Here is a 132,677-nt window from a genome sequence, read left to right as displayed (position 1 = left end):
GACTCAGTGTTCAGGGTAACAGAGCATGAGGTGAGACGGATCTTTAAAAAAGTGAATATCAGGAAGGCAGCAGGACCGGACGGCATCCCCGGCCGCGTCCTAAAAGTCTGTGCCGACCAACTGGCCCCGGTATTCACTGACATCTTCAACCTGTCCTTGGAACAGGCTGTCATCCCCACCTGTCTGAAGAAGTCCACCATCATCCCTGTACCCAAAAAATCTACGCCCGCTTGCCTCAACGACTACCGCCCTGTAGCCCTCACCTCCATAGCCATGAAGTGCTTTGAGAAGCTAGTGAAGGGCTACATCTGTTCCTCCCTCCCCATCAACCTGGACCCCCTGCAATTTGCATATCGCCCCAACAGGTCCACGGAGGACGCCATAGCCCATGTGCTGCACACAGCAGCATCACACCTGGACAAGAGGCAGGGGAACTATGTGAGAATGCTGTTCATCGACTACAGCTCAGCATTCAATACCATAGTCCCCTCCAAACTCATAGCCAAGCTCAGGGACCTGGGCTTGAACTATGACCTCTGCCAGTGGGTCCTGGACTTCCTGACGGGCAGACCCCAGGTGGTAAGAGCAGGCAACTGCACCTCCTCATCCATCACGCTCAACATAGGGGCCCCCCAGGGCTGTGTTCTGAGCCCCCTCCTCTACTCCCTGTACACACATGACTGCGTGGCACAGCGGAACAACAACACAATCATCAAATTTGCTGATGACACAGTAGTGGTGGGCCTGATCTCTGCCAACGACGAGAGGGCCTACCTGGAAGAGGTAGAGAATCTGTCACAGTGGTGTCAGGAGAACTGCCTCTCCCTGAACGTCAGCAAAACAAAAGAGATGATTGTGGACTTCAGGAGGTCGGGGGTCAAGGACTACAGCCCCCTCAGCATCGACGGGGCACCGGTTGAGAGAGTGAACAGTTTCAAGTACCTCAGAGCCCACATATCCGAGGACTTGACATGGACCACACACATTGACAGTGTTGTGAAGAAGGCACGACAACGCCTCTACTTCCTCAGGCGCCTAAGGAAGTTCCAAGTCAGTCAGAAGATCCTTAGGAACTTCTACTCATGTACAATAGAGAGCATCCTGACTGGCAACATCACCTCCTGGTTTGGGAATAGCACTGCACAAGACCGTAGCAGACTACAAAGAGTGACACGTTCAGCCGAACGCACAATTGGAGGGGGGCTTCCCACCCTCCAGAACATTTACAACAAGCGGTGCAGGGGGAAGGCTAAGAGAATTATTAAGGACTCGAGCCACCCGAACAACTGCCTCTTTGAACTGCTGCGGTCAGGCAAGCGATACCGGAGTCTTAAGGCGAGCACAGAAAGACTCAGAAGAAGCTTCTATCCCCAGGCCATCAGGCTGCTAAATGAACAATAAACACTATGCAACAACCATCAAATGCACACAGCACACACACCCACACGCACACACTCACTTAAACCACACAAACACACTTTATATTTATTGATAAAGGATTTGCACTACAACTCGTACACCCACTGTAAATTGTACCTAAATTGCACCTCATCCCATTTCTGCCTTGCACTATATAGTATTGTATTAGTACACTGCACAGTATTGTATATTATATGGTAACTCAGTTACGTCTATTCTGCATCGAACATTGTGTCTATACTGAACACTGTGACCTCATTTTTTTTTTTACTTCTAATTTACATGCTATACTATGTTATTTTATTTCATACTTATCTTGTCTTGCACAGTCTCTGGAGCGTAACAGTAAGAAGCATTTTGTATAAAAGTATTCTGTACTTCTGTATGACAACTAAGAAACTTGAAACTTGAAACTTGAAACACCGTATGTATATTTCTCTCCCCCACCCACCCCCTCCTATAATGTACAGTCTCCTCCCCACCGTATGTATATATTCTCTCCCCACCGTATGTATATTTATCTCCCACCCATCCACCCCCTCCTAATGTACAGTCTCCTCCCCACCGTATGTATATATTCTCTCCCCACCGTATGTATATTTCTCTCCCACCCACCCACCCCCTCCTAATGTACAGTCCCCTCCCCATCATATGTATACTCTGTCAGGATCTATGGGTAACAGTACTGTATATTTGAATATCGTATATGTCACAAATGTAACAGTACTAAATACCTGTATGTCATGTATGTCCCTATGCCATAAATGTCATGTATGTTGTGTATGTCATAAATGTCACTATGAATTGAAAATGGGGGACCCTGATGTAAACAAGACAAACGTCTTTCTCTGGTCTGCATCCCCTTAACAATTGTGTGTATTGAGCCGTACTGTATTGTACCCATTCTGCAATCTGTTAAATAAAGTTTTCATTCATTCATGATGTCATAGATGTTGTGTATGTCATAAATGTCACTATGAATTGAAAATGGGGGACCCTGATGTAAACAAGACAAACGTCTTTCTCTGGTCTGCATCCCCTTAACAATTGTGTGTATTGAGCCGTACTGTATTGTATTGTACTTTGTTTGTACCCATTCTGCAATCTGTTGAATACAGTTTTCATTCATTCATTCATACTCCGAGCCACCAGAGGCAGGTGTGCACCACCGTACCAACATTAACTTCAACGAAGCGGATCAGACATTGCATATTATCTTATGTCACGGCGATCATGTGTGAAATAGTCAACACCTAAATGACTTTGGAAAAAAGTATAGTTCTGCTGTTACTACTACTAGTTCATGAAGTGTGTGACCATGTCTGGAGCTTTAGCGAGGCTGCTCTTCTACCCCACCCTAGCCTACAATGTTGTCATGGAAAAGGTGTCCTCCAGACGGTGGTTTGATCGCATGGACCAGACCGTCATCCTAGGAGCCCTGCCGTTTAGGTCCATGACAAAAGAGGTAACCTGCTGTGTGCAGAAGTAGTCTACTACTACTGTGTGTGAGTTATCTTTCTGCCATTGTACCATTGTATGTCCTTCGAATACACCCTTGTTTTTTTTTTGTCTTTGGAGCGAATGTTTCTGATTTCTGATTCATTCTCTCTCTGTCCCAGTTGGTGGAGACAGAACATGTCCGAGGGGTGATCACCATGAATGAGGAGTATGAAACCAAATATTTCTGCAACTCAGCAGAGGTGAGTTTATCATGGTTTTAGATTTGAGAGTTTCCCTGTCTCCCAAATCCCAATTGCAGCCAGATGATTGTGCTCCTGTTATAATAACCACTGAACTAATAATACACTTGATTGATTGATTGATTGATTGAAAACTTTATTAACAGATTGTAGAATGGTACAATACAGTACAGCTCAATACATACAATTGTTAAGGGGATGCAGACCAGAGAAAGACTTTTGTCTTGTTTGCATCAGGGTCCCCCATTTTCAATTAATCAGGACATATATGACATACAGATAGACAGTACTGCTACATCTATACATTTATGACATACCAGATTTGCAAATACAGTACTGTTTGTGATACAAAAAGACCCATAATAGTGATTATTTATTATTTAAGTTAAGTTTTGCCATAATCATATATTTTTCCATAATCAGGTAGCTGAACAACATTGGTAAAAAAAATTCTATTCTATGAATCATTTTCGGCCTTTCGGCATTCAGTTTTCGGCCAACTGTTTCCTATTTTCGGTATCGGTTTCGGCCAAGAATTTCCCATTCGGTGCATCCCTAATAAAAGGTATTCACCAATGGTTTGTATTGTATTGTATGTAGCTACATGGTGACTGGCATTGTGGGTACAGCTGACCCATGAGTGCATTTCCTTGACGAGTGTACTTAACAGTGAGTGATGGTAGATGTTGGTAATATTTAGTGGTGTAACGATACACACATTTTCAGATTATATACAAATTTAGATTTTCACATCACAAATCATACATTTTATTTACATGCGTTAACACAAGCGTTGGATGCCAGCGACGACATATCTCGTTTTATCAGACCCCCCATTGAGTGGCGACGACGCGATTTGTCGTTTTATTTTTTTATTAGCGATCTGAATTCATATTTCATCAACCGAGTCTCCCGTTGGTAGGCTACAGCAGCCCCTCCAGGAGCTCAGGTGGGAAAAAAGCGCCCCCCTATCGTCTATCCCTGTGTAACTGCAGGTCAGTCGATTAGACTGACCTGGGATCTGTAGATCTGTAGAGGTGGAGCCAACTGGCTCCATTGTGCTGGCGAGCCGTCTGATCAAGAGGGATCTGGTCGCGAGACGGAAAGCAGCCTGTAATATATATTTACAGCAGCCAATAATCAATCAATAAGCGTGATCGATATTTGGAATGGCGATCAGGAATTGGAATAATCTTTTTGGAGAACATCTGATCTAAAGTAAGGAGTCTATGTTACCAGTCTTTGGGTAATCGGAGCTGTATTCACTGAGATAACAGCGTGTCCCTGTGTGTGTGTGTGTGTGTGTGTGTGTGTGTGTGTGATCTTGAGGAAACGAGAGAATAGATTTTTCAGCCCGCGTCTATAGCGTGCATAATTACACATATACTATCGATAATCTAGCGTTTATTTGAAAACGATTCATAAATAGGCAGACAAATGACAACGTGTCTAGTGTATTCGAGAATATTCCAATAAATGCCGTTTATGGGGGAATCTTTCAATTTTCCGAAAGTTTTTGAGAGAACGATAGCTTTTCGAAATGCTATAAAAAGGATATGAACCGATAAAAAAAAATCCGTTTCGACAATGTTGACTGCAAACAAGTCAATGATAAGCGACGGGCAGATTAGACACATAGCCATAATTTAAAACATAGATTAGGCGTTTTTAACACTAACATTGAAGTGGATGATGGCATTCAACGGGGTAAAAAGGTAAACAAGGTCGGCACTGATAGTGTTAAAGAGACTAACTTATTATTATTATTATTATTATTATTATTATTATTAATAATTTATTAATTGTTGAGGGCTTTAGACTACACATTATTTCACAAAAGAAGCATCTACCAAAGATTATAAACAGTAGGGATGGGCATCGATTTTTTAATATTCGAATAGTTGTTAAATTATGACTTTTTTATAATTTATGTGGATATTGTTTTGTCAAAAAATAAATAAAAAATACATTTTCCCTTGTTTTTACCAGCAACTACACAGTGCAGTGTATTGAGAGGGGACCCTATTAACCATTACAACACTGAATGGCATGCTGGGTACAGATAGATAGCTAGCCTGGTAGCATAACAGTCTGTTAACAGCGGGGAGAACAGAAAATAAAAATGAAGAGAGACTGGAGATGTTACATGGTAGCAACGTTTTGTACGTTTGCCATGTTGTTTCACTAGCTAGCTCACACATTTCAAGCATCATTGATGTCATTTTCAGAATGAATGCTTTTGTTCCTGGAAATACGCTAGCCTGGTCCGCTCATGTTAGCTGTTAGTAGCCAGCTAGCTTGCTTGTTTGATTGTGTCACGTTCGCTATTAAAGTATTAAGTAAAAACAAAATCATATGTTAATGGGGGGGGGGGGGGGGGGGGTAGATTAGTATTTGAATAGTTCCCAGTGACTATCGAATTGTAATTTTGACAGTTTTGCCCATCCCTACTGTTGAGAGTCACAACATCCCATCGGCATTCATCACCTACTAAACAGGTTAATCTATTTGTATATCGTTTCCCAGAAAATTGAGAACTAGGGAAGAGAACGAGAGAAGGAATATTGGCAATAACATTTTACATTTCGATACACTGTATTTAACATATATATATACAAATATTTCTGTATTGTGATCGGTACACCCCTGGTAATATCGGTGTGTTTGATTAGATGTACTGTTTCACAGGAGTGGCGTGCCGCAGGGGTGGAGCAGCTGAGGCTTAGCACAGTGGACCTGACTGGTGTACCCAGCCTGGAGAACCTCCATAGAGGGGTGGAGTTAGCGATGCGCCACAGAGAGGAGGGTACCAGCGTGTATGTCCACTGTAAGGCTGGACGCTCCCGCAGCGCTACCCTGGTCGCTGCCTACCTCATACGGGTCAGTCAGCAGTATGTCTGTCCATCTGTATCTGTGCATTTATGTGTATGTATGTGCGAAGGTGTATGTGTTTACATTTATTGATCTATTTTACTGCTGCTACTTTTTTTTAAATTTTTATTTTTTACTTTTAACTTTTTAACCTAAGTACTGATATTATTGTTTGTCCACCACCGTATTGAACTATTTTATTGTGTGTCCATCCATTTATGTCTTAATGTTTGTCAACTGATGAGAGCTATTGGATACCTGCATTTACCCCAGGGGATCAATAAAGTATCTGTCTGTCTGTCTGTCTGTCTGTCTGTCTGTCTGTCTGTCTGTCTGTCTGTCTGTCTGTCTGCCTGTCTGCCTGCCTGCCTGCCTGCCTGTCTGTCTGTCTGTCTGTCTGCCTGCCTCTATCTGTTTGTCTTCTTTCTTTCTTTCTTTCTTTCTTTCTTTCTTTCTTTCTTTCTTTCTTTCTTTCTTTCTTTCTTTCTTTCTTTCTTTCTTTCTTTCTTTCTTTCTTTCTTTCTTTCTTTCTTTCTTTCTTTCTTTCTTTCTTTCTTTCTTTCTTTCTTTCTTTCTTTCTTTCTTTCTTTGTTGGGTGGTACTCTGCATAATGGTTTTGACTGTGTGTGTATTCCTCTTCTAACAGTTACACTGCTGGAGCCCAGAAGAAGCCTGTCAGATGATGGCTTCCATTCGACCACACATATTGGTCCGCTCCGCACAGCTGGAGATGCTCAGGCAGTACTACCAGCAGGTCTGCGGAGGGAGGCCCATCTGAGAGTTCTCTGGACCTGATGGATTGTTTTTGTCGTTGTATTCCTACAGGAACTGCATACTGACACAAGAACCAGTTTCATTGCTGACTCCACTTGATTGGATTGCCGTTTAAAGGACCATACTCAACTAAATATGAGTTTTAGCCCATCTACTAATCGGCACACGTATTTGACATTACCCCTGACCATTTTCCTGAGCTTACTTTAAAAGATTTTTAAAAGTTTCCTGTGTTTACCTTTTTATTATTATAAAAAAAAATTGTATGCAAACGTTATGGTGATAAGCCATAGAATTATATAGAAGATGGCACGTCTGGGTAGTGTACAGGTCTAAGCACTCGCCTGCCACCTCAGAGACCCGGGTTCAGTTCCCGGCAGCGGTACCTCCGGTTTGGTCATGAGTCCTGGTCATTGGAATAGCGACTCCCTGTTCATCAGGGAGGGGATCTGGGGGAGATAGAGTGAACCTATGCACGCGTTACTTTCTCCCAGTGAAACTCCTCGCTGTCGGGTGAAAAGAAGCGGCTGGCGACTCCACATGTATCGGAGGAGGCATGTGGTAGTCTACACCCTCCCCAGACCAACAGTAGGGTGGCACAACGACAAGGAGGGAATCGGCATAATGATACAATTGGGGTAATGGGAGAAAAGCTTAAAGGCAAAAATATATATATAATGATAAGAATCATATAAAGAATAATTAAAAGAAACCTACCGGGGTGCTCCAGTGGCACACCATGTACCGCGCTGCGTCGCGGAATACCGTGCTGCGTCACGGATCTGGTTGACTCCGGGTTCGATTCCCGGACTCGCCGTCGTTTGCCGAATGTCTTCCCCTGCTCTCTCTCCCGTTTCACCCTACAACTGTCGGTCATGCTTGACCAGAAAAGCGATAAACGCTAAAAAATGAAGTTTAAAAAAAAAAAAAAACCTACCCAGACTTCTCTTCTGGTTGTTCTAACAAATCGGTAGCTCCTTAGAAAAACGGAACGACATCCCACTGTCAAACATCTCTGCCCAAAGAGGAAATAAACGAGCCGGTGTTTCCCTTAACATATTGAATAAATTACATTATATTATTGTTCCCCCTCATATTTTCTTGTATCTTTTATAAATAAGAACCAAATGTCAAGTTAGACCGCGCTCTCAAGATACAACACTGGGTGCTGAAATCCCATTAAGTATTATATAAAAGAAGCAGTGAAGCCAGACCAGCACTCTCAGGTTAAAAATTGAATGGCAGCCTGAAACAAACATGTTTCGGAATTACATATTCCTTCGTCAGTGTTCTAGCTTGCCAAACACTATGCAAGCTATAACACTGACGAAGGAATATGTAATTCCGAAACATGTTTGTTTCAGGCTGCCATTAAATTTTGAACCTGAGAGTGCTGGTCTGGCTTCACTGCTTCTTTTATAAATAAGAACCAAAAATTAGTTGAAAAAAGCGAATTCATCTTAATTTCACGGCGTCTGTGCAGCCTTGTTTATTCACCGTGTCCATGGAAGCGATGATGAACACAGCCATAAAGGCATTGTTAACTTATGCAGAAATTTTTTTCTGTTTACTTATCTGATAACTACATCATCTTTGGTTATTTCTGAAACTCTATATACACCTGAATCAAAGTTATAGCCGTCTTTTCTTTCAAACTAATTTGGTCACGGACATTTGGATTTGGTACAGATTTTGTCTCTCCTGGGCTGAGGTGTTTAGCAGGCTGTGACGTACAGACATAGAGACATATCTTTGTAGGAGTGTGCATATCCTCTTAGATTAGATTAGATTCGATTAGATTGTACTTTATTATCATTATATTTGCATACAACAAGATTTGGGACTAAAATTTAAGGTGCAGTAGTGGAATATAAAAGCACACGGGTAATAAAAGAGAAACAAAATACTATACAGAAACCTAAAATAATATACAAGAAACATAAAATACTATACAAGAACCATAAAATACTGAACAGAAACATAAGATACTATACAATGAACAATGTTACAATACAATATACAAAATAACAATCACAGTGTCCGAAGGTATTGGGTGGGTATTGCACTGTGTATATTGCACTTGGGGGGGGTAGGATGTTGCACAGTGTGAGAGGAGGGGGAAGGGGGGAGTTATTGGTGCATATTGGAGTTCAAGATGGTGATGGCTCTGGGGAAGAAACTGTCTCTGAGCCGGTTTGTTCTGGCTCTGATGCACCTGTAACGCCTGCCTGGTGGCAACAGGTCGAACAGGTGGAAGCCGGGGTGTGAGCTGTCCTTGGTAATGTTTTTTGCTCTGTTGAGGCAGCGGGAGTTTTGCAAGTCCTTCAGGGAGGGGAGGGGGCAGCCGATGATTCTCTGTGCCGAGTTTATGACCCTCTGGATCGCCTTTCTGTCTGCTTCAGTGCAGCTGGTGTACCACACTGTTATGCAGTACGTCAGCAGGCTCTCAACGGCAGAGAGATAGAAGGTCACCATCAGCTGCTCCTCCAGTCTGTTCTTCCTCAACTCTTTGGAAAATTAGACACACATTCTATTCAAGTGTTGCCTCTTTCATATGGTTTGATTGAAAACTTTATTAACAGATTGCAGAATGGGTACAATACAGTACGGCTCAATACAAACAATTGTCAAGGGGATGCAGACCAGAAAAATACTTTCGTCTTGTTTACATCAGGGTCCCCCATTTTCAATTCATCAAGAAATGTATGACGTACATTCATGACATACAGATTATACGTAATTAGGTAACCTCATTACAACTGACTACTGACCATCCATGTTAAATAAGATTATTGTAAAAGATGAATTCTTTTTTTTTAAATACTTTATTTCTCAGTTTACTAGACAAGAACAGACAAACAAAAAGGAGGAGACAGAACAAAAATAAACAGACATAACAAAACTTAAAAAAAACTAAACGGACTGCCAGACAGGAAAATAAAATAACAGTGTGACTTAACTCAAAGCATTAAAGTGTGTTGTATAGCCAGGTGTTACAAGGTGCAGGTCAAACATGATATACAGGGGTGAGTCTCTGCAGAGTGCAATTATTTGTCCTTCAGATAGTCAATGAATGGGCTCCATATGTCCGAAAACCTGTTGTGCTCTTTGGATCTGTAATAGCGGATCCTCTCCATCTGTATGATTGTGATAATTTCATTGAGCCATTTCTGGAAACACGGGGGTGTAGGTGATTTCCAATCGGTTAGAATCATTTTTTTTGCAGCTACCATGCCGAGCATTAGTGTCTGTTGTTCCTCCCTTGTGTACCTTAAGGCAGTCTCTGAACACCCAAAGAGTGCCAACTCTGGATCAGGGGGGATGTCCTTTCCATAGACCCTGGAAAACCACTGGAATATTTCACCCCAGAATTTTTGTTAAAAGATGAATTCTTGCCAGTGACAAGAATTGGTTTGATTATGCTGTTTTCCCTCTGTATATCCCTTTTCTCCACACTACTTAAAGGATAAGGAGTCATTTAATTATTATATTATTGTCACCATAGCCTACAAAATGACAGAAACCTACAATGCATTTCTCCTATTTAGTTATGGTCCATCTAGCCAACACCAGCGAATATACAGAAATCATACATTTACATTTTACATTTAGTAATTTAGATAACGCTTTTATCCAAAGCGACTTATAATTTCTGCAAGGTTACAACTCTTTCAGCTAAGTAACAATGTTCATCAAACAGTGTTGAACTTGGGTGCTACACTGCTACAGTCTTGAGTGCATAGTAGTAAAGACATTATTAGCATAGTAGGTACTAGGTAGTAATATAGGCAATGAAGATTATTTAGTGCCAAAGTGCATGATGGTAAAAGACGGTACAAAGGTTATTTATTTAGATTAATTTCAGATATTGGTTGAAGTATGTTTTTAGTCGACAGCGGAAAATCATAGAACTCCATTGCTATACAAAATAAATAAAAAGGTGCGGCCGGTTAGCGCAGTGGACTAAGCGTCTGTCTACCACCACAGAGACAGTGGGATCGAATCCAGCCGTGGTACATCCGGCTTGGTCGACCATCCATACTGACACAATTGGCAGTGTTAGCGGGTGGGAAACCGGTGAGGGTGGGTCCTGGTCGTTGTAAACAGCGACTCCTACAGTTCGGTCGGGGCGCCTGCACAGCGAGGGAAGGACCTGAGGGAGGTAGTGTGAGTCTCTGCTTCGGACTCTGTGTCAGGTGTGTTTTCCTTCTCCTCACCCTCAGTCCATGTTAATCGAGTCTTGCTGGACGATTGTGGAGCAGGATCCTCTGTGTAGTACCTCTTGACGAACGTAGTGTTCCTGGAATAGGTCGCTCCACTTGGTGATTGGACAACCACATTGTGGTAGTGACCTTCCACACGTTACACTCTCAGTGAGAGACCGCGCTGCCAGGTGAAAAGAAGCGGTGGGCTGGCTACATATGTGTCGGAGGAAGCATGTGATAGTCTCCGCCCTCCCAGACCGACTGTAGGGGTAGAGTGCGCAACGACCAGGAAGGGGATTGGTTATATTGGTATAACGACTAACATTGGGATGGCAGAAAAACGGAAAAAGAAGGGGGGAAAAGATAATAAAAAAAAATTATAATAATAAATAAAAAGGTTAAAACAAGTATCAGAGCCATACCATTTCTTTGGTCAGCATGATTAATTAATTCCAATGAACATGGATGTACTTTTTCCTGGACTTCACTATAATGCATATGCTCTGGGATTTAGTCAGTTTTTCATGATTATACATATGACTTTAAGCTGCAAATAAGTGTTTGCAAGCTGTAATTAATGATCTGAGCATTCAATGGGAACGCATGGCTTCCTGATCCTGAATGAGCAGTGGTGCAGTCGTGGTCACACGCGGTTACACGCGTATATTGAGAGTAGAGTATTAAAAGATTACTTGCACCTTATCCTTTGAAGGTGCTATAGATAACATTTGTATATAGAATAATCATTAAAAAATAAAAAGATGATTGATTAATAAAAAAAAATTGTGTGTCCAAAAGGAATGTTGTTGTTTACGGGTGGCATGCATATATTACTACTTACTATTTCCCCACATGGAATGCACCTGATTGGGTAAATGACATGCTGGTGCTCAAGTGCGATACCTAGTGGCTAAATGTTATCTATAGCACCTTTAAGAAATAGTTGTAGATGGGTTGGGGGGGGGGGGGGGGGGGGGGCGGTTAATTGATTGATTGAAACGTTTATTAACAGATTGCAGAATGGGTACAGTACAGTACAGCTCAATACATACAATTGTTAAGGGGATGCAGACCAGAGAAAGACTTTCGTCTTGTTTATATCAGGGTCCCCCATTTTCAATTCATCATAAATGGGGGGGGGATAAAGACTTGGCTTTCCTTGTCAAGCTGGACCCTTGACCAGTTGACCTCTCTCAAACCTGCCCTCTTTTCTTGATCCTCCAATCATAACTGCTTCGAGGAAGCCACAGCCGATCAGAAGACCCCTCTTCACATGCTGGCACTCTGCCACCTGCTACATTAAAATGCACACCATTATATCAAGCCTGATGGTTGTGTGTGACATGCTATTAGGGCTGTTGGAACACATTTTTGGATTTGAATATAAAAAAAAAGTTATACAATTCGAATGCTGAAATTGCCATTCGAATTTGTATTTTTGTGTGATAGCTTAACAAGAAAGCTATCACCGGTTGGTAATGTTACAACCAAATGTTTATTGGTAATGTTACAACAAAATGATAGCTTTGAGTGGACAGAATGTACATAACAACTGATAGTGTGGGCATTGGCATAAGCCTATACTGTATTATGCATAATATGCGTTTTAATTTGAATATCATTTGAATATAAAAAATAATAAAGCATCAATTCATAAATATCCCAGATGGCATGCGTTTTTAGAATGAACCCATTCAATGGAATGCATACATTCACTGTTATTTAAAAGTGCACTTCACCAAAAAACTGCTGATTTATTTTGCACATAATCTCACACTCCATAAACTGTTTTGCACACATTCATTTAGTTTGACAGTTATTGAGAGTAAATTTGTTTGAATATGACCACCAGTGATGTCATTAGGGACATTGAATCATTGTGTTGTTTATTACAGCTCAATTAAATGATATAGATTAAAAAATAGCAATACCAATCTCTTATAGGGACTGCTACCATATAATTTCATAGTAGTTCATGATAGTTGAAACCCCAGTGGTAAAAAACAACAACAGGGCTTTTAAGGTGATGAAATCACTGTGCCCAGGCAGCAGTGGTTCGGCAAAAAATTGTTCTGAGCATATATCTGCTTAGAAAACGAAAATGTCTAATTCTTTATTTTTTTCTCCATGTGGTAAATACACAGGTCACAACATGTTTACAGGAACGTTTTGGAGTTGTATTTGGAGTGTATTTCGTGACTGTTGGGAACTAGGCTACACTGGCACACCTGCTAACGGTGCGGCTGTTCCCTAAGCCTAATGCATGCACAGAGAAGAAAAGGGTATGTATCTGCTTGTCTAACTCCAGGGTAGATGGCAAATAAGCGAATTTCCCCAAAAGTTGGTGTGTTACTTTAAACAACTGTCAAACTAAATTAGCGTGTGCACACAACTGTTTGCAGTTTTGGGATATGTGTTAGCCTGTGTGCAAAACAATTCAGTGTTGTTTTTCGGTGAAGTGACCCTTTAAGTAGTAGTAACGTGAACATATTATGGCCTTTTGAGGAAACAAAGCGAAATAATACAATTCTGAAAACGATTCCTTATACCTGTGGAAATGAACTCACGCCTTTTATTTTACCACTGCATGGTCTAGCCCCCAAACCAGCACGGCGCTGTATCAGACAGTATAATATCACCATGATTCATAGGAAGTAGCTTGAAAAGTATCCCACCAAAATGTTCAAGTGATGGCTTATTTTGAAGGTGTGAATCTGTACTTTCATAATATGTAAAAAAAAAAAAGATATATATATACATATTTTTTTTGAAGATGCCTCAACATGACCCTATAATGTCTATGATAGTCATCTGCTTCTGGAACGCCCCCCCCCCCCTACTACTCTACTAGTACTACAGCTCTGCATGATCATGCTATCATCTGCCTCTGGAACGCCCCCTACTACAGATGTTGCGAGAGAGCACTCCAATAGGGGATATCTGCAGAGCCGCAAGCACGTCCGCCCACGCACAGTCACACAGAGTACAAGCCCCGAAGCCCCGCCCCCGCCCAGCAACTTGCAATGGGCCTGGTCTACAAAATACACTACACGACCAAGGTACCCATACGCAGGCAGCTTATAGCTTATCCGCAACAGTAAGTGACTTCCGGGGTAGGCCTGATTGGCCCCGACAGGCACGTGACGCGCAACTTTCTCTGCCGCGCGGCACGCTCCGCGGAGCCGAGCGGCAGAGCTTGCGGAATTACGTAACCGTCCAAATACGCCATGACTTTCATTCGGCGCTTTAGCTCACCTGGCAGAGCAGCGGTTCTGCGATCCTGCGGTCATGTTGTTGGTGAGTTCAAATCCCATCAAATCTTTTTTTTTTAACGTGATTTTTTTTAACGTGTATTCTTTCGCCGGTTAAGGTTAGGCATGGTTAAGGTTAAGGTTAAGGTTAGGCATTGTTTCGGAGTTGGTTAAGGTTAGAACGGTTAAGTTTAGGCGCTGTTAAGGAGCTGGTTAAGGTTAGAGTTTGTCTTAGAGAATGGCAATATTCTTTCTATGGTTAAGGTTAGGCATGGTTAAGGTTAAGGTTAAGGTTAGGCATTGTTTCGGAGTTGGTTAAGGTTAGAACGGTTAAGTTTAGGCGCTGTTAAGGAGCTGGTTAAGGTTAGAGTTTGTGTTAGAGAATGGCAATAGACATCCTATTTCCGCGCGACAGCTCTCAGCAGCCTCGTTGCGCGTCCTGAGTTTGCCGCGTCACGTGCCTGTCGGGGCCAATCAGGCCTACCCCGGAAGTCACTTACTGTTGCGGAACAGTTACACGCGTACAGCCACGTTGGAAGGGGGGGGGGGTGCTCAGTTATTGCAAAAAAAAATATATATATATATCATTTTTTTTTAATGTTTTTTTTTATGACAGTATTTATATATTTGTATATTATATACTGTAACTGTATAACTGTAACACTGTATATTATAAGTTTATTCTGCTCAAAGCACTTCACCATTTTAATATTGTGTGTATTGAGCCGTACTGTATTGTAGCCATTCTCCAATCTGTTAAATAAAGTTTTCATTCATTCATTACACTACTGTACGTACACAATCATACGTGTAAAACCGACAAGATTTCAGCAGAGTAGATTTTCGAGTGATGACAGACTGTCACAGACTGATTGAATGACAGGTGAAACAACTAATTGTATTCACCTCCCGTCTCCCGCCCTTCCCACGCGCCACGAACCACTGAGCTACTGTGATACAGTGCTTGCGCAGTCAGTCGATTTGAGCTAGTACTAGTAGTCAGACTTTGCTAGCACAGAATGTCTCACTCGCAGAAAAGAAAAATATCAGATTTCTTTTCGAAACGTCCCGCCGGTCCCAGTGACAGTCACACTAAATCTGATAAACGTCAGAGAGAGACAGAGACGACAGGTTCAGCCTCAGCATCAGGTATTGAAGAGTTAAATGGACGGTCGCATTTTACGTAGCTCCCGTAATCAACGCAACAGCCAACGCAACAGAGCAACAACAAAGTACTTTGCGCATTTTCTACTTTCCCTCCTGTGGATTATGGATTTGTACCTGAATTCACAACTCAAGCAGCAACTCCAGACAGAAGTGGAGGGTAGCGAAAACGTAAATCAACAGTCCCATTGCGACTTCTACTTGTTAACGGGCACGGAGAGGAAACATCCACCCTTCGGTGCCTCGGCGATCCACGCAGTACTTACTGCAAATCCGGAACGAAAGAAATTACCCCCGGCAGGCAAGTGTAATAAGAGATCAATGTTTTTATTATATCTGCTCATGTCGGGTGACATACATCAGAACCCTGGTCCCGTAATGACACGGAACCAGAGACTACAGCAAGAAGCGATGGAGGTTCCCATCGCGACCAACAACATCAACAACGCAACCTGTGGCTACATCTACTGCGCGGACGGCAACACTTCCCCAATGACGCCGCAGCAGACGAGCACACGTGAGGCAGTGACGAGAGGAGGTGAACCGAGGGTCGAAACCATGACGACCATCTCGACGCGGGATGTAAACATCTCGACGCCCGATAGCCGGCTAGCTAGCAGAGCTAACAACAAAAACAACCAGGAACGAGTCCTTTGTTGTTCCAACACGGCGCGGGACCCGACGCCCCCCTCCCCCCTTCCCACCCACAACAACACAGAGGAACAGATTACAAACGGACAATACTTCGAACCTGCCAACATAAATGAAATAACCAACGCCAATGGACTGAACATTTTTCACATTAACATTAACAGCTTAAAAAACAAATTGGATGAAATCAAGCAAATATTCATAAATGGTAAGGCAAACATACTGTGCTTCTCAGAAACTAAGCTCGACGATTCTGTAAAAGATCCAGAGATAGAGATTGAGAACTACTCAATAATCAGGAATGATAGGAACAAACATGGAGGTGGTGTCTGTATGTACATACACAAGGACACCAAATTCATCAACAGAAATGACCTGAATCATAAATCAATTGAAACTGTATGGGTGGAAATCCTATTCGAAAGGGCGAAATCCCTACTGGTTGGCACAGTCTACAGGCCGCCAGATCATAGTGGCTTTTATGATACAATGGATGGGTGTTTAGCTGGAGTTGAGGATGTAGACAAAATTCTTATTGGAGACTGGAACACGGATATGCAACGAAAAGATGCACCCGTCTTCAAGGCCTTCAGTAGGTTTTGTGATCTGCATGGCCTCAGCCAGCTAATCACCCAACCCACACGTGTATGTGAATCAACTCAGACTACCATTGACCTCATTCTGACCTCCGACAAGTCCAAGATCTCAAATAAAGGGGTTATAGCATGTGGGTTAAGTGATCATTATATGATATTCTGTACCCGAAAAAAACTAAAACAAAAGGCTGGCTGCCACAAAACAGTCACATCTAGAGACCTCAAAACCTACTCTAGCGAGGCCTTCAACCTTGAACTGGAGAGTCTGGACTGGTCAGATGAACTCAATGGTACACTGGTTGACGAAACATGGCTTGGTTTCAAAACCAAATTCTCAGCAATACTAAACGACATGGCCCCCCTAAGAACCACCAGGGTAAAAAATCGCGCTGAGCCGTGGATGCACTCCGAAATACTGGCCGCTATGAAAACCAGAGACAAAAAATGCTCTGAGTTTCGTAAAAGTCAGTCAAAGCTTACTAAAAGCACGAGCAGTGAACTCCAAGCCCACGTGACTGAACTCAAACTAGAAAGAAACAGACTAAGAAACGACGTAAACTCCATGATCAAAACTGCAAAAAAGAATTTCATCAATGACAAAACTGAGGAAAACAAAAACAAACCACGTGAACTTTGGAAATTACTCAATAATCAACTAGGATGCAGTAAAAAACTTAAAACCAGATTCTCAAACATAAACATAAAAACTGACAACACGCTCATCACAGACAAGCTGGATGTAGCCAATTACTTAAACATTTTCTTCACAAACATAGCCACAACACTGGTAAACAAACTACCCTCCCACTCAGGGCTTTATGGGGTAGAACACATAGTAGCTTTCTACAAAAACCTAGGGGTCCGCAAGGACGACTTCAAGCTGGAAACGGTAACAACAGATGAGGTACTCAATAAACTGAGCGCCCTCCAACCTAACAAGGCCACTGGCCATGACAACATCCCCTCCAAATTCCTCAGAGACTCAGCAGCCGCCATCACACCAATCATCACACACATAATAAACCTCTCCATAAAACAGGGACACGTCCCCAAGGACTTCAAAATTGCGAGGGTGACCCCTCTGCACAAAAAGGGCAGCAAATTAGACCCAGGCAACTACCGCCCTGTTTCTATTCTCACCTCCATCTCGAAAGTCATGGAAAAAATAGTCTACGAACAGGTCGAAAAGTACCTAGCGGAAAAAAATCTAATCTACGAATTCCAATCTGGCTTCAGAACATCCCACTCCACTGACACATGCCTTCTCTATTTGAATGACCACATCAAACAAGAGGTGGACGCAGGCAAATACTGCGGCATGGTCATGCTGGACCTACAAAAGGCCTTTGACACGGTCAATCACTCCATTCTGATTGACAAGCTAAAAGCAATTGGTTTTGATAGTCTATCAGTGAGCTGGATGCAATCCTACCTTGAGGGGAGGGAACAGATGGTGGAGGTAAACGGTACCCTATCCCCCCCCCTCACAGTGAGCTGTGGTGTTCCACAAGGAAGCATACTAGGACCGCTACTGTTCCTAATTTATGCAAATGACATGTCGTCAGCTTGTGACTGCAACTTGTTCCTGTTTGCGGACGACTCAGCCCTGCTGGTCTCTGACAAGAACAAGTTACAGGTTGAAAAAACCCTCAGCTCGGAACTAGGCAGAATCTGCATATGGCTCGCTGATAACAAACTATCATTACACATGGGCAAAACAGAGTCCATTCTCTTCGGTTCAAATAACAAACTCAGCAAGACCGACGGCTTCTCAGTTACAGTGGGTGACAATATTGTCACAAGGAAAGATGAAATTACCTACCTGGGGTCCATCCTAGAGGCTAATCTCTCCTGTGACAAAATGGCATCCAATGTAATAAAAAAAGTCAACCAACGAACTCGATTCTTGTACCGGATCTCCTCTCTGGTAAACAAGAACACCCTGAAGACTCTGGCAGGAGCACTCATTCAGGGGTACTACGACTATGCTTGCACCTCATGGTACCAAAGCACCTCAAAGGCGCTAAAAACAAAATTACAAACATCTCAAAACAAACTGGTCAGACTACTGCTTGACCTTACTCCTAGAACCCACCTCACCCCTGCCCACTTCGACAACCTAGGATGGCTTAGAGTAGACGACAGAGTACAACAACTTGCAATGGGCCTGGTCTACAAGATACACTACACGACCAAGGTACCCATGTACATGTCAAAATACTTCCCAAAGGTCAGTGAATACCACGATCACAACACCAGAGGGAGCTCCACAAATCATGTCAAACCCAGATTCGGCTCAAATAAGGGACTAAACACGTTTCGCAATTATGCCACATCAATGTGGAACGCCCTACCCAAAGCTGTAAAGGAATGTGGATCACTACCCACTTTCAAAACCTCTCTCAAGGGACACCTACGGGAGACTGCAATTCAACACTGGCCCCTGTAAATATCCTAACCCAATCATTCCAACCCCCTCCAATGTACAGTCATTTACCTAGTATGGTTTTGTCAATAGTTCAATGTACAATTGTGTTTGTTTGTACAGTGTCTCCTCCCCCCCCCCCCTCAATGTACAGTGTTACTTGTTTATACAGTATGCCCCCCGCCCCCCCCCCCCCCCCCCCAACCACCTCCAATGTAAATTACCCAGTATGGTTGTCAATATCCCAATGTACCCAACCCCCCCCACCCAACCTCCAATGTACAGTTTCTACGTCAAATGTATATACTCCCTTTTCTTGACTCCTTCTGTATCACAAACAGTACTGTATTTGCAAATCTGGTATGTCATAAATGTATAGATGTAGCAGTACTGACTATCTGTATGTCATGTATGTCATATATGTCTATATGAATTGAAAATGGGGGACCCTGATGGAAACAAGACAAACGTCTTTCTCAGGTCTGCATCCCCTTAACAATTGTATGTATTGAGCCGTACTGTATTGTACCCATTCTGCAATCTGTTAAATAAAGTTTTCATTCATTCATTCATTCATTCATTCATTCAACTGAGTCTGTTCCCCTATGCCCCCCCTCGGGCGCCAGGGGCTTCCACTGAGGGGTGATGCAAATAGGGATGGGGTGTTATGGCAGCTGATGATGGAAAGAGTGCGAAAGAGTCTGATCCCGAGTTGAAGAATTGGCTCCAAAAGAGAGACAACTGGATGTCCAACAACATCCAAAACGAAATCTTACAGCTGTTTGCCCATGATATTCAGCGACAAATTAGAGGCAAAGCATCCAAAAGCCCATTATTTGGCTTGAGCGCTGATGGAACCACTGGAAAATAACAATTCTCGTGTAATATACAGTTCGCCGATGACAACTTGGAAGCTCGGAACTTCTTTTGGGTATTTTACAATGCCCGGCCCAGACACAACAGCCGAGACGCTGTTTTTGTGTATAAAATACTTTTACGCCTTGACCTGCCCATGGAGAGGCTGATAGGATACTGTTTTGACGGGGCCAGCAACATGTCTGGGGGGTACAGGCTAGACCAGGGGTTCCCAAACTTTTCAGGCCGCGACCCAAAAAAAAACGTGTCAGAGAGCCGCGACCCCCACTATTATAGGAGGTAAAAAAATAAAAATTATATTAATTTTTTTTTATAAATGGAAATGTATGGTTGAAACATGCAAACGTTCAAACGCACACACACTAATAAGCATTGGAGGCTTTTAACCAGGGCCGGACTGGGGAAATCATTCAGGCCAGGAAATATAGTGCAAAATATAGCCCCAGTCAGGCCACTTTTTAAGCAGGGGGTCTGGGGGTCCCCCACCAGGAATTTTCTTGTTACAAAGACTTAATTTCCTGCATTCTGGTGCAGGATTTTTTTTTATTTGTACCCTTTAAATGCCAGTGTTTGTGATGGCATCACAAATTATTGTTAAAAAACAGGCTAGCATATGTATGATTAGCAACAACACAGATTTTTATGGATTTTCAGTTTTTTTGTAATTGATAAATACAATATTTTATTCAACTTCAGCCCTGATCATAACACCACATATTCATTTTATAATTCTAACCCTTTAAATGCCAGTGTGTGTGATGGCATATATTTGCAATATATCAAATGCAAAGTAGATTTTTCTGGGGGGGATTATTACAGGCTAGCATGTGTCAATGATTAGCAGTTTTTTGTAAGGGTCCCGCCTCCCTTTTTTGCGGCTCCCTTTGTGTGTGTGTGAGAGCAAGAGAGAGATAGAGAGATAGTTCTCCAACTTGTGTGAGTTGCAGTGATCTCCTGGTTGTTCCCCACCTAGGTTATCTACCGTACTTTTCGGACTATAAGCCGCGGCTTTCCATTTTTCGACCCTGCGGCTTATATAACGGTGCGGCTTATATGTGACTCGACGTGACCAAACCCGAAAATGTAAAAATCTAAATATTGCTTTTTTGACTGCATTGAAATGTTATTTATCTGTTCCCTTATTTGCTAAACTTAATACAACTTGTAAATGAGTTAATTCTTGTTATTTGTCTGACAGTATTGTGTCCCAATGCTAATTACATATGGTAATTAAACATTAAAACACCTGCGGCTTATAGTCCAGTGCGGCTTATATATGTACACATCATTCAATTTAGCTGCTGCGGCTTATAGTCAGGTGCGGCTTATAGTGCGAAAAGTACGGTAACTATTGCGCTGGTGCAACTAGAAACACTGGCCTGGCCTGCTTCTAAATTCAGTGGCCTGACTGCAAAAAACTAAAATTTGGATTTTTTTTTATCATCTGGCGACCCCCCCGAGGCGGCTCAAAGGCCGCACCCCCTACCGATTTAAAGTTCCAACGTGCCTGCCCATGTACATGTCAAAATACTTCCCAAAGGTCAGTGAATACCACAATCACAACATCAGAGGGAGCTCCACAAATCATGTTAAACCCAGATTCGGCTCAAACAAGGGACTAAACACGTTTCGCAATTATGCCACATCAATGTGGAACGCCCTACCCAAAGCTGTAAAGGAATGTAAATCACTACCCACTTTCAAAACCACTCTCAAAGAACACCTACGGGAGACTGCAATTCGAAACTGGCCCATGTAAATGTCCTAACCCAACCCCCTCCAATGTACAGTAAATTACCTAGTATGGTTTTGTCAATATTCCAATGTACAGTTTTGCTTGTTTGTACAGTGTTTCCCCCCCCAACCCCCTCCAATGTACAGTAAATTACCTAGTATGGTTGTCAATATTCCAATGTACAGTTTTGCTTGTACAGTTGTAAAGTGTCCCCCCCCCCCACCCAACCCCACCCAACCTCCTCTAATGTAGCCTACAGTGTTTACGTCAAATGTATATACTCTCTTTTCTGGACTCTTTTTGTATCACAAACAGTGTATTTGCAAATCTGGTATGTCATAAATGTATAGATGTAGCAGTACTGTCTATCTGTATGTCATGTATGTCCTGATGAATTGAAAATGGGGGACCCTGATGTAAACAAGACGAAAGTCTTTCTCTGGTCTGCATCCCCTACTGCAGTGTTTCTCAAAGTGGGGGGCGCGCCCCCCCGGCATGACAGGGGGGGCCTTGAGATTTATTAATTTTTTATTTATTTTTTTATTACAGAAAATTATCACTAAAGTGCTATCTGTTGCAGCTGCACTGTTCTCCATGAAAATACCATTTATCAAAATCTGAAAATCATTATTTAATAAAACACAGAAAAGGATCACCAAGTTACTCTGGATAAAAAAAACCTTTACAGACAACATTGAGACAAAGCTTCCTGACACATCTCCATCCAAACTCTTGGAAGAACTCGTTGAAATCTCATCTGATACCACCTAGAGAGCTAGTTTCAGAGTGTGGTGCTGAGTACCAAGTATCTCATCTCATGGCCCACCAAGTATCTCACGATGCAGCAGTTAAGGTGTTGATACCATTCAGCACCACATACAGTATCTGTGTGAAGCTGGCTTTTCATCCAGGACAGCTCTGAAAACAAAATATAGGGCCAATTTGAAAGGTCACAATATTGGTGTTATTTCAATAAATTTAAACATGGCCCATTTCATGACTATTTTGTTGGGGCGAGGGGGGGGGGGGGGGGGGGGCAAAATATTTTGGTCCGCCAAAGGGGGGCCTGACAGAAAAAGTTTGAGAAGCACTGCCCTACTGTATTGTACCCATTCTGCAATCTGTTAATAAAGTTTTCAATCAATCAATCAATCAATCAATCAATCAATCAATCAATCAATCAATCAATCAATCAATCAATCAATCAATCAATCAATCAACCAATCAAACGTTGGCCTTGCGGCTCTGCAGATATCCCCTACTCGAGCAGTCAGCTGATGCACGTGACGTCAGGCCGGTGGCGGAGCAGCTAACACACCATCGCTGCCTCCTTGCTTCCTTGACAGTGTTGTTTACATTCAGCTCAACTTGTTTGAACAGTTAGCCGATAAAGGCGTTTGTCATTAGTCACCGTCTGAATACCCCGTTCAAAGACGATATGGCCACTACCATTTCGACCCAACGTGGGCAGGTAATCGGACATATAATTAGCTGTGTGTGTGTTGATGACTGCACGGTATTCTGTGGCATACAATACTAGAGAACATTAGCCTGTGAGTCTGTCAGCTAAAGCTAACAAACCATATCCAACATCTGCAAGTCTGTGTTGGTCATATTGAACGAGTTTAGTCATAGATATAATACAACATCGAAATAGGAAAGGTTGTGTTGAGGGTTTAGCGTTGGCACATTTCGAAGATTTGTCGGCTAAAAAAAGCGACCAGGTTTATCTCGGTACGTAGCTAGTCTGCAGCTAGCCCAACAGCTGAGTGTTCCCTGCTGCAGCTACAGTAGCTCTAGCATGTCATGCTAATAGGCGGATTAGCTAGTAGCCAATGTTAGCTCATCAGTCCAGGCCAGGATTAGTAACTAGTAGTATGTATTGAGTATGTATTGAGCCGTACTGTATTGTACCCATTCTGCAATCTGTTAAATAAAGTTTTCATTCATTCATTCATTCATTCATTCATTAGTAGTAGTAGACTATGGACTCTGCTAGAAACAGACCTAGTACTTAATGTAATGCAGCAAACATGTTTCACATGTCATGTCATAAATGTATAGATGTAGCAGTACTGTCTACCTGTATGCCATGTATGTCATATATGCCCTGATGAATTGAAAATGGGGGACCCTGATGTAAACAAGACGAAAGTCTTCCTCTGGTCTGCATCCCCTTAACAATTGTGTGTATTGAGCCGTACTGTACTGTACCCATTCTGCAATATGTTAATAAAGTTTTCAATCAATCAATCAAACTGATTAGCCCATGTTTACTGACGTCTCAACGCCGTGCACGCCTTCAGGTCTACATCGGGGAGCTCCCGCAGGACTTCCTGCGCATCGCTCCCACCCAGCAGCAGCAGCAGGTGCAGATGGACGCGCACGCGGCCCAGCAGCTCCAGTATGGAGGCTCCATCGGCACTGTGGGGCGTCTCAGCATCACCGTGGTACAGGTAAACACGACTCCCTGTCACTGTTAGATGTCAGTATAGGCCTCACGTGGTACAGGTAAACACGACTCCCTGTCACTGTTAGATGATGTCAGTATAGGCCTCACGTGGTACAGGTAAACACGACTCCCTGTCACTGTTAGATGTCAGTATAGGCCTCACGTGGTACAGGTAAACACGACTCCATGTCACTGTTAGATGTCAGTATAGGCCTCACGTGGTACAGGTAAACACGACTCCCTGTCACTGTTGGATGTCAGTATAGGCCTCACGTGGTACAGGTAAACACGACTCCCTGTCACTGTTGGATGTCAGTATAGGCCTCACGTGGTACAGGTAAACACGACTCCCTGTCACTGTTGGATGTCAGTATAGGCCTCACGTGGTACAGGTAAACACGACTCCCTGTCACTGTTAGATGTCAGTATAGGCCTCACGTGGTACAGGTAAACACGACTCCCTGTCGCTGTTAGATGTCAGTATAGGCCTCACGTGGTACAGGTAAACACGACTCCCTGTCGCTGTTAGATGTCAGTATAGGCCTCACGTGGTACAGGTAAACACGACTCCCTGTCGCTGTTAGATGTCAGTATAGGCCTCACGTGGTACAGGTAAACACGACTCCCTGTCACTGTTAGATGTCAGTAGGCCTCACGTGGTACAGGTAAACACGACTCCCTGTCACTGTTAGATGTCAGTATAGGCCTCACGTGGTACAGGTAAACACGACTCCCTGTCACTGTTAGATGTCAGTATAGGCATCACGTGGTACAGGTAAACACGACTCCATGTCACTGTTAGATGTCAGTATAGGCCTCACGTGGTACAGGTAAACACGACTCCCTGTCACTGTTAGATGTCAGTATAGGCCTCACGTGGTACAGGTAAACACGACTCCCTGTCACTGTTAGATGTCAGTATAGGCCTCACGTTGTACAGGTAAACACGACTCCATGTCACTGTTAGATGTCAGTATAGGCCTCACGTGGTACAGCTAAACACGACTCCCTGTCACTGTTAGATGTCAGTATAGGCCTCAGCATCCTTACAGTACAGAGAGAAGAACACACTACTCGATTGATCGTGAGGTTCTGGCCGCGGAGCAATAGAAGTGTTCACACTTAGCCTTAGTGTATTGTGTATTGTATTCCTTCTTAGCAGCTGGGCTACATGACTCTAATCAGCACAGTTATTAATGCTGACCACATCCTGGTTGCAATTCAACACCGCTTTTGCGTCCTATCAATATTTTACTGGTCGCTGCATTTCTATCTTCTTTCATCTCTGTTTCTCTGTCTCGCTCCAACCAGGCCAAGCTGGCTAAGAACTACGGCATGACCCGCATGGATCCGTACTGCAGGGTCCGACTGGGCTACGCGGTCTACGAGACACCGACCGCTCACAACGGAGCCAAGAACCCGCGCTGGAACAAAGTCATCCAGTGCACCGTTCCTCCAGGGGTGGACTCCTTCTACCTGGAGATTTTTGACGAGGTGAGGGGGAGGATACCATGACGGGACATGGAGGAGGGCAGGGTGTGTAGATATAGTAGGTAGGGGATGTGTAAGGGCTTGTGTCCATAGCGGACGTTTTATGAGTTGTCAGCTCCTTTCTGTCATTCATTTCTATGCTGGAGACGCGACAGGCGCGCTCCTCTTCCCAGTGCCGCGCCTCGCGTTTATGAGCTCTCGGCTGCAGCGTTTTTGGGCGGAGCGCTCTCGGCGCATAAAGTTCAAACTAGTTCAACTTTTGGAAAGGAGCGCGCTCATCAAGGTAATCAACATCGAGGAAGGGGCGGAGCCGTGGCAGTCGCGAGACCCAGGAAAACGCTCAGAGCTTTTATTTATTTTTTTTTCAAAGCGGTCCGCCTAACAGGGCAGGGTGTGTAGATATAGTAGGTAGGGGATGTGGAGTGGAACAGGGCAGGGTGGTAGGTACTAGGTAGGGGATGTGGAACAGGGCAGGGTGTATAGTATGGTAGGTACTAGGTAGGGGATGTGGAACAGGGCAGGGTGTGTAGTATGGTACTAGGTAGGGGGTGAGGAGTGGAACAGGGCAGGGTGTGTAGTATGGTACTGTAGGTACTAGGTAGGGGATGTAGAACAGGGCAGGGTGTATAGTAGGTACTAGGTAGGGGATGTGGAACAGTGCAGGGTGTGTAGTATGGTACTGTAGGTACTAGGTAGGGGGTGAGGAGTGGAACAGGGCAGGGTGTGTAGTATAGTACTGTAGGTACTAGGTAGGGGATGTGGAACAGTGCAGGGTGTGTAGTATAGTACTGTAGGTACTAGGTAGGGGATGTGGAACAGTGCAGGGTGTGTAGTATGGTACTGTAGGTACTAGGTAGGGGATGTGGAACAGGGCAGGGTGTGTAGTATGGTACTGTAGGTACTAGGTAGGGGATGTGGAACAGGGCAGGGTGTGTAGTATGGTACTGTAGGTACTAGGTAGGGGATGTGGAACAGGGCAGGGTGTGTAGTATGGTACTGTAGGTACTAGGTAGGGGATGTGGAACAGGGCAGGGTGTATAGTATAGTAGGTAGGGGGTGAGGAGTGGAACAGGGCAGGGTGTGTAGTATAGTAGGTAGGGGGTGAGGAGTGGAACAGGGCAGGGTGTATAGTATAGTAGGTAGGGGGTGAGGAGTGGAACAGGGCAGGGTGTGTGTATACATTTGTGTCGACCAACTGGTCACAGCTAAAAAGAGTTGCTGGTGAGAATCTTTTTTTCAGGACGGGCTGCTTTTGTATATAAGAATTTGTTCTTAATTGCTTGCCTGGATAAATAAAGGTTAAATAAAATTTTTATTATTTTGAGTTCCTTTTCTCCACAAACACCCCCCTCCCCCCTCCCCTTATCTCTCTCTCTTAACATCTTTAAGTCCACATTTTGGTGTAATCATATACAAATTCAAGAGCCACGCATAACACGTTAGAAATCAAGGCAATGTGACATCAGGCTGCAAACTGGATAAGTGGATACGGACCACTAGCCTAGCTGCTGGCCCGAAACACCTCTCCCCCGGAGTTTTAAGCTATAGGCTAGTGGTCCGTATCCACGCCATTCATTTGTTCTAAGCTAGCTTGCAGCCCTATGGCTTTCTACTGAATGCACAGAGAGGACATTGGTATCTTATCTTCTTGTCTGACTCTGGAGAAGACGTTAGGCGTGTTCCTATTGTTGCATCTCTTTGGTGGGGGGGGGGGGGGGGGGGGGGGGTTCTATGCTTTGGTGTGTCCGTTTCATACAGGGTACATGTTTGTGTATGAAGGTATATTTCACTTTCATCAGGGCTTGACAGTATCTTTTTATTATTAACAGATATTTTACTTGTCCGAAAGATAAACTTGTCCGAAATGTATAATGTGTAAAATAAATAAAACCGACAAGAGATTTGGACAATTATTATGATTTAATAACTTAAACACAGTGTGTGTGCATTTGTTGATATTTTCGCGGGTCTCTACTCGACTACTAAGCGAGCACTCAGAAGACGCTCACCGTTTGTCCAGGACAAGTAATATTGACGTACAGAGATTGATGAGAGTTTCCAGTGTGACACTGTGAGACAGGCACTTTCTGATCAGATGGAATAACGTTACTATTCGTTTGGGGAATATATATATATATATATATATATATTTATTTTTTCACATGTCCGGTCGGACAAGTTAAATTGTATTATGCTTGTCCGACCATTTCTTTTTACTTGTCCCGTACAATAGGACAAGCCTTAATGTCAAGCCCTGCTTTCATGCATGTGATGTTTTTTGTGTCTGTGTAATGGCAGAGAGCGTTCTCCATGGACGACAGGATAGCGTGGACACACGTCACCATCCCTGAAGGGCTGAGGCAGGGCAGTGTGGTGGACGAGTGGTACACCCTCAGTGGCAGGCAGGGGGACGACAAGGAGGGTATGATCAACCTGGTGATGTCCTTCGCTGTGAGTACACACACACACACACACACACACAGAGCAGGGACCCACCAATTGTACCCTTCCTACTGACGCGTCTTATAAAACTTGTAAGTCGCTTTGGATAAAAGCGTTGGCTAAATGACTAAATGTAATGTAAAATGTAATTCCACTTTTGATCTGTTAACACTAGTACTTTTACATACCCGATGTTATCCTGGTATCATCAGCCCGGTATCCAATACCAGTACTGGTAGCAGTGTATCCTTAACACTTTGAGTGCCAGCCACGAGAAATCTCGTTATTTCATGCCATGCGTTGAGTGCCAATGACGAGAAATCTCGTTATTTAATCGTTATTGCTTTTATTAGCGATATCCATTCATTTTTCATCAATCTAGCCTCACGTTATCATTGGGACTGTCTATGAGCTCGAACAGGGAAAATACCGCCCGTTTTCGTTTCCCGGATGGTAATGCACCCATTGGATTGGACTCAATTGAAATGCATGGGGGGGGGTATCAGGAATTGGAATAATCTTTTTGCAGAACATCTGATGTGAGGTAAGGAATCTATGTTACCAGTCTTGGGGTAATCAGATGTTTTTTTCACATATTTCGCAACGTGTCCCATATGTGTGTATGTGCGTGTATGACGTTAGCGCTGACCAGGTCATAGATAATCGATTTTTCAGCCCGCTTCTCTAGCGTGCATAAGTACACATATACTATCGATAATCTAGCGTTTATTTGAAAATTATTCATAAATTGGCCGAAAAATTACAACGTGTTTTGTGTATTCCACTAAAGAGCTATTATCACGGAATCCTTTTTTTTCTAGTAATTTCCAAAAACGTCCGTTTTTCAAAACGGTATAAAATGGAAATGTACCAATGAAAAAAACAATCCGTTTCGTACATGTTGACTGCAAGCAAGTCATTAATAAGCGACGGGCGTATTAGACACATAGCCATAACATAGAATATAGAAATAGCTTCGCGAAAATCATGAAATATCGGAAAATCTGTCCAAAAAGGCTGGCATTAAATAGTGATAAATAGTGCGCCCCCTGCTGGCACTCAATGTGTTAATACATAGATATAAGTGACCTCGTCCTAGCCGTCTCTGACATGGTACAAACCGACTTGGATGTCTTTGTCACTCTTCACCTCATTTCGGCTTTATTTTTGCTGTAGCTGTTTAGAAATGTTATTGTATAGTAGACACAATAACTCTATTATAGTAAAGTCTAGTTCTCTCTCTCCCTTCTTTCTCTGTGTCTCTCTGCCAGTCCGTGCCAGCAGGGATGATGTCACAGCCCGTTGTGCTCATGCCCTCCATCTACCAGCAAGGTGTGGGATATGTGCCCATTGCAGGTCAGAGGAAGCACATTGTATCTACACCCAGCCACATTCAAATAGTATTCACATGTTATCCTTTGTGTTTGTTTTAACTTGCTTGGAGTATTAAATGGGTGGGGTTTAACTGCATCAAGACAAACCAGCCCCCTAACTCCTTTACTATCACCACACCCCAAAACTCCTTTACTGTCACCACGCCCCCAAAACTCCTTTACTGTCACCACGCCCCCAAAACTCCTTTACTGTCACCACACCCCCTAACTTCTTTACTGTCACCACACCCCCTAACTCCTTTACTGTCACCACGCCCCCTAACTCCTTTACTATCACCACGCCCCCAAAACTCCTTTACTGTCACCACGCCCCCTAACTCCTTTACTATCACCACACCCCAAAACTCCTTTACTATCACCACGCCCCCAAAACTCCTTTACTGTCACCACGCCCCCTAACTCCTTTACTATCACCACACCCCAAAACTCCTTTACTGTCACCACGCCCCCAAAACTCCTTTACTGTCACCACGCCCCCAAAACTCCTTTACTGTCACCACGCCCCCAAAACTCCTTTACTGTCACCACGCCCAACTCCTTTACTATCACCACGCCCCCTAACTCCTTTACTATCACCACGCCCCCTAACTCCTTTACTGTCACCACGCCCCCAAAACTCCTTTACTATCACCACGCCCCCTAACTCCTTTACTATCACCACGCCCCCTAACTCCTTTACTATCACCACGCCCCCTAACTCCTTTACTATCACCACGCCCAACTCCTTTACTATCACCACGCCCAACTCCTTTACTATCACCATGCCCCCTAACTCCTTTACTATCACCACGCCCCCTAACTCCTTTACTGTCACCACGCCCAACTCCTTTACTATCACCACGCCCCCTAACTCCTTTACTATCACCACGCCCCCTAACTCCTTTACTGTCACCACGCCCCCAAAACTCCTTTACTATCACCACGCCCCCTAACTCCTTTACTATCACCACGCCCCCTAACTCCTTTACTATCACCACGCCCCCTAACTCCTTTACTATCACCACGCCCCCTAACTTCTTTACTATCACCACACCCCCTAACTCCTTTACTGTCACCACACCCCCTAACTCCTTTACTGTCACCACACCCCCTAACTTCTTTACTATCACCACGCCCCCTAACTCCTTTACTATCACCACACCCCCTAACTTCTTTACTATCACCACACCCCCTAACTCCTTTACTATCACCACGCCCCCCTAACTCCTTTACTGTCACCACGCCCCCTAACTCCTTTACTGTCACCACACCCCCTAACTCCTTTACTATCACCACGCCCCCTAACTCCTTTACTATCACCACGCCCCCTAACTCCTTTACTATCACCACGCCCCCTAACTCCTTTACTGTCACCACGCCCCCTAACTCCTTTACTATCACCACGCCCCCTAACTCCTTTACTATCACCACGTCCCCTAACTCCTTTACTATAACTCCTTTACTGTCACCATGTCATCTAACTCCTTTCCATCCTTGCCGTGCCTTTCCCAGGAGTGCCTGCGGTGTACAACCAGGGGGGCATGGTTCCAGGCATGGTCCCGGGCATGGTCCAGGGCATGGTCCCGGGCATGGTCCCAGGCATGGTGCCCATGGGGATGCCGGCTCCCGTACCGGCGGTGCAGGCGGTCCAGGGGCCGGTGTGCGGCGAGGAAGACCTGAAGGCGCTGCAGGACATGTTCCCTAACCTGGACAGAGAGGTGGTGCGTACGGTGCTGGAGGCCCAGCAAGGGGACAAGGACGCTGCCATCAACTCCCTGCTGCAGATGGCAGAGGAGCTCTAACTGCAGGGGCATGAACTGGACATGATGACCACACACACACACACACATGCACGCACTTAAGCACACACTCAAATGAAAACAGAAACATAAGACACATGCGTCTGCATAAACACACAGCCCACCCCCACTCCGCTCCTCTCTCTGGCTGCTTGCTCTCAGTTGTCTGTCACTCACAGCACAACCACACACACACACACACACACACACACACACGCACACGCACACACACACTGCAGTCTCATCTGGGCTCTCCTCACACACTGAAACCCTCACTGTTGTCGCACACCGAGGACTCCTGTATCTTTTAGATTCCTTCTCCACCCGGCCAGTAAAGGAAAGCCTAGGCTGTCCCTGTTGATGATGACCTAGAGGTCCAGCTCTGTTCCACATTCCACCACCTCGCACACAGGGCTTGTTTTCAGAAGTGGACCTGGTTTCTCTAAATTGCTTCAACACTAGGGGTGGGAATCACCAGTTTCATCACGATACGATATCGATTCTTTGGACAATGATACGATATTTGCAGATATCACAAAGTCTGCCACGCTATACGATACGATTCAGGTGCCTGCGATCGATATGAGACGATATCGTAATGCTCATTTAACACAATCGGTAACATTTAGATCACCTCAAAAAAGGCAACGAAAATATCATTTGAATATTTTCTTTTGCTCTTCCAGACATTTAAATGAAAAACAAACGTATTGTTTTTAATACAAGTAGACCGCCTGTTCACTGTAACGTGCCACGTTTTGATATATAGATTAGATGCATTGGACATGTTGCGGGGGGGAAAAAAGCAGGGACTTATTTCGGGCCGCAAAATGCGACCAAACACTGTAGGCGCACTATGGAGCTGTAACGTCTACATACACGGGGGCCGTTGTTGCTTGGGGCGGAAATGAGACTTGCCACGGGATTTTCAAAATAAGAGTATCGATATGAACCAATCTTTTTACGGTGCATCGGTCCTATTGGATCGTTGATAATTAGATCGATGTGTATAGTCCCACCCCTATTCAACACTGGCCAGAGTTGATTGCAGAGTAGAGTAAACGACAAGGCTTGACTTCACCCTACTACACTACAGTCGACGTTGGCCGCTACGAGTGAAACGGTTAAGATTTATCGTAGATGCGTTTTCTTTTTCTTGAGCCATAATGGAGGGTTCAGTTTGGGTTCAGCGTCACACCAGAGCCATAATGGAGGGTTCAGTTTGGGTTCAGCTTCACACCAGAGCCATAATGGAGGGTTCAGTTTGGGTTCAGCGTCACACCAGAGCCTCCCATAGACAGTCCTGGGTTCTGCAGTGATGCAATGTCATCCGCATATACGTAAAACATTACAAGGAGCACATGTACAGTACCTTTGGGATTGGAATCAACACTGCTAGACATTTTCAATTGTTTCTACAGACTATGGTCTGTAATATCATTCCTGTGCTCTTAATGTTTTCAATTTTCTTAAATTTTTTGGAAATAATGTCACTGTAGAACGCTGCGTTCTGCTGCGATGTAAATCTTTCTACGGACGTTTGAGACCTTCACATCTCCTTTTCAGAACTCCAGTTGTTGAAATGCACCTCAAGTGACTAGTCTGTGTCCATATTATTATTATTATTATTATTATTATTATTATTATTATGATCAGATCTCAAGGTTGGAATTACAGTTGTAAGATTTCCTCCCATCTCAGTATGTGTTGTGAGCGAACTATATTCAGTGTAGCCTTAGGATGCTTGAGGCTCTGAAGTAGGCATTCGAAGACCGGTTGATTTTGTTGTGAATGATGAATTGAGAGTCGTCGTCTCATATTCTGTGTGTGTGTGTGTGTGTGTCGACCTGCTAAACCTCTGTGTTTGTTATATAGCTGTATAAATATAGTTCCATATATTCAGAAGTCGATAAATTATTGCGAAGGTGTGAGATATACGTAGGTTTGCGGAGCTTGGGAAGAGACACGGTTGAAGTTGAATGATTTGTGGCGTAGGCGAATCGCCTCGCAGCCAATAGGGGTTGAGCAGCAGCGACCTCCTCTCTCATTCCCCGCCCCTCTTGATGCCACTTTGCTCTAAAGTGTTAATCTGTACCTTTTCTCTTTTTTTTTGTGTGCACGTTTCTGACCAAAAAATGCCCTTGTAAAGTTTTGATACCACTAGTTTACTAACCGTATGAATGAGCTTGGGATATAAAGATTTGTCATGAAGTGCTGTCCCACCACCACCTAGTGAGATCAAGTGAATGCTGTGTAGTGGTCCGCTCAGAGTGGAACTCCCTGCTGTTGACGTGAGGAGACATAGCTTAAGACCGATCAAAAGAAATTAAATTGGTTTTACTGAGTGGCTAAACTCCTGACGATATCATTCATATTATGTTCTTGACTCATCCCTCGGCGGAAGCCCCGCCCCCCCTGTCCATATCTCCCCTGCTGGAACACATCACTTAAAGGAACACGCCAACTTTTTGGGAAATTAGCTTATTTACCATCTACCCTGAAGTTAGACAAGCAGATACCCTTTTCTTCTCTGTGCATGCATTAGGCTTAGGGAACAGCCGCACCATTAGCCTAGCTTAGCGTCATTCACTGGAAGTAGGTGTGCCAGTGTAGCCTGTCGTTTTTTGAAAAACAGGGCCTTTGAGGTGATGAAATCACTGCGCCCAGGCAGCAGTGGTTCGGCAAAATATATCTGCTTAGAAAACTAAAATGTCTAATTATTTAATAATTTTCTCCACGTGGTAAATACACAGGTCACAACATGTTTACAGGAAAGTTTTGGAGTTGTATTTGGAGTGTTTGGAGTCTGTTGGGAACTAGGCTACACTGGCACACCTACTTCCAGTGAATGACGCTAGGCTAATGGTGCGGCTGTTCTCTAAGCCTAATGCATGCCCAGAGAAGAAAAGGGTATCTGCTTGTCTAACTCCAGGGTAGATGGCAAATAAGCGAATTTCCCCAAAAAGTTGGCGTGTTCCTTTAAGTAGAGAGGTGCACGCTGTGACACGCAAAATGACCCTCTGAAATGTCTATATTATACTCCATAATTATGATATGGCCCAAACGTCTAACCAACCAGAGGTGTTCTGTTCACCTTCTCTCCCGATTGAGCTTCGTAAGAAAGACCTGCTGGAGACTTAGGTATTGAATGTTACCGTCCGCCAAAGGTTTGATTTTAATGTGGATTTTCTTTAATTTGATATCTGTATCCGCTTAATCTGCAAATATGTGGTATATTTTTCCAAGGAAAGATCCTGTGCTCTTTATGGTGTAATTATCTGAATATAAACTGTAGCTCATTGAGATTATTTGATGTCAGGGCCATGTTGTGTTACAAGTGTCATATTGTATGTATAGATCATTGTGTAATTTAAATGACTTAATTGCTGTATTATATGACCACATTTGATTTACACTTTGTCAGGTGTTAAATGATTTTCAATCCCCGCTACTACTAACCACGTTGTCTTCTATGCCACATCACAGGCTGAGATAGTTAGATGATAATGTCCAGGAAGTTGATCTTGCCTGGGGGGGGAGTCTTAGGGGAGTTGAAGCTAAATGATCTTCTCAATAACAAACTCTTTCGATTATTGGACTGTGATCATGACACCGCCTGTACATCTGGACTTAACTTCATCGGCTCCTCCTCGCAGAGTAATGGTGCATCCTGTCGGAAGGCCTTTGGCTCCACACAGACAAAAAGCACTTTGATGGGAACTGGAGCTTACTTTTTTGCTCATCGATAAATATCACATTGTCATCGAACTTTCCCTGAAACAAGCTATAGCTAGCTCGAGATCCCTGGTGTGTATCAGCTTTGAATGTAAAGATGATCTTTGGTGATGAGCTTCGGTATGTTTTGCAATATGATTTCTGCTCTCGTTTCCTTTTTGTTAATGAGAAATTGTGGATGATAAAAAAAAAAAACAAGAAAGCATTTCCGTCTCAACCGGGCCTCTGTGTTCAGAACCACAACCCTCCTGTGTTCCCAGTATAGCGGGGATCCCCTCTGTGTTCCCAGTATAGCGGGGATCCTCTCTGTGTTCCCAGTATAGCGGGGATCCTCTCTGTGTTCCCAGTATAGCGGGGATCCCCTCTGTGTTCCCAGTATAGCGGGGATCCCCTCTGTGTTCCCAGTATAGCGGGGATCCCCTCTGTGTTCCCAGTATAGCGGGGATCCCCTCTGTGTTCCCAGTATAGCGGGGATCCTCTCTGTGTTCCCAGTATAGCGGGGATCCCCTCTGTGTTCCCAGTATAGCGGGGATCCCCTCTGTGTTCCCGGTATAGCGGGGATCCCCTCCTGTGTTCCCAGTATAGCGGGGATCCCCTCTGTGTTCCCAGTATAGCGGGGATCCCCTCTGTGTTCCCAGTATAGCGGGGATCCCCTCTGTGTTCCCAGTATAGCGGGGATCCCCTCTGTGTTCCCAGTATAGCGGGGATCCCCTCTGTGTTCCCAGTATAGCGGGGATCCCCTCTGTGTTCCCAGTATAGCGGGGATCCCCTCTGTGTTCCCAGTATAGCGGGGATCCCCTCTGTGTTCCCAGTATAGCGGGGATCCCCTCTGTGTTCCCAGTATATCGGGGATCCCAGTATGGCTATGGAGACCAATAATAATGTACAACGGTATCTTTGTTGCAAAAGTTCTTTAAATTTTTATTTATTAACAAAGCAACTACTAAGACATTCTAAACTGCAGTACATTGATACTACAATAACATACATAGAATAAAGTGCTGCCTAATTCTAGAATATATGCTGGGTTATAAATAATGCCACGTTGGAAAGTACATCCGTTCTTCATGGCATCGGCCACGGTTCAGTTGAACCCTTTTTTTTCTTTTTTGTGGAGGAGATCTTCAGTTTTGCAGGATTTTTGGAGAAAGCATGGCACTTGAGACAAAACACTATATCCTATATCATTTTATATGAATTCCTATTGTTTCTTTGTTTACATACATTGTTTACAGCTTGTTATATTACGTTTTATTTTGTTTTCTTTTTTTGTGGCCATCTTGGTCTATATAACTTATTGTCAATGTCAAGTATACTATTATATACTTATTGTTTGTGTCTTGTAAGCCCATATGGGCTGGGCATACACCCAGTGTATGTAAGACACGAAAATTAAAACATCAAATCAAACAACACTACAGAAGGTTAACCCTTTCGCTACCACACTAGTGCACTGCAACCTTGCCCAGGCCCGACGGGGCCCGGCCCGGCCCGGCGGGTTCGGGCTGGGTAGGGCTTTTTTTTTAATAAATAATTCGGGCTCGGCCGGGCCCGGGCACCGCAGTTTTTAATTTTTTTTCTTTTTTTATTGCGTTTTTTTTTCTTTTTTCATATAACTAGGGTTATATGATAACCTTCGTTTTAAGATTCGCTTTCTCTTTTGCGCCAGAGAAACATTTGGATGTAATTACTGCAGCGCGCAGGGAGAACTCAGGGGACAAGTTCAACTCGATTGGTTGTGTTGGAATATAGCCAGTTGGCGAACGTTTTAATTTGTTCTTGGGATGTATGTAGCCGGTTTTGTTAACGGTGTTCAACGCGTTGCTGATGTGTGGTGAGTGATGTTTACTATTTGCTGGGTCGCGACTCGCTACCTGTTTTGTTGTGATTTTCATTACGTTGCTCTGCTCGAAATCTGATTTCTGTTTTCTGTTTGTTTGTTTGACTGAGTAGGCTATTGTGTGTCGTGTGTGTGTGTGTGTGTGTGTGTCAAAGAAGATTCTATAGCCTTCAATACGCTTTACGAGGCTGATGTGTGAGTCAGTCTATATAAGCGAGCACTGGGAGAGACGGCATTGCGAAACAGGCTATGTAAATGCTTCTTAGTTTTGTTTATTTATTACGTTCATATAAAACCGTGTTTCGAATATTTAAAACAAATACAAAAAAATTTATATTTTAATATTAATAATAATAATAATAATTTTTTTCGGGTTTTCATGCGGGCTAGGGCTTAAAATATTATTTACAGTCGGGCTTATTTTCGGGCAGGGCCTGAAGTTCACGGGCTCGGGCAGGGCTCGGGCTTTATTTCAAGGCCCTTGCAGACCACTATACCACACTACAAACCATTAACCGTCTGTAGTGTGGTAGTGAAAGGGTTAACATTCTGTAGTGTGGTTGTGAAAGGGTTAACCCTTTGTCGTGTGGGGCAGTGAAAGGGTTAACCTTCTGTATTGTGTTAGTGAAGGGGTTAACCCCGTTGGTGGTAGTGGCGGTGAAAGGGTTCAAAGCGGTGCCTGTAGTCCTCAGCGTCTCCTGTGGCTCTGCCTGGCCGGTGAGGCCTCTTCTCTGACGATTCCACACTTTGCCGCTCGGCAGGCGCAGGTCTCCACGGTGGTGTAAAGGTGCCGGATCCTTCTGCCGTCGGCGCAGGTTAGCTCCGCCTCCTTCTGGCTGGTCTTCACCTCCTGGCAACATTCACACTTGTGCATCATCAAGTTGGCTGCCGAGTAACTGCTCACACACACAGATGGGGGGGGGGGGGGGGGGGTCTTGGGTTAGACTTCTTGTAAAAGAAGATCACTTTAAATGTGTCTTTTCGTATATCCCTCCTAGTTACACACACAGTATATCCCTCCTAGTTACACACAGTATATCCCTCCTAGTTACACACACACACACACACACACACACACACACACACAGAGTATATCCCTCCTAGTTACACACACACACACAAAGTATATCCCTCCTAGTTACACACACAGTATAGCCCTCCTAGTTACACATACACACAGTCCTCATATCCTTCCTAATTACACATACACACAGTCCTCATAGCCCTCCTAGGTACACATACACACAGTTCTCATATCCCTTCTAGTTACACATACACACAGTTCTCATCCCTTCTAGTTACACATACACACAGTCCTCATAGCCCTCCTAGTTACACATACACACAGTCCTCATATCCCTACTAGTTACACATACACACAAGTTCTCATATCCCTTCTAGTTACACATACACACAGTCCTCATAGCCCTCCTAGTTACACACACACACACAAAGTATATCCCTCCTAATTACACATACACACAGTTCTCATATCCCTTCTAGTTACACATACACACAGTCCTCATAGCCCTCCTAGTTACACACACACACACAACGTATATCCCTCCTAATTACACATACACACAGTCCTCATAGCCCTCCTAGTTACACATACACACAGTCCTCATATCCCTCCTAATTACACATACACACAGTCCTCATATCCCTCCTAATTACACATACACACAGTCCTCATATCCCTTCTAGTTACACATACACACAGTTCTCATATCCCTTCTAGTTACACATACACACAGTTCTCATATCCCTACTAGTTATACATACACACAGTTCTCATATCCCTTCTAGTTACACATACACACAGTTCTCATATCCCTTCTAGTTACACATACACACAGTTCTCATATCCCTCCTAGTTACACATACACACAGTCCTCATATCCCTCCTAATTACACATACACACAGTCCTCATATCCCTTCTAGTTACACATACACACAGTCCTCATATCCCTTCTAGTTACACATACACACAGTTCTCATATCCCTTCTAGTTACACATAAACACAATTCTCATCCCTTCTAGTTACACATACACACAGTCCTCATATCCATCCTAATTACACATACACACAGTCCTCATATCCCTTCTAGTTACACATACACACAGTCCTCATATCCATCCTAATTACACATACACACAGTCCTCATATCCCTTCTAGTTACACATACACACAGTCCTCCAGGCACGTGCACACATAGAGCCCAAGGGGTGCTTGAGCACCTGCCCTTTTGAGCCTCATAAAAAAGTGCCCTTTTTATAATTTGTTTGTTTGTTGTTTTTACCATTACGCATAATAGACTGCCCTTCCAACTGAAAAATGTCAGGATAGAATCAAAATATTAGGTAAAGAGAGAGATGCCCCGTATTCCATTGCAGTTTGCACGGCCTCCTCCGCGGACCTATATATTTTATGCATAGCGTGGGTGGTGATGATGATGATGATAGAAACCGCTGTGGCGCATACAGTTGAATGCTGGCACTGAGGGACACGAAGAAGTCCGATGGGATTTGGGAATCTCAAATACAATCGGGATTGGAATAAAAAAATGCATTTATATTAAACAATACAGAATATACAGCACTTCCTGGGGTCTGTAGGGTAAGCACTTATTCCCTCCCCCCTGAACATTTATGGAGATGTATGGGCCTTTTAAGTCAGTGATAAAAGTGTCTTTCAAGGATAAGTGAGCTCCTGCACTGATTATTATTCAATATTCAATATTTGATCACCAAAACCCCCCAAAAAGCATAAAAAGGGGCACCCCCGCCCCCGAAAAGGGCCCTTAAAAATCGGCCTTGCACGCTGCGCTCGCTCGGTTAAAACACACAGGTATAGTGCCCTTTTTAGCCTTTGAGCACCTGCCCCTCTAAAGTCCTGTGCACGTCCCTGCAGTCCTCCTATCCCTCCTAGTTACAGAGCGCAGGGTCGCCCGCAGTGCAGCGCTCCTGGAGCAGTGTTTTGGGGTTCAGCGCCTTGCTCAAGGGCACTTAGGTAGGATGGTGGGCACAGTAGATGTAACACCAGCCACCCTTCAGTCACCAGCTCACAGCTGGAATACACCCTCCTGTGTCAGCGGCAGGGATTGAACCGGCGACCTTTTCGGGTTACTGGCCGGCCTCTTTGCCTCTAGTCTAGGCCACCCTGCCGCCCTACTTGTCTCTATGGTTCCTGCTAATACGCATGTCATCATATATCGGACACATCGTGAGGAACCTGAGGACAGTGCGACTGTATTTAGAGTGGCGTTATTATGACTCACATGGATGAACTTCCACAGTGTCCAGCGCAGGAGGAGATGCTGAGCGGCTTGGGACTCTTACATCCATTCACCTCGATGACAGTCCTATTGGTCTGGACCTCGCACACGCTACGTACAGTACCTGGAGAACACAGGGCAACGGTTAGACATATATACGATACGCTACGTACAGTACCCAGGGTTCGCACAAGGTCCTTGAAGTGCTTAATTTAAGTGCTTGATTTTTGGAGAAAAAAAAAGTCAAGGCATGGAATTCCTTGAAAACAGATTTTTTTTTAAACCAGGTGCTTAAAAAGTCCTTGAAATTCAAATCAACCATTCGCATTGAACGTTTTGTTCATCCATGATAAAATTGTACTGAATCAAGAAATGTAATTTGTGTAACTAATTGTCGGAAATTGGTTTTAAGCCATACATATTGAATCGGATAATTTTTTCTATAAAAATAGCATTTAAAAGTTAATTGTATCCTTTTAAATGCCCTTTTAAAATGAAAAATAGTGCTTGTCTGTGGGAACCCTGACTAGCTGCAACACAGGGCAACAGTTAGACATACGATAGGACGGTGTCATCAAAACCACAGGTTTACAAAGTCGACTAAAAACGGTGATAGAATTTAGTGGTTTTTATATACGTATTCTGCGGTCTTCATCAGTGAGAACACTTGTCTCTCCTAACTCATCAACTCACAGGTGTTGCAGCATCCGTCAGCGTCAGTTGTCTCTGTGCCCTGGGAGAGGAAGGATGGCATGTCACACCATTGGTTAATACAACGTTGTACAGAATGAATGACACCCATATACCATATAGCATACAAGATATAGAAGTCTGACATTCATTGTTGTAAAACTGGTGCTGTAACTACCACACTACAGAAGGTGAACCCTTTCACTGCCACACTACAGAAGGTGAACCCTTTCACTACCACACTACAGAAGGTGAACCCTTTCACTGCCACACTACAGAAGGTGAACCCTTTCACTACCACACTACAGAAGGTGAACCCTTTCACTACCACACTACAGAAGGTTAACCATTTCACTACCACACTACAGAAGGTTAACCTTTCACTACCACTACAGACGGTTAACCCTTTCACCACCACAATACAGAAGGTTAACCCTTTCACCACCACACTACAGATGGTTACCCGTTCACTACTACACTACAGAAGGTTAGCCTTTCACCACCACACTACAGACGGTTAACCCTTTCACTACCATACTACAGAAGGTTAACCTTTCACTACCACACTACAGAAGGTTAACCCTTTCACTACCACACTACAGAAGGTTAACCTTTCACTACCACACTACAGAAGGTTAACCCTTTCACTACCACACTACATAAGGTTAACCCTTTCACCATCACACTATAGAAGGTTAACCTTTCACTACCACACTACAGAAGGTTAACCTTTCACTACCACACTACAGAAGGTTAACCCTTTCACTACCACACTACATAAGGTTAACCCTTTCACTATCACACTACAGAAGGTTAACCTTTCACTACTACACTACAGACGGTTACCCGTTCACTACCACACTACAGACGGTTAACCCTTTCACCACCACACTACAGAAGGTTAACACTTTCACTACCACACTAGACGGTTACCCTTTCACCTCCACACTACAGACGGTTAACCCTTTCGCTACCACACTACATAAGGTTAACCCTTTCATTACCACACTACAGACGGTTAACCCTTTCATTATCACACTACAGACGGTTAACCCTTTCACCACCACACTACAGACGGTTAACCCTTTCGCTACCACACTACATATGGTTACCCCTTTCATTACCACACTACAGACGGTTAACCCTTTCGCTACCACACTACATAAGGTTAACCCTTTCATTACCACACTACAGACAGTTACCCCTTTCATTATCACACTACAGACGGTTAACCAATAATCAGTCCCAAATGGCATATTGATGCCAGGTGGAGGATTTGAACATGTAGCTTGACAGTAGAGCACAGTAGCAACACATTGGGAATGAATTATGTTTTGGAGCCACAGGTTATAGAGGTTAGAGAAACCTACAGGGACACAGTCCAGTGGGTTGTAGTGAGGACAGGTGATCCTGGCCTCCTTGGTAATGTACTGGCCTTCTACCAAGTCACAGGTGTACTTCACACACTTTTCACCAGGGGGCGAATAGGTCTGGTTCACCTGTTTACAGAGGGAGAACAATCAATCAATCCATCCATCCATCCATCATTACTAAAGGAACACGCCAACATTATGGGGAATGCACTGACTGTCTTCTCCAGAGTCACAAGAATATAGATACCAATTTCCTTTCTGTGTGTTCAGTAGAAAGCTATCCTAGCTTAGAACTCTGGGAGAGGTGTTTTTGGCCAATGCCTAGGCTAGCCACTCCGTATCCACTTCTGTTTAATTTGTGCTAAGCTAAGCTAGCTCGCATCCGGATAGATTTCTACCGAGCAACACAATCGATCTGATTCTGGAAAATATGGTAGGTGGCAATATATGGCAATTTCCCATAATGTCGACGTGTTCCTTTAATAACACATTCCATCATGGCTAACATACACATTGGTGTGGTGCAATGTCTAAGCTGTTGTTTTATTTGTATTTGTATTTTGTACTACATTATGGATACTGATATTATTTATTTATTTTATGTTGTTTTCAATGTTAAGAATGAAGAATGATTTGCAATGTGGATATTCTCCATTATATAATTTAAGTATTAATTAATGTTCCCACTTGGAAGTGGCGGACAGGGGTAGGGCAAGATAAGCTTAGGCTTCTTCCTACTCCTTTTCGAACAGTGATATGTATATTTTTCATTGTTTGTCTTTTTTATTAATTTCTTTTTAATCGTGTTTAGAAAAAATTAAAATAATAATAATGTCTTTTTGATCTGAGGGAGATGAGTCAATTCATATGCAGCACACACAACCACTAACCTTGAGAATGATTATTGCGTTATCTGGAGCCTTGAAGATACAGCTGGCCAGGACACACTCCCCACAGCACTCCTCTTGGACAGGCGTATACTCATAACCCTGGGAAGTGGAAGAGAATGAGTATATTGTGTAATCTTACCATTTATATGATTGATATTGTCTTTTGGTTGAGTGGCTGCTGTCAAATCCATCTATACGCTGACGACACTATTGTATATTGTACTGCTGACTCTGTACAACTAGCCACTGGGGACCTGCAACTTTACGCTAGTGCTTTGCAAGATACACGTATTCATCTTAAACTTGTACTTAATGCAAATAAAACAAAATCCATGCTGTTTTCTAGAGCCAAACAACTAAGTGAAAACAACAATCCCTTCATGCCGTTTACCTCTTAAATTAAATTCAGCCATGAAGAGGATGTAGTAGGTGAGGAGAGGAGAGACAAGTTAACGATTCTGTGAGCCATGCACTGTGGAAAAGGGGGTGTAACCCAACACTAAGAACATGTCCCCTAACTTCCTGATGTTTTGTAGACTTATTGTACAGTATTATTATATAAAGTGTACCTCAGAGCACTTGGTGTCACAGACTATAGGCCTGCAGGTGATGAGGTTGAGCATGGTGCTGGGGTCCGTGGTGTAACCACAGTGACACTCCTGACATTTCATGTCGACGGCCGGCAGAGAAGTTGCCGAAGGAAGTGCCGGTGTCTCGAATGAAGGTCTGAACGCTACGCCTGGAGGAGGTCCTGGCGTCCTGGACGGAGATGTTGTGAGTGCTCCACCTGATGAAGGAGGTCCTGGCGTTGTCAAGAAGGGAGAGGAGGGTCCCGAAGGAATCTTGCATCCAGGCTGCAGAACACAGATCACGAGGGGTTAGTTAGTTAGTATGATTCACCATAAAAAAAAACATTTCCCCACTTGAAAGACGTGAGATTCATTTGATGGGATCTCAGAAGTCACCACTGCGATTTGACATAATATCGTCAAAAAAAAAAAAAGGGCCATTCTAGGTTATTTTATGGGTGCATATGCAAAATCTGACTGCAAAATTGTTAGATAGCTGTTTCCTATTCAAGATTGAAAAATGGGACTCTGAAGCAGGGATATTGAGACTCTGAAGCGGGGATATTGAGACAGTGAAGCAGGGATATTGAGACTCTGAAGCAGGGATATTGAGACTGAAGCAGGGATATTGAGACAGTGAAGCAGGGATATTGAGACTCTGAAGCAGGGATATTGAGACTGAAGCAGGGATATTGAGACAGTGAAGCAGGGATATTGAGACTCTGAAGCAGGGATATTGAGACTCTGAAGCAGGGATATTGAGACAGTGAAGCAGGGATATTGAGACTCTGAAGCAGGGATATTGAGACAGTGAAGCAGGGATATTGAGACAGTGGACTCACCTGGTACTCAGTACTGTTGTGGACACACACACCTTTAGGAACTGGAGAGAGACAGACACACAGGCATGTTAACGTCTGAACTGTCTAGGATTATAACATATTTTACATATTGCAATATGTCATTTTTCAACAGGACTTGATGCCATTACAACCATACAACATTTAGGTGACGTTGTCTACAAAACATCCTTATTTACAGATGGGAATGGATATTACACACACACACACAGACAGACTACAGGATTTATGTAGGATTTACGAACTCGAAAAGGCAGTCGTAAATCGGACAGACAGTCATTGGGGATTGCCGATACTACAGACATCCGTGAAATTAAATAATTATAATGATAATAAATACAACAATATTTGTACCACTTTGACTGCCCAAGTTTAATTCCTTATTAGTCCCTTGAATGCCCAAGGCCACTTCAATGTTAACGTTAATATCGCCTAATCTATGTTTTAAATTATGGCTATGTGTCTAATCTGCCCGTCGCATTATCAATGACCTATTTCCAGTCAACATTGTCGAATCAGATTGTTTTTTTATCGGTTCATTTCCGTTTCATTGCATTTAGAAAACCCCTCGTTTTCACGGAGAAAAAAGAGGTTTCCATGATAATCGCCTTTTACTGGAATATTCTAGAACGTTGTCATTGTTCTGCCTATTTATGAATCGTTTTCAAATAAACGCTAGATTATCGATAGTATATGTGTACGCATGCACGCTCGTGGCGCGCGCTGAAAATCGCGCCGGTTGCATGAGTGAGAAGTAAAATGTGGAGTGCAGGGTTTTTTTTCTCATTAATTTGCATTGAGTTCAATCCAAAAGGGTGAATTACCACCTGGGAGACGATATGGGGCGCTTTTTTCACATCTGAGCGCCTGAGGTAGCTGAATCTCCAACGGTAGACTTGGTTGATGAAATATGATTTCAGATCGCTAAAAAAAAAATTAAATAAAAATACGAGAATTCTCGTGAGTGGGCATTCAACCCGCGGGGGGTAAACCCGAGAAATCTCGGGTGTGGCATGCAAAGTGTTACGTTTTTGCATTTATAGTCCTGACTCAATGAGGCATCGTGAGCATTACACACACTGCAAACTAAATAAATAAGAACTAAACCGATCGCGGTTTCGGTGTGTGCGTGTTGCACGCGGAGAGAGAGACTCGTTAAGCGCGATGCGGGCCACCCCTTCAGGGGAAACACTGATAAATAATCACAGTATGATGGAAATGCCAGTATTCTGATTGCGGTCTGTGGTTCTATATGGATTGTGGGAATACTTTTGACAAATAATAGCTTACAGCAACTTATTGAAAAAATAACTACTATAGTTCATTTTTGAAACCATGAACTTTAGTTCAAATATTTGAATTATGAACTATGAACTGAACTAGTTCATTAAAAAATGTGTGAACTGTGAACTGAACTAGTTCGTGTAGAAAGTGAACTTTCCCAACACTGGCTGTCACAGCAGATACATGGATATACTGTGGTCACGTAACGTACCTCACTGGTCACAGCAGATACATGGATATACTGTGGTCAAGTAACGTACCTCACTGGTCACAGCAGATACATGGATATACTGTGGTCAAGTAACGTACCACACAGCAGATACATGGATATACTGTGGTCAAGTAACATACCACACAGCAGATACATGGATATACTGTGGTCAAGTAACGTACCACACAGCAGATACATGGATATACTGTGGTCAAGTAACATACCACACAGCAGATACATGGATATACTGTGAGCAAGTAACGTACCTCACTGGTCACAGCAGATACATGGATATACTGTGGTCAAGTAACATACCACACTGGTAGCTGGCACAGCAGCTGCCGTTGACCATCGTGACCTTAAGCTGGAACCCTAGTGGGCAGGTGAACGCGGTGTTGTCACACAAACTCACGTCGCACTCTATTGGAGGAGAAAAGAACAGGGATTATTTTCATCAACGTCTTCACTGTAGATATTAATAACAATTAAAAAAGGATCCCCTATCCGTCACAGATAATTCATTATAGCTCATTGAAGCTACAATATAGAGCTTATTTTACCCTCTCGTTGCCTCAAATAATTTGTTTGGGAATTCTATACTTACTTACGTATACTTAAGTACATTCAATATCAAACACTTCTCTACTTTTACTTATGTAGAATTTGAATGGAGGACTTTTACCTTTACCAGAGGACTCAATTATCTGGGTATTTCTACTTTTACACAGGAACTGTAGACAGGAACTGTGTACTTCTTCGACCACTTATGTACCCCAGTTGTTATTGCATGTACTTATTTGTGTTTCATCACACGTATAATGTACATATTTACCAACTGTTTTGCCTGTTTAAACACTACTATCATCGACATCTAAGAAGGAGATCCCCCCTTGAACGGCCCTTCTAAGTTATCTTCCCTCCACATTGCCTGTGGTGCTTTTTGTCCTATTGCTAGGTTTTTAGTGGGTTTTTCCTTACCTTCGCGTGGGGTATGTCTGGGAATGTTGCATTAATTTAATTAATTCATTTAACATTTTATTTTGGATTTCCTGGTGTTTTTATCTTTGTTCTTGATTTATTGTGATGTTTCTTCTTGACTTGTTTAAAGAAGACGTGTCCGCGGCTGGGTGGCGCAGCAAGGCGCTCGCCACCAACGCAAGAGACACTGGTATCGAATCCAGCTGTCGGCGTTGCTTCCGGCTTGGGCCAGTCGTCATACTGGCTCGATTGGCAGTGTTAGTGGGAAAGCAGGTGGGTGGGTCTGGGTCGTTGTGGACAGCGACTCCTACAGTTCGGTCGGGGCGCCTGCACAGCGAGGGAAGGATCTAAGAGAGGTAGTGTGACCTTCCACACGTTACACTCTCCCAGTGAGAGTCCGCGCTGCCGGGTGAAAAGAAGCGGTGGGCTGGCCGACATGTGTCGGAGGAAGCATGTGATAGTCTCCGCCCTCCCAGACCGACAGTAGGGGGGTAGAGTGCGCAACGACCAGGAAGGGGATTGGGAATTGGCATAACGACTAGGGGAGAAAAACGGAAAAAAGGAAGGAGGAAAAAGATAATAATACAAAATTAAAAAAGAAGACGTATCCGGCCCGTGGGGACATTAACGTGTGTTGTCGGGCCTTACAAATACATTTGCTTTGATTGGCGGTGTATTTCTTACCGCACGTCTTCTCCGCGCAGCAGCCGTCCTGTCTCTCCACCAGGTGCTGGCCGGGCTTGTCGCAGGGGGGGACGTCCGGCGTTTCGGGGCACGTGACCGGCGTGCACTGGACGTCCATGGAGTCTCTGTTACACTCACACACGTTGCACTCGCTCGTCCAAATGTCGCCGGGCTGGGGGGGGGGGGGGGGGGGGGGGAAGAACGCTTCAGTATTCGTGTGGGACAGTGCATGTTAAATTAACTCATTTTCAAAGATGTTCCTGCAATATCGGGAGAGAAATGTTTGCCTCCACGTGTGCTTTGTGCATCGGATAAAGTTGTCACCTTTTTGGGCTTGCCGTCGGGTCCGGTACAGCCTGGAATATGAACAGACACAGAGAAGCAGATTAAATATCAAAGAGAACATGTTAAATGGTAAATGATGCATTTACAGTATATATAGCAGTGTATAGTGTCACTTTAAGGGAGTCTCTCACTCCAGAGTTGAGGGGTCACGGGGGAGGAGATATAGGGGTAGTAGTAAGTAAGTAAGTAAGTAAGTAAGTAAGTAAGTAAGTAAGTAAGTAAGTAAGTAAGTATTTATTTATAAAGCACCTTTCATACATGTCAAGCAGCTCAAAGTGCTGTACACAAACATACGCATATGTAAAGCATCACATTAATAAGACAACAGTAATAAAAGTACGGCAATAGGCAAAGCACAGTAAAATAACATTTCAGTAAAAGATCAATACATAACATTTTAAAAACATAATAATAAAAACATTTCAATAAGATACTCGCTTTCCCTAAGGCATGGTACACTATTTGTAAGCTAGACTGTATAGGTACGTTTTAAATTTTCCTTTAAAAATGTGTATGGAGCTGGCGTTCCTGATGTGTGTTGGTAGTGTGTTCCATAGTTTTGGGGCATAGTTGGCAAATGCCATACTTCCGATCCTCTTTTGGTTTCTGGGTGTGTCTAGTAAACCTGTAGTGGATGACCGTAGCGTTCTTGAGGGCAGATAACTAGGGAATTTGCTATGTATTTTGGGCCTTGCTCATTAAGAGCTTTATATGTCAGGAAAAAGACCTTAAAATCAATTCTATGAGTTATTGGCAGCCAGTGCAGAGTGGCTAGGACTGGAGTGATATGTTCTCTTCTCTTTGTACGAGTTAGTAATCGAGCTGCAGAGTTTTGGATAAGCTGAAGCTTCCCAATGGTTGTTTTGGGAAGACCAGTGAACAGTGCATTACAATAGTAGTAAGTGTGTGTACCTGGTGGTTTGTTATTGAATAAAGTTGGAAGTAAGCTGAAGGAAACCTGTCACGCCGATTCTTGCATCGCCTCTTCCTTCGACTTCCACAGCAGCTTTTATTCAAAGCGCTTTACAATTTCGTTCCTCACATTCACTCACACATTCACACACTGACGGCGGAGACGACCACGCAAGGTGCCGACCTGCTCATTGGGAGCAATTAAAGGGGGGTTAAAGTATCTTGCTCAAGGACGCTTCGACACGCTGCCCGGGAGGAGCGAGATTTGAACCGGGAACGTTCCAATCGCCAGACAACCGCTCTGCCTCCTGAGCCGCTGTCGCCCCCCCCCCCCCCCCCCCCCTGTTCTTGTGAACCATGCTCCACACGAGGCCTCTGAACGCCATGTACCCTGTCCTCTGAAGGGGAGTCCGCCTTACCGCACACGCTGACACAGGTGTCATCAATGCTGTTGAATATCATGGTCCCGTTGGGGCAGAAGCAGCCTTCCATCGTCTTGGAGCTGTTTGTGGTCCCGATGAACCTCGCGTTGTACCTGGCGATGTGAGGAGATCACTGACATTAGTGAGGAAGGACGGAATCCAGGAACATCTCTCTTTTATTCCAGACGTGCGGGGAAACGTCACTCTGTCATTCAGTGATGGGGCTCAGGACAGTGATCCAGGTTAACCCTTTCACTATCACACTACATAATGTTAACCCTTTCACTAACCTTCTGTAGTGCGGTAGTGAAAGGTTAACTTTCTGTAGTGTGGTAGTGAAAGGTTAACCTTCTGTAGTGCGGTAGTGAAAGGTTAACTTTCTGTAGTGTGGTAGTGAAAGGTTAACCTTCTGTAGTGTGGTAGTGAAAGGTTAACTTTCTGTAGTGTGGTAGTGAAAGGTTAACCTTCTGTAGTGCGGTAGTGAAAGGTTAACTTTCTGTAGTGTGGTAGTGAAAGGGTTAACCTTCTGTAGTGTGGCAGTGAAAGGTTAACCTTCTGTAGTGTGGCAGTGAAAGGTTAACCTTCTGTAGTGTGGTAGTGAAAGGTTAACCTTCTGTAGTGTGGTAGTGAAAGGTTAACCTTCTGTAGTGTGGTAGTGAAAGGGTTAACCCTTTGTAGTGTGGTAGTGAAAGGGTTAACCCTTTGTAGTGTGGTAGTGAAAGGGTTAACCTTCTGTAGTGTGGTAGTGAAAGGGTTAACCTTCTGTAGTGTGGTAGTGAAAGGGTTAACCTTCTGTAGTGTGGTAGTGAAAGGTTAACCTTCTGTAGTGAGGTAGTGAAAGGGTTAACCTTCTGTAGTGTGGTAGTGAAAAGGTTAACTTTCTGTAGTGTGGTAGTGAAAGGGTTAACCTTCTGTAGTGTGGTAGTGAAAGGTTAACCTTCTGTAGTGTGGTAGTGAAAGGGTTAACCTTCTGTAGTGTGGTAGTGAAAGGTTAACCTTCTGTAGTGTGGTAGTGAAAGGTTAACCTTCTGTAGTGTGGCAGTGAAAGGGTTAACCTTCTGTAGTGTGGCAGTGAAAGGTTAACCTTCTGTAGTGTGGTAGTGAAAGGTTAACCTTCTGTAGTGTGGTAGTGAAAGGGTTAACCCTTTGTAGTGTGGTAGTGAAAGGTTAACCTTCTGTAGTGTGGCAGTGAAAGGTTAACCTTCTGTAGTGCGGTAGTGAAAGGTTAACCTTCTGTAGTGTGGTAGTGAAAGGGTTAACCTTCTGTAGTGTGGTAGTGAAAGGTTAACCTTCTGTAGTGTGGTAGTGAAAGGGTTAACCTTCTGTAGTGTGGTAGTGAAAGGTTAACCTTCTGTAGTGTGGCAGTGAAAGGTTAACCTTCTGTAGTGTGGTAGTGAAAGGGTTAAGAAGGTGGCACAGTGTTGACGTGTTTTACCTGGCGTTGCATGTCGGCTGAACGGCTGGACCACAGGGCAGGTACACCTTGTTATTGGGACACTTGTGCTCTGTGGGACGGAAACACGTTAAAGACCCTGTGTCATCATAAGATTCAAGGAATATTAGTATTTGTTACCACAGACGTACAATAACGAAAAGGGTTAACCTTCTATAGTGTGGTAGTGAAAAGGATTAACTATTCACTTCCTCCATCTAGAACTCCTTTTTTCCCTTTCAGGGATTTGAACTGGTGTCCTGCCGGTCACAAGCTTGCTTCTCTCACCTTTAGGCTACAGTTGCATCAAATGCCTAAATGCTACAGCATGTAACTCTCACCACACTGTCCCCCGGTGGCGCCCCTCCATGGCACACAGAGTCCGGCTCTGGAGCACGCCAAGGCGTAGGCCTCGAGGCTGGAACAGCTGTTGTTCTTGCCACTGCATACATCCGCTCTGCAGGCCTCTAAGTAGGGCGTTGGTGGCAGGATTTGGTGGCAATCCTCAAAAACGCTAGAGAAGACGCACACAGTAGACATTTACATTTAGTCATTTAGCTGAACACTTTTATCCAAAGCGACAAGTTCTGTACAACAGGTCAGCAGGAAGGGTACAACTCTTTCAGCCGAGTAACAATGTTCATTCAAACAGTGTTGAAACTCGGGTGCTGCAGTGTTGAGTGCATAGTAGTAGAGACATATTAGTACAGTAGGTAGTAATATAGGCAAGGAAGATTATTTAGTGGAAGAGTGCATGATAGTAGAAGACAGTAAGAAGGTTAGTAGCCTTTTTAATTTAAAAAAAAAAAAATTCAGATAGCCTATTGATTGAAGAAGACGTGTTTTTAGTCGACGGTGAATGATTGGTCGGGACAGAACCTTACAAGAAGTAAACAAAACGTACAATCCGAATCATTGTACAGTCAATCTGAATCATCACTGTACAGTCAATCCGAATCATTGTACAGTCAATCTGAATCATTGTACAGTCAATCTGAATCATTGTACAGTCAATCCGAATCACTGTACAGTCAATCCGAATCACTGTACAGTCAATCCGAATCACTGTACAGTCAATCCGAATCACTGTACAGTCAATCCGAATCACTGTACAGTCAATCCGAATCATTGTACAGTCAATCTGAATCACTGTACAGTCAATCCGAATCATTGTACAGTCAATCTGAATCACTGTACAGTCAATCCGAATCACTGTACAGTCAATCCGAATCATTGTACAGTCAATCTGAATCACTGTACAGTCAATCCGAATCATTGTACAGTCAATCTGAATCACTGTACAGTCAATCCGAATCATTGTACAGTCAATCCGAATCATTGTACAGTCAATCCGAATCATTGCCCAAAGGTACACAACAACACTCCAATTGAAAACCTTTAGAGAACAAGATTAGAAGTTTATCACTTATCTCAAAACTTAAAATGGGACTTCTATGGGTACGTGTCATAATAATCATAAAGGCCATAAACCTTTATGATGAATCGTCCTCTGTGTTGTATGGTGATGGGGGAGAACCACTTTTGGTTGCCCCAAACAATAGCTTAGTTCACACGGTGAGAGGCCAGGGGCTACAGCCCCCACCCCTCTCTCTACTTAAGATCATTCTCTCCGTCTTTTCTTCAGTGTCTCCTAGCTGGCCACGATGAGAGCACTCTTCGTCTTCAGTGTCTCCTAGCTGGCCACGATGAGAGCACTCTTCTTCTTCAGTGTCTCCTAGCTGGCCACGATGAGAGCACTCTTCTTCTTCAGTGTCTCCTAGCTGGCCACGATGAGAGCACTCTTCTTCTTCAGTGTCTCCTAGCTGGCCACGATGAGAGCACTCTTCTTCTTCAGTGTCTCCTAGCTGGCCACGATGAGAGCACTCCTCTTCTTCAGTGTCTCCTAGCTGGCCACGAGGAGAGCACTCCTCTTCCTCAGTGTCTCCTAGCTGGCCAGAGGAGAGCACTCCTCTTCCTCAGTGTCTCCTAGCTGGCCAGAGGAGAGCACTCCTCTTCTTCAGTGTCTCCTAGCTGGCCACGAGGAGAGCACTCCTCTCAGCCAAAGCTCATTTAACCCCTTTGTAATAATTGTTTTTACTTAATTAAACCTATTTTGATCAGAAGATCTGTCTACGATATAATTGATCAATCATAATCCACAACAGTGGTTCGATTCATGTGTATTTATTTGTATAAAAATATAGTTGCATATTATAATGTTTATAGCTGTGGCCCAACAACCAGCCCAGAGCATCTGTGAGTCTCAGAAAAAGCCTTGTAAGTTGTGCAGGTTCTCACTCACCTGCTGGTCAGGAGGTCGCATGTGACAGCTTGACAGGTTGGGGCGACGGTGGTGGGCGTGGGTGTGGGTGTGGGTGTGGGTGTGGGTGTGGGTGTGGGTGTGGGTGAGGGTGAGGGTGAGGGTGAGACGCAGGGTTTGACCGGCCACTTGCCAGCAGAGGAAGAGCAGCTCTCCAGCTGCCCATTGGGGGCGCGACAGTCGTTACCCATGTTGTTGTCACAGGTACCTGAGAAGGACAAGAGAGAGGGTCAGGTTGAAGCAAGAGTGACGTCTGTCTCTAGCGATACAGTTACATTGTCAGAGTAATCAATGAAGTTACATTGTCAGAGTAATCAATAAAGTTACATTGTCAGAGTAATCAATAAAGTTACATTGTCAGAGTAATCAATGAAGTTACATTGTCTGAGTAATCAATGAAGTTACATTGTCAGAGTAATCAATGAAGTTACATTGTCAGAGTAATCAATGAAGTTACATTGTCTGAGTAATCAATGAAGTTACATTGTCAGAGTAATCAATGAAGTTACATTGTCAGAGTAATCAATGAAGTTACATTGTCAGAGTAATAAATAAAGTTACATTGTCAAAGTAATCAATAAAGTAAAAAATATACGCGCTCCCCTGGAGGAAGAGGCTGGGTATAGTATAGTATAGATTCAGGGTTAGTGTCAGGGGTCACGGCTAGGTTAAGTGTCAGGGGTCATGGCTAGGTTAAGTGTCAGGGGTCAGGACTAGGTTAAGTGTCAGGGGTCACGGCTAGGTTAAGTGTCAGGGGTCACGACTAGGTTAAGTGTCAGGGGTCACGGCTAGGTTAAGTGTCAGGGGTCATAGCTAGGTTAAGTGTCAGGGGTCATGGCTAGGTTAAGTGTCACGGGTCATGGCTAGTTTAAGTGTCAGGGGTCATGGCTAGGTTAAGTGTCAGGGGTCATGGCTAGGTTAAGTGTCAGGGGTCAGGACTAGGTTAAGTGTCAGGGGTCACGGCTAGGTTAAGTGTCAGGGGTCAGGACTAGGTTAAGTGTCAGGGGTCAGGACTAGGTTAAGTGTCAGGGGTCAGGACTAGGTTAAGTGTCAGGGATCACGACTAGGTTAAGTGTCAGGGGTCATGGCTAGGTTAAGTGTCAGGGGTCAGGACTAGGTTAAGTGTCAGGGGTCAGGACTAGGTTAAGTGTCAGGGGTCACGGCTAGGTTAAGGCTGCGTCCCATTCCTCCCCTTGGCCCTACCCCTTGGCCCTACCCCTCGAGTCACCCTTCAGAGCGGAGCCACAAGGGGTAAATTGCACTACAAAATGGGACAGCACTAGCACTCAGTTGCCGACAGCGTAATGACGCAACCCACCCACACGCTGACTGTTTACATTACTTACAGGCAGCTTACATCAGAAGGACCATGAAGCTTGCTCTGCATACCGTGTAAATTATAACGAATGTCTTCAGTGTTTATGCTTGTATATAAAAAGGTTTTTGGTATCAAACTCTTGACATTATGTGTTGTTATTTTGTAGCACAAGTTTAATCAAATGTTAGTCAGGTTCTTTATATTCATACAGTATGTAAGTCAAATAGAAAATGAATGGGTGAGACTATAATAAAGCATATACAGTAGTACTACATGGTATTGCATGGTACTACATGGCAGTATAGCGTACTACATGATACAACAGAATATGACCATGCAGTACATGGTAATACAGTGTATTACATGGTACTGGTAGTGGTAGTACATAATTAACTTTTTACTTCTAGGTTCTCTTGATTTAAATTCTAGTAATTTGCATGTATATGTAAAGAGAATACAAATCCACTGCAAATATTAACAATTGTAGAAAATACATTTTAATAAATGAATTCCCCCCCCCCAATACAGTACTCACACTATTGTTCTGGCATTTTGTCAACCATGCGTTGAAACAGGGCCAAGAAGCGATCTGTTTTCCTCCCCCTCAAATGTATATACTCTCTTTTAGAAACTCTGTCTCTTAAACAGTAGGCCTACTGTACATTTTTATATCTTGTATGTCATAAATATCTGGATGTAACAGTACTGTTTATCTATATGTCATAAATGTTTTTTTGTATCCACTTTTTCTCCTTATTTTCTATTTTTCTCCCATCTCAATTTCGAGTTTCCAATTCTCCCCTCCCCTGTCTTGAACGTTGCTCGATTATGCCCCCCACTGGTCGGTTGTAGGGAGGATAGAAGCCTTGCATCACGTGTCCCCTCCGGTACACGAGGAGGCAGCCTGTCACATCTTTTCACCTGCCAGCACGGACTCTCAGTGGCGAGGTGTAACGCATGGGAGGCTCACACTATACTTCCTGTCTCTGCTGTGCAGGCGTCCCCCAACCGACCTGTAGGAGTCGCTGTCCACAACGTCCAAATCCCCACCCATCGACTTCCACCCTCTAACTCTGCCAATGAGTTAGTATGACGGCTGGCCCAAGCCGGAGGCAATGCTGACACCCGGATTCGAGACCGGAGTCTCTTGCATTGGTGACGAGCGCAATATCCGCTGCGCCACCCAGCCGCCCCTATATGTTATAAATGTTTTTTTTTTTTATCCACTTTTTCTCCCATTTTTCTATATTTTCTCCCATCCCAATTTCGTATCATCCAATTCAACCCTCCCCTGTCACGAACGCTGTTTCTTGCCTCCCACAAGCCGGCTGCAATGTGGACTAAGTCATACATAGCACAAGTCCCCTGCGGTACTTGAGGTAACAGCAGTCGCATCTTTTCACCTGCGCAGCTCGATCTCTCAGTGTCGAGGAGTAACGCGTGGGAGGCTCACGCTGCCCCCGACACTTCCTGATTCTACTGCGCAGGCGCACCAACCGACTTGTAGGAGTCGCTTGTTCACAACGCCCAATCCCCACCCTTCAGTTTCCCTCCCCGTAATACGGCCAATGTGTATTACTGTGGACGACCAGCTAAACTGAAAACAATGTGGAGAGCTGGATTCGAACACGCGAATCCTAGCGTCTCCACACTGGTGGCGAGTGCCTTGCCCACTACACCACCTAGCCGCCCTATATGTTATAAATGTTATGATGAATTGAAAATGGGGGACCCTGATGTAAACAAGACGAAAGTCTTTCTCTGGTTTGCATCCCCTTAACAATTGTGTGTATTAGGCGGCTAGGTGGTGTAGTGGGCAAGGCACTCGCCACCAGTGTGGAGACGCTAGGATTCGCGTGTTCGAATCCAGCTCTCCACATTGTTTTTCAGTTTGGCTGGTCGTCCGCAGTAATACACATTGGCCGTATTACGGGGAGGGAAAACTGAAGGGTGGGGATCGAACGTTGTGAACAAGCGACTCCTACAAGTCGGTTGGTGCGCCTGCGCAGTAGAATCAGGAAGTGTCGGGGGCAGCGTGAGCCTCCCACGCGTTACTCCTCGACACTGAGAGATCGAGCTGCGCAGGTGAAAAGATGCGACTGCTGTTACCTCAAGTACCGGAGGGGACTTGTGCTATGTATGACTTAGTCCACATTGCAGCCGGCTTGTGGGAGGCAAGAAACAGCGTTCGTGACAGGGGAGGGTTGAATTGGATGATACGAAATTGGGATGGGAGAAAATATGGAAAAATGGGAGAAAAAGTGGATAAAAAAAAAAAAACAATTGTGTGTATTGAGCCGTACTGTATTGTACCCATTCTGCAATCTGTTAATAACATTTCCAATCAATCAATCCCATAGGCGAAGCGAAACGCCAGTAATCATATAACTAGGGTTATAGGATAACCACTAGTTAATTCGCGATTCTTTTTGGTTTGTCATGGCAAACCAATTACATAATCCAACATATGTGTAAAAAACTAACATATTCCAGTTGACTGTATATTTTTTTAATGATTCGTTACGAAGAAATCAATACTTCCATTTGTCTCTAAATTACTCGTACCGTTCCGCCATTTTCTTTTTCTTTAGATTTGCAAAAGGTTTGCAGTGCATTCTGGGAAATACCATCTCTCCCTTGAAATCGAGCCTGCATCTTGGCAGACTCCGTTTGTAGGGCCATTTGGAGGGCTGAAACGTCATTACCCCTTGATCCAAAGTGTAATGGGACACCCCTACACTTCGCGGGAACGCGGAAAACAAGGGGTAGGGCCAAGGGGAGAATTGGGATGCAGCATAAGTGTCAGGGGTGCTTAAAGATTTTTCCCAACCCACTTTCAGTTCCGCGTTCTGGTTCCGCGATCTGATTGGCCACTGACGTTTCTCTCAGCGCCAATCGCGTTACGCCTAGATCACTGGTTAAGCTTGGCGACTCTTTCGAAGAGTTTGTCGGTGGTCTATCGCCCTGCTCTAAAGACAAATTCTAATCTTAACCAACTTCGAAAGAGAGCGACTTCGAAAGAGTCGCCAAGCTTAACTAGTATACTAGCAGGCTGTTAGAGGCAGAACTAGGCGTAACGCGATTGGCGCTGAGAGAAACGTCAGTGGTCAATCAGATCGCGGAACCCGAACACGGAACTGAAAGTGGGTTGGGAAAAATCTTTACGCGTCAGGGGTCATGGCTAGGTTAAGTGTCAGGGGTCAAGGGTTATGGTGACTCACCACACAGTCCCTCTGTGTTGCCAGTGAACAATGGATAGAACACGCTGATGCTGAAGGAAAAGCCTGAGTAGACGATCTCAGTCTGGATATCTTCCATCTCCAAGATGATGACAAGGTCCGTTCCGGTGATGTACAGGGGGCCGTTCCTGTAGGCCGGGTAGACACGCTTCTCGTTCACGTACACCTGGAGGACCGAGAGCCACATGAGTATCAGCACGTCGTGTTGTTGTTAACCCTTTCACTACCACACTACAGAAGGTTAACCCTTTCACTACCGGGTGTGAAAGGGTTAACCCTTTGTCGGGTGGCAGTGAAAGGGTTAACCTTCTGTAGTGTCTCAGTGAAAGGGTTAACCCTTTTGGTAGTGAAAGGGTTAATATATAGGGCAACTCTTTATGACAAGATCAATGATTACTTACCGCATTGACACGTTTGCCGGAGTCTAAGGTCTCGGTCAGGACGACCTTGTAGGACTGGTATTCCACAATAAGGGCCTTGGGACAGAACGTGCTGTCTGACGGGTCACACTCCCTGCCCGCGATGACGGTGAAGTTATGTTTCGCGATGATCTCCTTGACCAGGTAGAAAGAGCAGTCACTCTCGTAATTGTAAGTGGCGCCATCGAATGTCACCAGGTGGGATTGATCCCAGCCCTGGCACGCACCTGGAGGAGAAGCAGAGCCACAGGAGGTAAGACTCTCGTGTCATCATCTTTGTTATTATTATTATTACTAGGGATGTCCGATATTATTGGCCTACCGATATTGGCATTCAAATGTAATATCGGAAATGATCGGTATCTGTAAAAAAAAAATATATATATATATATTTTTTTTTACATTTATTTAACCTTTATTTACCCAGGCAAACAAGTAAGAACAAATTCTTATTTAATTTATTGTGAAAAGAATGCCTAATGTTGTGTTTTTTGGGGGGGGGGAAACCCTGCATATATCGGTATCAGTTGATATCGGTATCGGAAATTAAGAGTTGGACAATATCGGTAAAAAAGCCAATATCGAACATCCCTAATTATTACCTTCCTGAGCCACTGTCGCCCCCCCCCCCCCCCCCCTGTGGTGTAAGCCGGTATAAGTCCAGAGTGGTATAAGAAGTTGGATCCTAAGTGGTATAAGATATTGGTTTCACTTTGCGACTTACATTGACATTCATAACGGTAGCAGCATCCCGCGTCGTCGAAGACCTTCACCGGTTTGTGTCCGTTGACGCAGACGCGTGTCTCAGGCTCGGCACAGATCACCGGTGCCGTGGTGACCTTCCCACCGCTGCATGTGGCATTGGAGCAGTCGGTGTCCTTCCATGTCTCTCCATCCTAATTTGAGATGGATAAGCAATCACTTAATACACACAGGCAGGCCAAGGACGTGTGTGTGTGTGTGTGTGTGTGTGTGTGTGTGTGTGTGTGTGTGTGTGTGTGTGTGTGTGTGTGTGTGTGAGCTTGTTCAAACACTGTCTGAGGGGTAATGAGCCTGCACAACAGTATGAACACAGTTAAAACACTGTCTGAGGGGTAATGAGCCTGCACAACAGTCTAAACACAGTTAAAACACTGTCTGAGGGGTAATGAGCCTGCACAACAGTATGAACACTGTTAAAACACTGTCTGAGGGGTAATGAGCCTGCACAACAGTATGAACACTGTTAAAACACTGTCTGAGGGGTAATGAGCCTGCACAACAGTATGAACACTGTTAAAACACTGTCTGAGGGGTAATGAGCCTGCACAACAGTATGAACACTGTTAAAACACTGTCTGAGGGGTAATGAGCCTGCACAACAGTATGAACACTGTTAAAACACTGTCTGAGGGGTAATGAGCCTGCACAACAGTATGAACACTGTTAAAACACTGTCTGAGGGGTAATGAGCCTGCACAACAGTATGAACACTGTTAAAACACTGTCTGAGGGGTAATGAGCCTGCACAACAGTCTAAACACTGTTAAAACACTGTCTGAGGGGTAATGAGCCTGCACAACAGTATGAACACTGTTAAAACACTGTCTGAGGGGTAATGAGCCTGCACAACAGTATGAACACTGTTAAAACACTGTCTGAGGGGTAATGAGCCTGCACAACAGTATGAACACTGTTAAAACACTGTCTGAGGGGTAATGAGCCTGCACAACAGTATGAACACTGTTAAAACACTGTCTGAGGGGTAATGAGCCTGCACAACAGTATGAACACTGTTAAAACACTGTCTGAGGGGTAATGAGCCTGCACAACAGTATGAACACTGTTAAAACACTGTCTGAGGGGTAATGAGCCTGCACAACAGTATGAACACTGTTAAAACACTGTCTGAGGGGTAATGAGCCTGCACAACAGTATGAACACTGTTAAAACACTGTCTGAGGGGTAATGAGCCTGCACAACAGTATGAACACTGTTAAAACACTGTCTGAGGGGTAATGAGCCTGCACAACAGTATGAACACTGTTAAAACACTGTCTGAGGGGTAATGAGCCTGCACAACAGTATGAACACTGTTAAAACACTGTCTGAGGGGTAATGAGCCTGCACAACAGTCTAAACACTGTTAAAACACTGTCTGAGGGGTAATGAGCCTGCACAACAGTATGAACACTGTTAAAACACTGTCTGAGGGGTAATGAGCCTGCACAACAGTATGAACACTGTTAAAACACTGTCTGAGGGGTAATGAGCCTGCACAACAGTATGAACACTGTTAAAACACTGTCTGAGGGGTAATGAGCCTGCACAACAGTATGAACACTGTTAAAACACTGTAGGAGACGTACTGTAATGCCTGAGTACCTCAACTGAAATGGCCTTGCTACAAAACACTGATAAATGTAGCCTGCCTAAAGTGCTGGGAATGGCTGAAATGATGTTCCAAATATGTCCTGATAATGCACCCACTACCTGAATGATTCATTCCTAAAGCATGACTTTGTTAACATTCTCAATAATTACAGTGATATAGACTAAATTAGTGTTTAATCTAGGAACTCTTTGGTCAGCAAAAAACTAACATTTATTACTTTAAAAATAATCTGTTTGATTGTTCTGTATAATATCAATAATACACTTGAGGTCACGAAATCCTGTGAGCCTCATTTGTATTATTACCAAAATAACTGTTCATCTTGGCCATATTCTGATTATTAGCAAACACAGCAACAAGCCTAATGGGAAAGTAAACTGTAATCCTATATGTTGCTTAGCAACCAAACATTCCAAGGAAATGGTCTATGTGGAAAAAGGTTCCTACCAGTCTGGGTGGATTCAAGTGGAAGCAGTGTGGGGAAAGGGTTGTCTGAATGGGGGTTGTTGTTGTCGGACCAGCGGAAGGGGATGGATGGGTCGTTGCGCTCGGTGTTGTGGGACAGGGTTTAGACTCCTTCTCTATACTGCAGGTTTCAGAGCAGTAGGCGGTGTAGCACCAGTCTCCACCGTCATTTACATTATATAGGAAGCTCCCTGTAGGAATTAAGCAAAGAAGAACATATCAAAGCAAAAGGAATCGTGAATATATATATTATTATATATATCTATTAGGGGTGTAAATATTTGACCCCATAACGATTCGATTACGATTCTTCACGCAACAATTCAATGCATCATGAAATCGCTTCATTTGACCATGATTCGATTCGATTCGATGCAATTCGATGACTTTTCTATCAGTTAATTCCCCCAAAAATGTTTAATACACAAAATGTGGCTGGGGGAACTGATTCACTCAGCATGAATGGACTATAGGTAAATAAAAAATCAACCTATAAAAAAATAAATGTATTCTAATCGATTCTAACATTTTCAAATCGATGCAGTTGAATCGTCACGTTAGGATCGATGCATTGTTACACCCCTAATATCTATATATGTATATATGCATGACATTTGTGAAATACGTTTTTTACATCATTTCTGGGATTACTTCTACTACTACCTAAAACAATTACAGTGTGATATTAAGGAGAGCTGGTTACTTAATTTGACATCAGTATTTAGTTAGTGAAGAATATAAGGCGAAAAAGAAAAGGAAATCTAAGTGCAAGAAAGGTCATTAATTTTTCTAAAATGGAATTACACTAACCTGGGGGATATGTTGTTCCATTGAAAAGGCACCGACACTCACTGGTTGTGGGCACTACAGTTGTACTAACAACGACTTGTGGCGATGGTGCTTGTGGTGTTGTTGTTAAGCCTGTTACTACTTGTAGAGTAGTTGTTGTAGTTACACCAACAACTGTGGAAGACGCTGTTGTTGGACCGGTGGTTTCTACTTTTGGGGGTCTTGGTGTTGTTACAGTCTCAGCTGTTGTTACTTCCTTTGTGGTTGTTTCAACACCTGGTGCCAGAGTGGTTCCCTTTGTTGTGAATGGTCCAATTGTTGTGGTAGTAATGGTTGGTTTGGAAGTTATAACTGTTGTTCCTGGGCCTGCTGTTGTAGTTACACCAACACCGGCTGTTGTAGTTTCACTGCCAACTGTTGTTCCTGGTCTTGCTGTTGTAGTTACACCAACACCGGCTGTTGTAGTTTCACTGACAACTGTTGTTCCTGGTCTTGCTGTTGTAGTTACACTAACAATTGTGGTAGAAGCTGTTGTTGGACCAGTGGTTTCTACCTTTGGGGGTCTTGGTGTTGTTACAGTCTCAGCTGTTGTTACTTCCTTTGTGGTTGTTTCAACACCAGGTGCCAGAGTCGTTCCCTTTGTTGTGAATGGTCCAATTGTTGTGGTAGTAATGGTTGGTTTGGAAGTTATAACTGTTGTTCCTGGTCTTGCTGTTGTAGTTACACCAACACTTGCTGTTGTAGTTTCACTGACAACTGTTGTTCCTGGCCTTGCTGTTGTAGTTACACCAACACCGGCTGTTGTAGTTTCACTGACAACTGTTGTACCTGGTCTTGCTGTTGTAGTTACACCAACACTTGCTGTTGTAGTTACAGTGACAACTGTTGTTCCTGGTCTTGTTGTTGTAGTTACACCAACAACTGTGGTAGAAGCTGTTGTTGGACCAGTGGTTTCTACCTTTGGTGGCCTTGGTGTTGTTACAGTCTCAGCTGTTGTTACTTCCTTTGTGGTTGTTTCAACACCTGGTGCCAGAGTGGTTCCCTTTGTTGTGAATGGTCCAATTGTTGTGGTAGTAATGGTTGGTTTGGAAGTTATAACTGTTGTTCCTGGGCCTGCTGTTGTAGTTACACCAACACCGGCGGTTGTAGTTTCACTGACAACTGTTGTTCCTGGTCTTGCTGTTGTAGTTACACCAACAACTGTGGTAGAAGCTGTTGTTGGACCGGTGGTTTCTACTTTTGGGGGTCTTGGTGTTGTTACAGTCTCAGCTGTTGTTACTTCCTTTGTGGTTGTTTCAACACCAGGCGCCAGAGTGGTTCCCTTTGTTGTGAATGGTCCAATTGTTGTGGTAGTAATGGTTGGTTTGGAAGTTATAACTGTTGTTCCTGGACCTGCTGTTGTAGTTACACCAACACCGGCTGTTGTAGTTTCACTGCCAACTGTTGTACCTGGTCTTGCTGTTGTAGTTACACCAACACTTGCTGTTGTAGTTTCAGTGACAACTGTTGTTCCTGGTCTTGCTGTTGTAGTTACACCAACAACTGTGGTAGAAGCTGTTGTTGGACCGGTGGTTTCTACCTTTGGTGGCCTTGGTGTTGTTACAGTCTCAGCTGTTGTTACTTCCTTTGTGGTTGTTTCAACACCAGGCGCCAGAGTGGTTCCCTTTGTTGTGAATGGTCCAATTGTTGTGGTAGTAATGGTTGGTTTGGAAGTTATAACTGTTGTTTCTGGGCCTGCTGTTGTAGTTACACCAACACCTGCTGTTGTAGTTTCACTGACAACTGTTGTTCCTGGTCTTGCTGTTGTAGTTACACCAACAACTGTGGTAGAAGCTGTTGTTGGACCGGTGGTTTCTACTTTTGGGGGTCTTGGTGTTGTTACAGTCTCAGCTGTTGTTACTTCCTTTGTGGTTGTTTCAACACCAGGTGCCAGAGTCGTTCCCTTTGTTGTGAATGGTCCAATTGTTGTGGTAATAATGGTTGGTTTGGAAGTTATAACTGTTGTTCCTTGGCCTGCTGTTGTAGTTACACCAACACCGGCTGTTGTAGTTTCACTGCCAACTGTTGTTCCTGGTCTTGCTGTTGTAGTTACACCAACAACTGTGGTAGAAGCTGTTGTTGGACCAGTGGTTTCTACCTTTGGTGGCCTTGGTGTTGTTACAGTCTCAGCTGTTGTTACTTCCTTTGTGGTTGTTTCAACACCAGGTGCCAGAGTGGTTCCCTTTGTTGTGAATGGTCCAATTGTTGTGGTAGTAATGGTTGGTTTGGAAGTTATAACTGTTGTTCCTGGGCCTGCTGTTGTAGTTACACCAACACCGGCTGTTGTAGTTTCACTGCCAACTGTTGTACCTGGTCTTGCTGTTGTAGTTACACCAACACTTGCTGTTGTAGTTTCAGTGACAACTGTTGTTCCTGGTCTTGTTGTTGTAGTTACACCAACAACTGTGGTAGAAGCTGTTGTTGGACCGGTGGTTTCTACCTTTGGTGGCCTTGGTGTTGTTACAGTCTCAGCTGTTGTTACTTCCTTTGTGGTTGTTTCAACACCAGGTGCCAGAGTTGTTCCCTTTGTTGTGAATTGTCCAATTGTTGTGGTAGTAATGGTTGGTTTGGAAGTTATAACTGTTGTTCCTGGGCCTGCTGTTGTAGTTACACCAACACCAGCGGTTGTACTTTCACTGACAACTGTTGTTCCTGGTCTTGCTGTTGTAGTTACACCAACAACTGTGGTAGAAGATGTTGTTGGACCAGTGGTTTCTACCTTTGGTGGCCTTGGTGTTGTTACAGTCTCAGCTGTTGTTACTTCCTTTGTGGTTGTTTCAACACCAGGTGCCAGAGTGGTTCCCTTTGTTGTGAATGGTCCAATTGTTGTGGTAGTAATGGTTGGTTTTGAAGTTATAACTGTTGTTCCTGGGCCTGCTGTTGTAGTTACACCAACACCTGCTGTTGTAGTTTCACTGACAACTGTTGTCCCTGGGCCTGCTGTTGTAGTTACACCAACAACTGTGGTAGAAGCTGTTGTTGGACCGGTGGTTTCTACTTTTGGGGGTCTTGGTGTTGTTACAGTCTCAGCTGTTGTTACTTCCTTTGTGGTTGTTTCAACACCAGGTGCCAGAGTCGTTCCCTTTGTTGTGAATGGTCCAATTGTTGTGGTAATAATGGTTGGTTTGGAAGTTATAACTGTTGTTCCTTGGCCTGCTGTTGTAGTTACACCAACACCGGCTGTTGTAGTTTCACTGCCAACTGTTGTTCCTGGTCTTGCTGTTGTAGTTACACCAACAACTGTGGTAGAAGCTGTTGTTGGACCAGTGGTTTCTACCTTTGGTGGCCTTGGTGTTGTTACAGTCTCAGCTGTTGTTACTTCCTTTGTGGTTGTTTCAACACCAGGTGCCAGAGTGGTTCCCTTTGTTGTGAATGGTCCAATTGTTGTGGTAGTAATGGTTGGTTTGGAAGTTATAACTGTTGTTCCTGGGCCTGCTGTTGTAGTTACACCAACACCGGCTGTTGTAGTTTCACTGCCAACTGTTGTACCTGGTCTTGCTGTTGTAGTTACACCAACACTTGCTGTTGTAGTTTCAGTGACAACTGTTGTTCCTGGTCTTGTTGTTGTAGTTACACCAACAACTGTGGTAGAAGCTGTTGTTGGACCGGTGGTTTCTACCTTTGGTGGCCTTGGTGTTGTTACAGTCTCAGCTGTTGTTACTTCCTTTGTGGTTGTTTCAACACCAGGTGCCAGAGTTGTTCCCTTTGTTGTGAATTGTCCAATTGTTGTGGTAGTAATGGTTGGTTTGGAAGTTATAACTGTTGTTCCTGGGCCTGCTGTTGTAGTTACACCAACACCAGCGGTTGTACTTTCACTGACAACTGTTGTTCCTGGTCTTGCTGTTGTAGTTACACCAACAACTGTGGTAGAAGATGTTGTTGGACCAGTGGTTTCTACCTTTGGTGGCCTTGGTGTTGTTACAGTCTCAGCTGTTGTTACTTCCTTTGTGGTTGTTTCAACACCAGGTGCCAGAGTGGTTCCCTTTGTTGTGAATGGTCCAATTGTTGTGGTAGTAATGGTTGGTTTTGAAGTTATAACTGTTGTTCCTGGGCCTGCTGTTGTAGTTACACCAACACCTGCTGTTGTAGTTTCACTGACAACTGTTGTCCCTGGGCCTGCTGTTGTAGTTACACCAACAACTGTGGTAGAAGCTGTTGTTGGACCGGTGGTTTCTACTTTTGGGGGTCTTGGTGTTGTTACAGTCTCAGCTGTTGTTACTTCCTTTGTGGTTGTTTCAACACCAGGTGCCAGAGTCGTTCCCTTTGTTGTGAATTGTCCAATTGTTGTGGTAGTAATGGTTGGTTTGGAAGTTATAACTGTTGTTCCTGGGCCTGCTGTTGTAGTTACACCAACACCGGCGGTTGTACTTTCACTGACAACTGTTGTTCCTGGTCTTGCTGTTGTAGTTACACCAACAACTGTGGTAGAAGATGTTGTTGGACCAGTGGTTTCTACCTTTGGTGGCCTTGGTGTTGTTACAGTCTCAGCTGTTGTTACTTCCTTTGTGGTTGTTTCAACACCAGGTGCCAGAGTGGTTCCCTTTGTTGTGAATGGTCCAATTGTTGTGGTAGTAATGGTTGGTTTGGAAGTTATAACTGTTGTTCCTGGGCCTGCTGTTGTAGTTACACCAACACCGGCTGTTGTAGTTTCACTGACACCTGTTGTTCCTGGGCCTGCTGTTGTAGTTACACCAACACCGGCTGTTGTAGTTTCACTGACAACTGTTGTTCCTGGTCTTGCTGTTGTAGTTACACCAACAACTGTGGTAGAAGCTGTTGTTGGACCAGTGGTTTCTACTTTTGGTGGCCTTGGTGTTGTTACAGTCTCAGCTGTTGTTACTTCCTTTGTGGTTGTTTCAACACCAGGTGCCAGAGTTGTTCCCTTTGTTGTGAATGGTCCAATTGTTGTGGTAGTAATGGTTGGTTTTGAAGTTATAACTGTTGTTCCTGGGCCTGTTGTTGTAGTTACACCAACACCGGCTGTTGTAGTTTCACTGACAACTGTTGTTCCTGGTCTTGCTGTTGTAGTTACACCAACAATTGTGGTAGAAGCTGTTGTTGGACCGGTGGTTTCTACCTTTGGTGGCCTTGGTGTTGTTACAGTCTCAGCTGTTGTTACTTCCTTTGTGGTTGTTTCAACACCTGGTAACAAAGTGGTTCCCTTTGTTGTGAATGGTCCAATTGTTGTGGTAGTAATGGTTGGTTTTGAAGTTATAACTGTTGTTCCTGGGCCTGCTGTTGTAGTTACACCAACACCGGCTGTTGTAGTTTCACTGACAACTGTTGTTCCTGGTCTTGCTGTTGTAGTTACACCAACAACTGTGGTAGAAGATGTTGTTGGACCAGTGGTTTCTACCTTTGGTGGCCTTGGTGTTGTTACAGTCTCAGCTGTTGTTACTTCCTTTGTGGTTGTTTCAACACCAGGCGCCAGAGTGGTTCCCTTTGTTGTGAATGGTCCAATTGTTGTGGTAGTAATGGTTGGTTTGGAAGTTATAACTGTTGTTCCTGGGCCTGCTGTTGTAGTTACACCAACACCGGCTGTTGTAGTTTCACTGACAACTGTTGTTCCTGGTCTTGCTGTTGTAGTTACACCAACAACTGTGGTAGAAGCTGTTGTTGGACCGGTGGTTTCTACTTTTGGGGGTCTTGGTGTTGTTACAGTCTCAGCTGTTGTTACTTCCTTTGTGGTTGTTTCAACACCAGGTGCCAGAGTGGTTCCCTTTGTTGTGAATGGTCCAATTGTTGTGGTAGTAATGGTTGGTTTGGAAGTTATAACTGTTGTTCCTGGGCCTGCTGTTGTAGTTACACCAACACCGGCTGTTGTAGTTTCACTGACAACTGTTGTTCCTGGTCTTGCTGTTGTAGTTACACCAACACCGGCTGTTGTAGTTTCACTGACAACTGTTGTTCCTGGTCTTGTTGTTGTAGTTACACCAACAACTGTGGTAGAAGCTGTTGTTGGACCGGTGGTTTCTACTTTTGGTGGCCTTGGTGTTGTTACAGTCTCAGCTGTTGTTACTTCCTTTGTGGTTGTTTCAACACCAGGTGCCAGAGTCGTTCCCTTTGTTGTGAATTGTCCAATTGTTGTGGTAGTAATGGTTGGTTTGGAAGTTATAACTGTTGTTCCTGGGCCTGCTGTTGTAGTTACACCAACACCGGCTGTTGTAGTTTCACTGACACCTGTTGTTCCTGGGCCTGCTGTTGTAGTTACACCAACACCGGCTGTTGTAGTTTCACTGACAACTGTTGTTCCTGGTCTTGCTGTTGTAGTTACACCAACAACTGTGGTAGAAGCTGTTGTTGGACCGGTGGTTTCTACTTTTGGGGGTCTTGGTGTTGTTACAGTCTCAGCTGTTGTTACTTCCTTTGTGGTTGTTTCAACACCTGGTGCCAAAGTGGTTCCCTTTGTTGTGAATGGTCCAATTGTTGTGGTAGTAATGGTTGGTTTGGAAGTTATAACTGTTGTTCCTGGGCCTGCTGTTGTAGTTACACCAACACCTGTTGTTGTAGTTTCACTGACAACTGTTGTTCCTGGTCTTGCTGTTGTAGTTACACCAACACCTGCTGTTGTAGTTTCACTGACAACTGTTGTTCCTGGTCTTGTTGTTGTAGTTACACCAACAACTGTGGTAGAAGCTGTTGTTGGACCGGTGGTTTCTACTTTTGGGGGTCTTGGTGTTGTTACAGTCTCAGCTGTTGTTACTTCCTTTGTGGTTGTTTCAACACCAGGTGCCAGAGTCGTTCCCTTTGTTGTGAATGGTCCAATTGTTGTGGTAGTAATGGTTGGTTTGGAAGTTATAACTGTTGTTCCTGGGCCTGCTGTTGTAGTTACACCAACACCGGCTGTTGTAGTTTCACTGACACCTGTTGTTCCTGGGCCTGCTGTTGTAGTTACACCAACACCCGCTGTTGTAGTTTCACTGACAACTGTTGTTCCTGGTCTTGCTGTTGTAGTTACACCAACAACTGTGGTAGAAGCTGTTGTTGGGCCGGTGGTTTCTACCTTTGGTGGCCTTGGTGTTGTTACAGTCTCAGCTGTTGTTACTTCCTTTGTGGTTGTTTCAACACCTGGTGCCAGAGTGGTTCCCTTTGTTGTGAATGGTCCAATTGTTGTGGTAGTAATGGTTGGTTTGGAAGTTATAACTGTTGTTCCTGGGCCTGCTGTTGTAGTTACACCAACACCGGCTGTTGTAGTTTCACTGACAACTGTTGTTCCTGGTCTTGCTGTTGTAGTTACACCAACAACTGTGGTAGAAGCTGTTGTTGGACCGGTGGTTTCTACTTTTGGTGGCCTTGGTGTTGTTACAGTCTCAGCTGTTGTTACTTCCTTTGTGGTTGTTTCAACACCAGGCGCCAGAGTGGTTCCCTTTGTTGTGAATGGTCCAATTGTTGTGGTAGTAATGGTTGGTTTGGAAGTTATAACTGTTGTTCCTGGGCCTGCTGTTGTAGTTACACCAACACCGGCTGTTGTAGTTTCACTGACAACTGTTGTTCCTGGTCTTGCTGTTGTAGTTACACCAACAACTGTGGTAGAAGCTGTTGTTGGACCGGTGGTTTCTACTTTTGGGGGTCTTGGTGTTGTTACAGTCTCAGCTGTTGTTACTTCCTTTGTGGTTGTTTCAACACCTGGTGCCAGAGTGGTTCCGTTTGTTGTGAATGGTCCAATTGTTGTGGTAGTAATGGTTGGTTTGGAAGTTATAACTGTTGTTTCTGGGCCTGCTGTTGTAGTTACACCAACACCGGCTGTTGTAGTTTCACTGACAACTGTTGTTCCTGGTCTTGCTGTTGTAGTTACACCAACAACTGTGGTAGAAGCTGTTGTTGGACCGGTGGTTTCTACTTTTGGGGGTCTTGGTGTTGTTACAGTCTCAGCTGTTGTTACTTCCTTTGTGGTTGTTTCAACACCAGGTGCCAGAGTCGTTCCCTTTGTTGTGAATTGTCCAATTGTTGTGGTAGTAATGGTTGGTTTGGAAGTTATAACTGTTGTTCCTGGGCCTGCTGTTGTAGTTACACCAACACCGGCTGTTGTAGTTTCACTGACAACTGTTGTTCCTGGTCTTGCTGTTGTAGTTACACCAACAACTGTGGTAGAAGCTGTTGTTGGACCAGTGGTTTCTACCTTTGGTGGCCTTGGTGTTGTTACAGTCTCAGCTGTTGTTACTTCCTTTGTGGTTGTTTCAACACCAGGCGCCAGAGTGGTTCCCTTTGTTGTGAATGGTCCAATTGTTGTGGTAGTAATGGTTGGTTTTGAAGTTATAACTGTTGTTCCTGGGCCTGCTGTTGTAGTTACACCAACACCGGCTGTTGTAGTTTCACTGACAACTGTTGTTCCTGGTCTTGCTGTTGTAGTTACACCAACAACTGTGGTAGAAGCTGTTGTTGGACCAGTGGTTTCTACCTTTGGTGGCCTTGGTGTTGTTACAGTCTCAGCTGTTGTTACTTCCTTTGTAGTTGTTTCAACACCAGGTGCCAGAGTTGTTCCCTTTGTTGTGAATGGTCCAATTGTTGTGGTAGTAATGGTTGGTTTGGAAGTTATAACTGTTGTTCCTGGGCCTGCTGTTGTAGTTACACCAACACCTGCTGTTGTAGTTTCACTGACAACTGTTGTTCCTGGTCTTGCTGTTGTAGTTACACCAACACCGGCTGTTGTAGTTTCACTGACAACTGTTGTTCCTGGTCTTGCTGTTGTAGTTACACCAACAACTGTGGTAGAAGATGTTGTTGGACCAGTGGTTTCTACCTTTGGGGGTCTTGGTGTTGTTACAGTCTCAGCTGTTGTTACTTCCTTTGTGGTTGTTTCAACACCAGGTGCCAGAGTCGTTCCCTTTGTTGTGAATTGTCCAATTGTTGTGGTAGTAATGGTTGGTTTGGAAGTTATAACTGTTGTTCCTGGGCCTGCTGTTGTAGTTACACCAACACCGGCTGTTGTAGTTTCACTGACAACTGTTGTTCCTGGTCTTGCTGTTGTAGTTACACCAACAATTGTGGTAGAAGCTGTTGTTGGACCAGTGGTTTCTACCTTTGGTGGCCTTGGTGTTGTTACAGTCTCAGCTGTTGTTACTTCCTTTGTGGTTGTTTCAACACCAGGTGCCAGAGTTGTTCCCTTTGTTGTGAATGGTCCAATTGTTGTGGTAGAAATGGTTGGTTTGGAAGTTATAACTGTTGTTCCTGGACCTGCTGTTGTAGTTACACCAACACCTGCTGTTGTAGTTTCACTTACAACTGTTGTTCCTGGGCCTGCTGTTGTAGTTTCACTGACAACTGTTGTTCCTGGTCTTGCTGTTGTAGTTACACCAACAACTGTGGTAGAAGCTGTTGTTGGACCGGTGGTTTCTACTTTTGGGGGTCTTGGTGTTGTTACAGTCTCAGCTGTTGTTACTTCCTTTGTGGTTGTTTCAACACCAGGTGCCAGAGTGGTTCCCTTTGTTGTGAATGGTCCAATTGTTGTGGTAGTAATGGTTGGTTTGGAAGTTATAACTGTTGTTCCTGGGCCTGCTGTTGTAGTTACACCAACACCTGCTGTTGTAGTTTCACTGACAACTGTTGTTCCTGGACCTGCTGTTGTAGTTACACCAACACCGGCTGTTGTAGTTTCACTGCCAACTGTTGTACCTGGTCTTGCTGTTGTAGTTACACCAACAACTGTGGTAGAAGCTGTTGTTGGACCGGTGGTTTCTACCTTTGGTGGCCTTGGTGTTGTTACAGTCTCAGCTGTTGTTACTTCCTCTGTGGTTGTTTCAACACCAGGTGCCAGAGTTGTTCCCTTTGTTGTGAATGGTCCAATTGTTGTGGTAGTAATGGTTGGTTTTGAAGTTATAACTGTTGTTCCTGGGCCTGCTGTTGTAGTTACACCAACACCTGCTGTTGTAGTTTCACTGACAACTGTTGTCCCTGGGCCTGCTGTTGTAGTTACACCAACAACTGTGGTAGAAGCTGTTGTTGGACCGGTGGTTTCTACTTTTGGGGGTCTTGGTGTTGTTACAGTCTCAGCTGTTGTTACTTCCTTTGTGGTTGTTTCAACACCAGGTGCCAGAGTCGTTCCCTTTGTTGTGAATTGTCCAATTGTTGTCGTAGTAATGGTTGGTTTGGAAGTTATAACTGTTGTTCCTGGGCCTGCTGTTGTAGTTACACCAACACCGGCGGTTGTAGTTTCACTGACAACTGTTGTTCCTGGTCTTGCTGTTGTAGTTACACCAACAACTGTGGTAGAAGATGTTGTTGGACCAGTGGTTTCTACCTTTGGTGGCCTTGGTGTTGTTACAGTCTCAGCTGTTGTTACTTCCTTTGTGGTTGTTTCAACACCAGGCGCCAGAGTGGTTCCCTTTGTTGTGAATGGTCCAATTGTTGTGGTAGTAATGGTTGGTTTGGAAGTTATAACTGTTGTTCCTGGGCCTGCTGTTGTAGTTACACCAACACTGGCTGTTGTAGTTTCACTGACAACTGTTGTTCCTGGTCTTGCTGTTGTAGTTACACCAACAACTGTGGTAGAAGCTGTTGTTGGACCGGTGGTTTCTACTTTTGGGGGTCTTGGTGTTGTTACAGTCTCAGCTGTTGTTACTTCCTTTGTGGTTGTTTCAACACCTGGTGCCAGAGTGGTTCCGTTTGTTGTGAATGGTCCAATTGTTGTGGTAGTAATGGTTGGTTTGGAAGTTATAACTGTTGTTTCTGGGCCTGCTGTTGTAGTTACACCAACACCGGCTGTTGTAGTTTCACTGACAACTGTTGTTCCTGGTCTTGTTGTTGTAGTTACACCAACAACTGTGGTAGAAGCTGTTGTTGGACCGGTGGTTTCTACTTTTGGGGGTCTTGGTGTTGTTACAGTCTCAGCTGTTGTTACTTCCTTTGTGGTTGTTTCAACACCAGGTGCCAGAGTCGTTCCCTTTGTTGTGAATTGTCCAATTGTTGTGGTAGTAATGGTTGGTTTGGAAGTTATAACTGTTGTTCCTGGGCCTGCTGTTGTAGTTACACCAACACCGGCTGTTGTAGTTTCACTGACAACTGTTGTTCCTGGTCTTGCTGTTGTAGTTACACCAACAACTGTGGTAGAAGCTGTTGTTGGACCAGTGGTTTCTACCTTTGGTGGCCTTGGTGTTGTTACAGTCTCAGCTGTTGTTACTTCCTTTGTGGTTGTTTCAACACCAGGCACCAGAGTGGTTCCCTTTGTTGTGAATGGTCCAATTGTTGTGGTAGTAATGGTTGGTTTGGAAGTTATAACTGTTGTTACTGGACCTGCTGTTGTAGTTACACCAACACCTGCTGTTGTAGTTTCACTGACAACTGTCGTTCCTGGGCCTGCTGTCGTAGTTACACCAACACCGGCTGTTGTAGTTTCACTGACAACTGTTGTTCCTGGTCTTGCTGTTGTAGTTACACCAACAACTGTGGTAGAAGATGTTGTTGGACCAGTGGTTTCTACCTTTGGTGGCCTTGGTGTTGTTACAGTCTCAGCTGTTGTTACTTCCTTTGTGGTTGTTTCAACACCAGGTGCCAGAGTGGTTCCCTTTGTTGTGAATGGTCCAATTGTTGTGGTAGTAATGGTTGGTTTGGAAGTTATAACTGTTGTTCCTGGGCCTGCTGTTGTAGTTACACCAACACCGGCTGTTGTAGTTTCACTGACAACTGTTGTTCCTGGTCTTGTTGTTGTAGTTACACCAACAACTGTGGTAGAAGCTGTTGTTGGACCGGTGGTTTCTACCTTTGGGGGTCTTGGTGTTGTTACAGTCTCAGCTGTTGTTACTTCCTTTGTGGTTGTTTCAACACCAGGTGCCAGAGTCGTTCCCTTTGTTGTGAATTGTCCAATTGTTGTGGTAGTAATGGTTGGTTTGGAAGTTATAACTGTTGTTCCTGGGCCTGCTGTTGTAGTTACACCAACTCCTGCTGTTGTAGTTTCACTGACAACTGTTGTTCCTGGTCTTGTTGTTGTAGTTACACCAACAACTGTGGTAGAAGCTGTTGTTGGACCGGTGGTTTCTACCTTTGGTGGCCTTGGTGTTGTTACAGTCTCAGCTGTTGTTACTTCCTTTGTGGTTGTTTCAACACCTGGTGCCAAAGTGGTTCCCTTTGTTGTGAATGGTCCAATTGTTGTGGTAGAAATGGTTGGTTTGGAAGTTATAACTGTTGTTTCTGGGCCTGCTGTTGTAGTTACACCAACACCGGCTGTTGTAGTTTCACTGACAACTGTTGTTCCTGGTCTTGCTGTTGTAGTTACACCAACAACTGTGGTAGAAGCTGTTGTTGGACCGGTGGTTTCTACTTTTGGGGGTCTTGGTGTTGTTACAGTCTCAGCTGTTGTTACTTCCTTTGTGGTTGTTTCAACACCTGGTGCCAAAGTGGTTCCCTTTGTTGTGAATGGTCCAATTGTTGTGGTAGTAATGGTTGGTTTTGAAGTTATAACTGTTGTTCCTGGGCCTGCTGTTGTAGTTACACCAACACCTGCTGTTGTAGTTTCACTGACAACTGTTGTTCCTGGTCTTGCTGTTGTAGTTACACCAACAACTGTGGTAGAAGCTGTTGTTGGACCAGTGGTTTCTACCTTTGGTGGCCTTGGTGTTGTTACAGTCTCAGCTGTTGTTACTTCCTTTGTGGTTGTTTCAACACCAGGTGCCAGAGTCGTTCCCTTTGTTGTGAATTGTCCAATTGTTGTGGTAGTAATGGTTGGTTTGGAAGTTATAACTGTTGTTCCTGGGCCTGCTGTTGTAGTTACACCAACACCGGCTGTTGTAGTTTCACTGACAACTGTTGTTCCTGGTCTTGCTGTTGTAGTTACACCAACAATTGTGGTAGAAGCTGTTGTTGGACCAGTGGTTTCTACCTTTGGTGGCCTTGGTGTTGTTACAGTCTCAGCTGTTGTTACTTCCTTTGTGGTTGTTTCAACACCAGGTGCCAGAGTCGTTCCCTTTGTTGTGAATGGTCCAATTGTTGTGGTAGTAATGGTTGGTTTGGAAGTTATAACTGTTGTTCCTGGGCCTGCTGTTGTAGTTACACCAACACCTGCTGTTGTAGTTTCACTGACACCTGTTGTTCCTGGGCCTGCTGTTGTAGTTACACCAACACCGGCTGTTGTAGTTTCACTGACAACTGTTGTTCCTGGTCTTGCTGTTGTAGTTACACCAACAACTGTGGTAGAAGCTGTTGTTGGACCGGTGGTTTCTACTTTTGGGGGTCTTGGTGTTGTTACAGTCTCAGCTGTTGTTACTTCCTTTGTGGTTGTTTCAACACCTGGTGCCAGAGTGGTTCCCTTTGTTGTGAATGGTCCAATTGTTGTGGTAGTAATGGTTGGTTTGGAAGTTATAACTGTTGTTCCTGGGCCTGCTGTTGTAGTTACACCAACACCGGCTGTTGTAGTTTCACTGACAACTGTTGTTCCTGGTCTTGCTGTTGTAGTTACACCAACAATTGTGGTAGAAGCTGTTGTTGGACCGGTGGTTTCTACCTTTGGTGGCCTTGGTGTTGTTACAGTCTCAGCTGTTGTTACTTCCTTTGTGGTTGTTTCAACACCAGGTGCCAGAGTCGTTCCCTTTGTTGTGAATTGTCCAATTGTTGTGGTAGTAATGGTTGGTTTGGAAGTTATAACTGTTGTTCCTGGGCCTGCTGTTGTAGTTACACCAACACCGGCTGTTGTAGTTTCACTGACAACTGTTGTTCCTGGTCTTGCTGTTGTAGTTACACCAACAATTGTGGTAGAAGCTGTTGTTGGACCAGTGGTTTCTACCTTTGGTGGCCTTGGTGTTGTTACAGTCTCAGCTGTTGTTACTTCCTTTGTGGTTGTTTCAACACCAGGTGCCAGAGTTGTTCCCTTTGTTGTGAATGGTCCAATTGTTGTGGTAGTAATGGTTGGTTTGGAAGTTATAACTGTTGTTCCTGGACCTGCTGTTGTAGTTACACCAACACCGGCTGTTGTAGTTTCACTGACAACTGTTGTTCCTGGCCTTGCTGTTGTAGTTACACCAACAACTGTGGTAGAAGCTGTTGTTGGACCAGTAGTTTCTACCTTTGGTGGCCTTGGTGTTGTTACAGTCTCAGCTGTTGTTACTTCCTTTGTGGTTGTTTCAACACCTGGTGCCAGAGTCGTTCCCTTTGTTGTGAATTGTCCAATTGTTGTGGTAGTAATGGTTGGTTTGGAAGTTATAACTGTTGTTTCTGGGCCTGCTGTTGTAGTTACACCAACACCGGCTGTTGTAGTTTCACTGATAACTGTTGTTTCTGGGCCTTCTGTTGTAGTTACACCAACACCTGCTGTTGTAGTTTCACTGACAACTGTTGTTCCTGGTCTTGCTGTTGTAGTTACACCAACAACTGTGGTAGAAGCTGTTGTTGGGCCGGTGGTTTCTACCTTTGGTGGCCTTGGTGTTGTTACAGTCTCAGCTGTTGTTGCTTCCTTTGTGGTTGTTTCAACACCTGGTGCCTGAGTGGTTCCCTTTGTTGTGAAAGGTCCAATTGTTGTGGTAGTAATGGTTGGTTTGGAAGTTATAACTGTTGTTCCTGGGCCTGCTGTTGTAGTTACACCAACACCCGCTGTTGTAGTTTCACTGACAACTGTTGTTCCTGGTCTTGCTGTTGTAGTTACACCAACACCTGGTGTTGTAGTTTCACTGACAATTGTTGTTCCTGGTCTTGTTGTTGTAGTTACACCAACAACTGTGGTAGAAGCTGTTGTTGGACCAGTAGTTTCTATTATTGGTGGCTTTGGTGTTGTTACAGCCTCAGCTGTTGTTACTTCCTTTGTCGTTGTTTCAACACCAACACCTGCTGTTGAGGGCTTCTGAGTCGCTTCGGTTGCTGTTTCTGTATTTGAAACAAAATGTGATTTAAAATTTTGCGCAACAACATGTCCTTCCTTACAGCCTCATGCTACTCTTCTAAAACATGATGCCGCTTCTTACCGGGTGTGGAGAAGGTGAGGATGGTGGTAGGTATTGACGTTGTGGTGAAGACCCCTGTGGGCGTACCGGCCTCGGCAGTCGTTGTGATCGGGACTGTGGTGCTTATACTGGGGGTTGTAGTGGTTAAGCATGGGTACATCTCCCTGGTAATGTTACCATCTGGCCCACAGATAGCTGAAATGCAGCTTCCGAGACCATCCGTTGTATTGTAGACAGTCTCTCCGTACAAGAAGATTTTCCCATTATGATCACATGTGCAACCTGGAGGAAAATTGTATACATAATCAATTTCAAGGATTATCTTTGTTTTTCCTTCCAGAAATAGCTATAGATTTGTATATGGTATAGACCAGTGGTTCTCAACTGGCCTAGCCTCAGGACCCACATTTTTCCTTAGTCAGTCGCGACCCAAATTTTTTAACCACTTTGATTGATTTCACAAAAGAATTGTGCAGTAATACACAATCCTTCATGCATTGTTAAAAACATGAAATAAACAAAAAGAAAGTGCAACAAAAGTGCAACTAGGGCTAAAAACCCAATGAAATAAGACAAAAAAATATATATATATGCTTCTTAGCAGACGCTTTTATTCAGTGCATCGATTTTCAGTACATGTAGCCCCATGGGATCGAACCCACAACCTCAGCATTGTTACTGCCATGCTTTACCAAGTGAGCTACAGAGAACTACAGAAGGCAGATTTATCTTGAATTACAGGCATATATGCTTTTTAAACAAGTTTAAACTGGTGATGCTCATCATGATTTAAGAATAGTAGTAGTAGTAGTAGTAGTAGTTTTATTCTGTCATCATCTCACACAATACAATATCTAAATTGAACTGTATGAAATATGAAATAAAAAGGCAGACTTTTATTGTATTAAATAAAAAGGTAGACTGATCTTGAATTACAGGCATATATGCCTTTCAAACAAGTTTAATCTGGTGATGCTCATCAAGTTTCAAGAATCTAAATTGAACTGTAGCAGAGATTACCCTATCAGGGGATACTGAACAGCATTGTATTATGAAGAATATAAATTTTTGATGGCTTCATGCTTTCATGTGCTAGCACGTCACTGCACACAACACACTGAGGTTTTGGTCCCTCTCTTTTGTCCTCAATGTAAGAAAACCCATATTTAATGTGTCGTATTTGCGTTTCGCCATGTATACAAATGCTTGAATCAATGAGCGCTAACTAATGTGACAACGTTAGTGTTACTGTCATGACAACGCTAGCAGCAAACGGCTACTGCATGCGTGCTGCGTCATGGGAAATGTATGTCCTTCAAAATAAAAGTGCAGCATCAGACATTTCAAATATTCTGCGACCCACTCAAAACGGCCCTGCGACCCACCAGTTGAGAACCACTGGTATAGACAATGAATAAGGTAATGTATAGATGCTTTTCTTACTGTTCACATCGTAGTTACACCTTATTCCAGAGGTAGTACAGGAGCTAAAGAATAGACCAAAAATTGTGGTTTTAATATTGTTGACTCAGTTTGAAGTGCAATATGAGGGACCTCAATAAAATATGTTGTAGATGTCACTTATGGTTTGGTTTATCTATAAAATAATAAAATAATAAAAGATATTCATCAATCATTTTGAACATTTGTTTTCAACCTTGTTGGTCTAAATAATAATATAAAACGTGATTAAAATGTGTTTGTAAAGTATTTGTATTTGCATTTTTATTATCTTATTACTACAGTATTTAGGTGAGGTTTTCGGATAAGCCCGTATTGGGTTTCTATCTCACTTTTATTTTATAATAATAATAATAATAATAATAATAATAATAATAACAATAACAATAATAGTAATATTACTAATAATAGTAATACTAATAGTAATAATACTAATAATAATAATACTAATAATAATAATAATAATAATAATAATAATAATAATAATAATAATAATAATAATAATAATAATAATAATAATAATAATAATAATAATAATAATAATAATAATAATAATAATAATAATAACAATAATAATAACAATAATAATAATAATAATAATAATTGTGCATTTTCTGAAAGTTCAGGTTTGTTCACTAAAGTCTAAGTGAAAGTGAAAGTGTGGTCAGATATATAAATCCAGGCCATATGAAGTAGAAGCAAAGCCTCTATGCTCTCCATCTCTAATCCTACTTGCACCGCTTATTATATTTGACCTACAATGTAAATTCATCCCAACATAAAAAGACATACAAGATATACATAATCATTGTGTTAGTATAGGTTATTGATATTATATCGATTCTCTCTAAAAAGACACCATGATGTTCTAGGGTAATGGTGGCCTAAAGATTAGTCATTTACATAACGGGACCTACCATGGGTAACAGTTTTTAAACGATGGAGTCTTCTCTCCAAGGCCATAATGATTGCCGAGTTTATCGAAGCAACCGCACTCCTCAATGGCAACACACTTCATGTTGACCTCATCGAAGTAGGGGTTAGAAGGGGGGCATTGTGGGTAGCAGCCTGCAACAATCATGAACAAACCTCATTGTGGGTAGCGGCCTGCGACACGCTATAACACCGCCATAACATTATGAACAGTCTTAAAGGGGAACTATCTTATAAATGGCCTTTTTGAGTGTTTAGCATTGTTTCCTAGCTATGTGAACTTATATTAATATGATCTATGTCTCAAAATTCTCATATTGGCGCATTCTTCCAATTCTCCTCTCACAATATTCACCCTCACTGAACTGAGTCGTTTGAAAATGTGCCTATATGTAATGTCATATAGTCACTGCTGCATGTTAATGTTCAGGCGAAGACGACGCTCCGCAGTGGTTTAGGAGCCCAGGCTCAAAACAGCTCGAAATCTTGAGGTAGAAAAATGCTGTTTTTGAGGACTTGATTAGAAATACAAAACAATGAATAAAAAAAATATATATATTACAGAGGTGTTCCATAGACTCACAGGAATTGTGTAAAAGTGCCCAAATAGTGAAAGAAATAGTAAAATAGTTCCCCTTTAACAACCTGTTTTTGGCTCACTGTTCAGACTGCTCATTAGCATAATGGACACAGGCAGGTAGAGAGATGGGCATAGTCAGATACTTCTCTTTTTGGAAGAGCATATCAAACGCACGCTGATGGTGGCCATTTTGCTCTTATGTCATCATGCTCAGGTTGGGCGGAATGGAATCCCCCAACCTGAGCATAACGTAAGAGCAAAATGGCCTTTTGAATTTAGTGCATCGATGCAGAAGTATTGCGATTATTTACATGAATTGATCATTTTCTCCCACCCGAGTGTGGACTGTGCCGACCGTACCTTCCAGGGAAGTGGTTAGACTCAAACAGTTTCCTGAGGGGTTCCTGCAGGTCTTCATACAGGCGGCTCCACACGGCTTGTAGTGCCACTCACAGCCACTGGGGTCATTGTAGTAGTCACAGAAAATAGCTGCGAGAGTCAAAATAAAGCACTTGTTATACTCCTGCAGTTCTGAAACACACGTTTTTAACGATACAATGCTTGTGAATCCGTTAGTTGGTCACATCTAGTTCAGCTATGGTTGGATCTACTCTATCTCTCCACTTACAATGGCAAAGACAATCATTTAATCTTGTATACAGTCTTATAATCGTATTTTCCTTGAAAAAAAAGTGTTTGATTGATTGATTGATTGATTGAACACTTTATTAACATATTGCAGAATGGGTACAATACAGTACAGCTCAATACACACAATTGTTAAGGGGATGCAGACCAGAGAAAGACTTCCGTCTTGTTTACATCAGGGTCCCCCATTTTCAATTCATCATAACATTTATGACATACACGACATACAGATAAACAGTACTGTTACATCCAGACATTTATGACATGCAAGATATGCAAATATACAGTACTGTTTAAGAGACAGAGTTTCTAAAAGAGAGTATATACATTTGAGGGGGAAGAAACTGTACATTGGAGGGGGTTGGGTGGGGGGGGGTGGGGGGGGGGGGGGGGGGGGGGGGGGGTTGGACATTTGGGTAGGGGGGGGTTTGTACGGGAAGATCTGCCAACAATTAATTTGGTGGTAGTGCTAGGGTGCAGCGGACAAACTCACGGCAGACGGTAGGAGTTCTCCACCTGATGCAGGCTCCGGCCTCAGAACAAGCCTTGGCGTAGGCCACCACAGTGGTACAGAAACACTCACACTCGGCGTCACAAGCGCACGTGTCGTACACACAGGCTTCGTAGTAGGGAGTGGGATCCACCTTAAACACACACATTGTTGCGTTGAATAATGAAGTTCCGGGCTAAATGAAGATGTTGTCCAGATGACAAAATACGATTTATATTTGTGGTGGAAAACGGACTCATCGATTATTATTAGGGATGTCCGATATTATCGGCCGACCAATATTATCGGCCGATATCGGCAGTAAAATGTGATATCGGAAAATATCGGTATCGGTTTAAAAAAAGAAAAAAACAATAACAATATTTGTTATATATATATCCAGTGAAATTATTAGTTACCTGAAATTATTCAGTTTTTTTGGGGGGGGGGAACCCTGCATATATCGGTATCGGTTGATATCGGTTGATATCGGTATCGGAAATTAAGAGTTGGACAATATCGGAATATCGGTATCGGTAAAAAAGCCAATATCGAGCATCCCTAATTATTATCGTAGACAGATCTTCTGATCAAAATAGGTTTAATAATAAAAACAATTCATACAAGTGACATGTGGGTTAAATGAGCTTTGGCTGAGAGGAGTGCTCTCCTCTGGCCAGCTAGGAGACACTGAAGAAGAGGAGTGCTCTCCTCTGGCCAGCTAGGAGACACTGAAGAAGAGGAGTGCTCTCCTCTGGCCAGCTAGGAGACACTGAAGAAGAGGAGTGCTCTCCTCTGGCCAGCTAGGAGACACTGAAGAAGAGGAGTGCTCTCCTCTGGCCAGCTAGGAGACACTGAAGAAGAGGAGTGCTCTCCTCTGGCCAGCTAGGAGACACTGAATAAGAGGAGTGCTCTCCTCTGGCCAGCTAGGAGACACTGAAGAAGAGGAGTGCTCTCCTCTGGCCAGCTAGGAGACACTGAAGAAGAGGAGTGCTCTCATCGTGGCCAGCTAGGAGACACTGAAGAAGAGGAGTGCTCTCCTCTGGCCAGCTAGGAGACACTGAAGAAGAGGAGTGCTCTCCTCTGGCCAGCTAGGAGACACTGAAGAAGAGGAGTGCTCTCCTCTGGCCAGCTAGGAGACACTGAAGAAGAGGCAGAGACACTTGATCTTAAGTATAGAGAGAGATGGGGGCTGTAGCCTTTGGCCTCTCAGCTAGGTGTGAATTAAGATATTGTTTGGGGCAACCTCAACAATATGCAAACTGTGTGTGTGTGTGTGTGTGTGTGTGTGTGTGTGTGTGTGTGTGTGTGTGTGTGTGTGTGTGTGTGTGTGTGTATGTGTATGTGTGTGTGTGTGTGTGTGTGTGTGTGTGTGTGTGTGTGTGTGTGTGTGTGTGTGTGTGTGTGTGTGTGTGTGTGTGTGTGTGTGAACGAGTGTACGTCTGGTATGGCGTATTATACAGTACATGAGCGCGTGCTGTTGGGAATGGTTACCATTGAGTGACAGGACTGGAAGGTGACACTGTTGATGATGCTACATTGTCTCTGGGACCAGGCTGCCCGGTACGGGTTTGAGGAACACGGGTCAGGGACCACCTTGGCATCGGGGCAGTTCAGAACCTTCCAGCTGTTGCCAAACTCCGTAGCGTCTGCGACGGCCTCATGGGAGCGCGTGGTGAAGTCGTTCCTACTGTTGCCATCATAGTTACCGCATAGACCGCACACTTTGCCCTGAGGAGGAGACACAGTACCATTGGGGAAAATTAGCCACTAAACAAGCTTGTTTATACAAGCTTGGTACTCTATGGTGTGTTTTTATATAAGGTATGGACCTCTATGGTGTGTTTTTAATATATAATATGGACCTCTATATATTTTTTTTTATATACAGTTATGATCCTCTATGGTGTCTTTTTATATACAGTTATGGACCTCTATGGTGGGTTTTATAGACAGTTATGGACCTCTATGGTGTGTTTTTATATACAGTTATGATCCTCTATGGTGTCTTTTTATATACAGTTATGGACCTCTATGGTGGGTTTTTATATACAGTTATGGACCTCTATGGTGTGTTTTTATATACAGTTATGGACCTCTATGGTGTGTTTTTATATACAGTTATATACAGATCTCTTTTGCGACGCACCTTTTAGTTTTCCAATTGTCGTCAACTAAATGTACTTGTTTTGTGGTTTTTAACCATTTGATTTGTTTACTTGTGGAAAGTGTTAACGTCATATTCACCCGGTATTGTGGGGAGAGTTTGATGAAGAGGCTGGTCTTCTGGTCCCACATGAGGACGACTCCGGGCCTGACCTCCACCACGATGTAGTTGCCCATCTTACGGACCTGGGTGGGGAGGACGTCACCGTTCCCCTGGACCATCTTGTAGCCCGCGTCTGTCAGCACGAACTCACTGGTCTGGGGGGGAGGGGTGGTTTTCAAGATTCAACATTCAAGATTATTTATTGTCATGTGCACAGTTAACCCTTTCACTGCGAAAATACAGCAGGTTAACCCTTTCACTGACACACGACAAAGGGTTAACCCTTTTACTACCACACTACAGAAGGTTAACCCTTTCACCACCACACTACATACGGTTAACTGTCTGTAGTGTGGTGGTAGTGAAAGGTTAACCTTCTGTAGTGTGGTAGTGAAAGGGTTAAACAGACAGTTTGCCGTACAATGAAAATCGTAGTTTGCTATAGTTCGCCCTTCCCACAAAACGACACAGATCCCACAATACTTAACAAAAAATTTACAACTTAAATACAAGCGAATGCTAAAAATAAGGAGATCTTAAAAATAAAAAATTGGTAGAAGATATATACAAGGCACAAGTGAGTAACGTTAACATTCTGTTCACACTTAGGACTACGGGTGGAAATGAGCCCTGTGCTATTCCCGGCATATTTACGTCCTTATCATGCTGTGATGTTATGCATACACAATAGGGATGTCCGATATTATCGGCCGACCGATATTATCGGCCGATATCGGCAGTAAAATGTGATATCGGAAAATATCGGTATCGGTTTAAAAAAAATAAAAAACAATAACAATATTTGTTATATATATATCCAGTGAAATGATTAGTTACCTGAAATTATTAAGTTTTTTGGACGGGGACACCCTGCATATATCGGTATCGGTTGATATCGGTTGATATCGGTATCGGAAATTAAGAGTTGGACAATATCGGAATATCGGTATCGGTAAAAAAGCCAATATCGAGCATCCCTAATACACATGTAAATGATGTTCATTAATTTGCATTGTCCTTAATAAACAAATCTTACTGTAGGATCCAGTAGTGTTTACAAATAAAAATATATGGAGGTGACAATGGGTCAAAGCAGCAGTTAAAGTGTCTTTAGTGTGTTCACAGTTCGGGGGGACGTTTTATCACTATTATCACAGTGTTATCACTATTTCTTTTGTTTTGTCTTTTTTATATACTGTAAATGGTAAATGGTGCATTTATATAACAGCTTTTATCCAAAGCGCTTTACAATTTTGTTCCTCACATGCAAGGTGCCAACCTGCTCACCAGGAGCAATCAGGGGTTAAGTGTCTCGCTCAAGGACACTTCCACACGAAGCCCCGGGAGGAGCAGGGATCGAACTGGGAATCTTCCGATTACCAGACGACCGCTCTACCTCCTGAGCCACTGTCGCCCCCCTGTATTATATATTAGTTGGACGTGTCTGTCTACAGTGTTTTGTGTTGCTCACCCCCAGGAACAGCTTGATGGCCTTGGAGCAGGTTGTTCCTGATGTTCCACAGGGGATGTTCTCAGTGATCACTCTGAAGGTCCCACTGCCCTTGGTGCCACCACAGAAGTTCTGCCACACACACACACACACACACACACACACACACACACACACACACACACACACACACACACACACACACACACACACACACACACACATACACACACACACACACACACGCACGCACGCACGCACGCACACACGCACACGCACGCACGCACGCACGCACACACACACACGCACGCACGCACACACATGCACACACACAAATATTTTCATTTAATTTCAAACCTTTATTTAAATGAAGTTTCCCTCATTTACAGTCACGTCGGGTGTACATACAGAGAGCTAAGCTAAAATAAAAGGCATATAAAATCCCAGAGCATATAAAATCATAACAATAAGACAAGTAAGGACAACGATAAATTAAAACATGTACAACTTGATTGACAAAGGTTGGAGATCAAGGTTTTAAACTCTGCAACAGAGGGGAGAATATCAACCTTTAAGGACTGTTGGAGTTCATTCCATGAGCTATAGAGGGGCATCATAGCAAAATGCAGATTTACCCTGTCAGGAACCTTAAGGGTCACTTCCATACAGTTCCATACAGTAAGTACCAAAACCCCATTCCAATAATGATGTAGTATAAGGAGGTAGTATAAGGAGTTTACCAGCAATAAGCGCCGTAAAAAAAAAGAATACCAGTGTTTGTTGCGCCTCTCCATCAAATATATATTAACACCCGATTAGACATCATCAAGCCATACATCAAGCCATACTTTCCTTGCATTACAGAGATTGGTGGGCCGAAGACCAGCGACTTTACCTGCAAAAGTGTGTACTCGCACTGCCCGTCGAACTCGAACCTCTTATCGTCAAACGTGATGTAGTGGCCGTCGCCATAGACGGCACAGACCTGGTCGCACTCGTTTTTGGTGCACAGAAACTTGCTACCTTTGCAGAAGCTGAGGAGACAAACACCTCCAGTTACACACACATGTAGCTCACACGTACCTTTCTGCACTTTTTGGTTTCGTTAAGGTTTGTGCCAAGGCCGGACCTAGCACTTTTGGTGCCCGAGGCAAGCTTCACCCCTGACATTTATTTTAAAATGTAAAAATATTGGTTGCAGATATAGAATAATACATGTAATTATTTTTAGCTGGGCACAGTTTTTGGTGTCCCCCCCTCTGGGCAGCGCTCTAGGCCTATGCCTATGTCGCCTATAGGAAGCTCCGCCCCTGCAGAGTGCTCAAACAATGGATTATGTACTCGAAAACATCAGAATTAATGCACGCTTTCTTTCTTTCTTTCTTTCTTTCTTTCTTTCTTTCCCCTCCATTTTCCTCCGATTTTCTCCCATCCCAATGTTAGTCGTATGCCAATTCCCAGTCCCTTCCTGGTCGCTGCGCACTTACCCCCCACAGTCAGATCATCTGGGAGAGTGGAGGCTACCACGTGCTTCCTCCGACACACGTCCAGCCAATCACCGCTTCTTTTCACCTGGCAGCGCGGATTCTCATTGAGAGGGCGTAGCGTGTGGGAGGACCACACTATCCCCCTCACGTCCAATCCGCGCTTAGCAGGCGCCCCGACCGAACTGTAGGAGTCGCTGTTTACAACGACCCGGACCCACCCCGCCAGCTTCTCCCACCCTCTGATACAGCCAATTGTATTAGTGCAGACGGCCAGCCAAGCTGGTGACAACCCCGGAGCTGTGAGCTGGATTCGAACAGGCAAATCCAGCTCAGCTCCGGGGCTGGTGACGAACGCAATCTCCGCTCGGCCACCTAACCGCCCTTCTTTCTTTCTTTCTTTCTTTCTTTCTTTCTTTCTTTCTTTCTTTCTTTCTTTCTTTCTTTCTTTCTTTCTTTCTTTCTTTCTTTCTTTCTTTCTTTCTTTCTTTCTTTCTTTCTTTCTTTCTTTCTTTCTTTCTTTCTTTCTTTCTTTCTTTCTTTCTTTCGTATATACTGTAAGGAGCTCTGTAATACTTCAAGCACATACTATAGGCTACATGAACAGCATACAAACAGCAGGAAGTAGACTTTTCAGTGGTGCAATGGTGTTAGTGTGTATGTGCACATGCATGCGTGTGTATTAAGTCCTGCACCAACCAGGTGTTGCAGTCCACTCTCAGAGTCTGTCCAGGCTGATAGACCAGTCCATTGTGCAGGCAGGGACATTTGTCTTCCGTGACACAGTCTCCCTTACCATCTGACACCAGGCCATCGGGACAGACACAGCCCGAGACACACTCTGTACTCATCTATAACACACCAAGGGGACGGGAGAGAGAGTCAGAAATATAAGAGCTGTGTGTGTGTGTGTGTGTGTGTGTGTGTGTACCGTAACCCCAAAACCATGATATGAACCAAACCATGATTTTTGTGAACTGTTCCACCCCTAATGTGTGTGTGTGTGTGTGTGTGTGTGTGTATGTGTGTGTGTATACCCTGTACCTACATTTACATTTTGTCATTTAGCTGAACGCTTTTATCCAAAGCGACTTACAAGTTGTGTACAACAAGTCAGCAACTCTTTCAGCTGAGGAACAATGTTCGTCAAACGGTGCTGAAACTTGGGTGCTACAGTCTTGAGTGCATATAGCAGCAGTAGAGACATGTGCATGGTAGGCAGGGACTACAGATGAAAACGAGCTCATTAGCTAACTCTGGCACATTTACATTGATGTGGAAACTGAAGATGTTCATGTGCACTGTCCCTGGGTAAATTTTTTTTTAAAATAAAACTTAAAGGGGAACTATCTTATAAATGGCCTTTTTCAGTGTTTAGCATTGTTTCCTAGCTATGTGAACTTATATTAATATGATCTATGTCTCAAAATTCTCATATTGGCGCATTCTTCCAATTCTCCTCTCACAATATTCACCCTCACTGAACTGAGTCATCTGAAAATGTGCTGATTTGTGATGTCAGAGAGACACCGCTGCATGATAATGTTCAGGCGGCGCAGTGGTTTAGGTGCCCAGGCTCAAAACGGCTTAAGATCTTGAGGTAGAAAAATGCTGTTTTTGAGGACTTCATTAGAAATACAAAACAATGAATTAAAAAAAATAAAAAATTACAGAGGTGTTCCATAAACTCACAGGAATTGTGAAAAAGTGCCCAAATAGTGAAAGAAATAGTTAAATAGTTCCCCTTTAAACTTAGTAGTACTTACACAGGTCATGTCTAAACTGTCGCAGGTCTTCTGACACTCTGAGCCGGTGACTTTAGGACCAACGTCAGAACAGTTCATGTGGATCATGGGAGCAACACAGGTGGTGGCTGCAGTAGAGGAACACACAGCACAGTGAGCGGGGTCATCCCTACAGTATACGTTCCCCAGGTTCTATGTTCCCCGCTCCCGAAAAAAGGGTCCTATGTTCCCCCGGGTCCTAGATCAGCCATTCTCAAACAGTGGGGGCCAGTGAGCGCCATCCAGTGGGCCGCGGAGGCAGCCTAACCTACTGCCAAAATCAATGCTTAAATGTGTGTGTCAGTAGTCGCTGCAGCGAACGGTAGAATTTCGCCGGCACGGAAAAACAAGAGAAATGGAATTGAGAATGTTTGTGGAGGAAAGAGAATAATATTGTTGGCTAGGTGGGGCGGCTAGGTGGTGTAGTGGGCAAGGCACTCGCCACCAGTGTGGAGACGCTAGGATTCGCGTGTTCGAATCCAGCTCTCCACATTGTTTTCAGTTTAGCTGGTCGTCCGCAGTAATACACATTGGCCGTATTACGGGGAGGGAAAACTGAAGGGTGGGGATCGAACGTTGTGAACAAGCGACTCCTACAGGTCGGTTGGTGCGCCTGCGCAGTGGAATCAGGAAGTGTCGGGGGCAGCGTGAGCCTCCCACGCGTTACTCCTCGCCACTGAGAGATCGAGCTGCGCAGGTGAAAAGATGCGACTGCTGTTACCTCAAGTACCGGAGGGGACTTGTGCTATGTATGACTTAGTCCACATTGCAGCCGGCTTGTGGGAGGCAAGAAACAGCGTCCGTGACAGGGGAGGGTTGAATTGGATGATACGAAATTGGGATGGGAGAAAAATATAGAAAATGGGGAGAAAAAGTGGATCAAAAAAAATATTGTTGGCTAGGTGGTAGGCTATTGATTGCGTGTGTGTGGTTAAAACGTTAAAACTTCTATTCCTAAAAGAGCACTAGCGACAGAGTTGTGAGGGTGTGTAGATGGTGCATGTTTTGGAGCGGGGAACATAGGACCCGGGGAACATAGATACGCTCCCCCTCCTGCTATAGCGCTGGCTTCTCTCTCTCTCACTCCTTCTCTCATCCTTTCATCTGTGGAAAGGATGATGGACTAGTGCACATTCTTGCACAGTGGGTTTTCAATAGTTGTGTAGCTAGCAGCAACAGCAGCCACGACCAGCACTTCCCTCAAGCATCTGTTTAGCTGCGCGCTAAAAGGAAAAAAAGAGCCTGCTACACACACAGTCCCTAAAGTCCCCATGAAACGGCTAGCCAATAATGCTATTTGATTCCACATAATTTATGAGTTTCCTGTAAAAACAGGAAGCTAGGGAGGGACTTGTCATGGATATTGATTGGCAGTAGCCAATAGTGCTGAATGTGCATTACGGTCGACCCATTAGATACAGTAGCAAGCTAATGTTAGCAACATATAGGTTAGCAACATTAAGCAACATTAGTAACATTTTAGCTAGCAAGGTAACATTGAACATTTGTTAAATTTAGTTAAAGAGGCAGAGTGCTATCTCAGTTACAATGTGCTGTAAATGTAATTCACAAGATTTGTATACGCCCCCGTGTGTTGGACGACTTTTTCCGTTTTCCAGGAAATGGCTTCAATGATTTCATAGGGCCTTTAATTAAGCAGCAAATGGGTTTCAACGATACAGCATGAATATACAGTAGCAAGAAAGTGGGTATGATATATATACTACCACCAACCCGCATTGCCAATTATAAGTAGGCTACAGTACATGTCAACCACTTACAAACTAAACACACCACAAGAGCATGGAAGCCCTGTGGACTAAGGGCTTGTGTCAAAGCGGTCCGCTTTGAAAAAAAAGTCCGCTATGGACACAAGCCCTACATGCTTATGTTTAGCTGTTTTTGTAAAAGAGTGAAACAGAGACCCTACTGTACCTAGAAGTCTTGACCTCCCCGTGCAGGCGAGACGTCCTTGTCTGCAGGTGCTAAAAGAAGATGTATACAAGTAGATGAATATGTGTATACTATAGTATAGTGTATTGTATGAGGAACACAACTGCCATCATCATCATCATCACTCTTGCATCGGTCACTGACACAAAGGCCTAATCCTTGATTACATAACATGATATACCTGCTTACCATTAGAGGCTGTCATGACCTTTTTCACCTCGGCTACATTACCATTGCCCCCCCTCACTCATGCCTTCACTCAACCATGGGTCCTCGCTGACAGAGAGGCGCAACTAACACTGGTATTTGTAAATGTTTAAGGCCTTATTGGTGAGCTACCTCCTTATACTACATCAGTATTGGTGAGCTACCTCCTTATACTACATCATTATTGGTAAGCTACCTCCTTATACTACATCAGTATTGGTTAGCTACCCCCTTATACTACATCAATATTGGTAAGCTACCTCCTTATACTACATCAGTATTGGTTAGCTACCCCCTTATACTACATCATTATTGGTAAGCTACCTCCTTATACTACATCATTATAGGTAAGCTACCTCCTTATACTACATCAGTATTGGTTAGCTACCTCCTTATACTACATCATTATTGGTAAGCTACCTCCTTATACTACATCATTATTGGCAAGATACCTCCTTATACTACATCATTATTGGTAAGCTACCTCCTTATACTACATCAGTATTGGTTAGCTACCTCCTTATACTACATCATTATTGGTAAGCTACCTCCTTATACTACATCATTATTGGAATGGAATTTTGGTAACTATGGAACCCATTCTAGTGACTTAAGGTCCCTGGGTTTGCTCTGAACAGGGTAAATCTGCATTTTGGGATGCCCCTCTAGTACAAGTTCAAGTTCGAGTTCAAGTTCTTTATTTGTCAAATACACAACAATACAGGGGCATTGCAGGTAATGACATTTTTGTGTTTCGAGCTCAGACAACAGTGCGTAATTAAGAAACAACAATGAATACAAGAATGGTAACAATAAGTAGTAGTAGTAAGATCAAATAAAATAAAATATAAACTAGTCTAGCTCATGGAATGAACTCCAATAGTCCTTAAAGCTTGAGATTCTCCCCTCTGTTGCAGAGTTTAAAATCTCGATCTCCTTTGTCAATCAAGTTGTACGTGTTTTAATTGATTGATTGAATTGATTGATTGAGTACACTCGACGTGACTGTAAATGAGAGAAACCTCAGTTGCCTTTCGAGTTTAAATAAAGGTTTGACATTTAATTAAAAGCCTGTTTCATGATAAAATTGGATTTCTATGATGATTAAAACATTGGTTCTTATCCACGATAAGCCTCATAAGCCTTAACACTATGAATGCTGTGTTTTTTACCATATGGTCCCATCCTTGGAGATAGACTGTCCAGCTGGGATGACAGAGTCGCGGTCGTAGCAGGGGCAGCTCTTGGCGAGCACACACTGTCCAGCCGGGTTCATGTAGGTGCCCGGGGCGCAACCGCAGCCGTCCACAGGCGTGAAGGTCTCCTTGCAGGAGTAGTCGGGATGGTTGAGTGAGCTGCAGGTACGACCGCAGCAGGTCATGTTGTAGCCGTACATAGTGTGGTCTGGGCAGGAGGTGCTCAGCTTGCCTGAGAGAGGGGGAGAAACAGTTACGTGTGCCACAAAGCTGACGAAAGGAGGGAATGTTGTCATTGTACGCTGGATGTTTCTGATGGGCTCAGGAAAATAGTGTACATATTATTTGACAGCTTCAAATATGTGACCGGGCCCAGCGGTAAGAGACTCGTGTCTGGAAGTCAGATTGCAAGTGTAGCAGTCTGGAAAATATGGTATATTATTCAGAACTGCTGACTGTGTTTATATCCCTTTTTGTACACAAAGACATTCTAACTAGTGTCATTGATTCACACGAACAATGACACAAACGTCCCTTCCGAAGAGCATTGGAATACGGATTATAAATGACAGTACTGATTCATATTCTACAATGTGTCTCCCCTTGTGACTGGCAGGCGGGACCTGCAGGGGGCAGTGGCAGGCAGAGAGTGGCGGAGAGAGCTGGTAGTTGATAAATGGAAGGGACCAGCAGAAGTCGCTCTCTTTGGCAGTGAACTTGACAACGAGTAGTCGCAGCTAACGGGGCTCCGGATAGCCCTGTTGTTGACGTTATGCCAGGGGGCCCCGTGAGAGGATAACGGGTGATAACGAGTACTGGCTAGTGCACACGATATCCTAGCAGTACCAGCGGTATTATATGAACAATGAGTGCATAAGCCAGGCACTAGTAATCGGGTATAGCAGTTACAGTGTGCGGTATAGGTAACGTGCGGTTAAACAATTATCCCAGTCTTTAAGTACCGAGTTATAGTAGCTACAGTGTGCGGTATAGAGCGTGCGCCCCAAGACGAACGTGGGCCAACAACCAGTCTGCGCCGGCTGACTTCGACCAGACCTGCGACCGGCTGCCTGCGTTCAGCCTGCCCCGGAGGACTTCACTCAGATCTGCACCAGGCTGCCTGCGGCCAACGGGAGTTCCGCCCATCCTACAGGGGTCGCCATCACGCAGTACATGCTCTCAGCCGGCGCTGCCTCTCTGCCTAGCTCCGCCTGCTGAAACCCTCGCGAGAGCGTTCGACGCCATCTTGCCTCCCGGACAACAGTGGAGTGGCGAGGCGGCCATTTCGGATGAGTACAAATGAGCATTGATGCTCCCGATTCCATATACAGTACACAGTGTGGTGCAGCCCGCGGGCGAAAGTAACGTTGCTACTACCAGTTCATAGGGGTACCCCGAACCATATATGCCGGCATTAAGATAGGACTTATAGGTATTTTGTGGGCTCACTCTTTTATTTTATTCCTTTTCTTTGAGCGTGATAAGGCGTGTATTTCCTAAATAATTCCCGTTCTGTGAATCCCTTTATTCTCTTCCCTATGCTCCCCCCTTCCTTCCCCATATTCTCAACCGGGGACAGTAAGAGTGTAATTCCTTAGAGAAGGTAAATACTGTGTTCCGCCCAGACGTGGGCAGCGTTTAGTCTGGGTACCTGAGAGCACTTGGTGCCTGGGTGTAATATTATAATTGACTCATGTCATTGATTCATGCCATTGATTCATGCCAGTAATTATTGTATGGATACCCATGGTGCAGTAATCACCAGACGTAGCATTGTTGTAACTAGGCTGAGTTACAATACAGTCATCCAGAATGGGAGCACTGTGTGTGTGTCTTTCATTATTTCTAACCCCAACCCTAACCCTTTGATACGGGTAATATATGTAACCTTAACCCCTTCCTATTCTACCTTTTCCATTTCCATTGTAAGGGTTCTGGTGTCACTGAGGGAGGGTACTGCTTGCGGGGGGAACCAAGTTATTTCTCTACCATCCGGTCATTAGGTGTGGGAGGGCAGAAAGGGGCAACTGTGGAGGGTGAGGGTGTGTTGGGGAGTACTGCTGACTGCTCCAGAGAGAGGGAGGAAGACCAGAGTACCGGACCAGGTTTGTAAATCCTGGGCCTCATACATCCCCACTGCCAGCCTCCAGTTGACGCTCCGGACCCCAAAGACGGAGGTGCAGCTGGCCAGAGTGCTACTGTGTCTCGCTACCTATTGACCGCACATCACAGTTCCCACGAAGCAGGGATAATCCACCCTGCTACACAAGAAAGTTAATGAAATATTAAAAAAATATATATTATCACAGTTTGAATTTTTTTTTGGATCCACTTTTTCTCCTGTTTTTCTGTGTTTTTCTCCCATCCCAATTTAGTCGTGCCAATTCCCCCCTCCCCTTCCTGGTCGTTGCTCGCATGTGCCCCCCACTGGTCGGTCTAGGGAGGGTATACTATCGCATGTCCCCTCCGATACATGCGGAGTCAGCCAGCCACTTCTTTTCACCTGCCAGCGCGGACTCTCATTGGCGAGGTGTAACGTGTGGGAGGCTCAAACTACCCTCACCATCTCCCTTCCTCGCTGTGCAGGCGCCCTGACCGACCTGTAGGAGTCGTTGTTTACAACGACCAGATTACCACCCCACCGGTTTACCTCCCGCTGACTCTGCCAATTGAGCCAGTATGACGGCTGGCCAAGCCGGAGGCAACGCTGACAGCCGGATTCGATACCAGTGTCTCACACGTTGGTGACGAGCGCTTAGTCCGCTGCGCCACCCAGCCGCCTTCACAGTTTGAATGTTTAAGAACATATTTACTGTAACAGCTAACAGTTATAGTATCTCTAAATATAGCTTACATTTTGCACTTTCATAATCTGTAAAATCTGAAAAAATGACAGAGGGAGACTTGTGCCACCAACTGCTGGACTCGGTCACATTATATCCTTAAACCAGAGGAAGACTTGGTTTATGTAGGCCGTTGCTCTGAAGCCTTATTTAACCATGCAAGTTAAAGGAACACGCCAACTTTTTGGGACATTTGCTTATTTGCCATCTACCCTGGAGTTAGACAAGCAGATACCCTTTTCTTCTCTGTGCATGCATTAGGCTTAGGGAACAGCCGCACCGTTAGCCTAGCTTAGCGTCACTCACTGGAAGTAGGTGTGCCAGTGTAGCCTAGTTCCCAACAGTCATGAAATACGCGTCTCTACATTTCGTAGCCGCATTTCTGCAGACCCCTCTCTGATTGGTTGAACTCCATTTCTGCAGACCCCTCTCTGATTGGTTGAGCAAAGCCCCTCTCTGATTGGTTGAGCGTGCGCATGCGCATGAGCCGCGACAAGCTCCTCCAGAAACTCCGGAGGAAACTCCGTTATGCTCCAGAGAGAGAGGCTGAAAACCCACAGTTCTTGCCCGACGGATGGGAGCGAATCCCGGATCCGAGGTTTCTGATGACTACCCCCAAAACATGGAGGTTGCGAACGCAATTTATACGCATGGAAGTATTGATTACGCCATAACGAATCATTAAAAAAATATACCGTTAACTGGAATATGTTGTGTGTGCCTTTCTGAATATGATTTGGGAGGGTTATAATAGAAGAAAGACAGTGTAAACAATATAACGTTATGTGAATAAACCGCGAAATAATAACTAATTCCATGGTCAATAGAAGTCTCTGTGATACTTTCTGAATATGATTTGGGAGGGTTATAATAGAAGAAAGACAGTGTAAACAATATAACGTTATGTGAATAAACCGCGAAATAATAACTAATTCCTTGGTCAATAGAAGTCTCTGTGATACTTTCTGAATATGATTTGGGAGGGTTATAATAGAAGAAAGACAGTGTAAACAATATAACGTTATGTGAATAAACCGCGAAATAATAACTAATTCCTTGGTCAATAGAAGTCTCTGTGATACTTTCTGAATATGATTTGGGAGGGTTATAATAGAAGAAAGACAGTGTAAACAATATAACGTTATGTGAATAAACCGCGAAATAACCGCGAAATAACATAACGTTATGTTATATAATGTTACAATGTACAGTTTCTAACAGCTGGCTGTGTTGTGAAATGTGCATAACGTTATGAATAAACCGCGAAGTCACGGGAAATAAATAACGTTATACGCGAATCTGGTAGTACATTTCTGCTTATCTTCTTGATATGATAACATTACATCCGCCTTTTACCGCGTGACGAGCTAAACCAATCAGAGAGGGGCTTCGCTCACATGACGCTCAACCAATCATAGAGGGGCTTCGCTCAACCAATCAGAGACCGGTCTGCAGAAATGGAGTTCAACCAATCAGAGAGGGGTCTGCAGAAATGCGGCTACGAAATGTAGAGACGCATGAAATACACTCCAAAATAAAACTCCAAAACGTTCCTGTAAACATGTTGTGAGCTGTGTATTTACCACATGGAGAAATAAAAAAAAATAATTAGACATTTTCATTTTCTAAGCAGATATACTATATAGCTTTTTGAAAAACTGGGCTTTTGAGGTGATGAAATGACATGTTTACAGGAAAGTTTTGGAGTTGTATTTGGCGTGTATTTCGGTTATGTATCTGCTTGTCTAACTCCAGGGTAGATGGCAAATAAGATAATTTCCCAAAAGGTTGGCGTGTTCCTTTAAGGACTGATTCATTCTACTCACTACAGATGGTGTCCCTCCAGCCAGGGAGATGGACGCCTGCAGCGGCACAGGAGAACACGTAGGAGGAGACGGCAGCACACATGCAGACCTCGCTCTTCTCACAGTTACAGCTGTCGTACATGCAGTTCTACAAGGGGGAGAGTGACAGTGGATAGACGAGTTAGCCGCTGTCTTTGACCATATTCACACGGTGGACACGGTGTGTGTGTGTGTGTGGACTCACAGCTTTGTATGTGTGGGCGTCCACGAAGGAGTGGCAGGGAGAGAACACCCCGGTGGTGTCGGTCAGCTTGGAACACCAGAAATGGGCATAACGCTCTGAGGCAGAAACACACTTCCAGGGGTCAGAAAACATGGCATACTGTGTTTCACACCATATATGGCTGCTTTTTTTAATATGGCGCTTTTATCCAAAGCGCTTTACAATTTGTTACTCACATTTTACCCATTCACTCACACATTCACTCACACACCGACGCTGGAGGCAACCATGCAAGGTGCCAACCTGCTCATCTGGAGCAATTAGGGGTTAAGTGTCTTGCTCAAGGACACATCGACACACTGCCCAGGGGGAGCGGGAATCGAACCGGGAACCTCCGGATTGCCAGACGACTGCTCTACCTCCTGAGCCACTGTCTAACACACTAATTGTGTTATTGTTAAAAATAAAACATATTCATAGTGTTTGATCACAGACGTCTTGGTTGAACAAACAACATGTGATAATGTGTAATCAAATCATATCAAATCTAATATTCTATCTAGAGCTAAAACAGAGCACAAACATAAATCAGTTTAAAAAGATGTAGACAAAATCTTTCTTAAATGGGTATCTGGAAGAGGAAGTGTGTAGATTGGGAGTATGTGTAAGATGTAAATAAAAAACCTAACCAGTCAACTAAACGGTGTGACCTGTTGTCCAAGGGCTAGCGAGTCTAAGGGTCCATGTTCGTTACATTATGTTGACTATTAGAAGAGTGTGTGGGCGGCACGGTGGTGTAGCGGTTAACACTGTTGCCTCACAGCAAGAAGGTCCTGGGTTCGATTCCCGCTAGGGGTCTAGGTTGCCGCGTTGCGTCAATACTTTAGGCAACCAACTTGCATTCAGCGTTTCTCTGATTGGCCACGACGCCCATGTGACCGCGAGAGAGCGGCAGTGCGGAAATAGGCTGCATTCTATTGCCATGCTCTGCGACAAACTCTAACCTTAACCAACTCCAAAAGAATGCCTAAACTTAACCCTAACCTAACCTTAACCAACTCCGAAAGAATGCCTAAACTTAACCCTAACCTTAACCAACTCCGAAAGAATGCCTAAACTTAACCGGCAAAAGAAATATTGCCATGCTCTAAGACAAACTCTAACCTTAACCAACTCCGAAAGAATGCCTAAACTTAACCCTAACCTTAACCAACTCCGAAAGAATGCCTAAACTTAACCGGCGAAAGAAAGACGTTTATATAGAGAGGCGATAAATTAATTAAGCGTAAAAAAAAAGAAACTGAAGTGATTCGAACTTGTCACCAATTGGACCGCAGGCTCCACAGCAAGGCAGCGAACGAGTTGAGCTAACCGTCGATGTTAAAACAGGGGGGATTGCGTGCAGCAACCTGCGCGCCGCTGCCGCCGCTGCCGCTGCCGCCTGCCGCTGCCGCCTGCTGCTCCGCTCTGGCGCTGCCGCGTCGTCGCGGGCTCGTGGCTAGGCGTAAGTTGGTTGCCTGAAGTAATGAAGCTGCCGGGTTGCCAGGTAGTGGTACCCAGGTGGGGTATCTCCCGCAAGGGTTTCCCCTCCAGAAAAAGAGATAAATCCAATGGAAAAACTGGAACAGATCACTTCCTATGTGTGTCGCCCATCACATCTGTGTGTTTGCTGCATGACTACATTGCAATGTGTGCTACGACGAGTATAGACTTCTTTCAAGTCCAGTTGAATCTCTTAATCTTAATCTTAATTTGTAATCTTAAAAGGGTGAATGAGTACCGTTGTCCACGCCCTGGCTACACGGGTGTCCAGCGTGGGCCTTGGCCGTGCGGCAGGTGGCCTGGGATCGCCAGAAGTTGCCGAACGCCACAGCGGTGCCTTCCACCAGGCCGCTGGGCACCTTGAAGTCGTCACGCTTCACGTTGTTGAAGTTCCCGCACAGGCCTGTAGGGGGCGAGGTGTTCAAGATTCAAGAGTTTTATTCATCACATACATACCAGGGCATACAGTGAAATGCGATTGGCCATGCCCGCTTCGATTGTGCAATAAAACAATAGTAATAGTAGTAATAATAAAAAAGATAACTAGAATAGACATGGTAAAATAGACATGTTAATACATTGCTTGAAGGCACTGGATCCTATGTACATTCCTATACAATGTGCAGTTTTTCTTCTATGTCCCTATGCTATACTTGCTGTTACTAACTATCCTATACAACAATCACAACAAGTTATTTTCTTAAAGTGTCCTTTTCCTTCCTTTAAAGTATCCTTTTCTTGTGTGTTTAAAGTGACCTGTGGTGCGTTTGTGTGTGTGCAAGTGCAGAATGTTGTGTTGTGTGTGTGTATGTGTGTGTTCATGTGTGCTTGTGTGCGGAGAGATCAGTGTTCATTGTTCTGATGGCCTGAGGGAAGAAGCTGAGCCTTAGTCTCTCTGTTCTTGTTACGTGTATACGAAGGCGCTTGCCTGACCGCAAGCAAACAAACATGGGGGGAGAGTGATGAATGACCTCAGATGGGGGTTTTGTACGTGTTGTTAACACTTTTATACAAACTTCCATCTGTATCACACCGGCGTCTAATCCAGTGGTTCTTAAACCTCTTTCATCGCAGGAGCCACAACAAGAGGAGATGTTTTACTCAGGACTCACAAGAACGCAGCGAAGGAAGTAAGTTGTAATACACATTTGCGCACGCACACACACACACACACACACGCGCGCGCGCGCACGCACACACACACACACACACACACACACACGCACGCACACACACACACACACACACACACACACACACACACACACACACACACACACACACACACACACACACACACACACACACACACACACACACACACACACACACACACACTGCATCATGCATTGTAATGCACCTGTATTTAGAGGAGCAGATAGGCGAGGAGCAGAGTGGAAAGAGGTGGTAGATAGTAAGTGAGGAGGAATATAGTCTATTCCTCTCATCATCTCCAACATTGGTCAAACTACACTTTTGCATTTACATTTAATCCTTTATTAGCTGACGCCTTTATCCAAAACGACTTGCAAATTGTGAAAAACAAATCAGCAGGGTAAGTGTTGTCGTTAAACTATCGCGGTGCCGTTTGGGACGGGCTGATTGCTTGGCACCCAGTGTTGCTCCCCGCAGCTCATCCGATCAACTTCAACTCAACACTGCTCTCCCTCGGGTCCTCAGCAATACACCTGCCAAGTGTGAAGTCGATCGGATGAACGGTTCTCAAAGGAAAGACAGAAAGACAAAGACAGAGATTCCTTACATTTGAGTTAGATGAGATAATTCAACTGTGTGTAGTCATACCGCTGGTAGCTCCTTTGAGTTCGGGGTTGGCTGTGATGAAGACCTGCATCAGAGGGGTCAGCTGGATCATCAGTCGCAGGCCCACCTTGGTCTGGATGAACATGTAGAAGGATGACGGCTGGAAGACGCTCACCTCATCTGCACCAGGGGGCGGTAGAGAGAGAGAGACGGTCAGAAACAACAGGTGTACGTATGTTCTTAAAAAATTTGATGGTATAAATCTACCAGTCCATAGCTTCTGATAGACTGTTAGCCGTCGTGACATTGTCGTTAGAATGCTCAGTTGTCATTGTACACCGATTAGTACTTTATTTACATTTTCTGACGAGACCGTGTTGCAGACCTGAAAGATATTTTACAATTGCAGCCAAATGTCTTTTGAATGGTTTGCTTCTGGAAGGAATCACTATGTTAGCTTTGCAATACCAGCTTTTGTACTCAAACAGGCAGTTCAACGTCCAGCAAGTTAAGATTCATAGACTGAGGAACTCGTCCGTCCAGTATAAACTTTAGATTGGCCAAAAACTACGACCACTGTCATTGTAGGCCTACTTGGTTGGGGTTTGTAGCAATAACCATGAGGAAAGTGTAATGAATCCCTGTAGGTCAATAATGTGAAAATAATCTCTATATTTTGCAGCTGCTGTCTATTGGTCATAATGTGTATTATGACATCCTTTTGATACTACTACTGTACCATACTGTATGTCTACTACCATACTGTCCTTATACCTGTATCACTGTACATATTATACTACAACTCTGTACATACATCTGATTAGCACAACACTCAGTAGTACTAATTTGTATATTTTGTACCCAGTTTAATCACCTGTACATTGTATATAGCTTTTGCACTTTACTGCTGTACATTTGCACTCTGGTTGGATGCCAAACTTATTTTTCGTTGAACTGTACTTGTGCTGTATGATGACAATACATTTGAATCTAATCTAATCTAATCTAATCTAATCTAATCTAATCTAATCTAATCTAATCTAATATAAAATGGAGCAGTGTGGGATGCAAGCAACATTTAAGAGAAAAACTAATGTTGATGATGATGATGATAATGATGATGATGATGATGATGATGATGATGATGATGATGATGATGATGATGATGATAAGTCAAGTCAAGTCAAGCCAAGAGATTTATTTGTCACGGCATACAAGTATACAATGAAATGCGGGTGGTCTTGCCCGCAACGATGTGCAAATAACATATAATAGAATCAACATTGTGCAATAAACAAGTAACATTGTGCAATAAACAAGTAACATGTTAGGGCATATTGGTATATGTACTGTACATAAGTTATTTACAGAGCATGGAGGACATACTAGGTCCTTTGGTAGTGTCTTCCTGTACATGCTAATTTATACAATCTCCGGTTATACTATACTATTTTTAAAGTGACTGTGGTCATGTTAAAGTGGCTGCTAGTGTGTGAGCGTGTACAGTGTGTGTGTTGTGTGTGTGCTCATGTGTGCTTGTGTGTGGAGAGTTCAGTGTTCAGGGCTCTGATGGCCTGGGGGAAAAAGCTGAGCCAAAGTCTCTCTGTCCTAGCAGCTGGTGTTCGCAGGCGTCTGCCTGACCTGAGCAGCATGAACAGGCTGTTGTTGGGGTGGTGTGCGTCTTTCATTATTCTGCAGGCTCTGGATTTGCACCTCTTGTTGTATAGAACCTGCAGGGGTGGTAGTGCAATACCCGTGGTACGCTCGGCTGAGCGCACCACTCTCTGTAGGGCCTTCTTGTCCTGTGCTGTGCTGTTTCCATACCAGGCAGTGATGTTTCCAGTCAAGATGCTCTCTACAGCTCCGGAGTAGAAGGACTGGAGTATCTTCCCAGATACTCTGAACTTCCTTAACTGTCTCAGGTGGTAGAGGCGTTGCTTCGCCTTTTTTACGACTGAGTCTATGTGTGTTGTCCATGTCAGATCCTCTGCGATGTGGACCCCCGGGTACTTAAAGCTGCTCACCCTGTCCACGGTACCCCCGTTAATCCTCAGTGGTGTGTGTGTCTCCTGCTGTCCTCTCCTATAATCCACGATCAGCTCCTTAGTTTTACCAATGTTCAGGAGCAGGCTGTTGTCCTGGCACCAGCGTTCCAGTACCTCAACCTCCTCCCGGTAGGCCTTCTCGTCGTTGTCCGAGATCAGCCCCACCATCACTGTGTCGTCCGCAAACTTCACTATGGAGTTGGAGCTGAACTTGGCCACACAGTCATGTGTGTTTAGTGAGTACAGCAGGGGGCTCAGAACACAGCCCTGGGGGGACCCGATGCTCAGGGTGATGGTGTTGGAGGTCTGACCCCCCACCCTGACCGCCTGGCGCCTTTCACTCAGAAAGTCCAGTATCCAGGCACTCAGAGCGGAGCTCAACCCAGCTCGATCAGCTTGTCCACCAGTCTGGTGGGGACTATGGTGTTGAACGCTGAGCTGTAGTCAATGAACAACAGTCTCACATAGCCCCCCTTCTGACAGTCCAGGTGAGAGAGGGTGCTGTGCAGTACTTGGGAGACCGCATCGTCAGTGGACCTGTTTGGCCTGTATGCAAATTGCATAGGGTCCATATCACTGGGGAGGGAGGCACAAATGTGATCCTTGACCAGCCTCTCGAAACATTTCATGGCCACAGAGGTGAGTGCCACCGGTCTGTAGTCATTGAGACCTGCTGGGGAGGGTTTCTTTGGTACCGGGATAATGGTAGACATCTTGAAGCAGGCAGGGACCACTGACTCCTTCAGGGATCGATTAAATATGGTGGTGAACACAGGGGCTAGCTGGTTAGCACAGGACTTAAGTATGCGCCCTGTTATTCCATCTGGGCCAGCCGCCTTTCTGGTGTTCACCTGCATAAATGCTCTTCTCACACTGTGTACCGTCAATGAGAGAGCGTCCCGCCCCCCCCGCGGATGCCCCCCCCCATCACAACAGCTGGCGCGCCAGTGACGTCACTAGCCGTTGAGCTAGCAGCGCCACTGTTTGCACCAAACCGCGCGTAGAAGGTGTTGAGCCGGTCCTCGAGGGAGGCGTCGTCGCTCCCCATAATGATGATGATGATGATGATGATGATATTACACCACCTCATCTCATCTGAAACTGGCTGAATACAAAGAAATTAATATCATAAGGTTACTGTAACTCACCTGTATACAGTGGAAGCTGAGAGAGAATCCTGTTCACATATACCTTCCCTGTTGCCTGGACTTTGAGCTGAGGATGGGTGAAAAAAACCATGATTAGATCGCAGTTACCAGTGGATTTACTGTCTGACGCAGGAAATGATGACGATGATGATTATGATTGTGGTGAAGATGATGTTGATGTGTTTGTGTGTGTCTCTTTCATGTGTTAAGTAAGCGAGTGAGTGAGTGTGTATGTGAGTGTGTGTCTGTGTCTGTGTACATAATATGCTTACAGTGGTTTTGCTGCTCAAGGCCAGGGTCACGGATCTAAGGCAGGTATCACTTTCTTTAAGGCCACATCTGGCCAATTCTCCCAACACAGTGAACTTGGGATCGCTGCCAACTTCCTGCGACACACAAAAGTGACAGAACTTTAAGAGTGTAACCGAGTGGGCGGCTGGGTGGCGCAGCGGACTAAGCGCTCGTCACCAACGTGAGAGACACTGGTATCAAATCCGGCTGTCAGCGGTGCCTCCGGCTTGGCTGGCCGTCATACTGGCTCAATTGGCAGAGTCAGCGGGAAGGAAGCCGTGGGGTGGTATTCTGGTCGTTGTAAACAGTGACTCCTACAGGTCAGTCAGGGCACCTGCACAGCGAGGGAGGGAGATGGCGAGGGTAGTGTGACCTCCCACACGTTACACCTCGCCAATGAGAGTCCGCTGGCAGGTGAAAAGATGCTGCTGGCCAGGGACGCTGGAAGGGGGGGGTGCGGGGGGGGCTGCAGCACCCCCTCTCAATTATTGCAAATATAATTTTTTTTTTATGACAGTATTTTTTTTTATCCACTTTTTCTCCCATTTTCTATATTTTTCTCCCATCCCAATTTCGTATCATCCAATTCAACCCTCCCCTGTCACCAACGCTGTTTCTTGCCTCCCACAAGCCGGCTGCAATGTGGACTAAGTCATACATAGCACAAGTCCCCTCCGGTACTTGAGGTAACAGCAGTCGCATCTTTTCACCTGCGCAGCTCGATCTCTCAGTGGCGAGGAGTAACGCGCGGGAGGCTCACGCTGCCCCCGACACTTCCTGATTCCACTGCGCAGGCGCACCAACCGACCTGTAGGAGTCGCTGTCCACAACGCTCGATCCCCACCCATCAGTTTCCCACCCCCTAATACGGCCAATGTGTATTAGTACGGACGACCAGCTAAACTGAAAGCAAATGTGGAGCGCTGGGCTCGAACAGCCGAGCCCAGCGTCTCCAGATTTCGTGGCGAGCGCCTTGCCCACTACGCCACGTAGCCGCCCTACAGTATTTATATATTTGTATATACTGTAGGCGGCTACGTGGCGTAGTGGGCAAGGCTTACAGCTGTTTGCCCATGATATTCAGCGACAAATTAGAGGCAAAGCATCCAAAAGCCCAATCTTTGGCTTGAGCGCTGACGGAACCACTGATGTCACTCACTGGAAAAGAACAATTCTCGTGTAATATACAGTTCGCCGATGACAACTTGGAAGCTCAGAACTTCTTTTGGGGTTTTTACAATGCCCGGCCCAGACACAACAGCCGAGACGCTGTTTTTGTGTATAAAATACATTTACGCCTCGACCTGCCCATGGAGAGGCTGATAGGATACTGTTTTGACGGGGCCAGCAACATGTCTGGGGGGTACAGGCTAGACCAGGGGTTCCCAAACTTTTCAGGCCGCGACCCAAAAAAAAGGTGTCAGAGAGCCGCGACCCCCACTATTATAGGAGGTAAAACACACACACTAATAAGCATTGGAGGCTTTTAACCAGGGCCGGACTGGGGAAATCATTCAGGCCAGGAAATATAGCCCCAGTCAGGCCACTTTTTAAGCAGGGGGTCTGGGGGTCCCCCACCAGGATTTTTTTTGTTACAAAGACTTAATTTCCTGCATTCTGGTGCAGGCATTTTTTTTAATTTGTACCCTTTAAATGATGGCATCACAAATTATTGTTAAAAAACAGGCTAGCATATGTATGATTAGCAACAACACAGATTTTTATGGATTTTCAGTTTTTTGTAATTGATAAATACAATATTTTATTCAACTTCAGCCCTGATCATAACACCACATATTCATTTTATAATTCTAACCCTTTAAATGCCAGTGTGTGTGATGGCATATATTTGCAATATATCAAATGCAAAGTAAACTTTTCTGGGGGGGATTATTACAGGCTAGCATGTGTCAATGATTAGCAGTTTTTCGTAAGGATCCCGCCTCCACCAATCACATGCGGCTCCCTTTGTGTGTGTGTGAGAGCAAGAGAGAGAGAGAGAGAGAGAGAGAGAGATAGTTCTCCAACTTGTGTGAGTTGCAGTGATCTCCTGGTTGTTCCCCACCTAGGTTATCTAACTATTGCGCTGGTGCAACTAGAAACACTGGCCTGGCCTGCTTCTAAGTTCAGTGGCCTGACCGCAAAAAAAAAAAAAAAAAAAAAAAAAAAAAAATTTAATCATCTGGCGACCCCCCAGCACCCCCTGCCGTTTTATAGTTCCAGCGTGCCTGCTGCTGGCTGTCTCCTCTGATAGACTTCAGGGCTCCCTAGACCGACCAGTGGGGGGCACATGCGAGCAACGACCAGGAAGGGGAGGGGGGAATTGTCATAACGACTAAATTGGGATGGGAGAAAAAAATTACAGAAAAACAGGAGGAGAAAAAGTGGATAAAAAAAAAAGAGAGTGTAACCGAGTGGATTTGAACCTGGGACCATAGGATCCACATAACCAGCTGAGATAAAGGGTCAGATCCGTTAGCAGTGTAAATAATTAAGCTTTTACGGTTATACTTTAAGACTAGATTAGTTTGTCTTCTTCAGAACAGGCTAGCAGATTTCTAATGTACAGGAAACTGTAGCATGTCAACCTGTCCCTGAGGCGATGTGAAACAGACCAGGAAAGCCCAGAGGCGCCTTTCCACGCAACAGACACCATACGCTCCATTAGAGGAACGTGTTGAACTTTTGACCTGAACCACAGAGAGGCCCCATGCTTGTCACCTAGATAAACAAGGGTGCAGAACTCGTACACTTTGTACAAGCTTTTCCATAAACGCAGGATGAACTGTTTAAACTTATTTCTTAATTTTAACCAGACCGGACATTGTCTAGGGGCGTGCCAGCCCATACATCCTATAACTGTACATCGCTGACTGCATTCGGGGCTCATTCGAACTTGTGTCTTATGAGTCCAGTACGTACTGTCTGAGACCTTTGCTGTGACTGTTCTGTTATGTATTGACCTGTTTTAGCTTAAACCACTCTTGAGTACTATCTATGCTCTTCATCTCCGGTTCTTCTCTAAGCTGACAACAAAATAATTGGGTCTTTTCAGCAGGTGCTGGTTGACTACGATCGACTCGTTAGTAGTTTACACTAACCAGCTGAGCTAAAGGGTCAGACCCGTTAGCAGGTGCTGGTTGACTGCGACGACTCGTTAGTAGTTTACACACTAACCAGCTGAGCTAAAGGGTCAGACCTGTTAGCAGGTGCTGGTTGACTGCGATGACTCGTTAGTAGTTTACACACTAACCAGCTGAGCTAAAGGGTCAGACCCGTTAGCAGGTGCTGGTTGACTGCGACCGACTCGTTAGTAGTTTACACACTAACCAGCTGAGCTAAAGGGTCAGACCCGTTAGCAGGTGCTGGTTGACTGCGACCGACTCGTTAGTAGTTTACACACTAACCAGCTGAGCTAAAGGGTCAGACCTGTTAGCAGGTGCTGGTTGACTGCGACCAACTCGTTAGTAGTTTACACACTAACCAGCTGAGCTAAAGGGTCAGACCTGTTAGCAGGTGCTGGTTGACTGCGACCGACTCGTTAGTAGTTTACACTAGTAAACAGTGTGCTTCTCCTCCAGGGTGCCAGAGCATGAACAAGATATCCAGCACAAACTAAGCATGTTCACATCGACGTTTAGTCTATTTCATATAAAACATAGGAGCGACTTATATTTAATTTTCTACATCTACATTACATCTAAGTGTTTTCGATCTTGAATACGCTGAATAAGCCTACTTTTTTTTTTTTTTTTTTCTTGAGATGTATGTTGTCCGTGAACCCCAGGAGGACCATGATCCTGCTGTTATAGCTTTAAAGGAACACGTCAACATTATGGGAAACTGTGCTTACTGTCTTCTCCAGAGTCAGACAGGAAGATACCAGTTTTTTTTCAACAGCTAGGCTAGTGGTCCGTATCTGCTTCCAGTAATTTGTGCTAAGCTAGGCTAGCTTTCAGCCGGATTGCTTTCTACTGAATGCACAGAACGGAAATTGGTATTTATCTTCTTGTCTGACTCTGGAGAAGATAATGTTGGCGTGTTCCTTTAAAGACCCTCAGACTGACAGGCAGAAGAAAAAACTGAATGTGGAGAGGATAGCAGAGTGATAAATATAACTACCATTTTATAATTTGATCCAATCAGATGCAGCCTAGATGTAGCCTAGAGGCCGTTTGACCTCCTGACAAGCACCATGCAGGGAGGTACAGTACACAAGCACCATGCAGGGAGGTACAGTACACAAGCACCATGCAGGGAGGTACAGTACACAGGGACATGATCAGGTTGGTTGAAGCAGTTTTTAACAGCAGCTGTTTCTGTTACTACGAGGAAGCAAAAGCCTGAGGAAACAGGTTGGACTAAACTGGTTATATCAGTTCCACGTTATGGAGTAAGATGATTGTACCTAAAGCCTCCTAGGGGTGCATGATATGCTGATGCTATTTGTAGTATTCCACCATAGATGTCTGGAGAAGACGGTACGAGCATTTCCCCTAATGTTGGCATGTTCCTTTAAAGGTGCTATTGATAAAACATTTATGTAGAGTAATCAGACACAATTATTATTATTATGTATTTCTTTTAAATAATAAATTCACAGAGCTTTTAGAAAGGTGCAGAATACAACTCCCCCCCCCCCCCCCCCAAAACAAATTATTGATGAATTTATTTGTCATTAAAAAAAAATTTGCGGGTCCAAAATCAATGTTGTTGTTTACATTATTGCATGCATGTATCCCCTCCCTACTTCCCATTTCCCCACGTGGAATGCACCCGATTGGAATGACATGCTGGTGCTCTAGTGCGACATCTAGTGGCTGAACCTTATCTATAGCACCTCTAAGCTTGTACAGCAGTTGAAGTCGAGGCTTACCCTGGCGAGCACATAGGAACAGTCTCCATGGAAGGTGTAGGCTTTGCCATCGAACGTGTTAATGTGAGATCCTCCCTCAACAGAGCAGAGCCCAGAACAGTTGCCCTCCTTGCAGCTCCACTCGCCATCCTTACACACACTGTATGAAGACACACACACAGATATGGCATTTATGAGATCGGTTATGCCTGCATTTAAGCATTACATCATGCGCAGGAGTGGCTTGTGAAAAATAAACCATGCCTAGGGGTGGTCGTTAGACCCCCCTAGGCATGGTTTATTTTTCACAAACCACGACTACAAGTGGTGTAATGCTTTTATACAACTGGCACATTCATCCAACCGTATTGCTATTTATACAACGGCATGCACATTTCTAGATTCTGATTGGCTGAAACAGTCCATTTACACGTATGTATCCTAGGGAATATTGCACTCCGGTCACATATTGGGGCACGCACCGGAACGGGAAGTAGTTAGACTACTGCTATGATGTAAACAGACACGTTTCCCCCGGCTCATGACTTGTTTGATTATTGTCATTTCGCCTATTAAAGCAAGTGAACAAATAGAATGTTGTTCTTATTTATAATCAAACAAATTAGCTCAGCCAAGTGAAGACTGCCAGCAAGAAGGAGGACACATGTACACGAACAGATCACGGAGACGTCGGCAACTAACGCCACCTGGGAATCTGTATACAAACGGTGCCACCTGCAGGACAAAACTGGTAGATAAATCTACTTTGCTAATTTCGTGGAGCTACTGGGAATACAGTGCCAATGACGTCTGTGCAAGTTGAATGCCCTGTCGAGGATTGTGAATATGTAGCTGAACATAAGGAGGTAGCAGTGGTAGTGGCTATGCTAAACCTACATGCAACGGAACATGCTGCAGCCTCCAGGACGCCGAGGGCTAATACCAAAATGGTTGGAGGAGATGGTGGCTGATGGCTTTCCTGAGTCAAGGGTCGGGATGCCGGAGGCGATTCGCGGCTTCCACCAGTACCGTGAGGACATCACATCCACTGACGGGGTGGTCCTGTTCAAGGACAGGGGGATCATACCGCCTTCACTACGAGGTGAGGTACTGAGCGCCCTCCATGCTGCACACCAGGGTGTCTCGATGATGACGGCTCGCGCGGAATCCTCTGTGTTCTGGCCGGGCATGTCAGCCGACATCAGCGCCGCTCGGAACAGCTGCGAGCAGTGCCACCGGATGGCGCCCTCGCAACCTGGGGCCCCACCGACCCCGCCCATCCCCGCCGTTTACCCATTCCAGGCGGTGTGTTCTGACTTTTTCATGCACAGGGGGGTACACTACCTCGTGACGGTGGACCGTTACTCGAACTGGCCGATTGTCTTAAGGACATCAGGCGGCGCTCCAGACCTCATATGCCACTTACGTCGCGCCTTTGTGACATACGGGACGCCTGAAGAGCTCTCGTCGGACGGGGGGCCTGAGTTCACCTCTGCCGAGACCAGGTCTTTCCTGCGAAGATGGGGCGTCCACCACCGCCTCTCATCAGTGGCGTTCCCCCACAGCAACTGCCGTGCGGAGATTGGGGTAAAGACCATGAAACGGCTGATCACCGACAACACTGGCCCGAAGGGCGACCTCGACACCGATGCTGTGCAGAGGGCGATTCTGCAATACCGCAATACGCCTGACCCGGACACGAAGATTTCCCCGGCCATGTGCGTGTTCGGCCGCCCGATACGTGATTTCATCCCGATTGCCCCCGGAAAGTACAGGCCGCATGAGACTTGGCGCGAGACGCTGACAGCGAGGGAGGAGGCCCTCCGCAAACGCCACATCCGCACATCGAGCACCTGGCAGAGCACACTAAACGCCTCCCTCCGCTCGTAGTGGGGGACTTGGTCCGTGTGCAGAACCAGACAGGGCTCCACCCCAACAAGTGGGACAGGACGGGCTGCGTCGTGGAGGTGCGTCAGCACGATCAGTATGTGGTCAAGATTGACGGCTCCGGCAGGGTCACGCTTCGGAACAGGAGATTCCTGCGCAAGTTCTGCCCGGTTCGCGATGACCGGCTTCCGCGGCGATCGATCTATGATGATTTGCCAGTCCGCGTCGCCGCGCCAGTGCCCGTCGTCATTCCTCGGCTGCCTGGCCTCACACGCAGCTCTGGGTTGCCTGTGACGGGGCCTCGGTCCGGCCTGCCACCTGCACCGCCGTCGGCAAGCTCTCCTCAGCGCTGGACACGGCCCACCTCTGCCCCGCCGGTGACACCGGCTCGGGACCCGTTGCCGGCCCCCGTGGCCCCGGTGGCTCTGTCTCCACCGCCGGACGTTGTCGCGTCGCCGCCGCCACTGGCATTGGGATTACGTTGGTCTGCCAGGGCGACCGGCGTGCCCGCCTGGCACAGTGACTTTTATATGGACTGACTTTACGTGGGTGGTGCTCATGTTGTATGCTATACTTGTTGGTTCGCAACTGGTGCACTTGACTCTGCTGTTTACTGTTTGCTGTTGCAGTGTTACTATTCTAGGATTGTTTTATTTTAGCCTTTATTGTAGTCGTGTTAAAGACTCTGGAGGAGATAGGGAATATTGCACTCCGGTTACATATTGGTGCACGCACCGGAAAGGGAAGTAGTTAGACTACTGCTATGATGTAAACAGACACACGTTTCCCCCGGCTCATGACTTGTTTGATTATTGTCATTTCGCCTATTAAAGCAAGTGAACAAATAGAATGTTGTTCTTATTTATATCCGTCACAATCCACGCTCCTGGTCCCAGGACCCGCCCACAACCGAATCACATCACTCCGCCGTGCAGATTTTTCGGAAAAACAAGATGGCGGACAATAATCTTTAACAAATGGATATGTTGATAGCGTCATAACGACTAAATATAAAGCGATTCTGTCACGGCGAATGTCTTAGTCCTTTAAACAATGTTGGATGATGTAATTGATGGGTCATGAGTCATTGTAGAACAAAAGAAAAATCGCGGATTGATTGATTGATTATTTGCTATTTAAAAAAAAAAAATTCTTCCTTCCCCCTGACTGCAGAGCTCACTCTCACACTGTCTGGCACACCCACCCCCACCCCCACACACACACACACACACACACACACACACACACACACACACACACACACACACACACACACACACACACACACACACACACACACACACACACACACACACACACACACACACACACACACACACACACACACACACACACACACACACACACACACACACACACACACACACACACACACACACACACACACACACACACACACACACACACACACACACACACACACACACACACACTCCTGTCTGCAACGGCGGAGGAGAGTCAGACTGAAGGTGCTCCCATAGTCGAGCGGACTGTACGCGGACTGGACTCAGCGGAGGTCTGCTGGACTCTTTGAGCTTTCATAGTCGAGCGTACCTCCACGGACCAATTTCCTACATGTCTCGCGCCAGTTTACACCAGTTTACACCTCGCGCCAGTTTGTGTGACACCAAGTGGGCGCCGCGGACGTCCGCGCGTCAGAAAATAGGAGCTTCGCACTTGCACTCTGCTGTGGGTCTGCTTTGACTCCCTTTGAGTCCGCTTTGAGCCCGCGGGAGTCTGCTCCGTGTACGGTCCGTGAGCATGGCCTATTGAATTGATTGATTGGTTGATTGCTAATTTTATTACTGTACGCCTGGTTTCCAACTGGTTAAGTTTAGGCCCTCTAAAGTAGGTTTAAAAAAATAAATAAAAAAATAGGGCGAAGAAAACTTTTTTTCCCTATAGGGCAAAGAAAACTTTTTAATTTGTTTGACCTACTTTCTATAGAAGCATCTAAGAATGAAGTTATATAGAAAGTAGGTCTGCATACCCTTAACAATTGTGTGTATTGAGCCGTACTGTATTGTACCTGTTGTGAAGGGCCAGATTAACACTGAGAATCTGCGTTTATTATTATTTGTATAACTTGTATATTGTTTATATATATAAGCTATATACCTTTAAGCTTCCGTTTACATCATAGTATTATTCGCTCGCCTCATTGGGCACCGCCCTTGACATTGGAGGCGCCAGCAGACGCGCCCCTCAGACAAGTTCAAAGACGTGTCCGGGCAAGTTCAGACATGCCCATAGCAGGCGCATTGATTCCGGACAAGTAATTCGGCTGCGCTCTAGAAATCAGTCTGAGTATATATATTGTAGATGGCGCAAGCAGCAGTAACCTAACCTAACAAGCAGAGAAACGAGAACACAGTAACGATTGTGCAGAACGAGTGAACATGTGAGCAGTGGAAGTAATGAGTCGGCAGTAGCAGAACAGGAGAAGCAGCCGAACGAGATTGTAATACGTTCGGTACCGTTGTACACAGACCTACCCGCGGTGTATCGTTACGGATAGCTAGTAGCTACTTAGATACGACCATAATATTGTAGAGCCATTATTGGCGCAGTATAGTGACTTGTGTAAGCGAAGTAACGTGGAGAAGCGTATAGTTAAGACCATCGGCGTTTGGATCTAACTACTCCCTGAAGACCGTCATCGGGCTAGCTTCCAGTACAAACGAAGCTAGCTAGCTACCATCTCTGCCATCGGGCTTTGGATTAAGAGCTATTAACCCTGCCATCGGGCACTTGGATTACAAGGACTGGATCCGTACGAGACCCCCTTTTCTTCAGTGACCACAGGATTATCCGACTATTCTTCAATTCCTCTGGAGCTTACAACTCCACAGGGGAAATCATCGTCTCCAGCTACTCCCCTTGCTTTGCCCTGTATCGCCTTCTCTCACTCCCTGCAGAGCTCCGGTCGAGTATTCTTAACCTAGGAAATATTCATTCCCCCTGACTTTGATACTCTGACATTCTACTATTAAAAGAGCAACGTAATAATTCAGTTGTATAGTGATATGACTATTAAAATACTGTAAACTTGATATCCTTGTCCCCGTGCCGTCAATTGAGTGTCTGCCATATTTATCTAACTGTACTGTCTGGCAAGTAATAATATTTAGTAGTGGTTTAATCTAAACAATCTTTAATACAGTCTGGGTTGTGTAGCCCCTCAGCTACAGTACCCATTCTGCATCTGGTAATAAAATGTTCAATCAATCATTCCAATAACACACAGTTGGATGTGTTAGTTTGTTGGATCCGTTGGATGCACTTCCGAGCTGCTTCCACATGGAGGCAACTTCTCTCAATCATTCCAATAACACACAGTTGGATGTGTTAGTTGGTTGGATGCACTTCCGAGCTGCTTCCACATGGAGGCAACTTCTCTCAATCATTCCAATAACACACAGTTGGATGTGTTAGTTGGTTGGATGCACTTCCGAGCTGCTTCCACATGGAGGCAACTTGTCTTTTTTGAAAAAACAAGATGGCGGACAATAATCTTTAACAAATGGATATGTTGATAGTGTCATAACGACTAAATACATACTTGTCCACCTCCAGGCACATACACACAAGAACACAAGCATGGCCAGTACAGAGAGACTCAAAACAAGCTTCTATCCCCAGGCCATCAGGCTGCTCAATGACTATGCAACACTAACCCTTCCATTCTACATGTATTGCACACACATCCATATGCACACACTCACTTTAAACATTCATCTCTAACATTCACTTTAGATACTTCAAACACTTTTTAACACTACACCATATTTTATCTATTTATTACTAAAAGATTTGCACTACATCTCTACCAATTTTTTAGCATTTGTACTTTTGTATATTGTATATTTTGTATAGTTTTTGTATTAGTGATCACACCCTGATCTGTGCTAAATGACTAAAATGTTAAATTATCTTACCATGTTCTACAGCTGGTAGAGTAGGACTCCCCAGAGCTGTATATATGACCACTGTGCTTACAGGAACATTCTCTCAATGGAACACAACCACTATTGGTGACGTCATCAAAGACGGTTCCTGGGAAAGAAAAAAACATAGTTTTTTTACCTATCCATTTGTCAATGAAAGTGTATGTGAAAGTGTATTTTGTGAATGGAAGTGTGTGTGCGTGTGTTTTTGTAAGGGGGCGCTACTGAGGAGGGAAGGAAATCTCAAATGCTTGTAACTCAAGCAATTGCATTGCTGAGGGCCCAGAGCCCTGGTGGGGGCCCAGACCCTGGTGGGGGCCCAGAGCCTGGTGGGGACCCAGCCTGGTGGGGACCCTGGTGGGGGCCCACAGGACAGGAATACCCCCCCACAGACCTCCAGGAGGCGTAAACACTTAAGGTAACTTACTTGCGTTCAGCTTTTCTCTGATTGGCCACGACGCCCATGTGACCGCGGCAGAGCGGCAGAGCGGAAATAGGCTGCTGCTCCGGCGAAAGAAAGACAGGCATTCTATTGCCATGCTCTGCGACAAACTCTAACCTTAACCAACTCCGAAAGAATGCCTAAACTTAACCCTAACCTTAACCAACTCCGAAAGAATGCCTAAACTTAACCGGCGAAAGAAAGACAGACGCTAATTAATTAAACGTAAAAAAATTTAATAAAAAATGTAAGTGATTCGAACTTGTCACCAACTGACCGCAGGCTTGACAGCAAGCTGAGGAACAAGTTGAGCTAACCATCAATGTTAAAACAGGGGGGATTGCGTATGCATAATGCCGCGGCAACCTATGCGCTGCTGCCGCTCTGCCGCTGCCGCGTCGCCGCAGGGCGTGATTGGGCGTACATGTCACATGACCAGAAATGACCTGGCCAATCAGAGAAACGCTGAACGCAAGTTAGTTACCTTAAGTGTTCAGGCCTCCAGGAGGCACCAGTGAGCCTGCTTCTCCCAGCTAAATCAACACTGCTACTATTTGATTGGAGATGTTTTAATATTGTATAATGTGTGCAAAAGGTCAGTGGTCTGTGTGTCAGGAACTGAAGTCCTTTAAACTTCTTCATCTCTATCGTTTATGGCCATGTGACTTCTGTGATTGATTTGGACATAAATAATTGGAAATCTGTGATTATCGTGGTAATACACAGGTCACAACATGTTTACAGGAACGTTTTGGAGTTGTATTTGGAGTGTATTTTGTGACTGTTGGGAACTAGGCTACACTGGCACACCTACTTCCAGTGAATGACGCTAAGCTAGGCTAACGGTGTGGCTGTTTCCTAAGCGTAATGCACGCACAGAGAAGAAAAGGGTATGCATCTGCTTGTCTAACTCCAGGGTAGATGGCAAATAAGCTAATTTCCCCAAAAGTTGGCATGTTCTTTTAAGTTAAAAAGTAAAAACATTTTAAAAGTTGCCCTCGCCTGAGGTGTATTCTGTACTATTTACTGTATGTCTCTGCATGTGTCTGTACAGTATGTGCATGTAGGTTATACCAGTGGGGCAGTAGCATCCGTCCAGGCAGTGTCTGTCGCAGGTCTGGCTGGCGTCTGAGTTGGAGCAGGTGTCCTGGCAGGGGCTGCCACACTCCCTGAACTCCATGTTGAAGGGACAAGACGAGGCTGCGAAGACAAACGTTTTAACGGCAAATTAATTTCAAGTGAGTCAATTTCCAACCCTCACAAAGATGTGCACAGGAATTGGTAAATGGTAAACGGTGCATTTATATATTTATATTTTTATATATATTTTATGTTATATTTATATATAACAGATTTTATCCAAAGCGCTTTTTGTTCCTCACATTCACCCATTCACTCACACATTCGACATGCTGACAAGGATGAGTGGGAATGTTTACCAGATGAGCGCTCTACCTTCTGAGCCCCACATTAAACAATCTTTTATAGTGTATAAAACAGCTTTACCGCAAAAATCTTTGCTCCTCCACGATGTGGGCTTGCCCCCGGCGTGGACGCACTCCCTGGAGAACTCGGAGACGGTTTTGCACAGACAGTCGTTGTTTTCACAGTGGCAAGTGTCGGCCACACAGGCCTCGCTGAAGGCCTTCATGTCCAGGCGGTTCTGACAGTCACTGAACGCAGCTCTGGAGAACGTCAACGCACATAATGTCTGGAGACAAACAACGGTCGGTCAGTGAATCAGTGAATGAATCAATGAATCTAATCGATGAATGCTAACATATACCTTGTATTGTATATACGTTTATAACTTTATATAGATAGAATAATACGTTGTGTATTATGTTTAGTCTATAGTCTAGTTTAGGGATGCTCGATATTGGCTTTTTTACCGATACCGATATACCGATATTGTCCAACTCTTAATTTCCGATACCGATATCAACCGATATCAACCGATACCGATATATGCAGGGTTCCCCCCCCCCAAAAAACTGAATAATTTCAGGTAATTAACATTACATATCTCTTGTTGTGGAATTAACACAACATTATGCATACGTTTGACAATAAATAAAATCAGAATATGTTCTTACTTGCTTGCCTGGGTAAATAAAGGTTATAGAAATGTAAAAAAAATAAATAAAAAAAAAGATTTGAAAACCGATAGGCTACCGATATTTTCCGATATCACATTTTAATGCCAATATCGGCCGATAATATCGGTAGGCCGATAATATCGGACATCCCTAGTCTAGTTATATAGTCTAGAAAAGCACATAATGTCTGGAGACAAACAACGGTCGGTCAGTGAATCAGTGAATGAATCAATGAATCTAATCAATGAATGCTAACATATACCTTGTATTGTATACGTTTATATAGATATAATATACGTTGTGTATTATGTTTAGTCTATAGTCTAGTTTATAGTTTTAGTTTATAGCTATTCATATAGTTAGCATAGCATAGTTTGTATAGATATAATATACGTTGTGTATTATGTTTAGTTTTATAGTTGAGTTCATAGTTTTAGTTCATAGTTTATTATTTATTTATAGCTTATCTAGTTTATAGTTATAGTTTATATTTATATTCATAGCTTATGGTTATAGTCTGTTTGTAAAGAGTCAAACATTAAAATGCATGGACTTAATCAAATTCAAATCTGCACAAATTATGTTTCTGGCAATAAAAAAACAAATTACCAAGCAACATTAAAAAAATATTCATGGCTAGAGAGAGTGTTTATAATTTTAGAGGGACATTAGCTTTAAACCTACAACTCTTAAAAGTATGTGCATTTCAGTTTGTGGGGTATCACTATGGAATGGTCTGGATGCGAGTATAAAATTAAGCAATAATATCAATCAATTTAAAGGTAGATATACACAAGCACTTATGGACACATATAAGAGAGAGGAGCTTGAGCAGTAATGTGACTGCCTAATACATATTTTTTCTCATTTGGATATTTGCATATATAAAAATTATTATTTTTATTTGTATTAAATTATAATGTAAAATATTGTAAGTAAGGGGCAGGGCTTGATACGTTTTTTACTTCCCCCTGTTCCTTCTCGAACACTTATTGTATGGAAATAGTCTTTGACTATATTTACCTTTTTGTTTTTTAAAGTTTGATTTGTGATCAAATGATTTGAGTTACTTGATGAATCATGAGCCCCAGAAGAAGCCTCTCTAGATGTTGAATATCAATAAGACTTTTCAAACACTGACATTCTAAATGAGCGTACAGCAGTGCTGTAGGACTCGAGTCCTGGACTGATGTTCAGGACTCGTGACTCGACTTGGACTTGAGCACTGATGACTCGGACTTGGACTTGGACTCGAGCATTGACTGCATTCGGACTTGGAAGGTGCAGGCAAGGACTCGGACTTGTTCATTGATAAATAAATAAAAAGATTAAACATTTTTTTTTGTAATAGGCCCTAATCATTTGGCATAAGATATGGATGGCTAGTGCATTTGTTTGGCTATTGTGTCACAAAGTAAATAAACTCCCTTTGAAATGGTGACCGCTGTGTCATTTATGTTAAATGTAGACCTTTTATTTGTATGTCAGCTCTTTGTCTGCCAGAGTGGAGTGGACTCAACCTTGATGATTTGGACTCGGACTCGGACTAGGGTAATATGGGGACTCGACTCGGACTCGACTCGGGCTCTTCTTGGGTGACTCAGACTTGGACTCGGACTCGAACACTGGGGACTCGAGACTCGACTCGGACTTGAGATTTAGTGACTCAACTACAACAACACTAGCGTACAGTCTTTCCAGATGCAGTGTTTGCTAATACAATAGCTGACAGGAAATACATTTGGGCCCAAGCTGTTCCCTAGCAATGCAATTCCACTGAAAAAGGTCTATAGAAATATTGATGAGAAAGTTCCAACGTACCTTATTCCCACAGCTCTCAGTAGACAGCAGCTCAGGTTCAACACATTCCTCTGTGGGCCCGACTTTCTTGTAAGACTCGGCGTAAACACTCACCGGCACCGACTCCCCTGCAACAACACACACACAGGAGACACGCGTCTTTAGGCACCTGTACCCACACATACCATTACCAAAGCGGTGCATGGGTAAGGCTAAGAGAATTATCAAAGACTCCAGCCACCCAAACAACTGCCTCTTTGAACTGCTGCGGTCAGGCAAGCGATACCGGAGTCTCATGGCAAGCACAGAAAGACTCAGAAGAAGCTTCTATCCCCAGGCCATCAGGCTGCTAAACGAACAATAAACACTATGCAACAACCATCAAATGCACTCACAGCACACACATCCACACGCACACACTCACTTTAAACAAACAACTCACTGCAGCACCCACTTTACACACTTTTTTTTTGAACAAATGTTTTTTAATTTTAATTTTTGACATTACACACAAACATTAACAGTAGAAATCCACTATAAATCACAGGACTATTACAGATATAATACTAACAATAATGGCAGCCCAGTTTTTAAATCAAAATAGATGTAGATTAAAAATATACACAAATTAATTACAATACAATACAATACATATATTATGCTCTTGCTCGCCCCCCCCCCCCCCCCCCCCCCCACAGGACCCCCTCTTGGATAGCATCCATTATACCGTTTGACACCAAGGACTAAAAGTTCATATAATGCTTTATCCTCTCCACCACACCTAACCAGATTGCTATGCTGGCTTCATTAACACCTAGAATTCTTGCGGTAGATATCTCTAGATAAATCACATCAAGATGGGTAAGAATCCATACCCTCCGACACATTTTATCCGGTTGAATCCAGCGTGATGCTATTAGCTTTTTAGCAGTCGTAAGACCGGACAAGATTAGCCTCTTTACATGTACAAAGTGTGATAACTGAGAGACATTATTCAGCAACAATACAGAAGGCAGTACAGGTATTGTCAGAAATAAAAACGACAGGGATAAACACTGCATCAAGCTACTATAGCCTATAGCTCCAGAACACAGAACACAGATCTTACCGTTGTTGATAAACTCATTGGACACGCCGTTGAAGTCTCCACAGATACCACAGGTCTGGTTCCTGTACTTCTCATCCACTTCAATCTGTCAGCACAATAAGATACGATAAGATAATATGATATTGAATTTATTATATTCCTTATTGATCCCCTTAGGGACATTTGGGCGTCATAGCAGCATGGGGGGTGGGGGGGGGGGGGGGGTACAGGTACGGGCATTGTAATAGTATAAGACATAAATATAGTAAAGATAAAACTATAGATTTTTTTCAACTATAGTAAAGATAAAAATAAGCAGTGTAAAACAATATAATTAACTATACTAATATAAGAATATGAGCAAGTAGGCAATGTAATCAAAGGTGCAGATTAGGGAATAAGGAAACAAAATGGAAACAAGTGGCTGGTCCCACCACCAGAAATAAGAATGCCTGGTCCCACCACCAGAAATAAGAATGCCTGGTCCCACCACCAGAAATAAGAATGCCTGGTCCCACCACCAGAAATAAGAATGCCTGGTCCCACCACCAGAAATAAGAATGGGAATGAAGACATATTTTCAGTCTCTAGGTGGTTGACTTAGCTCTTGATACTTGCATTAACACTAGACAAGTAAATATGGGGTTAGTGTTACAGCGTGGCTGTAAAGGGTTTGTTTACATTGGCAATGTTTGTAAACAATATAGTAAAACCTGCCTAAATTCAAGTTCTATATTTGTTATCTCCCATTTACAGGTGAAACTCTTCGAGAACCTATGGGAATAATACCCAACATTGGTAGATCTGGATTGAGGCTTTAATGGACAATGGACAAAGCTGTGGGAACATTTTGAGTTGGTAAACATAATTCGGTTTCCATTCATTATAATATGTCAGTCAAATCAATATTCAACCTATTATTAATCACATCATTAAGTTGAGCTGAAGTTTGCATTGTGGTTTTCATTGTTGGTTTGGCTTTGCTTCTGTTTGCTTATCTCTCCTATAGGCACAGCACACTCAATTATAGTAATTTAATCAATATTTGATCTATTTAACTGTTTCATCTTCTCTGAGATTCTGGATACACGTCTTTGCACACTGCCATTATGCATGCACATGCACAATACACACACACACACACACACACACGCACACACACACACACACACACACACACACACACACACACACACACACACACACACACACACACACACACACACACACACACACACACACACACACACACACACACACACACACACACACACACACACACACACACACACACACACACACACAGTCCCAGTCACACGCATGAGGTCATGTGAGCCGAAAAGTAAAGTGTGACCATCATGACTACTGAAGATGATCCAGTCAAGCGTATAGTTAGTTAGAGAACTCCTGGACATCAAAGTGAAACACAGGTGATATGTGTGCAATGGCCTTATAGGCAAACTGCTGCTGTATCTGGCCTGCAGTTCACCATGACATGTCTACATTGTTGTACTGTGACATATTGATACACAGTATGTAATCCTGCCCAAAGAGAAGAAGGTTCCACAAGGCCCTGCCTATGAGAGAGAGAGAGAGAGAGAGAGAGAGAGAGAGAGAGAGAGAGAGAGAGAGAGAGAGAGAGAGACAGAGAGAGACAGAGAGAGACAGAGAGAGAGAGAGAGAGAGAGAGAGAGTATAATATCTTACAGCAAGGGAGTCGTCCATGTTCCAGAAGAGCTTGAGTCCAAATCTGGCCAGAACGGTGATTGTAGAGGTGCTCATTTCGATGGTTATCCCATTGGAGACAGATGGCAGAGAGACCCTGAAGAGGAAAGAGAAAGGCGGTATTTGAACGAGAGAGAATCCTCAAAATACGCTCTGGTACCTTGAAATGGAGCGGTGGTTAGAAGCTCTACAACTGGAGTGATGGCCTTGTTTGCGTAGGATTACATCTCAGAACGTAGCTGTCTCCTGTGGCTGTCTCCCCTTGCAGAAAGTGAAACCAGAATTCTGCGACGGCTGTTGTGTATTCTACTTTATGTGTGTGAAGTCCATTTTATTGGCAAGTCATAACATGGAACAGCATTCAAAATAGCATTCCAGTGGCCAGTATCAATACAACGTGCATCATCATCCATCTTACAGTAGAATGCCTGAAACTGCTGTGTCTTAATGTTTGTTTGTTTAATTCCTGCTTCTTTTTGTGGCAATGAAGATACATTTCTGGCATAATGTAAGTTGTAGATTGTCTTTTATTTGTGTTTTTTATGTGTATTATGTCTCATATCTCTATAGAGTGGTCTGCAAAGGGGCATTTCCTTGCTTTTCTTGACTCTTTATTAGTGTGCACTAATAAACGTATTATTATTGTCCACTAGTAAATGTATTATTACTGTGCATTAATAAAAAAATATTTTGTGTGCACTAGTAAACTTATTATTAGTGTCCACTAGTAAACATATTATTAGTGTCCACTAGTAAACATATTATTAGTATGCACTAGTAAACCTATTATTAGTGTCCACTAGTAAACATATTATTAGTGTGCACTAGTAAACTTATTATTAGTGTCCACTAGTAAACATATTATTAGTGGCCACTAGTAAACATATTATTAGTGTGCACTAGTAAACCTATTATTAGTGTGCACTAGTAAACATATTATTAGTGTCCACTAGTAAACATATTATTAGTGTGCACTAGTAAACATATTATTAGTGTACTGTCCACTAGTAAACATATTATTAGTGTGCACTAGTAAACACATTATTAGTTTCCACTAGTAAACCTATTATTAGTGTGCACTAGTAAACCTATTATTAGTGTGCACTAGTAAACATATTATTAGTGTACTGTCCACTAGTAAACCTATTATTAGTGTGCACTAGTAAACCTATTATTAGTGTCCACTAGTAAACCTATTATTAGTGTCCACTAGTAAACCTATTATTAGTGTGCACTAGTAAACATATTATTAGTGTGCACTAGTAAACATATTATTAGTGTGCACTAGTAAACTTATTATTAGTGTCCACTAGTAAACATATTATTAGTGTGCACTAGTAAACCTATTATTAGTGTGCACTAGTAAACTTATTATTAGTGTCCACTAGTAAACATATTATTAGTGTGCACTAGTAAACCTATTATTAGTGTGCACTAGTAAACTTATTATTAGTCTCCACTAGTAAACATATTATTAGTGTGCACTAGTATTTTTCCCCACTAGCTCTTGATCTGACTCACCGCTTGTCGTTGACCGACACGTCGTCCTTGGAGAGCTCCACCACGTTCCCGTCCAGCTTCATGACCACGCTGGTGATGGTGGAGAGGCCGCCGACCATCCCGCGCCTCATCTGCACGTTGAAGCTCTCGTAGCTACTCTTGCACAGCGAGGTCATGACATGGTTGCACGTGGAGGGCAGCTGGAAGAAATCTCCGTCAAAGGTCTTGTAATGGAAGTTGCCCCAAGCCGTGCAGACTCTGTCGATGTGGGGCGCGGTAGCTGGGGAAGAGGCAATAACAATAACAATGAACCCTTGCGACAAAGAAGCACAAGTCCTTTTCATGTTTTTAGACGAACAAACTGAATTATCTAAATAATTATTTGGAATGTTGCTTACATTCACAGTTAAAGACAGAGAAAACATTCATAGCTAAAGACTCATCGACTGACAACCCGGTAACCGACCGTGGAATTAACACGACGATGAATCAGATAATCGGTGTGACACTTGAGACATTAACTACTGGACACAAGCTCAGAACGCATGGAGCTGTGGCTGGTCCAAGGTAACATCTACCAGAGGCCTGAGAACACATCAAGGTAACATCTACCAGAGGCCTGAGAACACATCAAGGTAACATCTACCAGAGGCCTGAGAACACATCAAGGTAACATCTACCAGAGGCCTGAGAACACATCAAGGTAACATCTACCAGAGGCCTGAGAACACATCAAGGTAACATCTACCAGAGGCCTGAGAACACATCAAGGTAACATCTACCAGAGGCCTGAGAACACATCAAGGTAACATCTACCAGAGGCCTGAGAACACATCAAGGTAACATCTACCAGAGGCCTGAGAACACATCAAGGTAACATCTACCAGAGGCCTGAGAACACATCAAGGTAACATCTACCAGAGGCCTGAGAACACATCAAGGCCAGATGAAGTGCTTGAAGGAGGCGAGGCCAGGTGTTCGCATTGACCACTATCTCTTGAGACAAAGTTGCATATTTTATTTGTCACACATATAAGGTACATGTACATTATAGTTAAATGCTTGGTTCTGTATGAGCCTCCTGAGATTGTGCTTCATACAGTGAAAAGTTAAAGAATAAACCAAACACTATACAAAATATACAATATACAAAACAAAACATTTACAAAATGCAAAAATGGGGTAGAAGAGGTAGTGCAAATCTTTTAGTAATGAATAGATAAAATATGGTGTAGTATTAAAAAGTGTTTTAAGTGTTTAAAGTGGGACGACTACGGAGAGCAGAAAACGTCAGAAGAAGAAGAAGAAGAAGATTAGGAGTAACTTTACAATTGCAAATACATGGGCTGTTCCGAAACTGACTATGGTTATGTGTTGTGAAGAACCATCTTGAAGTACATTTTTTTTATTCCAGCAGTAAAGTTACCCCACATCATCACCTGGAGTGTTCAAATGGTAAATGGTGCATTTATATAAAGCACTTTACAATTTGTTCCTCACATTCACCCATTCACTCACACATTCACACACCGAGGGTGGAGGCGACCATGCAAGGTGCCAACCTGCTCATCGGGAGCAGTTAGGGGTTAAGTGTCTTGCTCAAGGACACTTCAACACGCTGTCCGGGAGGAGTGGGAATCGAACCGGGAACCTCCAGATTACCGGATGACTGCTCTACCTCCCGAGCCACTGTTGCCCTGTGTTAACGTGAGTGTTAATGTGATCACCGCTGAAAGTCCTCAACCTCTTTGACTGTGTTCACGTCACACTACAAACTTAAAACAGACTTATATTCGTTGTACTGTACTTGTGCTGTATAATGACAATGCATTTGAATCTAATCTAATATAATCTAATATGGATCTTCGTCTCAAACATTAGGTGTTATCTGTGGCAATACCTTTGTATGCTAACTGGAAGGACTATTTTATGCTCTGAGGAATGATGGAGAAAAGGAGAGCTCATTAGCGATATAACATCATCATTATAGTAAACAGAGCACTGTATAATACATAGAATAGTCCATGTTCAGCTGCATATAATATACAGCATACAGTCTAATACTATTGGCTATACATCTATATCCTAATTCAGCACATAAGTCTTGGCTGGGTTAGGGGGAGGGAAGCCGTGGGTGGGAAACTGGCGTTGTGGACAGCGACGCCTACAGGTCAGGTCTGGGCGCCTGCTCAGCAGAGGCAGGACTTGATGAAGGCAGCGTGACCTCCCACGCGTTACACTTTACCAATGAGAGCCCTCGCTGCCAGGTGAGAAGAGAGCCACTGGCTGTCGCCGCACGTGTCGGAGGAAGCGTGCGGATACTGTTGAAATATGATAGCAGAGACATTCTCCCATCACCAGGGCCGGACTGGGGAAATAATTCATACCGGGAGATATAGCGCGAAATATAGCCCCAGTCAGGCCACTTTTTAAGCGGGGGGTCTGGGGGTCCCCCACCAGGAAATTTTTTGTTACAAAGACTTAATTTCCTGCATTCTGGTGAATTTTAGTGCATGTGAATCACAAACTAATGAGCCAACAATTGCTTAGTACAATGTACTGTTATGGACCTCAAATAAAACTGTTGTGGCACTAGCAATGCTACTCTCTCCACCTTCAAAAAGAAAAAAGCAAGAGCACAACATATTTTTCTATTTACTATTATAATACAGTTAACCACTCTCTCCTGTAAGGGCCTTTCTTTTTCTTTGTTTTATCCCTCTCTCCTCTACCCTTTCTCCTTCTTCCACTGTCCATTCTCGAAGACACTCTGATGTCACGAGACCGCCGCCATCTTGGTATAGGGGGACCATACGGATTTCTACCATCAAATCCATGCATTGAGCTCCGTTTTTATTTCTCTTTCTTCCACTGTCCATCTTGACATCAACGTTAATTGACTTTCGCTCTACTGTATCTCTCCCGAGTCCCTCACTACCTGGCTCATTGCCTGGCTGTTATTCTGCATCTGAGTGCCGTCTGCCATTCCATTCGCCGCCTCCGCTGTCAATCAGTTGTATCGCCTGGTCCCGCCTCCACCAATCACAAGCGGCAGCACGGCTCCATTGTGTGTGTGTGATCCGCTGGCCCGTGAGAGAGAGTCAGATAGTTCTCCAACTCTGTGGCAGACAGTGAAATCCTGGTTGTTCCCCACCCATCTAGGTTATCTAACTATCGCGCCGCGCCGCCGCCACAACTAGAAACAATCGCCTGGCAAAAAAAAATAAAAAAATAATAATAATACATTTTTATTTTTATTTTTTTTTTATATAATTTCTTTTAAAAATCTGTGCAGGCCAGGCCACCGGGAAAACTCCCGGTGCTCCCGATGGCCAGTCCGGGCCTGCCCATCACCACACTATATAAAGTCTGTTTACGTCTCTCTCTCAGCCAGAGGGCCACTCACAGATCAGTGACCTGCAGCTGACCCCTGGTGCATGGTTCCGTCCCTCTCACACACAAGCATACACACACACCAGATACACACACACTTACACATAGGACAAGCACACACACACACACACATCCACACCCCCACACTCTCAAAGCACACACACACACACACACACACACACACACACATACATACACCCTCGCTCTCAACGCGCACACAGTGACTCCTTGGTGCTGAGATCCCACCAGATTAGCCAGATCGAGTAAATTCAACTCATTATGACAAAATGCCACAAGCCAACTAATATACGACCAGGTCATCCAGTGGTCACATATTCCAGACTCCATTAAATCACAGATCGTTATCATAGAGACACACACGCACAAACTTGCACGTAAATGTGCGTTCCACGCACTCATGTACGGCGGACATACAGGCGGACCAATACACACAGACACACAACGTGCACTCAGGACAAAGACACATACACACTGGACTAGGGGGCCAATAAAACACCCTGACAGAGAAACCACTTGACTTCACTTCTACTTCTTCTGCTTTGACTGCTGCACGGACTGACTGGACTCCACGGACGAGACATGCTGGACTGACCCACAATGCCTTGACTTTTTTCCTTCCTTTTATATACTCGACCGGCCGGTTGTAACAATCTAGATTTCAATTGTACCTTGCTATATTCACCTTGTATAAATACTTTGCTTATTCACTTTTATAACTTTTTATAATAAATACCTTCAAAAGTGTTTCATCTCTTATATCTTTAAGTATCTTTTACAACTTTCACGTTTGAGTCTAAAACGTGACAATTCTTCAGGGTTCCCTTGTACCGACCAGTAGGAGAACATGCGCACAACAACCAGGTAGGGGAGGGGGGGGGGGGGGGGGGATTGGCACAACGACTAAATTGGGACGGGGAGAAAACAGAGAAAAATCTGAGAAAGAAAGATACAAAAAAAAAAAAAAAAATGAAATATGCTCGTATGATAATGTATAGTGCGTTATGATATTTGAATTGATCAGTTTAATATAATTTCACATACTATTTATATACAGGGGTACATTCCATACCCATTTCTGGAACGTAAAGGTAATTCTATATATTTCAATTTAATGACGGACACTTGAAAATACATTCAAGGGTCAAATCCATCATGAAACATTGTCATTGTACTGTTCCAATGATCTTGGCCAGTTCAGTCAATATCTATAAACATAGACAGTTGTCTCCCTACACTGGAAATGGGAGCATCAAGATGATTGATGTCCGTTGACAATGAATTAGTGACCAAGCTTGTGGTTTAAGAAATGTAGTTTAATCTATTACATCCAATTGACTTTTAAATGTAGGGCTTACAGCTCTAAATCAGAAAATGTACCCATATCCCAGTAAAATCACCATGGTTACTGTCATAGTGTCATGGTGTCCTCGTAGAGTTATTCACATCTATGGAGCAGCTCTAAGATTTAGCTCCTGGTGACATCGTCACTACAATCTTGTCTCTCTGGTATTCAGCTTGAGGAGAGACTTGTTCATATTCACAAATTGAAACTGTGCGGATCAATAATACAGAAATAACATTCTATTTGAGTGTGGTTTCTCCCTTTAAAGCACCAATGGTGGGACAACCATCACCTGGCAAAGCTTTGCGATGGCGTTAGACGGATCCAAAGAAAGTCTGATGAAGATCAGATGATTAACATTTGAGCAGACTAAAAAGCTCAAAACGTAGTATTGCGTAGATCTACCAATACACAGGTCTCCTCTAATTAGAGCCTTAGAGTTTTGCTACTGAAAGCATGAACTTTCTTCTTCTGCAATTTCCTTGAACTGGAACTCCTCTAAGCAATGTTTGACTATCCTTTGCATTTTGTTTGCTAACTAATACATACACTGTCGGCTACACACAACCAATACACAGCAGGTTCTTCAAACACGTCCATCATCACTACTGTACTTTCAACACTCTAGTTGTTGATCTGAAATGCCAATTAAAATACTGATGAATACAGAAGAGACTGTGTGAATAACATAGGTTGATTATAGAGGACCATTATGCTATGTGCAGTGGGACTCTGTGTGCAATTTTTATGTGTGTATTGTGGAATTCCATTTCTAGGGAATCAGCGTGGGTTTACAATGAGGGAGCGGTTGCTCAGGGAAGAGAATTTGACACTTGACAAATGTCTACACCTATGCAGATGTAACGGAGGTCCGTGAATATATCCACAGTCACGATGGACTTCAAGTGTTGTGAAGTTACTGTGGCACGTAGCAATACTGCAAGTAAACTCATCCACCCATAAAAGGCATGCAGACACGTCACCAAAAGGTGAATTCACCTCTTGGTATAGTGGTCTGCGATGTCAACCGCGGTGCGGGAGACCCAAGTTCGAGACTCACTCTGGGCAATCCCTTAACTTTAAAAAACACAACGCAGAGCTGTCAACACGAGCCCGACTACCCAGAGCTACAGAGATGGCAACACGAGCCCGACTACCCAGAGCTACAGAGATGGCAACACGAGCCCGACTACCCAGAGCTACAGAGATGGCAACACGAGCCCGACTACCCAGAGCTACAGAGATGGCAACACGAGCCCGACTACCCAGAGCTACAGAGATGGCAACACGAGCCCGACTACCCAGAGCTACAGAGATGGCAACACGAGCCCGACTACCCAGAGCTACAGAGATGGCAACACGAGCCCGACTACCCAGAGCTACAGAGATGGCAACAGGAGCCCGACTACCCAGAGCTACAGAGATGGCAACACGAGCCCGACTACCCAGAGCTACAGAGATGGCAACACGAGCCCGACTACCCAGAGCTACAGAGATGGCAACACGAGCCCGACTACCCAGAGCTACAGAGATGGCAACACGAGCCCGACTACCCAGAGCTACAGAGCTGTCGAGGGAGAACAGCAAAACACTGCAAGGACAGACAGTGGAGGAAGTACATGCACTGAAATATACTCCCAAGAAAGGAAGACAATGAGATCTGTTGTAAGTTTTGTGGTATAAGAGAGATGCAAGAACAAATGCCCAGCTTTTGGCAAGAAATGTAGGAAGTAGTGTTGCACGATACACCGATAGTAGAAAAGTATCGCGATACCCAGCTGTTAAAAAACGGTTCAATACTGATGCTGTATTTTCTCTACGAGTTGAGTGGAATGCGTGACCTGCTCCGCACCTGTGTGTGTGTGAGAGAGAGAGCGCACGCTTTGCGTAGTGGGCGTGTCAACAGTGACGACTGAGCATAGTGAAAATAGTCAGACATCCCCGAATGTCTTATTTCATAATATAAAATGAAATATGCTCGTATGATAATGTATAGTGCGTTATGATATTTGAATTGATCAGTTTAATATAATTTCACATACTATTTATATACAGGGGTACATTCCATACCCATTTCTGGAACGTAAAGGTAATTCTATATATTTCAATTTAATGACGGACACTTGAAAATACATTCAAGGGTCAAATCCATCATGAAACATTGTCATTGTACTGTTCCAATGATCTTGGCCAGTTCAGTCAATATCTATAAACATAGACAGTTGTCTCCCTACACTGGAAATGGGAGCATCAAGATGATTGATGTCCGTTGACAATGAATTAGTGACCAAGCTTGTGGTTTAAGAAATGTAGTTTAATCTATTACATCCAATTTACTTTTAAATGTAGGGCTTACAGCTCTAAATCAGAAAATGTACCCATATCCCAGTAAAATCACCATGGTTACTGTCATAGTGTCATGGTGTCCTCGTAGAGTTATTCACATATGGAGCAGCTCTAAGATTTAGCTCCTGGTGACATCGTCACTACAATCTTGTCTCTCTGGTATTCAGCTTGAGGAGAGACTTGCTCATATTCACAAATTAAAACTGTGCGGATCAATAATACAGACATTTCTAATTTAATTGAATTTAGGCATGCAACTCAGTGTTAGGGGTGTCCATTTCAGCACCACGGCCAGTGTGGTTTCTCCCTTTAAAGCACCAATGGTGGGACAACCATCACCTGGCAAAGCTTTGCGATGGCGTTAGACGGATCCAAAGAAAGTCTGATGAAGATCAGATGATTAACATTTGAACAGACTAAAAAGCTCAAAACGTAGTATTGCGTAGATCTACCAATACACAGGTCTCCTCTAATTAGAGCCTTAGAGTTTTGCTACTGAAAGCATGAACTTTCTTCTTCTGCAATTTCCTGGCTTTTCTGAAAACTATCACTACTACTGTAAATACTACTATATTAAATACTTATAACCTACTAAACAAAATGTAACCACCACACAAGTATTTGCCTTTACACAGTAGATAGCAAACAAAATGCAAAGGATGGTCAAACATTGCTTAGAGGAGTTCCAGTTTAGTGTTAACGGAACACACTAACATTTTGAGAAATACACTTGTTTGCCACATCCCCCAGAGACAGACAGGGATATTGATATCAATGTAATCTCTGTGGGTCAGTAAGAGGGCAAATAGGTGTATTTCCCAACATGTTGAGTGTGTTCCTTTAACACTGACTCCACTGGAACTCCTCTAAGCAATGTTTGACTATCCTTTGCATTTTGTTTGCTAACTACTGTGTCAAGGCAAACACTTGTGTGGTGGTTAAATTGAGTTTAGTAGGTTATATAAGTATTTAATATAGTAGTATTTACAGTAGTAAAAGGCTACCTCAACAGTATTATTAAAATAGTATGTCTTCCCTTTATCCCTCATACAAGCATAATGTAATTCCAGTGTAACAACACTAGAACCACTAACTAGGAACATCAAATGCCACGTGGTGATTATAGCCTATATAACTCTATATGATCCACCTACCCGTTTGAGCGAGCGTGTATGAGGCCAGTAGCGTTAGGCATATCAGCCTCAGGATGGCTGTGTGTCCTCTGGTCCCCATGGCTGCGTTGAACTGAGGATACACCTCTAGGACAGGTGCTTACTGCCTTTATATCTAAGTCAGTCAAGGTGGAGCCAATCATGCTCCTTATGGGAACTTGACCTGTGTGTGTGTGTGTGTGTGTGTGTGTGTGTGTGTGTGTGTGTGTGTGTGTGTGTGTGTGTGTGTGTGTGTGTGTGTGTGTGTGTGTGTGTGTGTGTGTGTGTGTGTGTGTGTGTGTGTGTTTAAAGGGAACCTCCTCTCTTCCATTCTACTCGTTTGAGCCAATGGTTGTGGTTTTGTACTACAGCAAGTGATATTTAAATGTGAATATACTGTATGTACTGTAATACATACACTGTCGGCTACACACAACCAATACACAGCAGGTTCTTCAAACACGTCCATCATCACTACTGTACTTTCAACACTCTAGTTGTTGATCTGAAATGCCAATTAAAAGACTGATGAATACAGAAGAGACTGTGTGAATAACAGGTTGATTATAGAGGACCATTATGCTATGTGCAGTGGGACTCTGTGTGCAATTTTCATGTGTGTATTGTGGAATTCCATTTCTAGGGAATCAGCGTGGGTTTACAATGAGGGAGCGGTTGTTCAGGGAAGAGAATTTGACACTTGACAAATGTCTACACCTATGCAGATGTAACGGAGGTCCGTGAATATATCCACAGTCACGATGGATTTCAAGTGTTGTGAAGTTACTGTGGCACGTAGCAATACTGCAAGTAAACTCATCCACCCATAAAAGGCATGCAGACACGTCACCAAAAGGTGAATTCACCTCTTGGTATAGTGGTCTGCGATGTCAACCGCGGTGCGGGAGACCCGGGTTCGAGACTCACTCTGGACAATCCCTTAACTTTAAAAAACACAACGCAGAGCTGTCAACACGAGCCCGACTACTCAGAGCTACAGAGATGGCAACACGAGCCCGACTACCCAGAGCTACAGAGATGGCAACACGAGCCCGACTACCCAGAGCTACAGAGATGGCAACACGAGCCTGACTACCCAGAGCTACAGAGATGGCAACACGAGCCCGACTACACAGAGCTACAGAGATGGCAACACGAGCCCGACTACCCAGAGCTACAGAGATGGCAACACGAGCCCGACTACCCAGAGCTACAGAGATGGCAACACGAGCCCGACTACCCAGAGCTACAGAGATGGCAACACGAGCCCGACTACCCAGAGCTACAGAGATGGCAACACGAGCCCGACTACCCAGAGCTACAGAGATGGCAACACGAGCCCGACTACACAGAGCTACAGAGCTGTCGAGGGAGAACAGCAAAACACTGCAAGGACAGACAGTGGAGGAAGTACATGCACTGAAATATACTCCCAAGAAAGGAAGACAATGAGATCTGTTGTAAGTTTTGTGGTATAAGAGAGATGCAAGAACAAATGCCCAGCTTTTGGCAAGAAATGTAGGAAGTAGTGTTGCACGATACACCGATAGTAGAAAAGTATCGCGATACCCAGCTGTTAAAAAACGGTTCAATACTGATGCTGTATTTTCTCTACGAGTTGAGTGGAATGCGTGACCTGCTCCGCACCTGTGTGTGTGTGAGAGAGAGAGAGCGCACGCTTTGCGTAGTGGGCGTGTCAACAGTGACGACTGAGCATAGTGAAAATAGTCAGACATCCCCGAATGTCTTATTTCATAATATAATGTTTCTGAATTGACGTTTAGATTAAACCAAGTTGTCACGGTTTGACCTATTGAACCCAATGTGCAGACAATCAGACTTGGCAGACAGTCTCAACCCAGTTTGGGTATATTTAATATAGAATGGTTGAGTATTCAGGCAGGGGTCGATACATGGAGGGAGCACTCGTACAGTCTAGGGGCGTGCGCCGGACAGGAGAGTCAGACAGGCAGGGGTCGATACACGGGAACAGAGTAGTCAGCCAGGCAGGGGTCAGAGCGGGTACAGGGGAGTTAGCCAGGCAGGGATCAAGACGGGTGCAGGTCCTCATACGTTCCGGGAAAGGCAAGGAGAGTTTGTCAGGCAGGCAGGGGCCGGAGCACATCTTTGTCGGGAGCCAGAGAACAGGGTGAAGAGCCAGGTAGGACTGCTGGGAAGGATGAGAACAAGGGTTAAACACGAGAGTAGCCAGGTAGGAACCGTGACAGTACCCCCCCTCAACGGGCGCCACCCGGCGCGCCTCCGGGGCCACGATGGATGGGTCCAGGATCAGCCGACGTGGAACCCAGCTGTGTCAAGTCAAGTCAAGTCAAGAGTTTTATTTGTCACGGCATACAAGCATACAGTGAAATGTGTTTTCTTTTGCCCGCAACGA

At 44.1% G+C, this 132,677-nt stretch overlaps 3 protein-coding genes across 3 annotated transcripts; 2 read left to right on the top strand and 1 right to left on the bottom strand.

The window, feature by feature from the left end:
* Positions 1–2,618: 2,618 nt before the first annotated feature.
* On the top strand, positions 2,619–6,983 carry ptpmt1 (protein tyrosine phosphatase mitochondrial 1). The gene is made up of 4 exons (XM_084337276.1): positions 2,619–2,884; positions 3,039–3,119; positions 5,808–5,999; positions 6,637–6,983. Exons 1-4 carry the CDS (start codon positions 2,723–2,725, stop codon positions 6,766–6,768), a joined length of 567 nt encoding a protein of 188 aa, XP_084193402.1. The 5' UTR covers positions 2,619–2,722; the 3' UTR covers positions 6,769–6,983.
* A 16,034-nt stretch (positions 6,984–23,017) lies between these two features.
* tollip (toll interacting protein) lies at positions 23,018–34,135 on the top strand. Its single transcript, XM_084337862.1, has 6 exons — positions 23,018–23,138; positions 23,974–24,123; positions 25,431–25,613; positions 27,909–28,061; positions 29,324–29,408; positions 30,938–34,135. The coding sequence occupies exons 1-6, from the start codon at positions 23,106–23,108 to the stop codon at positions 31,225–31,227; spliced, it is 894 nt and encodes a 297-aa protein (XP_084193988.1). The 5' UTR covers positions 23,018–23,105; the 3' UTR covers positions 31,228–34,135.
* A 3,352-nt stretch (positions 34,136–37,487) lies between these two features.
* LOC311247296 (mucin-5B-like) lies at positions 37,488–108,432 on the bottom strand (the record flags this gene model as incomplete). The annotated part of the gene is made up of 34 exons (XM_084337655.1): positions 37,488–37,695; positions 40,083–40,203; positions 40,773–40,812; positions 42,140–42,268; positions 43,033–43,131; positions 43,602–43,886; positions 44,444–44,484; positions 46,272–46,376; positions 47,619–47,790; positions 47,943–47,974; positions 49,295–49,410; positions 50,733–50,802; positions 53,183–53,257; positions 57,589–57,772; positions 58,008–58,252; positions 58,750–58,921; positions 79,862–80,058; positions 80,669–80,819; positions 82,160–82,396; positions 82,913–83,089; positions 84,406–84,516; positions 85,280–85,418; positions 86,568–86,719; positions 87,635–87,741; positions 89,588–89,637; positions 90,985–91,240; positions 95,678–95,804; positions 95,901–95,995; positions 97,660–97,824; positions 99,225–99,362; positions 102,376–102,442; positions 102,648–102,761; positions 107,543–107,681; positions 108,419–108,432. 34 exons carry the CDS (start codon positions 108,430–108,432, stop codon positions 37,488–37,490), a joined length of 4,530 nt encoding a protein of 1,509 aa, XP_084193781.1.
* Positions 108,433–132,677: the final 24,245 nt, after the last annotated feature.

This window comes from Notolepis coatsorum (assembly GCF_963971535.1).
Source record: "Notolepis coatsorum genome assembly, chromosome: 20".
In the NCBI taxonomy this organism is placed as follows: Eukaryota; Metazoa; Chordata; class Actinopteri; order Aulopiformes; family Paralepididae; genus Notolepis; species Notolepis coatsorum.
Note: the sequence above shows the minus strand (reverse complement) of the source record. Positions and strands in the feature narration are given on the sequence as shown.

Excerpts from the sequence above, each read along its gene's own strand:
- tollip (XM_084337862.1), top strand. The coding sequence starts at position 23,106 with ATGGCCACTACCATTTCGACCCAACGTGGGCAG. Across the intron at positions 23,139-23,973 it reads TTTCGACCCAACGTGGGCAG|GTCTACATCGGGGAGCTCCC; the intron begins GTAATCGGACAT and ends GCACGCCTTCAG. Across the intron at positions 25,614-27,908 it reads ACCTGGAGATTTTTGACGAG|AGAGCGTTCTCCATGGACGA; the intron begins GTGAGGGGGAGG and ends GTGTAATGGCAG.
- ptpmt1 (XM_084337276.1), top strand. The coding sequence starts at position 2,723 with ATGAAGTGTGTGACCATGTCTGGAGCTTTAGCGAGGCTGCTCTTCTAC. Across the intron at positions 2,885-3,038 it reads TTAGGTCCATGACAAAAGAG|TTGGTGGAGACAGAACATGT; the intron begins GTAACCTGCTGT and ends TCTCTGTCCCAG. Across the intron at positions 6,000-6,636 it reads TCGCTGCCTACCTCATACGG|TTACACTGCTGGAGCCCAGA; the intron begins GTCAGTCAGCAG and ends CTCTTCTAACAG.